The sequence below is a fragment of the Hevea brasiliensis genome, chromosome 5 (genome assembly GCF_030052815.1).
Source record: "Hevea brasiliensis isolate MT/VB/25A 57/8 chromosome 5, ASM3005281v1, whole genome shotgun sequence".
NCBI lineage: Eukaryota > Viridiplantae > Streptophyta > Magnoliopsida > Malpighiales > Euphorbiaceae > Hevea > Hevea brasiliensis.
This window is the reverse complement of record NC_079497.1, coordinates 17,558,075-17,702,253: the sequence shown is the minus strand read 5'-3', so window position 1 is coordinate 17,702,253 and position 144,179 is coordinate 17,558,075. Positions and strand designations below refer to the sequence as shown.

General features: G+C 34.0%; 5 protein-coding genes across 6 annotated transcripts in view; 3 read left to right on the top strand and 2 right to left on the bottom strand.

The window, feature by feature from the left end:
- Positions 1–2,050, top strand: part of LOC110637586 (uncharacterized) — a 3,382-nt gene extending 1,332 nt beyond the window's left edge. Inside the window, exons 3-4 of the mRNA XM_058147692.1 lie at positions 1–1,059; positions 1,198–2,050. The exon at positions 1–1,059 is cut by the window's left edge and continues 583 nt beyond it. Coding sequence (XP_058003675.1) covers positions 1–1,059; positions 1,198–1,853 — 1,715 coding nt within the window. The 3' untranslated portion in view covers positions 1,854–2,050. The remainder of the gene's footprint in view (positions 1,060–1,197) is intronic.
- Positions 2,051–15,728: 13,678 nt separating this feature from the next.
- On the top strand, positions 15,729–16,479 carry LOC110658834 (metallothionein-like protein type 2). Its single transcript, XM_021816591.2, has 2 exons — positions 15,729–15,890; positions 15,983–16,479. Exons 1-2 carry the CDS (start codon positions 15,826–15,828, stop codon positions 16,155–16,157), a joined length of 240 nt encoding a protein of 79 aa, XP_021672283.1. The 5' UTR covers positions 15,729–15,825; the 3' UTR covers positions 16,158–16,479.
- A 36,652-nt stretch (positions 16,480–53,131) lies between these two features.
- Positions 53,132–56,984, bottom strand: LOC110670050 (kinesin-like protein KIN-10B). 2 transcript variants are annotated; one of them, XM_021831982.2, is made up of 13 exons: positions 56,608–56,984; positions 56,352–56,520; positions 55,694–56,120; positions 55,417–55,622; positions 55,028–55,317; positions 54,890–54,953; positions 54,475–54,562; positions 54,061–54,344; positions 53,937–53,983; positions 53,833–53,854; positions 53,679–53,741; positions 53,557–53,595; positions 53,132–53,471 (listed from the first exon to the last, which is right to left on the bottom strand). In XM_021831982.2, the coding sequence occupies exons 1-13, from the start codon at positions 56,841–56,843 to the stop codon at positions 53,379–53,381; spliced, it is 2,028 nt and encodes a 675-aa protein (XP_021687674.2). In that variant the 5' UTR covers positions 56,844–56,984; the 3' UTR covers positions 53,132–53,378. The 2 variants fall into 2 exon arrangements, with proteins under 2 accessions (XP_021687674.2, XP_021687675.2); XM_021831983.2 differs by having other exon boundaries at positions 55,727–56,120.
- A 4,580-nt stretch (positions 56,985–61,564) lies between these two features.
- Positions 61,565–68,288, top strand: LOC110670052 (transcription factor MYB3R-3). The gene is made up of 9 exons (XM_021831986.2): positions 61,565–61,776; positions 62,194–62,360; positions 62,562–62,613; positions 63,340–63,397; positions 64,065–64,159; positions 64,292–64,395; positions 64,743–64,871; positions 65,606–66,705; positions 67,743–68,288. Exons 2-8 carry the CDS (start codon positions 62,215–62,217, stop codon positions 66,693–66,695), a joined length of 1,674 nt encoding a protein of 557 aa, XP_021687678.2. The 5' UTR covers positions 61,565–61,776; positions 62,194–62,214; the 3' UTR covers positions 66,696–66,705; positions 67,743–68,288.
- A 4,588-nt stretch (positions 68,289–72,876) lies between these two features.
- Positions 72,877–116,633, bottom strand: LOC110670051 (E3 ubiquitin-protein ligase PRT6). The gene is made up of 19 exons (XM_021831984.2): positions 116,261–116,633; positions 114,835–115,941; positions 102,877–104,090; positions 102,580–102,720; positions 101,441–101,684; positions 100,629–101,351; positions 100,015–100,206; positions 99,206–99,894; positions 95,459–95,510; positions 94,726–95,356; positions 93,796–94,004; positions 93,186–93,712; positions 92,985–93,089; positions 91,324–91,390; positions 91,133–91,210; positions 80,247–80,315; positions 79,820–79,914; positions 79,611–79,725; positions 72,877–73,328 (listed from the first exon to the last, which is right to left on the bottom strand). The coding sequence occupies exons 1-17, from the start codon at positions 116,327–116,329 to the stop codon at positions 79,840–79,842; spliced, it is 6,192 nt and encodes a 2,063-aa protein (XP_021687676.2). The 5' UTR covers positions 116,330–116,633; the 3' UTR covers positions 72,877–73,328; positions 79,611–79,725; positions 79,820–79,839.
- Positions 116,634–144,179: the final 27,546 nt, after the last annotated feature.

The window sequence follows — 144,179 nt, the reverse complement described above, 5'->3', positions numbered from 1 at the left end:
CTCTCTCATTCTCTTCACCTGGCAATATAAGAGATTCTGGATCAAGAAAAATCAAGCAAAAGCAAGGTGGTGTTAAATCTGATGCAGAAAAGCCCAGTACAAAAGAATATTTCCGCTCACATTCGATGCCATCAATAGCTGCTGAATACAGGATGGATGGAATTCAAAAACTAAACCTAGCAATGGCAGAAACTGCTGATCCTTCTTCATGCTCAGTCCATCGTAGGAAGAATAAGAGTTTCAGGGATATTAAACATAAGATAAAACATGCTATTAAACATAGCAAAAATGAGAAGCAACGGATCACAATGGATGCAGTCCTTCACAAGATTCCTCATGGTCATGGGTTCCCAAATAAGGATTTGAAAAGCCACACGATGAGCAGAGATGGTAAAGAAAGTCACATAAGTAGTAATGAGAGTGAGCATTCTCTTCCTTGCTCTAGCAAAAGTGAATTGCGTCGCTTCCGTAGAACAGCATCTCTTAATGAATCAATAGACAAATATTGTCAGTTGTATGAGTCTACTAATTTGAACAGAGAACCAAAACAGCTTAGTTCCGATACATCAAAATCAAGAACCATAGATGCTAGTTCGCCTCAAACTAATGCTCCAAAGTCCATGAGAAGAATGTCTTCCTCCCCTAACCTCAAATCTTATTTCTGTTATAGTGAGGATTCTTCTCAACCCGTTTCATCAAGTCAGATTAAGAATGCTGTGGATGAAAGTACGAGAACAAAGGATGATTTTAGTGAACAATTCGATGCAGAAAGTCGAGTGGAAAGTAATATTCAACAGACTATGGACAGTGAAACAAATTCAATTAATGGAGATCAGTTAGGGAAGACAACAGTGTCTGATATCGGCCCTGAAGCAGAGTTGGGTCTGGTTGGTGATGATTTGGGCAACTTGTTGACAATGGAAGATGCATCTGAGGAGGAGGATATGGAAACCCAAAGTAAATCTTCTATTGAACTGGCAGAAGCCAATAGTGTCCATGTGCCTGATTCCAAATGTGAAGAGGAAACAACGATTCCTGCAAGCTTTCCCATTTCAGAAGGTATTCTTTTTGCCAACTGTTAAATTCATACATGGAAATGGTTAATGTATTGATTTCTAACCAAAAGTTTCTTAGTGACAAACTCTTGCGTTTCTCATTGAAATGGATGGTTCATATATATGCAATATGTTGAAGCAGATCTAGAAGTGATGACAAGCCCTCCCCTTCCCAGCATAATTGATTCTTTGGAGGACCAGCTAGTAGAAACAATTAGCAAGGATACACCAACAACAGAAAAAATTGATATTCTAAGCAAGCATCTCACAATTCTTGTGGGTGCTAAAGAGAAGGCTGAATTTGATTATGTGAGAGACATACTTGAAATATCAGGTTTCAGCGGGACTGAGTTGCTTGGAACATGGCATTCAAATAACCAACCAATGGATCCTTGTCTATTTGAGGAAATGGAAGAAGATTGTATGGTCCTTGATCCTGAGTGTCCAGGAAATGTTGAAGGTTACCGTTGTGATCACCTGCTCTTATTTGATCTAATCAATGAGGTATTAATGGAGATTTATGCAAAATCATACACCTATTATCCAAGGCCTTTGTCTGCGCTTTCCCACATCCGTCCAATGCCTGTAGGGCAGCACGTTCTTGAAGAGGTGTGGGCTAATATAAGCTGGTATTTGAGCTCAATTCCAGAGGCTGACCAATTATTGGATCATATTGTGAGTGGAGATTTAGCAAAGAGTGATGGGTGGATGAACCTGCAATTTGACAGTGAATGCGCGGGGCTTGAGGTGGAGGACTTGATTTTTGATGATCTTCTAGAGGAAATTATTTTCACTTGAGTTTCTTGGATGAATTCTTTATGAGATTCTCTCCAAAGTATCTTAATCGTCTAGTTTACACAAACAATTTTGTTTTTCTTGATTAAATATGTAATTAATGTTAGATATGTAGAAGAGAAAACTCTTGGTTGTATACATGTATTTATACATGCTATACACAGTTAGAAATAAAAAAAGTATAAATCATTTTTTATTGTTAATAACTTAATGTAATATATTAAGAGTAGGTATAAACTCACTTTAGACCATCATTGATCTAAGATATAAATATATAGATTTCATTTATTTTATATGTGAATCCCATCATACATATTATATTTTAATTAAATTTAAGTAAAAAATTTCTAAAACTAATAGAGAAATCAGAAGCTCTACCCTATTGATTTCTATAGAGGTATATACAAAATTTACTACTCAATTTCTACTCAGGAGCTTTCTTTCTGGCATTATGATGCTAACATTTCTAGATGCACTAGGTTGTAACTGCTCATACTATGAATCTATAAACATGGAGCCAAAGGACAAAGGGTAATGAAATTTGAGGAGTGCTTTTTCTCTAGGGGTAAGCCGTTTCTACTGGGAATTTTCTCCCTTTCTCTTGGTAACGGCTGACAAGTGATTAACGATATTTTGAAATTCAGATTGTTATTGCCAGTTTCCTTGTTTCTTAACTCTTCCTTAACTCCTTTAGTGTTCTGTCCATTCTCATCCAAACCTTCCTTGTCATAGCTTTTTCTATTCATACTTTTGTCCAGTCTTGAGTACTACCCGCTTCTTACCCATATAGTCCAATTTTTCAACCACCACATTAACTCATCCTTTAGCCATTATATCTAATCTTGAAGAAATGGTATCTCAACGTCTTGATAAGACTCAGAATCTTAAATGTAGGGAACCTATCCTCTAGCTATCTAATACTAACATGGCAACCCAATTGCAGAAACGATTTTTAGTGGGCAAGGATATCTCCAGTAACTCTTGCAGTGCCAATAACCTCAAAGCAGGTCTCCTAAAATCTTGGCAACTCAGCAAAGAATTTCAAATAACCACTGGGAAAGTCAATACCTTTCTTTCCTTTGCACTCGTTCAGGATGTTCAATACGTGTTAGGAAATCCTCCCTAGACAATGCAAAACAAGCACTTGTGCATTCAAGAATGGCCTTCGTGTCACACCTTACCCCTCCGTAAGGCATAGCATGCTCCCGTAGAATACTTAATGAACTACCGAACTTCACCTACCGATAACTCATTAAGTACCCTACAAGGGATTTTAAAACAATTTTCTTACATTTTGGAAGTGGTGAGCATTTTGGTAAGAATTAAAAACCATTTATTCAAAGTTTAAATACTAGTAAAAATTTTTGTCCATTCAAATTTTGTCGCAAATTTTATAAAAATTTTGACAGAGTTCCCTCTGTATTTTGAGAAACCAGTTCTTCAAATACCTGTAAAAAGCACTTCCAAAACTATTTTACAACTCCCAACCTCCAATAATTCACAATTCAACTCAAGTCAATCCATTTCAAAACAGTTTCACAATCCAAGTCAAATTTGTCAACTCAGTATGTTCAATAATTCCATTCACAAAACATAAGGCAGAAAATCCATATGTACAAATATCAAATTTACAGAAGAAAATCTAAAATAATATTATTATAGTTTATTTACAACTGCTCAATTTATATTGATACTTATGACATTACAGTATTTACATCAAAATAACCATAAGGGTATAAAACAATACCCGTACAAAAAGGGGATCAAAAAGATCTTGTCAATCCCGCAGCTCACTCTGCTGCTTTCTCCTTGCTTTTATCTGCGACAGTAAATTAAACTATCGCTGAGTATAAACATACTCAGTGGTGCACAATAAAGATTTAAAATGCGATACATAAATCATTTATTGATGAAACATAATTTGAATACTTCACAATCACATTTCGCAAATATCAAAGCTCATAACAACTCATTTTGTCAAATAATATATTAAACAACAGTTTAGTCAAACAATTGCATAAACACAGTGTTGCCAAAGTCGTACACAACTTAAGCCATGACACAAAATTTCCGATCAATGCCGTGTTGTACACCACGACAAAGCAATCTCAACCCCATTAATCGAAACCAATGAGGGAGGTGGCTAGCTAGCTAATGAGTACTCATCCGATCTACAACCTCAATCGCAAGCCGGAGAGGGAGGAAAATAAACGATCTCAACCCCATAAATGGAGGAGGAATAATAAGTAATCACATGCTAAGTGTGAATCAAAAATTCGTTTCAAACATTTCATTCAAATATTGCATACAAAAATCAAATCCATTTCCAAAGTTACAATTTGATCACAAGGTGGCAACACAAAAGTTCATAAATTCATAATGCGTAATAAATCAAATTTTCAAGGATAAAATGCTTAAATAGGGTTTATTGTGCACAAACCTCAAGCGAGTCGTCCCTTAGCCTCGACTCGTTTCCTCGGGTTCCTTCCCGATATTCTTTTCAACTGAAACACAAAATTTTACAATGTTTCAGTATTAGAACTTAACATAAATCCCAAAATAAATTTTAACTTCCCATTTACCTATTTCTAACGTGTTAAATTCGACGTTCTCGAAATTTTGTGTTTCGGGTTACTATTCACTGCACTATTTAAGTCAAATAATTGACTTTCTAAGGATTAATAGGTATGGGAACTCCAACTTCACCCACATACCACATTTTGTTCATTAAACTTGTTGGTTTTGGTCACTTTTTCAAAGCATAGGTCATTTTGGCAAAATTGCCAATTTTCGGTTTTGTGCTCCGAAGTTGCACTATTCCATTGGTCGATCTACTGTTGGAATTTGACAAAACTTCCTTCATAGAAAATGTTCCTTATTGTCTTAAGTGTATTCTCATTTTTGAATCACCTCAATCGTTTGTAGCTCAAGTTATGGCCAAAATAAATTTACTGTTCACGTGTACTGTTAATACTGAGATTTTGGTGCTGGCAGATTTTTGGTCCAACTTTGGTTAATAATTTGATCAAGTTAAGTTCATAATTTGGTCTCACTTTCTTCATATGAAATGTTGTACTATGTCTTAGGTTTCCATCGGTTCAAGAATTGCCTAAATCCGAGTTTTCTAGAGAGAGTTATAACCATCCAAACATTGTTGCTCAATGAAAAATCTGCAGAATCTCAGTACAGTAAATTTAACTTTGCTCAATGATTTGAATGAGTTAATGGCCTAATTTGGGTTGGTGTTCTTCATGAAAGTTTTAGGTCTATATCATATCTAATTGCTGGTAAAATTTCAGGTCAATTTGACCTACCTAGCTCGAGTTATGACCAAATGAACAGTTACTGTTCATTTGGTCAGTTTGGTGCAGGGCAGCCTGCTATCAATTCACTTTGGTCAATTGTTTCACCAAGTTTTGGTCAGTTTTTGGTCATGGTTCCTTAATGAAAATTGTGCTCTTTTATGTCTATTTTCATCTCCAACTGGTGGCATATCAATTGGACTTGTAAAATTTGAGTTTTGGTCCTTCAAAGTGGGTTTGGTCACGCTGCCAGCAGCATGACCATTGACCTACGAATTTAGCTAAATTTTCCACCATTCCCATACAATTTATTTGGTCCTAATTGATCATTATTTCATTTCACAATAGGTCAAATATGCCATTTATGCATTTTCCAATTTTTGGTTCATAAACCCTTGCATTGAAACCCTAAACTCACTAACTCTTGCATTTAACCATAACTAGTGCACTTAACCTTAACCATTCAACTAATCAAAGCTTTTAAACTCCTTCTAATGCATCAATTTCATGTAATTCATACTCCTATCAAGCTGCCCAAATTTCAGTTTGGTCCCTCTCCCATATTTGTTTCATTTAAATCAAGTTCTAAGCTCACTTAATTACCTAAACATGCATTTAAATGGAAAAATAAAGAGTTTGATATGCTAACCTCACTTAAAGCTTCAAAACCCTAACCTTTGCTCTTCTTTCTTCTTGAAATCTCCTTCTTAAGTAGTAATAACAAGCTTTAAAGAAGTCCTTATGAGAGTTATTATGGTTGGGTAAGGAAAATTTGAGCTTAATGTAAGCTTAAAGAGAAAGCTTCCATGGGGGATTTAAGGAAACAAGTGGGTGGCAAAGAGAGAGGGGAAGAAGAAGAAAATCCTAAATTTTTTTCTTTGTTTTTCCTTTACACGTTTTTGCTTTAGAAGACCATAAATATCAAATTTAATAAATATTTAACAAATTTGTTTATGACATCATTAGTGATGTCATCAACTTTGACTTTTCCAACCTCTTTCCTTTTCCTTTTTTTTTCTATTTATTTTTCTATTAGTTCTTTAATTCTATTGTCGATTCCGAAATTTTCTTTTCTCTGATTTTATTTGACAGTTATGTCAGGAGTCAGCTCTCGGGGTCAATTAACCAAATTGCCCCTCACCGGTTCATCCCGGTTTGCAAATAATCCCATATTTCTTCCGACTCCCTGACCTAATTATTTGACTGGCTTAACAGTTCTTTTTCGTGATTTTCTCTTTTCCACTGTGTTCATAAGGGTCCTAAGGACTGCAGCGTCACTTTTTACGGTTCGAAATTTGAGTTTAAAACGACTTCGCAGTCATTCCCGAGGAGGTCACTCATCGCTGTGACTCTCGGCTCGTTAAACCTCTTATGTTCTGTTTTTCTTATTTATAGTCAAATAATTAAACATTACTAATTATTTGTGTTTATGGCTTCTCAAGTTGTCTTAAGTGTGGCCCTAATCCCATTAATTGTCCGGACCGACACCGGTCACCGGAATAGTAAAATATACTAGGCTATACAATTGGGGTGTTACACTTCGGATCTACATTTCAACAAGATTCTTTTCACCCATCCACACTTTTGGATCCAAATCCATGACCTTTCCCCAAAACAAATCAAAGCTCAGTTTTGGGATGTTTGGAGGTTTTCAATGCAAGAAACAGATAGGGGATACACACTGAGTGCATCTCCAATATGAAAATTACATATTTTATGTTACAAGTGTGAACTAATGGGCCATATCAGTCGCAATTACAGCATGAAGGAAGTACCAAGTTCAACTAAAGACGAAAGAAACTCAATGTCAAAATTTGACCCTTAGCTCAAGGCCTCACCTATCCAAAACCTCCAAACCAGTAATATTGAGATCCCCTAGCAACCTTCACCACTAAACCAAAACACAAGAAACAACTTACCTCTAATAGCTTTGCTCTAGGCTTCCACTTAAATCCCAAATGTATTTTTTATCAACAAAAAAACTTCAAACAATCCACCACTAACAAACCCAACCACCAAAAAACAAGTCTTTGATCCCAAAAAATTGCACCTTACCCTTCTTAACATTTCAGAACCACCGCATCTCTCCTCGGAGAAGAGAATTTCTTCTTTTGGAAAATTAGCGATGGGCCGAAATACCAATAATGAACAACCAACCATGCAAGGTGATACCTTGAGCCTAGTGCCAAAATTTCAAGGTCAGATGCTAGCTATGCTCTTTCCTTCATATCAAATGGCTCCACTTTTTAAGAATTATCTTATCACCATTGGTGTATTACCTGAAGAGTTTTTTAATAAATATCCTTGTTTAATGCAATATATTCAAACAAGAGCTTTTAATGCTCTGAAAGAGATCTCCTTACATCTATTTGCCTTGAACATAAAAGAAGATGACTTTCCTAAATATCCATCATTCTCTACTAAAGAACCGACCCTACCAAACACACCCTTTTCCACCTTTCCAATGGGCCCATCTCCTTTTAAGCCCATAAACTCAGACCACTTAGGAATAGAAAAAAACCAAAATCTTTTACTCTCCAACCCAACACTAAATGGGCCAAAAGAAAATTCAACCATACCAAAAAATGTAAACTTCTCATTATACCACCTACAGAGCGGGGCCTTGAAGAGTTTTACCCATCCCTTTGAAAGCTTATATCATTATCATTACCACCTCCTACACCAAATAACCATTCTCCCAAATCTACCTTACATCCAGTGCTTGGGTGTTATTGGATACACCTAACGAGAGGCCAAATACTCTCTTCACCCACTATTTTTTCTGGAAGAGTAAGCGAAACAAGTTGAAAGGGACAAGAGAGTATAAGGTAAAAGACTAAGAGAAAATGACTTAGACTTTCCAGTCATTAAGAAGTACTGTCCAGTGGGTGCACAATCTAAATTGGTAGAGGAAGCCAGCCATAAATAGCCCCAGGGTGATCAAGGAAGCTCTTGGTATGGAATTATTAGGGTGTAGGGAACCCCCTGACATTCCATAATCTCAAAGAGCTATGCCATGCTCATTCCCCAGACATAATCTTCTTAATGGAGACTAAAAATAATCAGCGAGCAGTAGAAAAAAGATTAAATCAATGTGGTTTCTCTTATTCTTTTACTGTAAGGCCTCAAGGACTAATGGGTGGATTATGTTTAGGGTGCAAGAATGAGGAGGATGTGATAGTGGTTTATTGTGAAGATTTTTTTTTCATGTTTAATGCTCTGATGTGGTAAATAGTAAAATTTGGGATATTATTTTTCTTCATTTAAGCAGTGATGATGGAATTTAGTTAAATCAGTTTGCCCACCTATAGAATTTTAAAAACTACTTGAGGGATAACTAACTCTTAATTGGTGATTTTAATTGCTTTTTGTACCCAAATGAAAAGTAAGGGAGAGAATAAATTTTGGCCAAAGATTCGTGCAATTTGGAGCTTTGTATATGTCATGGGGTTGCTAGACTTAGGCTTCCAAGAGCCGTAGATTACTTGGAATAATCAAAGGGATGGTGCCCATAATATCAAGGAATGACTTGATCAATGTCTTGTTAGTCCTTCATGGTTGCTTTTGCAAACCCCACAGCTTCAGCTCTTCATTTTCAAGACATTGGTTTTAAACATAGGTCATTGTTGCTTGATATAAAAATTCAAGTATTAAGGCAAAAAGAAGATTTTATTTTAACTCCAGGTGGATAGCTAACAGAGAAGTTAGTGATATTATCATGCCTTCATGGCAAAAGGAAGTGCGGGGTTCTTTAATGGCAATAATGTTTTTCAAAATTAGAAATTATAGATCGGACCTAGTGGAATGGAACAGAAACAACAATTTTAATTCTTAGACTAATATTATCAATCTCTAAAGGCAATTGAAGGAAGTAAAAAAAAGATAAGAATAATTGGGAGGCAACAGAAATTAGAAGAATTGAAAGGGAGCTTAATCGAGAGTTAAAGAACGAAGAGGTTTGCTGGGCTCAAAAAGCTAGACAATTATGGATGCATATGGGAAATCGAAACACCAATTTTTTTCCATGCCAAAGTGGTCCAACGAAGGAGGAGAAATTACTAGCTGGATTAAAAGATGATCAAGGGTGTTGGTGACATGGCTTGACAAGCATTCAGAATATTACAATGCAATACTTTGAAAATATTTATAAATCCAACAATCCTGTCAATTTTCATGTATTGACTGCAGGTTTGGAGACTAAAGTTACCAATGAAATGAATGGCTAACTCCTTCCCCCTATTACTGAGGAGGAGATTAGACGTGTAGCCTTCGCTATAAATCCAAGGAAAACTCCTGGAGAGGATGGCCTAACAACTATATTCTTTCAACAATAATGGGGGATTATAGAAGATGATGTGTGTGCCACCATTCAAAGTTTTTTCAATGGAGAAAGGTTGCTTAGAAATTTTAACCATACCATCATCACTCTCATACCAAAATTAAAGCAGGTAGAAACAATGAAGGATTTGAGGCCTATTGGTTTATGCACTATTTTAATAAGATTATCTCTAAAGTGCTAACCTATAGACTGCAGAATATTATGCCCTTTCTTATAAGTGATGAGTAGAGTGCCTTACAAATGGCAGATTGATATCAGACATCATCCTTATCAGCCATTGCATAATCTAAAAATGAGATGAGAGGGCAAAAACTTTGGGATGGCAATCAAACTCGACATTAGTAAGGCCTATAAGTGCGTTGAATGGACCTTTCTCTAACATATATTGTAGTGTATGGGGTTTGATCATCGATGGATAGATTGGATTATGGAATGCATCAGTACAATCTTATACTCTCTATAGGTTAATGATCATAAAGTGGGCCATGTTAAGCCCATGTGGGGTTTGCGACAAGGAGACCATTATCTCCCTACCTCTTCCTGCTTTGTGTGAAAGGCCTTTCTCACTGTATCAAGACATTACCTTTGTAGGGTCTATCTATTTCCAAAAAGGGCCCAACAATCTTCTGCCTACTTTTTGCTGATGATCCTATCCTCTTCTCTAAAGCTACATCAAGGGAGGCAAAGGAAATCCGTAAGGTGGTTCAATTGTATTCTGAAGTTAGCAGGCAAGCCATCAACCTAGCTAAATCAGCTCTAGTGTTCAGCCCAAATACACCCTTTGATATTAGAATAAGCATTTCGAGAATATGGCCAACAACATCAATGGGCAAGATAAATTTTTGGGCCTTCCTACAGCCATTCCTAGATCTAAGGTGCAAACTTTTGCTCAAATCAAAGATAGAATCAGGTATAAGTTAGCCAGTTGTGAAGAACAAATACTCTCTCAAGGAGGGAAAGAAGTTCTTATGAAAGCAGTAACTTAAGGTATACTTGTTTTTGTAATGAACTGTTTTAAATTGTCGGTCCAGCTATGTAATGAAATCAACAGCCTTGTTTTCAATTTTTGGTGGGGTCAGAAGAAGAAGGAGAAAAAGATGCACTAGATTTCTTAGAACAATATGTGTGAAGCCAAATCTCAAGGGGGTATGGGGTTTAGGGATTTGGAGTCTTTTAATAGATCTCTTTTAGCCAAACAAGGATGGAGAATTTTAACTAACCCCAACTCACTCTTGACTAGAGTCTTAAAAGGGAAATATTTCCCCTATACATCATTTATGCAGGCTACGGCAGAAATAATTCATCGTGGGGATGGCAGAGCATCATGTGGAGAAGAGATATCCTTGAGCAACGGACTAGGTGGCAAATGCACAATGGAGATTATATCCTTTACAAAGTGGATAAGTAGATCCCTCTCTCTTTCCCTCATTATCCAAGGGTGAAAGAGAATGCAAATCCAGCTATTATCTGGGCCTTACAGTTTCTGAATCAAACTTCTCACATTTGGGATATCCGAGTTTTGCATGACACTTTCGAAGATGAGGAAGTGCATAATATCTGAGCCATTTCAATAGACCTTTTTAGTAGAGATGACAAGTAGGTTTGGCATTACACCACCCATGGGGAGTACACAGTCAAATGTGGGTATAGAGTTGCTCGAGTTCTATCTGTTGTAGCTAGGAGAAGGTACAAAGCAGGACTGGGCCATACTAGCCAACTGAATATAGAGATCTTTTGGAAGAATTTTTGGAAAATCAAATTGTCCAGTAAATTATCTATTTTTATGTGGAAGCTAATCAAGAAGAGGCTTCCTTGCAATGAGATTTTGAAGACCCACTTGAAAGGTTTTGCTGAGGACTGTCCTTATTATGGAGAAAAGGAAACAATCAAGCACATGTTTCTAGTTGCCCTTGTATAGCAAAAATCTAGATTTGCGATCCACTATGATCCATAGTACAACTATGCAAGATTGCTGGACGGAAAATATTAATCATTTGAAAATACAAGAGGAGGACTTTATGGCACAATTTGTATTTCTTCTTTGGTAGGTGTGGAAAAGTAGAAATACTTTGATATTTCAAAAATAGAGTGTCCCTATAGTCAAGGTTATTACAGAGGCACTCACTCATTACCAAGATTTTTCAGTTGGCACAGGATTATGATTCCACCACTAATCATACAGCTAACCAGCCTCTTCAAACATGGTCTCCACCTCACCCACAAGTCATCAAAATTAATTTTGAGGCAGCTATTAGTAAACAAAAAAAAAAAAAAAAGTGGGCACAGTTACAACTTTGGCTAGAGATCATGCAATGAAATATTTGGGTTGGTCTTGCACTAGGATTAAAGGTATTTCAGAACCTTTGATTCTAAAAAGTCTAGCTTGTCAAGTAAGACTTTAGCTTGCTAAAACTAAAGGGTTCAAGCATAATATTGTGGAAGAAGACTCTCAGCAGGTTATCCAGGGACTCATGGGCAATTTCTCAGCTGTGAATATAAATGGCATTCTGTAGGATATCAAGACACTTGCTTTCGATTTGAATTCTTGTTTTTTTTCAGCATGCTAGTCGTGGTTGTAATGAGGCGGCTCATACGTTAGCTGCCAAAGCAAACTTTGATGAGTCCTTTTATTTCGACCCAACATACCAGGTGCTCTTTGTTTGTAATGCTCCACCCTCTTAGAGGTTCCATCAATGAAAATCCTTCTTCGATAATAAAAAATAAAAAAAATAAAAAAAAAAAAAGAAAGAGGGGAAGGGGGCACTAAGGGTGAAATCCCTTTTTTCATAAAGAAATCATTCAAATATGGAAAAAATCAATTAAGCTCCTATACTTTCAGTAAATGGCCAAATAAATACAAAATCATATTTTAAACTAAATAAGTTCATGTACTTTTTAATTAAGGTCAAATAAGTCCACACCCTATCCCTGAGTATTATGTGCGTGTGTTCTAACTTAAGACAACAAAAAAATAAGTCCATATCTAATAAAATATTATTTTTTTAAATAATAAAATATTAAAAATAATAATTTTAATATTAAACAATTTTTTTTCACATTTTTTCAATTTCTTTTTCTAAAAATATATTTTAATTAAAACTAATAAATAATTTTTATTATTTAAAATTAAGAAAAATAATATTTTATTGTTAAAAATAATATTTATTAAATATGAACTCATTTAGCCTTATCTTTAATAAATAGAGGGTTTATTTAATTTTATATTTATTTAACCTTTCACTGAAAATGTAAAGATCTATTTAGACTTTTTGCCATTCTTTGTCGCTAGTATCCATTTTCATGGCTGAAAGGACCTAAAAATGGGACCAAGGCCCACTGGATGTGTCTCAGCAAAACCCAAAGATGATCTTACAAGGATCCACGATTATTAGCGGGAAAAAAGTTACCCCGGGTAGCTCCGTTGGTGCAGCGTAACGCTTTTAATGTTAGTATCATTTAAAATTTTTCCCTTTCGCTCTTTAAAACTCTTTGATGGAGTGCCCGGTGGGTCACACGGCTTTAGTCTCACTACCGCGTCCAAGACCCTGTATTCTTTTGATGAGGCATCAAGGCAACGTATTCGACGTGCAGAAAGCTACACAGCCAAGTTGATTAGGATCCAGAGCCTTATATATATATAAAAGAAATCGTTGATTGTTTTTGAATATAGATATATTTTTTATCTTATAATAATAAAATATATTTCTTACTGCAAAAAAAATTTTTAATTTTTTTAAGAATTTTTTATGAGTTATGCATGAAATTATGTCAAGTGACAATTTATTTAATTTCATTATTTTTTTTTATTAATTAATTATTTAAATGCTTTAAATTTAATAATTAGTTTTTAATACTTTAATAAATAGTCATTAGTAGTAAGTAAATTATAATATATTAACATAATGATTATATCATATTTAAATATGTAACACTTAAAATTTTTACAATTAATTTTAAAAATGAAAATAATAAAATAATAAAATTTATTAATTGATAGTATCTTATTTAAAATAATAAAATGAAAACATATTTTTTATTTATTTTGATTTTTATTTATATATTTTTTATAATTATTTGAAATATTAATGTAAATTTATGTTAATAATTATTAAAAAAAATTAATAAATTGATGTGCAAAACACATTTGCGCATTTAGCTAGTTTTAACGTATAACATACCAATGCGATCAATTCTTTTTATCTTAATGGTTTGATTTATCTTAATTATTTAAAAAGTTGCATTTTAAATTATTTTTAATTAAAAATTAAATTTTATTTTATAAAAAAATCAATAATATACAGTATTATATAAATATGTGCGTATTGTGAGACTAAATGACTTTATAAAATTAATCCATCTAACTTAATCAAGGTAATAAGAGAGACGTGGCAAAAATATTTACAAAATTAAGGTACCTATGTGTTTAATAAAATGACACATGACATATAATTAAAAAATATTAATCAATTTCTTTTAAATTTTAAAAATAAGTGGTATATATATATTTTTAAAAAATATACAGTTAATTTTTAAAAATATATAAAAAATATATAAATATAATCAATAATATTATTTTGAAAGATAACAAAGGATTTTTTTAAACATCCCACATTTCCATTTCTAAAATATACTTTGACAATAAATAATATAAAATAAAAGTAAGTACGTCATGAATTCACAAATAAATTCCTTTTCTTTTGTAAATTACAAAAGGATCACAAGACTGTTTCTAAAAATATAATCAAATCAATAATATTAATTATATATTAAGTTTTGAAATAAATTTGGTGTTTGATTTTAACCTTACTTTGTATATTTTAAAGAAAATTAACTAATTTTTTACATTTATAAACAAAATTTAAATCTATTTCAAAAGCCTAATAGTAATTTATTTATATTCGATACATACTTTAATGCCATCAAATTTAAAAATATAAATTTATTTATTTATAATTTACATTTCTCAATTATTTTTAATCCATTTCGAACATTTATGATTATTTAAAAAATATATACATATATATAAAATGTTTTATTAAATAATATTATAAAAATTTTAATAATGAAAAATATATCCGCAGCATGGTGCGGCCATTATAATTTGCTTGTAACAAACTAAAATTGCATAGTCCTGTTTCCTCCAGTGTTCAAACGTCCATTCAAGCTATAGGTAAATTATAGCCAACCAATTAATTTATAGTTTCATTAATAAAAAAATATTTTATTTAAATCTTTTTAAATATAAATTAATAAAAATTATTAAATTATACTTCTTATGATATTTATATTAGCCACGTGCAAGGTGATGGCAATTACCTAATTTTGTGTAATTTATTTTTTTATTTATTTTAAAATAAAAAGAAATGGAAATTACATTTAAATTTGAGTTTGCCCTAATAAAACTAGTGGAGATAGCATACCCTACTTAAAGTTTAGGATCATTTAAAATTGATGTCATAATTATGATCATTTTTATTTGATGCTTATTTATTATTTTTATAAAGTTTTTATTTTATTAAAACTTTTTATATTAGTACGTTTTAATATCTTTTAAGATAGTGAAAATAAATACATAATCATATAATCAAATTAATTTTAACTATAATGAGCCAAAAGCCAAAATGTATTTCTAAATACAAATTAAGAATCTATTCTACAGTATGAACTCTTAATAATTATTAATTACTCTAATGATTATCAGCTGATTATTATTTATTAACTATTAATAATGAGTTATTTGTTTAAATAATAATTTAAAATTAAAATGTTTGATAAAATAATTATTATATTATTTATTAAATATAAAAATAATAACATTATATTTTATAATTTTTAAATAATAATATAAATATTATATCAATAAATAATATAAATAAAAAAAAAACAGTGTTTAAGCCTTAATCAAAATATTAAAGGTAAGCACATAAATAATTAATAAATGAAAATTAAAAACATATCTTAATTAAGGATTAAATAATTTACAGTTGAGATTATGGGTCCACATGATCAATCACAACCGTCCAATTTAACTTTCCATTTAAAAAAAATAGAAAATCCAACGGTGGAATTCACTGGGTCAACTTAGCGTCTAGAAAGTAATAGAATTGCCCAGTGATTAAGCGTGGGGTAGGCTGCAGCTGAAAAACGAAACCGATAAATACGTGGCGGAAAATGGGTATAGGTTTTTACACCGTGAGATACGCAACGATGTGCATAACGCAATAGTGACAAGTGGATGGTCCATGTCCCCCACTCTGTCATCAATTGCCTATAAAGAAGCAAGTGATGCGTTGCTCTGGCAAAATTGATCAATCTTAATCATCACTCGGTGAAAATGTCTTGCTGCGGAGGAAATTGTGGCTGTGGCGCCGGATGCAAGTGTGGCAGTGACTGCGGAGGGTAAGATCAGATCTAGACGTTTTCTTTATCAATTTCATTCAATTGAATGGTTAACTTTTGTGTTAATTTGGTTTTGATTTGATTTATGCTAGTTGCAAGATGTATCCTGACATGAGCTTCTCTGAGAAAACCACCACGGAGACGATGGTTCTCGGTGTGGCACCGGAGAAGGCACACTTCGAGGGAGCTGAGATGAGCATCGGAGCTGAGAATGGAGGCTGCAAGTGTGGTGACAACTGTACTTGCGACCCTTGCACTTGTAAATGATGAGATCAGAGGAAGATCTGACCTCGTTATAAAAAGAAAATCAGACATATAAAGAAATAATGGATCGAGTCTAGCGGTAGCTAAGTTGTGCGTCTGTTCGTGTCTCTGTCTGTGTTTTTAAGCTTCAATAAAGTAGCCATTGAACAAGTTTATGCAGATCTTGTATTAGGATTTTGCAGAAACTGTATATGGCTACTTCTTGGTTGAGTTTATATGTATATAAGGTATGCATGCATGTTGATTTACAAGCATGAATGTATATGAGGAGTAAGCTTTTGATATGGCTTAATGGAAAACTTCCTTGAAATTTTAGCTCGTTAAATTTGATTGATTTCATAGATGATATGATTGGCGATGGAAATGTTTTGGTTTGCTTGTTATTGGACGGATGAGAAATAGTGATAAGGATGAAGACGAGAGTTGGGTTGATATTTACTGCTGGTGCATTCATTATGAATGACAAAATGAGCCGTTTCGCTTATGCTAACATTAGATGTTTGGAACTAATAAATTGAATTGAAAATATATAAATTCATTTCAATCTTATATTTGGATAGCTAATGAATACTCACTTATGAGATAATACTTTTTTAAAATATGAAATTTAATAATATATCTAAAAATTTAATTATTAAGTTATGTTTTAGAAAATATTTATCTAAAAAAAAGAAAGAAGAGAATATTTCGAAAGAAATATATTTATTCAAAAAATAGGAAAATGGAGAAGGAGAAATATTTAAGAAAAATGTATTTAAAGCAAAAAAAATTAAAAAAAGAAAAAAGAGTGTCAGGTGGAGGGGAGAGAGAGAGAGAGAGAGAGAGAGAGAGAGAGATAAGGGAAGAACAGGGTCATAGAATAATAATGAGGGAAGAAGCACCGACGAAGTTAGGGGGCTTAAAAAACTTTAAATATATATATAAAAACAATTGTTGGCTCTGTCATTGAAGGTAAGGTTGTTGGACTAAGGGATGCGCAAGGATAAGCATTAAGCAATCTAGTGACATGTGTGTATGGTGGATGTCCACCACTCTCTCCTCGACCATCTAAACTAGGAGTTGCGCTTGTGTAGTTGTTTCAATAATAACAATTGGAAAATCAATTTCCATCGAAACTGTCTTGCTATGGAGGACATTTATGATTTATGGCTATGATTGCAGGTGCGACAATAGCCGCAAAGGATAAGATCTAAAAAATTTTTAATATTTTATGTTCTCAGAAAAAAGAAATTTGATTTAATTAAAATGATTAATTTTGTATTAATTTAGTTCGATTTGATTTTTGACAGCTGCAATATGTAAACTGACGTAAGCATTTATGAGAAAAGCACGATGGAAACATTGGTTTCCGGTGTGACGCCAGAGAATGCACGCTTCGAGAGAGCAGTGATAAGCTGAGAATAGGGCTTGCAAGTGCAGTAAAATCTACACCTACAATCCTCTCAATTGTAATCGAGGAGATTAGAGGAACGTCTGCCCCACTTCTAGAAAGAAAAGCAGACATATAAGGAAATAAAAGAGTCTAATAGCAAAATTATGCGTCCGTTTGTCTGTCTTTCTAGTTTTAATAAAGTAGTCATGGCTAAAGTTTTTGGAAATCATGCTACCATGTATTAGGATTTTGCAAAAGCTATATGTATAGGAGATGCACATGCATGTGTTTTTTCATGCATGAACGTCAGTATGTAGCTATGCATGCATATGAGAAGTAAGCTTTTGATATGGCTTAATGAAAAACTCCCTTACTAGAAATTTTGGCTTGTGAAATTGATTGATTTCGTATAAGACACAACAATATGATAAATATATGGAAACATTTTGATTTACTTGTAGTTAAGGCATATTAGAAATTGTGATAACAACAAGAGTTGGGTGCTTAAAAAAAAAAAAAAAAAAAAAAAGAAGACAGGAGTTAAGTTGATGGTTGGTAAGAGAATGAAATGAAAAGGAAAGTGGTCCACATATTTACTATTGATGCATCCATTGTGCATGACAAAATGAGTCATTTCACAACTACCAACATAGCAAATTTCAAACAAATGAATTGAATTTTTTTTCTCTATCGAAAGATATAGATAAATATCATTGAAAGGCTTTAAAAAATAGAGATATAGTGCTTGATATATGTCCTATGGCCTTAGCTATATACAAGAAACTATATCCAAAAAATAGAAAACCCAAGCAAGTACAATAATCCCCAAGCCTAAGCCCAAGTCTTTTAGACCTAGGGCAGTACAGGAACAAGTCAAGAGCTTGTAGTAGAGGATTCGACAACACCCGATTTTGTGTTGTTGTTCTTGGGATCGTTCGGCTGCTGAGATTCTTCTAATCAAGGAGCAGTTGAACTCCACTGAGGCTAAGGCGAGACCTATCTTTCCCACTCATAGTTAGTGAGAAACAATAAATACTATTAGCCAATTAATAAATGACACGTGTAAGTGCATAAAGCACTTGTACTTAGGCCCTTATGAGATCAGGGTATATGGTAACACAAGCGTATATGGTTAGGAAAGGGGTCCGAGGGTCCCTATGAACCATTAGCTAATACATCAAGGTATAAACGAGCACTCGAGCGTGTGATACGAGTACCCCTTGAGTAAGAAGATGGAATGTAGTCGGCCCAAGAGCAAGGGTGTAAAAGTATTCGGACCTTTGCTAGAAAGAGGGGTGAAGAGCCTGAATACCTTATACATCGAGTATGTCAAAGTCAAAGAGTCACGAAAGTGATCGGATTATGTATAGGACTAACCTCTTGCTATAATCATGTTGTGCCAACGCATTTAGTTACCAAAATCATAAAAACTGATACCAACTTAAAACTACAATAGACAATTAGAATGGGACCCAACTCTTAATCCATTGGCCTTCCGACCATTTAGAAATAAAACATCTGTGTTAATGAGTCATTGGATGCATATACCGTATGCAAATAGGTCAAATAGGAGACATGCAAAGCTGACTTACTAACTGATCATCATTGGTCTAGCACACCAAAATTGTCAAAACAATAGGGACCTTGATTTGAACAAAAAAGAATAAATATCCTTGAGTGAGACAGCCCATTTGCAGAAACTTTACATATGTCCACTAGCATTGGTTCCCTAACTCTATAAATAAGGGCCACCCTCCAATGAGAAAGGGGAGAACATGTATTAGGTTTCAAAGAAACACCTTCATAACCTAGATTCCCAAAGACGGAAATCCTTAATCCTCCTCATTATTCCAACCCTTGAAAACATAATCTCATCCCCAAGCCTACTGATCCGTTAGTTATCAAATTGGCACCGTCTATGGGAACGAAGCAAGATTTACCAAAGTTTCTAAAAACAAAATCCTAACCATTACTTACCCTGTCACACCTTATCCCTCTGTAAGGCATAACATGATCCCGTAGAATACCTAATGAATTACCGAACTTCTCCTACCGGTAACTCATTAAGTATCCTACAAGGGATTTTAAAACAATTTTCTTACTTTAAACAAGTGGTGGGCATTTACAAATAAGTATTTAAAACATTTAGTTAAAATTAAAACTAGTTAATATTGTTGGTCCATTTTATTTTTCCACAAATTTTATAAAAATTTTGACAGAATTCCCTCTGTATTTTGAGAAAACAGTTCTTCAAATACCTGTAAAAAGCACTTCTAAAAATTTTTCTCAACAACTGCTTCAATTTCATACTCAATCTCAATCAATTTCTCAACACATTTATCAACTTTCAAATTTCAAATCCACCATCCAATGATCATCAAAATACTAGCAATCCATTTCATTCAAATTAAATAAAATAGTTCCATTCATATTTCATTCGAGACAAAACAATTTATATACATTCTTATAAATTTATATCAAAAGAAATACAAACTAAACTTTATTATAAACTTCATACAAATTTTTGTACGAGCTGCTCAAGACCCATTTACATGTCCATACATTTATATGCAATACATATATCAAAAGAAATATTTATAATTAGGGTATAAATTATACCCGATGACTTTAAGCTGATAGCTCCTCACATCTCAGCAGCTCAGTCTACTGCTCCTCTAGTCTCTGTATCTGCGATAGCAATAGAAGCTATCGCTGAGTACTAAGACTCAGTGGTGCACAACATACTAAAATAATCTTTATGCAGAACTTAAATCACATTTATTCAAAAATTTGACTGAACATGAGAATTAAACACAAAACATGGGTTATGAGATTTTAATGCAAACCAAGTTTGTTTCGAAGTATCAAAATACATTTCATAAAACCCACAGTTAGATCATGCCATTCGAAAAAAATAGAATCTCAATAGCCAGAGGCTAAAGAGAAATCACATCACAAGGCTAGCTAGCTCAAATATATGGATATCCATTCACATCCTCTTCTATTGGCACACCTCAACACTTCTCCAGAGAAGGAATCAAAATTCGAAACTAATTACCCCCACTAGTCATGCTAGTGAGGTGTTCAACTATATGGTCATGACACTATGGTTTCAAAATTTATCTTAACAATTTGCTAAACACTATCATTTCAATATACATAACAACTTTTAACAATTTAAATCAAAATATTATAAGAATGCCAAAATCCAATATTTCACATTATTCATAACATTATGCAAAAGATAATCATAAAAAGTATACGTTGTGCACAAACCTCAAACGAGTCGCCTGTTGGCCTTGACTCGACTCCTCGGGTTCTGTCCCGGTATTCTTTTACACTGAAACACACAATTTCACAGTGTTTCAGTACCATAACTTAGCATAAATCCAATAATAAATTTAACTTCACTTTTATCTAGCTCTAACGTGCTAAATTCGATGTTCTTGAAATTTTGTGTTTCGGGTTACTATTCACTACACTATTCAAGTCAAATTATTGACTTTCTAAGGCTTAATAGGTATGGGAATTCCAACTTTACCCACATACCATATTTTGCTCACCAAACTTGTTGGTTTTGGTCATTTACTCAAAACTTAGGTCTTTTAGGTAAAATTGCCAAATTTTCAGTTTTGGTATCCCTAATTGTACTGTTTCATTGGTTAGTTTACTGTTGGAATTTGGCAAAACTTTCTTCATAGAAAATGTTTTCTATTGTCTTAAGTTTATTCTCCTTTTTGAATCACCCTAATTGGAGTTTTGTAGCTCAAGTTATAAACAAATTATGTTTACTGTTCAAGCTGCAGAATTTTATTCTGGCAAATTATTAATTCTAACTTCGTTCAGCAATTTGATCAAGTTAGGTCCATAATTTGGTCTAACTTTCTTCATATAAAATTTTCTACTATGCCTTAGGTTTCCATCGGTTCAGGAATCACCAAAATCGGAGTTTTCTAGAGAGAGTTATAGCCATTGAAACTTTACTGCTCAAATGGCAAATCTGCAGTCTGCAGATTCAGTAACCCAACTTGGCTCAGTAATTTGATTGGGTTAATGGCATAATTTGGGTTGGTGTTCTTCATGAAAGTTTTAGATCTATATCTCATCTAACCACTGGTAAAAGTTCAGGTCATTTTGACCTGCCTAGCTCGATTTATGATCAAATAAATAAACACTGTTTATTTGGTTAGGTTGTGCAGGGCAGCCTGCGATTTCTCAACTTCGGTCACTTTGTTCACTAGGTTTTAGTCACTTTTTGGGCAGGCTTCCTAAATGAAAATTGTGTCATTTAGTGCCTATTTTCATCCCCAATTGGTCCGATATCCATTGGACTTGTAAAATTTCATTTTTGGTCCCTCAAAGAAAATTTTGGTCATGCTGCCAGCACATGACCTTATGCAATCCGAATTGGCTTTTAATTCCAACACTTCTAACACACCTCATTTGGTCACAAATGACCATTTTTCACTTCACATTAGGTCAAAGACACCATTTACAAGTTTTTCACATTTTTGGTCTCTAAACCCTAATGTCCAAACCCTAATTCACTAACCTCATGTACTTACTTGATTTCATGCCTCTAACCATAGTCATTCAACTGACTAAGGTTTATATACCCAATTAAATCCATCAAACCATGCAAATATACTCCCATATACATGCTGGCTGAAAATCATTCATGGTCCCTCAATAAATTTTTATTTCATTTTAAGCATTTTTCTAAGTTAACTAAGTTATAAACACAAGTAATAAACTCATTTGCAACTTAAATCACTAACCTTTGTGTAGCAACTTCTAACTCCCCTTTTCTCCAATTTTCTTTCTTCTTTTCTTCTTTCTTTGATGACCAATCTTCTTCTCAAGTTGCCTAGACAAGCTTTAACTATGATGGCTTACTTTTCTATGGTGAAATCTTATAATATGCAAGCTCAAAATTGAGCTTTAATGGAGGTTTTGGTGTGGGAGAGGGAGAGCGATGTTTTTGAAGAAGACTTTTGTGTTTTATTTTTTTTTTCTTTTCTTTCTTTATGTCTTTTGTCTTATGGAAGACCTAAAAATCCATTTAATCAAATTATTAATTATGGGATTTATGGCATCATGCATGATGTCATTTCCCTACACCTTTTTCATTTTATCTTCTTTTTTTTTTTCTATTAGTTCTTTAATTTAATTCTCGATTACGAATTTTTTTTCTCCGATTTTATTTGACAATTAGGTCAGGAGTCAGCTTTCGGGGTGTAACACCCTCCCGGTAGCAATTCCGTACATTCTACTGTTCCGGTGACCGGTATTGGTCCGGACAGCTAGAACGTCCGGAAAAATATTTAAACTAAAGTGAGGAACCATAATTAACTCAAATATTAATAAGAAAAATTTAGTAAAAATTTTAGAAATAAAATACAACCAAGTTAAACGAGTATGTTGCCTAGCGAGGGTAACCTGAGGGAAGTTGCGGTTCTCGCAACTAGGAGCCCTAGACCCGGGGGAAAAATCATAAAATAATTTTTGAGACTCCAAAGAAAGTTCATTGAGGTCCCTATGGCATTAGAATGCCAAGAAAATACCTAGAAAAAATTTTCAATCGGTACAGACAATTTTGACCCGTTAAGCCAAACAGAGGGCATTTTTGTCATTTCGCCTTCAGAGGTGATTTTTGGCCTAAATGTCAATTAAAATAAGAGAGATTAAGACACATAAAATAAATTTAAAATCATGAAAATTGTAATGGAAAATGGAAAAAGAAAAGAAGAGAAAAAGGAAAAATAAAATAGGATTAATGACATCACTCATGATGTCATTAAAAATTTTATTAATTAAACTTAAATTTCCATTAGATAAATGAGTAGAATGGGACAAATTTGACTAAAATTCAGTTTCATCTTCTTCCTATTTCTCTTCCTTTTTGCCGTCCACCATTGCTCCCTTCTTCCACCATTTTTATCAAGCTTTGAACTTGATTTTCTCTTCATCCACTCACTAAAACCCATAAGTCCCTTCATCAAAAATTAATCCCACACCTAGACAAAGCAATTGGCAGCCAAGAAGAAGAAAGAAAGTGAAGTTTGGGGCTTGGAAAAATCTGCTTACAAGAGGTTAGTGCATTATATACCTAAAACTCTTTAATTTCATGATTAGGGACTTGAACTTAGTAAGAATTGTAATTTAAATGAGCAAAAACTCATGTGTATGTGTACATGAATTTCGGCTGCCCTAGTGAAGGAATAGGAATGAGTGTTTTTGATGAGCTTGAAGTGAACTAGAAATCATGTTTGAAGTTTATAAACATAAGAATAATGAATTAGTAGCTAACTAAGGTAAATTGTATAAATCATGAATTTGAATTAGGGTTTTGGGAGCAAAATGTGAACTTGGCTTATGAAATTGTTAAAGAACATCCTAATGGTCAATTAGTGACCATTTGAGAAAATTTGACCATAATTTGAACAGAAATATAGCATGGCAAGTGAATGAGTATGCTGCATTGTGAGTGCAGTAGGGTGACTGAAATTTCAGTCCACTTGGACTGCCATATCTTTGGCTGTGTTGATCCAATTGGTGTTTGGCCAATTGGACATGAAACTAGGCTTATAATGGCACATTTTTTCTGAAGAAACCATGCCCAAAAGACCAAAGCAAGAGGACCAAAAGTTGGCCCCAATCCGGATTCCCTGCAACAGCACCTGCAGAAATGACCAAATGAACAGTAACTGTTCATTTGGCCATAACTCACTGTCGATATGGTCAATTGACCTGAAGTTTTTACAGAAAAAATTTAAGACATAGACAAACAACTTTCATGAAGAAACATACCCCAAATTATGACCAGAACCTCACCCAAATGGCAGTCACAACACTGCTCATGTTATCAGAGATTTGGTAATTTCTGCAGAATGGAAATCCGGCCAGCTGTGGTTTTTGGACCATATCTGGAGCTTCAAAACTCCAAATGGAGTGATTCAAAAAAGGAAATTCAACTAGACAAAATAAGGAACAACTTTCATGTTTGCCATTTCTTCAAATTCCCACTGAAACAGTGTCCAATGGAACAGTAAATTTGAGTTCCAAAAACTGAAAATTCTGCTTCCCTTGGTTTAAACTTTGAAATGGTATAAATGCTTAATGCCAACAAGTTTTGAATGCCAAATGTGGTATGTTGGGAGTGCCAAAGTCAATGTACATATTTTCTATCTAAAAGTCAACATTTTTGTTGACTAATGAGGTGAATAGTGACACCAAAACTTGAAATTCACAAATTGAAGAATTTAAAAGTTTCAAATGCCCTAGTATACCTAACAAGATTGGTTTAGATAGTTTGGCATGCCAATAGGGTTCAGTTAGCAGTATTGCACATGGCAATATGCCATTCTGTGATTTTATGGCTTTTAGCCATTCTGACCTTGTATTGAGATTTGGCCTTGTGCCTGATGTATTTACAGCTTGTTAGCTGTTCTGTTGCACACCGGGAGATGCATATGTGACCGATGGTGTGACGGCCCGAGGTACTTGATACCTAGTGCCAGTTTACCCGTTTATCCAGTCCAGTCATCTAGTGTAGGTTACTTGGGCAATCAAATGAATGAAAGTGGACGAAGTTAATGACATACAAATTCAAAACAAATTAAACATATACATTCACTACATATTTATTTTCTTGCTATTTCTTTTATTTTATTATTGCACCACTAAGCATTATTGCTTAGCGCGTTGCTTTTGCCACGCGTAGGTTCTGGAGATACAGATCGTGAGCCCAATAGACCGCAGACTGGGTGAGTTCATCCTGCAGCTCTGCACAGTGTCCGTGTCACCTCACTACCTGCAGTGCATTGGTAGGGCACTAGGTGTCATTTTGTCATTTTGTAACTAAATTTTTATTTTATCATATGTATTTGGATTTATGTAATGTATTTTGAGGTTCATGTAAATAATAAAGATTTATGGTTATGTATGGAAGTAATTTGAGTATTTAATTGTTGTTTATATATGAGAACCCTGAGAAATGATGATTGAGAACTGAAACTGAAAAAAATGTTGAGATTTTGATATTGAGACTCTGTTGATGAATTGAAGTTGGGATTGTTTGGAAATTATTTGGAAGTGTTTTAAACAGGTTCCGAAGAACTGTTTTCTCCATTTTTAGCCGGTACTCCGCCGGATTTTCTTTAAAGTTTTCGGAACCTCAAATAAATAATACTTTTGATAAATGGCTAAAATAAATGATATTTCATAAATTATATTCACAAGCATGATATAAATTAATTAAGGTATATTAGAGTGTGCCGGTACACCGTGTGGCATTACTTACTCGGGTATACTGTACACGGGTAAGGGGTGTCACACGGGGTCAATTGACCAAATTGCCCCTCGCCGGTTCTTCCCGGTTTGCAATTAATTCCATATTTCTTCCGACTCTCTGACCTAATTATTTGACTGGCTTAACAGTTCTTTTTTGTGATTTTCTCTTTTCCATTGTGTTCATAAGGGTCCTAAGGACTGCAGCGTCACTTTTTACAGTTCGAAATTTGAGTTTAAAATGGCTTCGTAGTCGTTCCCGAGAAGGTCACCCATCGCTGTGACTCTCGGCTCATTTAATTTCTTCTGTTCTATTTTTCTTATTTATACTCAAATAATTGAACATTACTAATTATTTGTGTTTATGGCTTCTCTAGTTGTCTTAAGTGTGGTTCTAATCTCCTTAATTTTCCAGACTAAGTCCGGTCACCGGAACAATGAAATATACCAGGCTATGCATACGGGGGTGTTACATACCCGTTGAGATCCAAATGGCTGACTAGGAACCTTTTCTAAACCAAATGACAGTAGAGCAAAGTGTTAATCCAATAGATCCTCCTCCCTCAACCCAATGCCTATCTACTATCCCAGGCTTTTGGGCCTCCTTATTTGGTACTTCCTCTGTCAATAATGTAAATACGACATCTACCTCTAATCCCATGCTCCCCACTCCAACTAATAATGATCTTCAAATAATGTCTTTCCAGATATCTCAAATGAATGTCTGGCTAAATCAGATAATGCAACAACGAGGGTTAATCCCTCCTTATGTATCGATATCTGACATAGAAGCACCACCTAAAGAAGCTGACTACGTTAAAGCATTACCCTAATAAGACAAGCATAGAAAACAAATAGGAGAAAGTGAAGAGCCACTCGTGAGAATAAGGAGCCAAACTATCCTGAATAAAATAATTCAAGATGAAAGCTTGAAGTAGACGCTACTTCTTCAACGAATCCCACTTAGCTCATAAAAGACACCCGCAGCATGAGAGAAGAAGAAGAAGCATCGATAGTCTCTCACAGTCTTCATAGGAAATAAGTCTTGCTAAAAGAGCAGGAATAATCAAAAGGGATATAGTTAGAGAAAGCAACATTGATGAAAAGCTACATAAGCTACTTAAGCAAGTACGAGTAGAATTCAAAACCAAAATGGAGCTGGACAATATGCACCTGAAAATCGTATCTCCTTTTTCCGCCAAGATTTAGCAAGAAGTTATCCCGAAGAAATTCATTATGCCCACCATGACTCCCTATGATGGCAAGGGAAATCCAAGGGATCATGTCATTAACTATAAGACCTTCATGGAGTTGCAGACTCATTTAAACATGTTGTTATGTTAAGTATTTCCAACCACCTTGACGGGAGCAGCTTAGACCTGGTTCCATAACCTTGAACAAAGAATAATTAAATATTTTCTTGATTTAGCTAATGCTTTCATGGGCAAGTTCATAGCCAGTGTAACAACTTTGTGCAGGACCAGCTACCTGGAGACTATCAAGCAAAGAAGGGATGAGATATTAAGGGAGTATGTAGCCCAATTCAATTCCGAGGCCTTGTAAACACCCGACCTTAATGAGTCCAGAGCGGTAGAAGCCATGCAAAAGGAACTACTTCATCAGAATTCATTGGGAGCTTAAGTAAGAAGGCCCTAGCAACCTTGGCAGAGTTAATGCAAAGAGCTAAGAAATACATTCGCCAAGATGATGCTCTAGCTACTAGCAGATTTACAAAAGAAGATTGAGAAAAGCATTATAGGGAACACAAAAAGAGCTCGGACGATGCTCACTCCCACAGGAAGCCTGATAGAAGCAGAGAAGCATTAAAGCGCCATCAAGAGTGCAAGGACCAGGGTAGGAGAGATGGGTTCCCACAACCAACCAAGGTGACCCCTCTAAATGCAACAAGGGCTGAAGTACTAATAGTTGTGTTGTGCAAGATTAAGAGTTCGCGAAGTGGCATAGAGAAATGAAATCAAAGCGTCAAGACCAAGATCAAACCAAGTACTGTCTCTTCCATAGGTCCAATGGGCATGACACTAATGATTTCCACTAATTGATCTGGGAAATAGAATGATTGATCAAGAAAGGGAGCTTAAAAAGACTTATAAGAAAAGAAGAGGCCCCATCAAAAAGAGAAAAGAAAGGGAAAAGAGAAGCTTAGCCCATGCCAGTGAATGACGAGTCCAGTGGAACTATCCACATGATATTGTTGGAGAACTGTTGACCTGTGAGAAAAGAGGATAGAAGAGGAAGACTCAAAAGGAAGAGCTTGAAGTGATACAAGTCAAACAAGAACCAAAGGCAGTAGTGACTTTTTCTGTTGAAGATGATTGAGGAATAGAAACATTGCATAAGGACACCTTGGTCATTGATGCCATAATTCATAACTTCAAAGTACAAAAGGTGTTGATTGACAATGATAGCAAAGTTAATATTTTTCCATACCAAGTCTTCCAGCTGATGAACATCAAGGATGAGCACCTAACTCGTAGCCAAGCTCCTATTAAAGGAATAGGAGGAGGTCCTATTGCTGTAGAAGGAAAAGTTCAGCTACCTTTAACCCTAGGGTAGGCTCCCCTTGCTTGTACTCAATATGCAATGTTCATAGTTGTGACACCCCTTACCCGTCTACAGTGTAGCCGAATAAGATATGCCACACAGTGTACCGGAATACTATATTTTATTTTAATTATTTTTATCCTTAATTTATTTCTCTATGGTGATGAAATGCAATTTGTAAAATTTGACTCATTTAAGTATTTATTTAAATTATAAATTCATTTGAGGTTCCAAAAATTTTATAGAAAATCCGGCAAAATATCGGCTAAAAATGGAGAAAATAGTTCTTCGGAACCTATGAAAAACACTTCTAATACATTTTCAATCATTCTCAACTCCATTATATCAACATAATCTCAATATTTCTCAACCATTTCTCAAAAATTCTTCTATTTGTCATTCATTCATTTCACATGATAATCATGTACAAATCATAAATAAATACTCAATTTTCATTTATAAACACAAATTACAAATATTTGCATTAATACCAAAATATATTACATGAGTTTCAACTATACATGAGCAAATAAAAGTTTAATTACAAAATACAAACAGTACAAAATACCAAAATGGGACCTAGTGTCCTACCAATGCACTGAAGCCTGTAAAATGACACAGACACTATGTAGATATGTATACAAGTCTCACCCAGTTTGTGGTCTGCTGGGCTCTCTACCCAAATCTTCAGTACCTACGCGTTGCAAAAGCGACGCACTAAGCATAAAGCTTAGTGGTGCTAAGAATACAAGAAAATATAATATGCTAATAAAAGTAAAAATTTTCTAGTTATTGTGCTTATAAGAAATAAATAATTACTAATTATTTAGTCAAAGTCTAATTACATCTTATGATATTAACTTTTTTTTACATTTTATTAATCGTTTTCTTGATGATTTTGAGCCTCTTTTTATTGTAATCATTCTTGTTCTTTATCTTGATATTTAATCTCTTTACTTACTTTAATAATCAATTCAATTACATTTACACTTTTCCATGCCCAAGTAACCTATACAAATTGACCGGACTGGATAAACGGGTAAACTAGCACTGGGTGCCAGGTACCTTGGGCCGTCATACCATCGGTCACAATGTGTCTCCCATTGTGCAGACAGAATGGCTAATAAGCCATAAAAGCAGTAAGGCATAAAACCAAGTATAATATCATAATCAGTATAGCCATAGGCTATCATATCACAGAATGACATGAAGCCATACGCAGTATTGCTATCAGAACCCTATTGGCATGCCAACCTATCCAAACCAGTCACATTAGGCTTACTAGGGCAATTACACTTTTTAATTATGTAATTTTTTGAAATTGAAATTTTATGGCTGCTATTCATTTCATTAGTTAATTAAAATGTTGACTTTTTCATAGACAATAGGTATATTGGTTCTAATATCACCAACATACCACATTTTTCATTCTAAAATTGTTGGCATTGGTTGCCAATTTCATTTCAAAGCTTAGAGTTGGTTATTTAAAATTTTCAGATTTCAAGTACTTGTTTTACTGTTCCATTGGTTAATTGTACAGTAGGAATTTGACAATATTGTCTTTATGAAAGTTGTTCCTTTATGTATGTTCTTTAATTCCCTTTTTGAATCACTCCATTTGGAGTTTTCTAGTTCAAGATATGCTACTTTGAGCAAGGCTGGCCAGATTGCTATCTACCCAAAAATTCTGGGCAGAATACCATTCTACTAGATTTGGTAGTTCAACTTTGGCCAATAATTTCATTTGGTTAAGTTCAGAATTAGAGTTTGTGTTCAACATAAAAGTTGTTCTAAATTGTCTAAGCTTTTCATTGGCATAAATTTCAGGTCAATTGGACCTTTCTACACTGAGTTATGACTAAATGAATGAATACTGTTCATTTGGTCATTTTGCCCTGGCAGAATGTGTGTTACCCGGATTTGGTTAATTTTTAGGGCATCCTAAGTTTGGTTTCTGGACAAGGTTCCTTCATCAAAGTTGTGTCATTATGTGTCTAATTTTATGTCCAATAAGCCTTGCACCAATTGAACATATACAACCCAAGTTATAGCTGCCCAAACATGCTGGACTCACATCCAGACCTGCAGGACACATTGGGCAGCATTCCTAACCTCCATTCCCTAGGCACCATTCACTCAATTTCTTACTCAAACATGACCAAATGGTCACTAATTGACTATTACAACTTCTTTTCATCAATACATATACAAAATCTCAAATTTATACCCAAACCCTAACTCTACCATTTCAATTCATGCATTAACTTACATTTCATTATCCTAATCATGAAATTAGTGTTAAGGGCAACTATGAAGCCATTTTTAATTCAAAGGAATTCATCAAACCCTAACCCATATATGGCTGCTGAAATCATGGGATATATATATATATATATATATATATATATATATATATATACACACACATAATTTTCATTTCTTTTCTTACTAATTCAACTTAAATCATGTTCTTAAACAAGAAATTAAAAAGAAAGGTGAAATATTAGGCACTAACCTCTTTTGGGAGCTAACTTTAGCTCATAAATCTCCTTAATTTCTTCTTCTAATTGCTGCCTAGAGATAGTTTAAGGTGTGAGGAGGAGTGTTTATGAAGAAAGCTTATGATTTTACGGTGATTTTTCAAGCAATTTCTAGTGAGAAGTTTGGAATAACAATGGTGAAAGAAGAGAAAGTGGGAATCGGCTGGTTGAAGAAAGAAGATGAAACTGATTTGTTTTTCTTTAATTTCTGCCCATTTACTCATTTTAAGTGGTTTATGGACATGTGTCATAATGTGATTGGGTGGGAGTCTTTAGTGACATAAGCATGAGGTCAAAATTGCCATTCTAATTCATTTTCTTTTCTTTTCTTTTCTATTTAATTTCAATTTAATTTTTAGCAATATTTATTCATATTTTAAATCATAATAATTATTTACTTAACTGGACAAGTCAGCAAAAAATTATCTCTAAAGACGAAATGACCAAAATGCCCTCTGTTTGGCTTATTGAGCCAAAATCGTCTGTACCGATTGAAAAATTTTTCTAAACATTTTCTTGGCATTCTAATGCCATAGAAACCTCAATGACTCTTCTGTGGAGTCCCAAAAATTATTTTATGAATTTTCTCCTGAGTTTAGGGCTCTTAACTGCGAAGACCACAGCTTCTCACTAGGTTACCCATCGCTAGGGCACCAGCTCATTTAACTTGGTTGTATTTTATTTCCAAATTTTTTTTCTAAATTTTGCTTATTAATATTTGAGTTAATTATGGCTCCTCACTTTAGTCTAAATATTTTTCCAGACGTTCTAGCTGTCCGGACCGACATCGATCACCTGAATAGTAGAATGTACGGAATTGCTATAGTGAGGGTATTACAATAGTAGTCAAAGTGCCTATGTCATATAATGCGATCCTTGGATGACCGGTATTGTATGACTTTAAAATCACCACCAGCATCGATTATCTTATGATGAAATATCCAACAGAGCAGGGAATAGCTATAGTAAGAGGAAGACAAAAGGAAGCTCAGGCAGTTTACTTGGCCACAATAGATGTTAAGAAGGAGGAGGATGTTAAAGCAGAAGTATTGGAAGTGCGAGACAAAGGAAAAGAACACATAACTGAACCAATATAGCCACTAGAAACCTTTATGTTACATGAAGAAAACACTAATCCTGAGAACGTGTTTTACCTCAACGCCAACTTGTCTAAAGAAGAAAAGGATGTGGTCAAAAGCTTGATTTGAAACAACGCCGATGAATTTGCATGGAAGCCTTCAGATATGCCTAGGATAGATCCAAGAGTCATGAGTCACAAGCTCAATGTTGATCTAAAAATTAAGCCAGTAAAGCAAAAGTAGAGGGTGTTCGGATCGAAAAAACAAGACACCATGTACTCAGAAGTAGAAAAACTGGTAAAAGTGGGATTTATCAGAGAGATCATATATCAAGAATGGTTGGCTAACCCTATATTGGCGAAAAAGGCCAATGGAAAATATCGCATGTGCATTGATTTCATAGATTTGAATAAAGCTTGTCCTAAGGACAACTACCCTCTCCCAAATATTAAAAAACTCATGGATGCCATGGCTGGCATTGAGTATTTGTCCTCTCTTGATGTTATGCTAGGGTATCACCAAATCCTGATGGATAAAGATGATGAGGAAAAAAACATCATTCATAATGGAGGAAGGAACTTATTGCTATAAAGCTATGCCTTTTGGGCTAAAAAGCGCTGGAGCAACATATCAATAAATGATGAATAAAATCTTTAAGAATTTGATTGGAAGAAATGTCTAAGTATATGTAGATGACATGATCATAAAAGCAAATCGTTCAAAGCACATTTGGCCAACTTAATCGAATTCTTCTCAGTATTACAAAAGTACCAAATTGTAATGACCCAAACTAGGGGCCATTACCTGTGCTAGGGATTAGGTCAGCTTAAGGCTGTTGGAACCCATAGCAAGCCTAAAACCTGAGAAACATTCATACATTCCTGCATCTCACCATTTAAACATACTTCAAACCATTACACCTTCGTCTTTTTATCCATACATTAACATCCATAACATAATAATGGTTCATAATTTGAACCTTAACATATATAAGATCCAAAGTGTAATAGTTCAAATATGCATACCCTCAAAAGGGTTAACATAGCACATACATCATCATACTTAAAAATATTACATATTTCCAATTTTCTTTTAATCACTAGCACAGTACTATCCATTCATAAATTACATGTCTGTCTACCCATACATCATATATAAAGGAAGGGCTAAGGCTACCCCTGATGCTCTCTCTTCAAAGAACTCTTCTAGTTCTGCAACCCTGCATCTGGGGGTTAAGGGAAGGGGTTAAGCATACATAAGCTTAGTGAGTGTACTAAACATTATTAAATTATGTCATTCAATTCATACATGTGCATTACATCATTCATTTGGTTTTTTCATAGCACAAACATTTCACATAGGATGAACTTGTCACCAGTAACTCTCCAAACTTTACTTTAAATCATGACTTGTGTCATGCACCTCAAGACAACTTATAGATCTCCCCTAATAGGGCAACTTAAAGATCTCTCCATGGAATTTACATTATAGATCCATATCATACGTAACATTACATCATCATAAACATGGGGGAAATCAGTGGATCATCCAATATCCATCAATGTACCAATAGTAAATTATGCAATTATGCAATATCTTCATGTTCTAGATGCATACATCCTACATAAATATGACACGATGCATGAGAATGATCATTAATTACCTATAAATAATTTTCATTTTATTAAGGTTATAGTTACTCAACTTTGGTAGCTTATCAACCACCTTACTTGAATGAGCTATCCTTGCAGTCTTACTCTTCCGAGTCCTTCAAGCCAGATCCTATAAAATCGGGCCCTACAATGCTATACAATGTTCTAAAACCCTATACATATTATAAACATCTTATTCTAGGCCCTTAGGAACCATGAAACTATGTTTTGGAACCTTAGAAAAGAAGGGAGAAAAAGTTAAGCAGAACCCACTTTGGCTACTAAAGTCCTGAACTTTGGCTACCAAAGTCTTAAACTTCGGACAACACTTTTGTCTAGTGCTAACTTTGGTTGCTGAAGTCCTAGACCTCGTCTACTGAACCTAGAAATTTTTTAGATTTTCCGAGAAAATGGAAGCTTTAGCTATCGAACCTTTGGCTTTTGACAGCCGAACCTAGGAATTTCCTGAATTTCCAAGTTAAAAATCAGCAGATTCCTTCTCCCATCAACACCCAAACTCATTTCAAAGTTCCAAAACACAATCTCATCACACATACACATCTTTAAGGTCTAAAACAATTTGAAAATATGCTTAATACCCACATACATTAATGAAAAACTCAAATACTAGGCTTCTCCCAAACCCAACTTGGCATATACATGGATTTCTTTAAATCCATTAAGGGAAACTAGCAATTTAAGGCCCATAACACTTAAACATAACTATTCTAATAATAAAACATACAATTTCAACATAAAATCACAAAACCCTAACCTAACATACATAAACTTCCCAAAACTCAATTGAAAAAAAAATAACTTTTCATGAAATTGAAGTTGTAGAAATCTAATCCCTCATCAACTTTCTTAGATCTACCCATTAGATTAAAAAGAAAAGAAAGTTACCTCTTTTCTTGGAGCTTGGAGGTGAGAGAACTATAACTTTAAAGCTTGAATATACTCTTCCACATTTCTAAATGAAAGAATCCACTTTTAGATCTTCAAAAACTCGAGGAAATCTCTTCAAAGAGCTTCTTGCATGCCTCAAAGTTGAGAGAGAGAGGAAAAAAAGAAAACCCTAAGTGTATTTGGTAGCAGAATAAGATTTGGCCCTTTTTTTTACCCTTTCTATCAAGGGACTTTTGGCTGTTAAAAGTTCAACTTTCGACTACCAGAGTTTATTCTATCCAAAAGAGCTTTTGGGCGGAAAAAAAGGGCTTCAGTTATCGAAAATCCATACTTCAACTGTCAAAACTCCTTCTGCAAAAAGCACTTACTTAAAAACCTTTTAGAAATAAAACCTTTAGAATGTTTTTCTTTCTTAAATACATTTTGAACACATCACACATATATAAACATACTTTCACATCTTACCATCACTCCCTTGTCAGTGAAATTTTACTTTTTATCAGAATATTCCATCAATGACAGATATTCTGACATTGAAAAATAGCGGGTATTACTAAAATGAAGCTTAATCTGAGCAAGTGTGCATCCTTCATAAGAGAAAGGAAGTTTGTGGGATACAATTGAGCAGTCAGGAATAGAACCCAACCCTGAGAAAGTTCGAGCCATCTTGGATATGGTCCCGCCTACCTGCATTCGTGATGTTCAGAAATTAATAGGCAAAGTGGTAGCCTTTAATAGATTCTTATCTCGATCAACATAAAGATGTCTCCCATTTTTTTGAAAACTTTGAAAAGTACCAAATTTTGAATGGTCAGAAGAATGTCAAGAGGCTTTTCGGTAGCTCAAAGAATACCTCAACTCACCATAGATCCTTAGCCGATCTATTCTAGAAGAAACAGTATACATTTACCTTGTAGCATTTGACCAAGCTATTAGTGCTGTCCTAGTTTGAGAAGAGGACAACATTCGGAGACCAATATTTTATGTTAGCAAGGGCCAAATTACAATATCTCATTATAAAAAAGCTAACCTTTGCTCTCCTACTGGCAGCTAGGAAGTTCAAAATCTATTTGGAAGCTCACAAAGGGATAGTCATCACGAATCAACCACTGAAGCAGGTTTTGCATCGGCCAGAAACCTCTGGAAGAATGCTGGTTTGGTCTATAGAAATCGAATAGTACTGTCTCCAATATCGGCCATGAACTACCGTCAAAGCACAACATTAGCCGATTTCTTGGCTAAATGTACATTCAGTAACACCCAACCTAGTCTAGAGGCAAATGTGAAGCAAGCCTTGCCGAATAATGAGAGCATCAATTTTAGTGGAAATTCCATATCGATGGAGCCTCAGGACCTAAAAGAGGTGGAGCCAGAGTGGTCCTCTGAGGGCCAGGAGACTTGTTGGTTGAGTATGCAATCCAATTTGCTTTTCCAGTCTCAAACAATATGGTAGAGTATGAAGCTCTAATCAATATGTTAAGCTTAGTATTGGAAATGGGGGTCACTGATTTATTGGCACATAGTGACTCCCAACTGATTGTAAATTAAGTAAACGGAGCATCCAATAATGAGTAAATATCTGGCAAGAGTTAACTCATGCTTGGCAAAATATTAAGAAAAGAAAATTCCCCCCCCCCCCCACCCAAATAAAACAAATATATCGATAGGAGAATTTCGAGACTGGCCTATTGAGCAAACTAGCTGAAGGACAGCTGAAGTTATACCTTCAAAAGGTTTTAATCGAGGTTATCAAATAACATAACTTTGAAGAACTAGTTCTCGTGATGCAGCTCAGAGAAGAATCGAGCTGGATGGATATATTAATCATATACCTTGACAAGGAAGAACTCCCTGAAGAAAATAATATGGCCAAAAGAATTGTCATGAAAGCTGCCAATTACCAGTACAAGGAAGGGGTCCTTTATACGAGAAGAAAAACCACCTTGTGGTCAAGATGTGTGGATCAAAATGAGGCAGCCTATATCATCAAAGACATCCATCAAGGCATGTGAAGAACACATAAAGGGGCAGCCACCCTTGTCAACAAGATTACTCGACAAGGATATTTTTTGCTAACTACAAAGGAAGATGTACAAGACTTTATCAATAGATGCGATGCGTGTCAAAGGTTTGGCTGGGGAATTAATGGTCCCACAGTTAAGCAAACTATAATCTCGAGCCCTTGGCCTTTCTCGCAATGGGGCATTGATATATTAGGACATTTCCTAAAAACCATAGTTCAAAGGAAATTTGTCGTGGTCACTGTTGAATACTTTTCTAAGTGGCCAAAAGCTCTCGCGTTACCTACAATCTTGGCTCGAAAGATGATTAATTTCGTATGGGGAAATATAATAACCCGCTTTGGGATTCCCAAGACTTTCATATCTGATAATGGCAAATAGTTTGATTGTGGAGAATTCCAAGAGTTCCTCTTAGGATCAGGGATCAGACACCACTTTTCATCAGTAGCTCATCCACAGACTAACGGACAGACAGAAGTCACCAATCGAGCCATTTTAGATAGGCTAAGGAAGAGGCTGAATGGTGCAAAATAGATATGGGCTGATGAGCTCCCAAGCATTTTGTGGGCTTACCAAACCACCCCTAGGTCATCCATAGGAGAAACCCCCTTCTCCCTAGCATATGGAACAGAAGTAGTAGTCCCAATCGAACTCAAGATACCTACACATTAGGTTCAGTATTGTGAAGACCAAGCTAATGAGGAAAAATTAAGGCAGAACCTAGATTTGCTAGAAGAACTTCGAGATTAGGCAACTATTAAAATAGCAACATATCAGTAAAGAGCCGCACTATAATACTTGCCATTTTTTTGATGTTGGAATATTTGTCTTTGATAGAATATTTTGGTAAAAAGTAAAACTTCATTGATAAAGGAGTGGCAATAAAATGTGAAGGTATGTTCTTGTATGTGGGTTTGAAATATTCAAAATAGCTTTAAAAATGAAAAATATTTTAAACGTTTTATATTTTAAAAGTTTCAAGTAAATGTTTCTGGCAGAAGGAGTTTCGACAGCCGAAGTATAGACTTTTGGCAGTCGAAGCCTCTTTTCCTGCTCAAAAGCTCTTTTAGATAAAATAAACTCTAATAGCCAAAAGTCCCTTGATAAAGAGGGTATAAAAAGGGTCCAAAGCTTATTTTGCTGCCAAAAACACTTAGGGTTTTCTTCTTTTCTCTCTCTCTCAACTTTGGCACATACAAAGAGCTCTTTGGAGAGATTTCTTTTAGTTTTTCAAGATCTAGAGGAGGATTCTTCCGTTTAGAATTGTGGAAGTGTAGATTTAAGCTTTGAAGTGTTGGTTCTCTCACCTCCAAACTCTAAGAAAAGAGGTAATTTTCCTTTCTTCTTAATCTAATAAGTAAATCTAAGAAAGTTGATGAGAGATGAGGTTTCTATAACTTTAATCTTATGAAAAGTTATTTTTCAATTGAGTTTGGGAAGTTTATGTATGCTAGGTTAGGGTTTTGTGATTTTATGTTTGCCTGTTTTAGGGTTAGAATATTTATGTTTAAGTGTTATGGACCTTAAATGGTTAGTTTCCATGATGGATTTGAAGAAATCCATATATATGCTATGTTGGGTTTAGGGAAAACTTAGAATTTGAGTTTTTTTCATTAATGTATATGGGTTTAAAGTATGTTTTCAAGTTATTTTAGGCCCTAAGAATGTGTATATATGATGGGATTGTGTTTTGAAATTTTGAAATGAGTTTTAAGGTCTTTGGGAAAAGGGATCTGTAGGTTTTCGACTTAGGAGTTCTACAAATTTTCAAGTTCGAAAGCCAAAGCATGTAGTTTCTCAGAAAATCTAAAAAATTTCTAGGTTCGATAGCCAAAGTCCAAAACTTCAGCAACCGAAGTTAGCACTAGACAAAAGTGTTATCCGAAGCCTAAGACTTCGATAGCTGAAGTTCATGACTTTGGCAACTAAAATGGGTTATGCTTGACTTTTTCTCCCTTCTTTTCCAAGGTTCTAAAATACGGTTTCATAGTTCCTAAGAGCCTAGAATAAGATGTTTATGATATGTATAGGGTTTTAAAACATTGTATAGCATTGTAGGGCCCAATTTTATAGGATTAGGCTTAAGGGACTCAGAAGGTTAAGAATCCGAGGATAACTACTGTTCGAGTAAGGTGGTTGATAGGCTTCAAGAGGTGAGTAACTCTAACCTTAATAAAAATGGAAACTATTTATAGGCAGTTAATGATCATCCTCATGCATCATGTCATATTTATTTAGGATGTATACATCTAGAATACGAAGATATTGCATAATTACATAATTTGTTGTTGGTGTATTGATGGATGTTGGATGACCTACTGACTCCTCCTATGTTTATGACTATGTAACGTTATATATGTTATGGATCTATAAGTAAATCCCATGGGGAGATCTTTAAGTTACCCTTTAAGGGAGATCTATAAGTTGCCTTAGGGTACATGGCACAGGTCATGTCTTAAAGGAAAGTTTGGGGAGTTACTGGTGACAAGTCCATCTTACGTGAAATGTTTGTGATATGAAAATGCATTGCATATGTGTAAACGAATGATATAATTAATGTTGGTTAGTTTACTTACTGAGTTTGTGTAAGATTACCCCATTCCCCTAACCCCTAGATGTAGGGTTGTAGGACTAAAAGAGTTATTGGAAGAGAGAACATTAGGGGTAGCTTTAGCCCTTCCCTTTATGTATGATGTATGGGTAGATGGATATGTAATTTATGAATGTTTAGTACTATATTGGTAATTAAAGAAAAATTAGAGTTATGTAATATTTTTAAGTATGTTTATGTATTTGTTATGTTAACCCTTATGGGAATATGAATGTTGAACCATTTTTATGTTAAGAATGTTTATGTATGGATGAAAAGACTAAGGTGTGCTGGTTTAAAGTATACTCAGTTGGCGAGATATAGAAATGTATGTATGTTCCATAGGTTTTAAGCTTGCTATGGGTTTCAACAGCCTTAGGCTGACCCAATCCCTCACACCAATAATGGTCCCTAGTTTGAGTCAGTACACGCACGCTACCATAGTAACAAAGATCAAGAACGAACCCTTTGAAAGGGAGACTTAGTATTAAGATGGCTTAAAGCAATAAGAAAATGAGAGGGGAAGGGTAAGTTAGCCCCCAAGTGGGATGGTTCCTTCAGGATCACAAAAACATTATGGCCAAGAGTGTATCACCTAGAAGAATTGAACATGCAACTGTTAGAACATGTATGGAACATCCAGCATTTGAAAAATCAATGAAGACCATATTCACTGGAACACACAAAGTTCATGAAAGAGAATAGCCTTTCAAGGCATCCTGATGGGGGACCACCCCCTAAACCTCTTAACGCACCTTGATGGGGGACCACCCCCCCTGAGCCTCTTAAGGCACCTTGATAAGGACCCATAACTCCCCCCCACCCCCCTTCCTCTTTAGTCACTAATGGCAACCTGATAAAGAAACCTCCCCCTCAAACTTCTTATGATGTTTTAACAAGAATCATTTACGTACAAACTATAGCAAGAATCACTGTAGGTCCCCTAAGACACCTAAGTAGGAAAGGACACATAGTTAATCCTACAGCAAGAGGCAAACAAAAGGAAAATAAATATGAGGACACTGGCCATACAATAATTCAAAACTCGAGATGGCCCTTAAGGTCTCATGGTTTTGAATAATCTCTTAGGACTTAACACTTTTTACGATTCCCTAACACCTAAGGCCTCTTCAAACCTCCCCACGATCTAAGGCCTCTTTAAAGCCCCTTGGGACTCGAAACCTATTTAGGTCTCTTAGGTCTCCAGGCCTCAAACTACCTTTATGACCTAAGTTCTTTACTCACCCTTTTAGCCTTAAAGCCTATTCAAACTCCTCAGGTCTCAAGGCCCCGATCACTCAAGCTTGGTAGCCTCCCCTAAACATTTCACAAATCAAAAACTCTAGTCGGCGTTCATCCAAAATAGATAACGAAGACACAAAGCAGGGGTGAAACTCCACACATTTCAAATTTTTGGCTCTTCTAACCTAAGGCTTTAAACATTTTAGTTATGAACCCTAAAAATTTGTCTTTTAGGAAGATCAACAGCAAAAGTATGATGCCCAATTAAATTAGTGAAACTCATATAAATACTACTAATTATCAAAGATTACAAAGATAAACACCAAAATTCTTATTAACTGACTTTTTATAATTCCATTTAAATAGATACAAAAGGTAAGAACTGATAAGCAAAAGGAAATACATTGATTGAATTTAAGAATACAAATGCTCCTTGAATTTATCAATGAATAACCTAGTACTAGGTAAGTTACTTCAATTGCATTTCCTCAATAGCAAAATCTATTAGGCTTATTTTGGTAGAGGCACCACATGCATTAGGCAGGTCCTTATAAGGAGTGTTGAGTGTTTGGTCTAAGGGCAAACCACTGGCTTGGTCCAACTTGACAATAGGGGCAATTTGAACCCCTTTCACTACTAAAGTATCACCTAAAGGAAATCTCCCCACACATGGATCCTCTGGCCCTCTCACTTTGGGAATAGGATTATCTTATTCATCAAACTCTATGAGATCCCCGTCAAAGTTCCACTCCATTTCTTGCAACACAGATAAGGGCTGCTCTAAGTGATCTAGGTTCACCTTCATACCCAAGTTGAAAGTGTGCGTCGTCTTCCAACTCATTTCAAAGTGTGTGTCGTCTTCTAGCTCATTTCCCCTTTCACACGAAAACTATACTTAGAAGATGCTAGAAATCATAGACAGCTCTCTCTGCCATCTTCTGTACCAAGGCCTCTGCCTCTAAAGTATGCTATAATAGTAGAGCTTTTTTAGTGTTCAGCCTCTGACATTCTTGATGAGATTTCTCCAAAAGAGCTTGGAAATTTTGATGGCTCTTGTTAAGTACACATCATGTTCTTTGCACTTCCTCATCCATCCACACTTGCTTGCTCATCATGTCCCCACTCAGTTTCTAATTCCACAATCCTCTTTTGATGCCTTTCAACCATCTCTATCAATGCTTTGATTTGTGATTGAACTCGTCTGCTCGATGCATTGCCTTAACAGTCATCCTTTTTGCCTCAATAAGGGCTAGCAGGTATCTCTTTCTTACTCACTACCCTTACCAGATCCCCATCCGTGCTATGGACCTCCTAGACAACCTTGTCCTGGGCCTTATCATAGTTAACAATGCCTAAACACAAGTCAAAATTAGAGCTTAAAAGAGAGAGAGAGAGAGAGAGAGAGAGAGAGAGAGAGAGAGAGAAGAGAAGAAGAAACAAAGAAGAAGAGGGAGCACAAAAGCATCACAAGAACTCAAGATATGTGATGTTAATGCCTACCCATAATAGCATTCTTTGGGCAGAAGTGTAAAAAGTTTTAGGGGCCTCTCCTCCAAGGCAACCCATCTATTTGGAGTAGTTAACAAACTCCAAAATTGTCGCTTTCACCCCCCAATCAATAATATCGATCTTGTTTTCGAAAACTTCCTTAATCAGAGTGTCCAATATAGTAGGGGGGCACATGATATTAGGATCTAAGGCACCTTCCATTAACCCCTCTTCAACCATTATTTGCTTTGAGCTGGAGACCATCAGCCCAATTTCTTCTATGGTCCTTGTCCTTTTTAACGACGGACCTGATTCAACACTTATTGGGGACAACTAACCCCTTTAATTGATATTCCCCTCAACAGCTTCCTCCAACGTAAGTGTTTCAGGCACTCCTATCATGAGCTCAGGTAGTGGTGGCTCCACAGCAATAATACCTTCAAATGGTAGCTCAGGAGTGTTGGTAGCAACCTTTGTCTTTGGAGTTACAATAGCGTCAAGATCCTCCTCACCTAGGATAAGCTGGGCTACTTTCTTCAACTGTTATGCCCTATCTACGATAACAGATGATGACACTGTAACACCCCTATTTGCATAGCCTGGTATATTTTACTATTCCGGTGACCGGTGTCAGTCCAGACAATTAAGGGGATTAGAACCACACTTAAGATAACTAGATAAGCCATAAACATAAATAATTAGTAATTGTTAATTGGTTAAGTATAAATAAGAAAAACAGAACATAAGAAGTTAAATGAGCCGAGAGTCACAGCGATGGGTGACCTTCTCGGGAAGGACTGCGAAGTCGATTTAAACTCAAATTTCGAACCGCAAAATGTGACGCTGCGGTCCTTAGGACTATTGCGAACATAGTGGAAAAGAGAAAATCATGAAAAAGAATTGTTAAGTCAGTAAAATAATTAGGTCAAGAAGCCAGAAGAAATATTGAATTATTTGCAAATCGGGTTAAATCGGCGAGGGGCAATTTGGTCAATTGACCCCGAGAGCTGACTCCTGACCTAACTGTCAAATAAAATCAAAGAAAAAAAAATTTCAGAATCGGAAATTAAATTAAAGAACTAATGGAAAAATAAATAGAAAAATAAAAGGAAAATGAAAAATGTGAAAAGAGATGACATCATGCATGACATTATGCATGATGCCATAAATATTATAATTAAAAATTAAATTTATGGTAATTTGTGGTCTTCCATAAGACTAAAAACATAAAAGAAAAGTAAAAAAAAAAAGAGAAGACTTATCTTCTTCATTGCCGTCTCATACCTCTCTCCCCCTCACCCTCACTTTCCTCCATTAAAGCTCATTTTGAGCTTGAAGAACTACTTGATCTAGCCATAAATCTTATAGTTCCCTTAATTAAACTTGGTCTTTTAGTCTTGAAAAGAAGCTTGAGCAAGAAAGAAAGAAGAAAAGAAGAAGGGAATTGAAGTTTTGGAAATCCAAAGTAAGGTTAGTGAGCAAACTTAACACTTTTAGTTTGATTCTTGCATTTTTAACTTATTGAACTTGGAAATAAACTTTAAATGAAATGAGAACAAGTGTTGAGGGACCAAATGAAAATTTGTCCAGCTAGGGTTTGTGATGATAATAGATGAATTTGATTGAATAAATAGTGTAGGTAAGTTTGAATGAGTTAAGGAAGCATGTGTATATGTGTTTAACTAATTAAATGAAACAAATAGATGAATTAGGGTTTGACACCTAGGGTTTGGAAGACAAAAATGTGAGAATGTGTTAAATGGTGTGTTGGACTTGGTTTGAGGTGAGAAATTGTCATTTGTGACCAATTGGAGTATATTAGAAGTGTTGGAACCAAATGCAAATTCGAATTGCTTAGGGTCATGCTGCAGGCAGCAGGACCAAGGTCCCTTTTAGGGACCAAAACTGAAAATTTACAAGTCCAATTGGTGTGAGGCCAATTGGGAATGAAAATAGACACAAAATGAAACATTTTTCATTCAGGAATCATGCCCAAAAAGTGACCAAAACCTAATGAACAAATTGACCAAATCCGGACTTAGGTAATTTGACCTATACAAAAATGACTAAATGAACAGTGTTTGTTCATTTAGCCATAACTTGGGCTAGGCAGATCTAAATAACCTAAAATTTTACCAGTAGAAAGCTGAGATATAGACCTAAAACTTTTATAAAGAACACAAACCCAAATTATGCCCTTAACCAAGTCATTTGGCCACCCAAAGTTGGTGACCAAAAACTACCAGAACCAGAATTTGCCCAAAAAATCTGAGTAAGTCCAATCCGGCAACTATGATTCAAATGGCTATAACTTGAGCTACAAAACTCCAATTGGAGTGATTCAAAAAGGAGAATAAATTTAAGACAATAAGGAACAATTTCTATGAAGAAAACTTAGCCAAATTCTAACAGCAAAATGACCAATGGAATAGTGCAACATAAGACATCAAAACTGAAAATTTGCAATTTTGCCTAAAAGACCTAAGTTTTGAAAAAACAACCAAAACCAACAAAATTGGTGACCAAAATGTGGTATGTGGGTGAAGTTGGAGTTTCCATACCTATTAAGCCTTAGAAAGTCAATAAATTGACTTGAATAGTACTATGAATAGTAACCTTAACATAAAATTGTAAGAATGTAAGTTTAAACATATTGGAATTAGTTATTGGAATTGTTATAAAGTAAAGATACTGAGACACTATAAATTTTGTGTTTCAGCTGAAAAAGACCTGAAAGGTCTGAGAGATCGAGTCAAGGCCTCAAGGCGACTCACGTTAGGTTTGTGCACAATAAACCCTATTTAAGCATTTTATCATTGAAAAATTGATTAAGTACGCATTATGAGTTTAAGAACTTTTGTGTTGCCACTTTGTGATGAAATTGTAATTTTGGAAATTGATTTGATTTTTGTATGCAATATTTGAATAAAATATTTGAAATGGATTTCTGATTCACACTTAGCATGACAGGGTCTTATTATTCCTCCTCCATTTATGGGGTTGAGATCGATTATTTTCCTCCCTCTCTGGTTTACCAGTTGAGGTTGTAGATCGGATAAGTACTCATTAGCTAGCTAGCCACATCTCTCATTAATTTTGATTAGTGGGGTTGTAGATTGCTTTGTCGTGGTGTACAACACGGCATTAATCGAAAATTTTGTGTCATGGCTTAAGTTGTGTATGAATTGGCAAGACCGTATTTATTAAATTATTTGACCAAAATTGTGCTATAAAGAGTTTTAATCAATTGTGAAATGTGATTATGAAATATTCAAATTGTGAATTTATCAAGAAATGTTTTATGTACTGCATTTCAATTTTTATTGTGCACCACTGAGTATTTTTATACTTAGCAATAGCTTATTTTGCTGTCATAGATAAGAGCAAGGAAAAAGCAGCAGAGTGAGCTGCTGCATTGGCAAGAACTTCTTTGATCACTTTTGTACGGTATTTATTTATAATAAATTGTATGTTTTAGTTCATTGATGTAAATTTTATAATGTTTTATGTATCAATATAAAGTTGAGCAGTTGTATAATAAATTATAATAATATTATTTTTGTATTTTATATCTGTAAATTAAACTTACATATGATGAAATATTTTGAGATGACAAACTTGGATTAAATTGTGGAATTATTTTGAAGTGGTTTGATTTGAGAATTTTGAGTTGATTTAGGTTGGGAGTTGTAGAAAAATTTATTGGAAGTGTTTTTCTCAGGTATTTGAAGAACTGTTTTCTCAAAATATAAACGGCACTCTGTCGAAATTTTTATAAAATTTACGGAAAAATAAAATGGACAAAAGTTTTAACTAGTTTTGAAACTTTGAATAAATGATTTTAATTCCTACCCAAATGCTCACCACTTCCAAAAAGTAAGAAAATAGTTTTAAAATCTCTTGTAGGATACTTAATGAGTTATCGGTAGGTGGAGTTCGGTAGTTTATTAGGTATTTTACGGGATCATGTCATGCCTTACAGAGGGGTAAGGTGTGATAGACACTTTTGAGGGCTTCTGTTTAAATACTTCCCCATTATTCCCTTTTGATGGAACATGATGCCTAAGAGTAAGTTCTCAACTCGTAAGACCACAGTACCACACGTTCTTGCACACACTAGGATTTTACAGAAGGAGAAGGAATAAGAAAGAGTTAGAACGACAAAGTTAATCAGGTTTATATACACTTAAACCACACATCGATTCATTATTGACATCTGTACCTAATTAAGACATTCACCACACCACATTAACCATATACTCAAGAAATGGGTAGAGTAATATGGTGGAAATTTTAAAAGACGCCTGAAAATTCACATAGTGGTAGCTCATTACCACCCCAAGTTATAGCCATAAATAACTTTAACCTAGGGTAAGGGGCATCTCCTCTGAAATACTAATTAACCCTCATCATTCATGTAAGTAGTCGTACGGTAAAAGGGATCATGCAATGATTGTAAGGGGTCGTGCAATGAAGTAAATAAGAATAAAATGTTGCGAGCAGTGGCATGGTAAAATGGTCAGAAGGCCTTCCCCAAAATAGTTATATACTGAAGATATTCATCCTGCGAATAGCCATATGGTTAAATGGTCAAAGGGAAGCTCCCTAAAGTAATCATACAACCTCATGGACAATTATTCTCCTCAATTAAGCAACAAACAATATAGAGTAAAATGAAAATAAGTATGTTAATAAAGCAAAGAAAACAAAGGATAGAAATAGAGACATTTAACCTAATATACAGAAATGTTGCATGACAAACAAATAATATATACAATTTCCTAAAAGATCAAAATAGGGCTAAAGAAACTGGGAGCCAAAGAGCACAATTAAGGAGCATCAGTTGGAGGTCAAGCAGCATTATCCTTTCAGAGGGGAAGGTCGTCCTCACCATAAACAATCTCCTTGTTGTCCAAGTCCTCTTCATAAACTCTAAGCTCAGACAAGGGAGATATTCAATTACTGGCGAGATACGAGAAGCCCTACATTGAATCCGCAAGCACCAAACCAAATTGCCTTTGAATGAAGAATTGCCTTAAATTCTTTAGAATTAGAAAAATCTGACAATATCTACTTTGCCTATGATAATTCATCTTGTAGCTACTAGACACAAGCATTCAAGTCTTCTTGGCAATGCACTAGCTCCTCCTTTTTTTTGTGCAAATCTATGTTGAGTTCCTTGAAGGCTGTGTCCCATTGAACAACCATCCTCTCAGCCTATAACTGATACTCCTCTATCTCCTTCTATTTTTGCTCATACTCCAATTTCAGGGTATCAAGGTCTCTTTGCAATTATATATTTTGAGATCCCAAAAGAATGTTTTGAGACTCTAGTGCTTTATTTTGAGTATCCAGGTTTCTTAGCCTCTTAAAATCGGCAGTGAATTTCTGGTACATCTTGTCCCAAAGCTTATCTCTTGCTTCCTTACAGGCCCAAGCAATACCTATGCCATGGTTGAGAGCGAACTCCTCGGTATAATGTTCTATTCCTAGAATCCCTGTGAGAGCCTACAAACTGAGGATAAGAAATTAGAACTCACAGCAATAAGAATAGGATGTGGCCCATAAGTAAATACACCAAAAATAGAAATAACATTACCTGTAAAAGTTGCTTTTTTAATCGACGAACAACGAAGGAGGTAGAACAGACGAGAGACCCTAAGCAAATGTTGTAAACTTTAAAACGTTGCACATTAAGGACATAAATTTATGGTCTTTCAGATAACTATATTTACCAAAAACTTAGTTCATTATGAATTCAGCCACCAAAGAAGTAGGGGCATCAGTAACAAAGGTCGAGTGCCTACACGTTAGAACCCTTCAACCCAACCTTTTTGGTTGGTAGATGTTTGGAGGCAAGAGCCTAAAAGGCTCTTATTATGGACTTGTTAAGAATGATTCTGAGACAAAAGAACTCAAATATGAACCTTGTCCTTATCCGCATCAAATTGGGACCTCTTCCTTTTGAGTTGGGCTGCCCCCAATCCCTCTGAGGCTCCTTCCAATATTACCATAGGCTTCTGCATGGACAGCTCAGAGTGGGCCCGATTGCCTGCACAGAGGATAATTTCGCAACACCTGTCATCTCACCTTCACACCCCCTTTTGTCAAAGTCCTCTTCTTTTGAGATGGATTGTCAAGAGCAGTCATGGGAGCTGGTAAAGGAACCATGATAGGGGAAGGATAGCCAAGGGCCTGGAAGAACTGGAAGCTACAAATTGAGGACTACCCAGAGGCATCACTAAGAGCAGAGGGCTTTCTGAGATTTTAATTACATCCAATACTATTTGGGTAACCGCTCACCCTTCGGTCAGAGATTTCAAGATAAAAGGCCTCTGTTCATTATTAAGTACAAAGTACTTAGCGTAGCTAGCCCACCTCATGTCATTAGCAACTGAAGCGAGGCCAGAAAAAAACTATAAACAAACAAAATAAGAGAAGTGAAAAGGAGGAAAGACCAATAGACAAGATAAGCACTGAGATCACTTTCAGGTCATTTTGACATCAGTACCCGTGGCAATCACTTGCATTTATTCACATTATGAGACTGTATCGAGGTTAAGCACAGGAAAAATAGTTCTTCTAGGGGGGTAAGGAGAGGCATATCATTCATATCGAATGAGATCTCCAACCACTCCAGCTTGAAGCCCTAGCTTGTTCACCTGGGTCTCTCTTTGAATTCAACGACCATAAATTGCTTGTTCTAGCCATGTATCAAGTTGACATAGCTAGTGAACAAAAACATGCCTTGGCAGCTGTAGAATCCGTAAAACCCATTGGCTTAGCTCATGGCCCAAAAAAAGGTATGAAAGAGAGAAACCATGGGGCAAAAACCCCATAAATTACAAACATTCTCAAAACAACTTAAGAATTGCATCGAGTTAGGGACTAGCATCCTGGGAAAGAAACCAAAGTAGTTGAAGACGTCAGAGAAGAATTCTATTGAAGGAGCGATAGGCCTAACTCTAGCTGTTTCATGAAAACAACCAATGATCCAGCAGTCAATTGAGTGTCCCTCAAGGTCTGGGAATCTATGAACAAGGCGATCCTTTCATTCTCCAAAGGTGCCCATATGCGATATAACTCATGCTCGACCATGAGCCACCTATCAACTCCTCTGGAGTCATTTGGTTCTCAGAGGGCCTACCGTATTCTAGATTGGGAAGCATGAAGCAGGCCATGTTAATGATTATGGGAGTAAGAACTCTAGATTAAAAAAAAAAAAAAAAAAAAAACTTAGAACAATTTCAGATGATCGCTTGGAGGAAATGTGATAGATGCACAACTTAGGTAACCAAAGCCACTAATGACAGCCTTCTAGATAAATCATTAATGGAGTGGGGAATTTAAATTTAAACTCACTCAATTATGCCTGACAAATGAAGCGGCAGACACTTAGCTATAATAAGTATTTTATTACCCCAAGATAATGGTTATAAATAACCATCATTCAGTGCAAGGGGCATCTGATAAACAATAAATATGATTAGCCAATGAATAAATGACATGTGTAAATGCATGAAGCACTCGTACCTATGCCCTTATGAGATCAGGGTATATGGTGACACACACATATACGATAGGAAAGGAGTCAAAAGGTCCCTAGGAAGCATTAGCTAATACATCAAGGTATAAATGAGCACCGAGCATATGATATGAGTAACCCTCGAGTAAGAAGATGGAATGTAGTTGGCCCGAGAGCAAGGGTGCAAAAGTACTCGGACCTTTGCTAGAAAGGGGGGCGAAGAGCCTAAATACCTTATCCACCGAGTATGTCAAAGTCAAGAGTTACGAAAGCGGTTAAATTATGTATAAGATTGACCTCTCACTATGATCATTTCGTGTTAACACACTTAGTTACCAAAATCACAAAAGCCGATACCAACTTAAAAATACAACGGACAATCAGAATGGGACCGGACTCTTAACTCGCTGGCCTTCCAACTGTTTAAAAATAAAACATCTGTATTAATGAGTCATCGAATGCATACACCGCATGCAAATAGGTTGGATATTTGACATACCAAGTTGACTTACTAACTGATCATCATTAGCCTAGTGCACCAGAATTGTCAGAACAACAGGGACTTTGATTTGACCAAAAAATAACAAATATCCTTGAGTGAGACAACCCACTTGCGAAGACTTTAAACATGTCCAACTAGCATTGGTTCCCTAGCTTTATAAATAAGGGCCACCCTCCAACAAGGATGGGGGGAGCATGTATTAGGTTTCAAAGAAACACCTTAATAACTTCGATTCCCAAAAATGGAAATCCTTAAATCCTTCTCATTATTCCAACCCTTGAGCACATAACCTCATCGTTGAGCCAACTAATTCATTTTTTATCAATTAGGAATCCATTAAAATTCTCTGTAAACTAATAAAAACCATGGGAACCAAGACATCAATCCAAATTCGTCTGGCAGCTCTTAGAGGGAGAGAAACTAGAGGAGGAGGCAAAGCCCACTGCCTTCTCAATCTCTTATAGCCAGAGGGCGGTGGTGCTCATTCATCAAGATATTTAAACCTTTAGGATACTCCTACTCCCTTAGCATAAACAAAATCTTTTTTTGCCAAATCACTGAGGAGCATTGCAAGACATTTTAAACATTGAGTTTTTTACATCAACACCATAATGCAAAAGGGAGAAGAAGAATCTTCACCAGGGGGCCAGATTGAAGAGCTAGCACCACGAGAGACTAAAGATCAGCCATAAACTTCTGAAGGAAATGTCCTAAGCACCAACATAACCCCAGCTTTGAGACAGTTTCACCGAGCAGCTTAAAACAGCAAATGAAAGTCAAGGCCATGGACACTGAACAAACAGTGGATAAGGGTAGAGTTTTGGCTAATCTCACTCTCCTATAGCCTTTAAGGGACTAAAAGCCACTAACAGCGCCTTTAACATCCCCAAGGTTGCCCTCTTCCACAAAATCAACACCAACACAACATAAAAACCCTTAATTGTAGGCCAAAAGACCTCAACCAAGAAGCTCAACCTGCAAACCAATAAAACTCAAGAAGAAGCTATACACAACCCACCCAAAGGTGGGAGAGGGAGTTCAGGCAGAGAGGGAGGGAAAGCCACCCTTGCCCAGATGGAGTAGGGGCGACTGCTAAATGGCAAGGATGTTGAAGTTGTTATTCTCAACATTTTTGAGCATGGGCTTACTTTGTGTGGGTTAGCTCTACACTTTTTTGCACCTTTCAACATAAATTCAATTAACTCACATAACCAAATTAATCATGAATTTTATTTATAAATTAATCCTTAATTTTATTTTTTTTAAATGATTAATTTTAATTTTACTTAAATTATCTATCTATCAATAACGTATAAAAAAAAAACAAAGATCCCAACTTATAAACAAACTAAAATATCTTTACAGTATTATACTATTAATTTATAATAGCTATTAATCAACATAAATAAAATATTAAAAACTAAAATCCTAATGAAATTGTGTTTTAATTATATTAAGATATTTTATAAGTATTATAATTTTCTTGTCAATTAGATATTGTACACCTACAATAATACATTTATAAATTTATATTATTTATAAAATATATTAATTAATATAGATTTAATTATTGAAAAATAGAATTCTAATGGAATTGTAAAAAAAAATATCGTAGTAGTATTTTTTTTCACGACTTTTATTCTTTTGTAATTTTGTTTTCCTAATATTCCTCTAAACTATATAATAGTCCAATTTCTACGCTTAAATCAAAATTAACTTTACTAAAATATTTTTTCTTAAAAAAATTATTAAAATATTTAATATATAAAAGAATTACAAATTTTAAATTTTATTTTATAGAATGCATAAAATTTTTTAAAATATATTATATTATTATTTTAATAATTTTAGTTTTTTTTTTTAATTTTTATTCTTTTTAACATTAAAGGTAGAGATGTGCATGATTTTTGTTATTTTAAATTGAATTGAAAAACATAATCAATAAGAATTGAATTTTGAAAAAATAAATATCATAAGAATTGAAATGCACGGAACTAAATTTATTTTTATATATATACTTTATGATTTTTTAATTAATAACTAAATTTGAAATCATGTTGTATCGAATCATGCGAAATTATATTAAATAAAAAAATAAAAAATGAAATGAACTTCATAAATGCTTTTTTATATATTTTTAGATATATTATACAATCTTAATATAACTATATATACATATAAAATAATAATTTCATATAATTTAATATTATATTTATTTATTTATTTTGGTGCACGCGCAGTGCACAATGCTTTGAAAGCTAGTTAATATTAATAACTAGTATTTTTTTTTTTTTTTCGGTGGACAACAGGTATAATTTATTTAATAATTTAGAAATAAAATATTGATGCAAAATTTTAAAATTATTTTAATTAAAAATAAAAATAACTTTATATATATATATATATATATTAGGCTATAATTGATAAAGTTAAAAGAATAGGATAAGATTGATAAAGTTAAAAAAATAATTACGGGCTCATCGTATATCAAAAACTTATGATATCAACCTTATAATATATATAACCTTATATTATGAGCTCATCAGGTTTAATTTGGTCATGTGAGTGAATTGAATTTATGTTGAAAGGTAAAAAGAAAATTGTAGAGCGAGCCCATGCTCAAGAATGCCGAGAATAACAATGTTGGCATTGTGTGCATTGAAAAATAATTTTTTTTATTTTTTAATATTTAATATATTTTAAAAAAGAAATTAATAAAAAATATTTTCTTAATTAAGAAAAAAATTAAATTAATTTTAGGAAAAATAACTTCTCCTTTTGAAATAGAAAAATTATTTTTTAAATTTTGATAAATATATTAAAATATTAAAACACTTGTGTATTTTATGCATATTATTAATTTAATATTATAATTAAATAGCATAAAAAATTTTCTTAGAAAATATTTTCTATATATAAATTATTTTTCATGAAACACATTGAATCTAAAATTATTTATTTATTCATCATATTTTCAATTTTTTTTTAAAGGTATGGAAAAAAATTTTATTTCCTTTACCCAAACATCACATTTTATCTTCCTTCAATCCAAACAAGACGGAGGAAAATAATAAAGAGATTTTTTTTTTCATTATTTTTCCTTTTCATTTTCTTTTCTCACCCTTATATTGTTCCCAAACATAGTATTAAAAATTTCCCCAATAGGTTATTTGGTTTGACTGCAATTACTTGATTTAAGAGACAAGTGGCAACGAGAATCACAGTTATGCTACTTAAGTTATGGTACATAACTAGTTTTAAGAGTATAATACATGTGAAATCCCAGTTCACATAAAACTAATATCACGCAGGACACGGTGAAAGGGACATATATTAAAACAGCTAAGGACATGTATTACAATAGCTAAGGACATCGATTACCAATGATGCAAGCATGATTGATACTGCAACCAAATTTGATCAGGAGTCAATGGATGAAGTATCCATGGACAGTTATTCAACTTGTAAAGTCTCTGACCAACTGGGTGCGGGCACTCCATGTCTATCGAATATCCCTCTTGCAGCTCTGCTGAACATGTTGTGAACCTATGTTTTTCATATGTTTTTGCACTAGATTAGTTCAATATTCAACTTTAGATCTTGGACTTGATTAAATCATGTTCATCTTTACCTGCTTGGATGAAAGGCCTAGCTTCTCTAAATCACTCAGCTGCAACAGGGCCCAAAGCTCTTTCAATGTTACTTGTAAATAAGAACTTGAAGAAAAGTGACGGCGTTATGAATCCTACTCACCGTTTTTAAGGGGCTTGTTTCTCTGAGATCAACTATATACTCAGCCATTTTCAATCCAATCCCCTGTATTTAGAAACAAGACGATAAATAAAAGTGAGAGTAACACAACACTTATATATGAGCCCAAAGATAAATATTCCATTTTCATGTATACCTTGATTTCCAGTAGTTCCTCTCTGCAGAAGCCAATTAACAATTTTAGTTTCTATACAAAGGATGCAATACAAAAATTTAAAGACAACTTTGGACGTAAAATACCTGCTCGCTGTATTCAGGAACTCAATGTACTCTTGTATAAGAGAGCTCTGCACAACAAAGTTTTGGAAATTACAAGCAAAATTTAAGAGCTTTGCATATTAAGTAGTTGGATCATCTTACATACCTTCAAAGTAGCACTCATTGCACTAAATTTGTCTAGTGGGGTGCCTCCTGTTGTGAACTTGTCATTTGCTCGGGTCACAGTATATGGTGTCATTGGAGTCGTCGGCTCAAAGAAAACGGGGCACTTTGGCCCTGCAGATGCTACTTCTTCATGGGGAAATGGTTTTATATTTGAGTTGATAGGGGAGAGAACTTTCCTCAAAGGACTTCCCAAAGCATTTTTATTCTCGCTAATTGGTGATGCTTCTATTGTGTTGTTTGAGTCTATGACATTCTTTTCCTCAACTGCACAATTTTAACAGTTTATGAGACTCCAAATAAATTGACAAAATGAAACCAGAATTGATTCTATTTGATTTGATTGGCTAGTTGTACGAAACAAGAAATCACTGAGTTCTAGCAAGTGGCTGTATACCTGGATTTTGTGTAGTGGGTTCCAAAACAGTTTCAGCAGAATCAGCACAGATCTCTTCTCTATTGTCCTCAGCAACAAACTGCAGACTCTGCAAATAGAACTTTAAATTTGTTAATTTGATAGATTAAAATCTCATGAACTCTGTTACCTTATTGCTTCTGTTGAATGAAAAGAATAAGTACGAATTCAGCAGAGGAGGCAAGGCTATTGAATTCTCCGTCAAAAATAATCCTCCTAAATTAGTGGACAATAATCCTTTAACAATATAAATAATTTTTAAACTTTTTTTCCAGAATTCTTACTAGTAGACTCTACCTAGCATTCTAGTTCCAGACAATAGTAGTTCTGTGGTAATCAGCATAGCAAGACAGTAGTGCTGCCAAAGGTATAGTGGCTAAAAAGACATGCTCATTACCTCCAACAAAGAATCATTCAATCCTTCAGTATTGAACAAATTTCTGAAGGGTACGGCCTTTGTCCTGCAAAAGTACGACGCATATTAGCTATAGAAATAAAATTATCATCCTGTACTTTCAGGAGTGATAATCTCTACCTCTCTTTAGCATTAGATGGGCCCCTGTTGCTATTGACCTTTGCTTTCACAGTGGATTGGTAAGTAGGTTGCTTGATAGAACTCACAGGAAATGGAGAAGCACAAGCTCCATTTCTTTGAGCGCTCTTTGTCTTGCCTTTTGATTCAAGCCAAGCTCGCAGTTTTGCCTCCATGTCAACTTTAATCTTGGGAGTCTCTAGTTTTTTAGCTGAAGAAACAGTATTAAAGATGTGGCGTGACCTAGCAGCCAAGCTGACAGTATGAACAGATTCTTGATACTCTCCTGGATTCTACCATTTGAAAAAAAAAAAAAAAAAGAATTAAATTTCAGATCCATCTAGAAATGTTAAGATTGATCACACTACTACTTGGTGATCCTTAGCCCTTACCAAACAAGCAACCATCATAGCACGACTGGTGCCTCCAAGAGAGTCCTGCAATATACGAGTCAATTTGGTTTCTCGATATGGTACTCGGGGTTTGCTGTTGTTTAGCGCATGAATCACATTCGACAATGCAAATAAGGATTGGTTAATTTTGGCACTCTCTTGCAGGCGTATCCCTTCATTACAGGTCCTTCTGTTATCTTCATTACCTGATTAAATTACAAATACAAATAAGAAATTGAAAACTAGTTATTAACACAACTAATGCATATGAACCTACCCATTGTCAATTTGAGGTAGGTGAAGAAATGACCTGCTAAGTCTATGAGATTAAGCTTCCCAGTAATAACAGGCCCAGAACCACCACTGCAAGGAGTGGTGACACCTATCACAAGCACCCCATGGCTTCTACTTGAAACATCATTGAGACCTGTATGTGCAATCTTCCTTCTCTGAGCTCCACGAGACAAAACCTCTTGAAATTCGGCCATTGAATTGACTGGGACTCGAGATAATCCCTTAAGGTGAGTTTGCCCATCTTTATCATCTAGAATTGCAATTTCTTTTGCTTTGAGTTCTAAAAGATCATAACATCTATCCATATACACTTCATAATATGAAAGCTCTGCTGTACTCGCTGTACACTGGCAAATGGACAGAATTTTGGACATGGCCAGTGCCATTAGCCCTGGCAATTGATCAGTACCCTGCAACATCAACCACATCCCCTAGCAGCATTAGATTTACTTCTTTTAATTGCAAAAATCACATGGGTCTAAAATTCATTTCACTTTGCAAGTGAATTCTAAAAATTGCCAACAGATCCTAAATATAACATTAATTTAAAATTTTTCTAGAAACTGGAATGTTAACTAATTACAATCAGCAATGACAGCGCTCAAGGATTACAAAATTGATCCTCTTTTCTTCCATTGTACCTGCATAGTGTAGGTCTTTCCGCTGCCAGTAGCTCCATAGGCAAACACCGTAGCATTATAGCCCTGGAATATCCCTGGAATTAAAGGGTTCACTTCTCTCTCAAAAATTCGGCTCACACTATTATCCTCTTGGCCAAAGAAGGAATCCAACTGATAGAACTCGTTTCGGCTACAACAAATAACAAGAATGAAGATCAAAACCAAAACCCACTAGTTATTTGGCACCCAAAAGAAAGAAACGTCGAGAACTACGCACCTGGAGTCAGGATCTTTAAGACGAACAGTCACTTCCTCTCTTGGATCACAATCTCGACCAACAACAGAAATACAGGAGCTTGGATTGCCATTTTTTGCTGCAATTTCGTGAGGGAGAAAGGGGCGTACCCTTACGATCACTCTTACCTTAGAGATGAAATTGCCATCCATGGGTTTATCGAGAGTGCAAGTTTTGTGAGATCTTGGTGTGTTCAGGGAACCGCTTTGGATTTCCATTGAAATACAAGCTTTCAATTGAGAGATTTGCAGAGAAACTTAGAAGAAAAGTGAAAAGGAGAAATCGAAGGCTGTTTGGGATCAAGAATCAAGATTAGACACAGACCAAAGTTGAAACGCAAATGACCGTTGGGGGAGAGTGGGGTTCTGGTTTTAAACGTAAACCGGCCACGTAGATTGCCTTATTTGGGCTTCAATTTGAATTCCGCTGCACACAGGGCCCAGTATGGGTATATTTTAACCTCGGTTCGTTGAAGAGGACGAAATTTCTGTGAAAAATTTAATGCTTGGGCTATTTAAAAAATTAATTAATGAAAATATATTATTAATGTGAGATAAAATATTTTAAAAATAATTTTCTCAGTATTTGAGCGTATACATTATATATATTTTTTTTTTTACTAGGGATATGTAACAGCTGATCAAATTAAGTTTGCATTGAACCAAAATCATAGGCAGACAGAAAAATCAAACATTTTTGTCATTTTATAATTTTATTCTCAGTTTCAACTTTAGTTTTGGAATGATGATTTTTTTTATCATGGATGCAATTATACCTCAAATTTAAAATTAAATTTTCAATTAAACATAAAAGTTATATGGTTGTAGTAAATTACATTATAGTTAAATGTTTTAAGTTTGAATAACAAATTCAAACCTTTAAGAAATATAGTAAAACTCAAAATTGATTCAAAGAAATTTAAATTTTTTCAGCTAAACTTATAATTATGGTAACTAAATATTGTGAATTTTAAATTTTATTACCTAAATCTATAGAAATCTATCTATATACATTTTAAATGGGTTAATTTTATTCTTTTAATTGATGTTATTATAATTTTAAAACTAACAATCATCTTAATTATCAAAGTACAAAATTTTTTTAACTCTCAAGAGGTTAGATAGGATGGTAAAAGTCCATTTTCCCTTAACCAGTGGTCTCGGATTCGAACCCTAAATATTGAGCACCTTTAAAAATTTGAGAGGGAGCGCTTTGCCCCTTTTGTGGACCTACCCGGCGTAAATCCGGATTAGTCGGGCCAATTAATTTTAGATATCAAATGGTTTCTATTAAAAAAAAAAGTACAAAATTTTTTAAGCATTTGATTACCATAATCATAAATTTAATGAACTAAATTTAAATTTTCCTAAATCGATTTTAGCCTTTGACTGTAATTACACCAAATCTCAAAGGTTGGGATTAATTTTATTTAAAATTGAAAGATTTGGCTATAATTACAAATTATTACATTTAGTCTTTTCCATCCAATTGTAATCTTATTTTAAATTTTGGGTATAATTGCGTTAGGATATCAAAACTAAAATTGAGACCAAGGCATCTAGTTACCCTAAATTTAAAAATTTATATGCAATTGGTTCATAAAAATAAAAATAATTTTTTAAAATTAAAAAAAAATAAAATATATATTTATAAATATTTTATGTATAATATTTCAAAGATTTAATTATTAAGGATATGTTTCTATGCTTACACTATATTTTGAGAGATTTTAGGAAGGGAAGGAAAATGAAAGAAGGAAAATATTTTATTTTTCATTCTTTACTTTTCCTTCTTGTACTTGGATGAGTAGAAAATAAATAAGAAAAAAATAAAAATTGACACTAAATTTTTTTTTTAATTTCTTATTTTTTCTTTAATTTAGAGAAAAAATAATTAGAAGAAAAAAAAAAAAACTTATTTTCTTTTCCTCATTTATTTTCTTTCTTTTATTTAAACATAGAAAATATATTTTTAAAGTTATTTTTTCTTATTTATTTTTCTTTCTCCCTTTTTCACATATCAAAACATAGTGATTTTTAGAAAATAAAATTAGAAAAAAAATAATGAAATTATAAAAAAAATCCCTATAAAAAATTATTATCTTCCTTATAAATAAAAACAACGTTGAATTACGAACTTTTAATTATAAAAGAAAATAAAATAAAAAATCTCCACCCTTTAATAAAAATCTTAAATAACAGGATTATTGAATATATTTTTCTCTTCAACAAGTGAGGAGATTTCAATAAATAAATAAATAAATAAATATATATATATATATATATATATATTAAAATTAAGGCTTTAAAATTAATTTATAAAAATATGTTACCTACTAAACTATTAAAGCTACTTAAAAATTTGACAGGTAGCACAACATCTTATTATTTTTATTTTTGTATTTTTTTATATAAAAAATTAATTCATTATATTAAATATCAATTTTTTTAATTTCAATTATCAAACTCTTATTTCATAAAAAAAATTAAATTTTTTTACAATATTTTTTAAAATTTTTGAAATTCTTAAGTTTATAATTTCAAGTATTAAAAAATTTATTATTACTTAAAATAAAATTATAATTAATTAAAAATTTTATCATTAATATAATTTTATAATTATTATATCAATATTAAAGGGAAAACTTCACAATTAATTTATAAGGGTATACCACCTAAGTTGCTAAAACTGCCTAAAAATCATCATATAGTACAGTCTCTTTATTATTTTACTTTTATATTTTTTATATATAAAATTAATTTATTATATTAAACATCAATTTTTTAGATTTTTCAAATTTCAACAATCAAAATCTTATCTCATAAAAAAAATCTAAATTTCCTTTTTACAACATCTTTTAAATAGTTGAAATTCTTAAATTTATAATTTCAAATATTAAAAAAAATTATCATTTAAAATAAAATTATAATTAATTAAAAATTTTATTATTAACATAATTTTATAATATTAATTATAAAATATAAAATAAAAACATATTATTCAATATTATTAAAATAAAATAATATACACGGCAAAACGACTAGTTATTGATTTAAGAAAGTGCGAGCGATGCATGTTCAGAGGATGACTAACATTATTGATAGAGAGATAATGAAAAGGAGACATTATACGTAAGGAGTAATTAATAATTGATGAAAAATTCAACAGAAATTCATTAGTTTATAAGCACATGCCAATTACATAATAATTTTAAATTATATTTTATATTTTCTTTTTTAATATATTACTTTAAAATTTTTACTAATGAATTATAAATTTTTGTAAAGGATAATATTTATTTTATATTAATCAATTATTTATATAAATATATTCTAATATAATCAATGACATATTGAATTTTTACCTTATATGTTCATGATGAATGTTTATTTTTGATATAATTGGTTTTGATATAATATTATTTATTAATCAATGGATGTTTAATTTAAAATTCATACTATTTTTTTTTTATAAAATCTATACCGTTTAAATTAAATATATTTTTTAAGTAAACAAATTAATTATAGTTGAATTTAATACTTTATAGAAATAAAATAATTTATTTTCTTAAAAATAATGTAAAATTTATTAATTTTCATTATAGGGTAGGAAGTATTTAAAAATACAAAAATAGAAGTTCATAATCAATCCAATAGATCATATTAAAATATAGGACAACTTGCATTTAATCTATTGGGATAGAGTGAAATTTATATGTTAGTCTTTTTTTTTTTTTTTTAAGTAATGATTTGGTTCTTAGTCTTTTATTTATTTTTAAGTAATGATTTAGTTTTTAAATTTAAATTTTGCTAACAAATTAATTCAAATAGTCAAAATTGATCATTTATTATTTTTTAATTTAAAATAATTTAATCCTTATAATTTTATTGTATTAATAAAATAATCTAAATATCTAAATTTCATATTTAAGAAATTATTAATTTTATATTTAAATAATTATATACTTTATAAAATTTTAACTATTTTTAATATTTATAATTATTTAAATATAAAATAGTAAGAAGTAGTTTATAACAAACAATATGTTTTGCTAAATTATTTTATTTTTTATATTATGGGTTATAATTTTTTTAAAAAATTATTTTATTTGTAATAATATTTTTTAATAATTATTATAAAATTATTTTAACATGACTTAAAAGAAAATTATATAAAAATGTTTATTTTTATAGGATATATCTTGACAATTTATAATTTATTTGTAATTTATAAATATTCTCAAAAATTACATTTGAAATTAAATTTCTATTTAAATTAATTATTTGAAAAAAAAAATATTATTTATTTAATATTTATAAAATATATAATTTTTAAAATAAAATAATTAATTAGTCAAATATAAAATTTAGACATGGAAATTATTTTGTTAATAAAATAAAATTTAAGGGATTAATTTATTTTAAATTAAAAAGCATTTAATTGTGAAAACTAATTAATTAACAAAATTTAAATTTAAGGATCAAATAATTTTTTTTAAGGGTCAAATTGTTACTTAAAAATAAATCGAGAATTGATTTGTGAGATATACAATATTTAGGGACTTAGTCGTAATTTACATTAAAACAATTAGATCCGCTCCCAACCCAAACATTTTATGCCCTAAATCAGGTAACACGTATCTTTCCTCCAACGCCACCTTAATCTTCGATCTTTTATTTCTTAATCCAACGGACTACAAACACCCGCTTCGTCCACTCAACGGCAAACTAGTTCGGCATTTAACACATTGAGTTTTTTCTGAAGTTTTGTGTGCCGTTTGAGGTTCAAACTTTGGTCCCTAACATTAACTGGTAACGTTAATCGCCGTTAGGTGGCAGGGGTTTTACAACCTCACAAAAGCCCGAGAGTTCCCATAACGGCCTTTAACGGAGACGGTCGGTGCTAATATATTCGTTACATATAAATCTACTGTCTTCTCTATATTATATTCTCTCTCTGTTTCAACGGGCGAGGATTTTTCGAAACAAAAGCACTTTTGGTTTTTGTGTTTTGGCAAAGAGAGACGTTTCCTTTTCTTCTCCCTTTGCCTCAAAAGGATCAGTTTCTTCTGTTTCTCTCTTTGTCTCTCTCTCTCTCTCTCTCTCTCTCTCGATGAGCTTTGCTTCGATTCCCGCCACTTCTCAATCAGCGGTCAGCTTCTTTCCACTTTCGCCCAATCATTAGTTTTGTTCTTGAGCTTGCTTTCATTTGAATATTTTTTTTTGTGTTTTTACTGTCTTTGATCTTATAATCCGTATTTGCTTGAGCCTTAAGTAGCCCTGATTTGGAACAATATTTGGGTTTTCTTGATAAAAACCCTAGAATTGGATCCGATTTTCTCTTTTTCTTTGTTTTTTTTTTATCTAATTACTGATTTTTAAGATCTGGGTTCTCTTTTTATCTGTATTTGGTGGAGTGGGATTGACTTTATTGGTCCAGAGTTGGGCTTTTTAGGGTTTTTTTTTTGTGGGTTAGCATCACTGCTGGCTCAAGGGTTTATGGTTTTAATTGTTTTTGTTTTATTTGTATGATTAACTAGTATTTATATGTTCGGAACTCGTGTTTTAGAAATGTTAATAGAATAAAGAAATGGGTGAGGTGAAGATAGAGGAGTGCTGCCTTGAAAATAAGCAATTAACGGCGGCTTCAAGCTCGTCTATATCTGAAGGCAGTGGCAGTGCTATTCTCAAGTCTCCCGGAGTATCCAGTCCAGCAACAGCTTCGCCAACTCATAGGTTACTTTCCATTAACTCCCTCTTACCTTTTTCTGGCAAGCTGTGATTAATGAATCTTTTATGCCTACTTGCTCTCATTTAGTAATTTTTTTATGAACTTGGAATTGGATTTGTATGCTTAAGTTTGCATTGTCTGTATATGCATTGCATAAGACTTGTAAACAATTTTTCTAATGATGAATTTATAATTTGGGTTTGCAGGAGAACCACTGGGCCAATAAGGCGAGCAAAAGGTGGCTGGACTCCAGAGGAGGTGTGTGGGTTTCTTGGACTTATTATAACTTGCATAGTTATAGGATAGATAGAAGGTTTGGTTATATGTGTTCCTGTTTGGTTATTGTTTCTTTGTGGTTCATCTTGTCCAAGTTGGCTGTTGTTTCTAATATGGACTAGCTTTGATATACTTTTTTAAATCATTATCGTATTGCTTAATTAGTTGGGGTCAGATATATGAATCGTTTTCCTATATCCTAGCTTGATTTAGAGCTTTTTTTTTTTTTTAAATGTCTAGGATTACTCAAACTTTTTTAATCATTTCCCCCCTTACCATCCTAGGTCTATCCCTTGCTCCTTTTTTTTTTTTCCCTACAATTTCAATGTGCTCAACATTTTTTTTTTGTGTCAGTGACTCGGTGCATTTGTTGATCTGATATTACTTGTTTCAAAACCATCCCAATCTCATTTCCCTCAACTTTTCCTAAGTGGGTGCCACTTCTATCATAAATCTGTTCATTGCTTATCCGAAATCCTTGCCTTTCCACATATGCATCTTAGCATATTTGTTTAAGTATTTACTGTCCCTGAAATTAAAAATGGAGGAGTATTATTACATTTGGATCAACAATTGGTTCAAATCAACTATGCTTTTTCATATATATGCTTCTAAGATCTCTTCACTTACTCAAATGCTATGCATCAGCTACTTCTAGATGATTTTTCTCAAATATTTGTTTCTAACAACTGCTTTAAAACTTTACAGGATGAAACGTTAAGAAATGCTGTTGCTGCTTTTAAGGGGAAAAGTTGGAAGAAAATAGGTTGGATGCATTTCTTGGAATGCATATCACTACTGATTTTTGTTGGGTGTTTAATACTGCTTTAGAGTGATATAAGCCCATTTGGGCAAGTTGTTTTCTTCAGTTGGCTGGATTATGAAATGTGGAGATTAAAATATATATATATATATATATATATATATATATATATATATATTAAAGTAAATCTAATGAAATCAAGAAATTTGCTATGGTTTCCTGGATCACAAAATTATTTATGCTCAGGATATGTTTACCTCCATCTAATATTTTTTTCCACATTAGGGAGACACAACACAACATGCACAAGGTGTTTGTGGAGGTGATTTTGATTTTCTCCTCCTAATTTAATATGGATAAAGTGTACTGCCTTGTGCAGCTACAACTATTACAATTAGTGATGTTGACGAGTGCAGCTGAATTGGTGGAACATTCTGTGAATACATACTTCAGGAACAACTTTGTTCTGAAGAATAATGCTATGATCAACATTATATGACCCATTTAGAGTCTAATGATTGAGTTATCATTAGTGTTGCCAAATAAAAGATTTTGTAGCATAACGACTGGATGGCTGGCATTAATTTTGGAAATTTTGTATTATCTGTAAGTATTTTCCTTTGGAATTCCAGATTCATTTAAATTTAAGTTCTAATTTGTATACATGCAGCTGAGTTTTTTCCTGATAGATCAGAAGTGCAATGTCTACATAGATGGCAGAAGGTTCTTAATCCTGATCTTGTTAAAGGACCTTGGACTCAAGAGGTTAGCATGTCACTTAAATTCTACGACCCAATCTCTTCTTGAATTTTGTAATTTAAGCACGGATGATTCTTTTCTTCTTTCAGACTATAATTCATGAAGTGAGCGCTTTTTTTTTGCCTTTTTATTATGTAGGAGGATGATAAAATAACTGTACTGGTAGCAAAATATGGACCCACAAAGTGGTCTGTCATAGCCAAGTCTTTACCTGGTCGCATAGGGAAACAATGCCGGGAAAGGTAACTTTTAAAAATGAAGTTGAATCTAGTTTGATTTTATTTAACAATGCTGACTATCATGTTTGCCATTTAGCACTGCCCTTTGTCCCCCTTCTTTAGTGAAGTATGATAGTAGTAAGATAGTATGATACAAGAAATCTTGAAATTATGTAGCTGACCTTATATTCTTATGCATCATTTCTAGCATGTTGTGGTTATTTTGCTAGCACAATTATCAAATCATCACTGGTATATTTCCGTACTAAAAATTATTGAAGAGTATATAGGCATTTTTTATTTTCACATGCAGGGAAAATATTAGTGATTGATTTATATAGCTGTGAAGGCATTGTGTAAAATAATTGTAGGTGGCACAATCATTTGAATCCTGATATAAAGAAGGATGCTTGGACATTAGAGGAGGAGTTGGAACTCATGAATGCCCATCGGAAACATGGGAACAAATGGGCTGAAATAGCAAAGGTTTTACCGGGAAGGTATTCATCCTTGCCTAATTTGTAAAAAGTGTGTGGGGAATTAAATTACTATATTGAATTTATATACAAGGCTTTATCTGGAACTGTAGTTGGTAAATTCAAGAAATTCTGATGTTAAAAAACTTGGCATTCAGATTCTTTTTAGTTGGCGGAAGTCCACAATTTTGTTTTATTTTATGTAATAGTATGGTTATCAAAAGAAAATTGGATTTTTATAAAAACAAATGGTAAACTTTTTGGGTCTCACTTGCAAGTTATGCTTTTTAGCATATGGGTGCATGCTTGAGATGCTGAAGTGTAAAATTCTAATTTCTACTGTTATGAATGAGGAATATTTTTCATATCATGCATGTGTGCCATTTTTTTTTATTTTTTTATTTTATCCAAATTAAAGAATATTTCTTATTCATTTAATTTAATTTTGTATTGATGGACTCTGAAATCTGAATGGGATTGAAATCTTTTCATTATGATATCAAAGGTGAATTGTGGTTGTAGTAGTTCATCATTCGGGATAGGTCGGTCAGGCTAGCAATGGCAAAGATAACTGTTCATTTGAACTTAATAGTGATCCTTGCTTAATCTACTATATTTCTGGTCTATCAAGAGTTCTAAGACCTATTAAACATATTGAAGTTATGTTACTTGCCTTGAAATCACATTTTTGCTTCCACGTATAGCAGTTGCATTTTATTTCAAAAATCTTGAATTTGACTTGAATTATGTTTACACAGGACTGATAACTCTATAAAGAATCACTGGAATAGTTCCTTGAAGAAAAAATTAGATTTCTATCTGGCTACAGGGAAACTTCCTCCAGTTGTAAAGAATGATATTGTTTTTTCTTCGCGGAAACATCCTTCAGTTGCAAAGAATAGTATTCAAGATGGAAGTAAAGATACGAATAAACCTGCTGTCACCAAGACAAGTAAAGAATCAGATTCAACTGCTCGAACTTCATCAGGAACTACTGATGCATGTAAGCTAGAAGAAGATGGTAAGGATCAATTAGAGTCTGTAGCTCTGGTGCGAGATATGGCAGCTTCATCAAGTGTTTTTCCAAATGAGTCTGCTGATTCTGTAGGTGTAGAATGTAAAGCGCATTCATTTGTTGCAGATCTTAGTTGCTGTGATTCAGAGTCACTACGAAAATGTGAGAATTACAGAATCAACTATGAAATTAGTGAAGAAAAAGTTTTTGGGTCTCAATTGCAGTTTGAAACATCTACTTATGGTCCTTTGTATTATGAACCACCACTGTTAGAAACTTGTACTCCAATAGATTTGAATCCTTTAGTTATGCGTCAAGTGCAGCATGAGTACAGTTCTAGCCCAATTTCTTCCCCCATTAGTTTCTTCACTCCACCTTGTGTGAAGAGTAGTCATTTAAGTGCCCAAAGCCCTGAATCTATATTGAGAACTGCTGCAAAAAGCTACCCCAACACTCCATCCATATTTCGAAAGCGAAAAACTGGAAGTCAAGTGCACCTGCTTCCTGCTAAAGTTGGGAAAGTAGGTCAAGAATGTGTTGAAGATAGGCTGCAGAGAAGAACTGAGAATACGTCTGAAAAGGCTGGGTCTCAAGATAAAAATTTGTTTGACAGTCCTCATCCAGATAATAGCACGTCCTTGCCTAATGGTAAAGCTTTTAATGCATCTCCTCCATACAGGTTGAAATCCAAACGAACTGCTGTTTTCAAGTCTGTAGAGAGGCAACTTGAGTTCACTTTGGACAAGGAGAGATGTGACAGCACTAAATCTGTGAATGGAAGTGCGCTTGTTTCTGAAGGTTGTCCTCATGCAACAAAGATGGGAGTGACCTAGAGCATATCATGTAAGTCACAATTCTGCTAGCTGTCAAGTTCTATTGTTCTTAATATTTGTTTCAAACTACTACTACTAGATTTTTTTTTTTTTTTTATCTAAGTACTTTAATGCCTATAAGGGTGGATCTAAGTTAGTTTGAGTGGGGCAAGTGCACTCACTGGAGTCATGATATGGACACTGAGTTCTTCGGTTCAAAATTATGAACAAATTGAACAAGCCTGTGGCAGACATGGACATGCAAGTGACACCTATTCCTAAGTCCAAGCAGCATGGTAGACATTATACATGTGCACCTTGCTTGTAAAGGCTTACGGTACCATTGAATAATGCATGTAGTTGATGATTTATATTTTTTGAAACTTTTTGACAGTAGATATTATTGTTACTCCAGTAGTTTTCAGAAATTTGGTTTGCTTCCTGACATTTATTCATCATTCTTCTATCTCAATAAATTTATCATGAGGTTTTAGGCCTAATAAAAAAAAAGTAGCTTGTACTTTGGGCTGTTTTACAATTGTGACCTTTGTTTTTTAATTTACCATTTGGGGTCGTGTACTTCATATACTTCATATACTTGTAAGTGCAAAATGATGGCCTGTAACAAAAAAGTAATACTGAAAGTGTGAACTTCATAAAATCACAATGAGTTTCTGAAATTGCTTCTTCCCTCCATCCCACCAAATATAAATTCGATATACATACAATATGCATTTCAATATATTAAAATATATATTCATTACATTTGTTTTGATGCAACTTCTGTATATGTTAAAGGAATGATCTGTAACAAGTGGTGAAGATGATCAATTATAGGCATTTTCATCCTTAATTCCTTCCAGTATCATGAGCTAACTCTAATTGTAGAATTTTTGGCTAAAGTATGTGTGGTGCAAAAGTATATTCTTTTGGGAAGTCGCTAAGAAAATAACATATTCTTTCCTTGACATGTTATCTTCACACATATATTTATGTTGTTTGTTTCTTGTTGAGTTAATATGACTTGGTAAACAAATTTTCTAATGCCTTAGGTTAATTGATTTGCAGGTTGCAAAATGGGCATATTCTCAAAGACTGGCTGACAGTTTCCTACTGGTAACTGGATTTCCATTATCATATGAAGCTGTTTGAACAATGACAAGTTTCGTGTGTTCTATCAATGAACGTCTGCAATTCCAGTCTAGTCAATCGTCTTGCAGATACCTTGTTTTCATGTATATGGAGACATTTTCTTCCATTATACCATCAGTGAGCAAAAGCCGTTGGCGTGACATGTAGAATAAGAGATGATAAGTTCCAAATACATGGGGGTAAATAATCAAGTGTAACATCTTTGTACAGACGCCCCCCTTTAAGAGAAGAAATGATACCTGAGAAAATTTCAAATCATAAGCGCAACAATAATCCTGTAAAGTTAGTGTTTTTTTTCTTTTCCTGTTAGGTATAGCAGCTTAACTGTTGCCAATCGGTGCTCATTATTCTCCCATAGCAGACCTGCTGGGAAAATGCTTATGGAGACCGAGTGACGAAAGTTTTGAGCTTCTGCACCATTGGAATTTAAGGTTGATGATGAAATCAAGTCACTTTTGTTAATTTTGACCTTTGATTACTTGTTGCAGTGTGCTACTGGTATAGGTTTCCTTAATCAAGTTACTAGAAGCCTGTGGTTTGTTGCTGGAAGAAGCAGAAGGCATGAATGATAAATTTTGTTTACAATTTGCCATCTGAAATCATGAGGAGTTTCCTTAGGATTTTAATTCCAGACAGTTTGTGACAGACATGAGGATCTGTAAATATTAAAAATATTTATTTTTTAAAATTTAATTAATAATAAAAAATATTTTTATTTATATTTTATTGATTAAACACGTTATTGAGGATTTAATCCAAAATTGTTTAGAATGGAGAAACAAAATTGATATAGTCGATTCTAAATTTTTGAGATAAAAGTTTAGTTAAATTGAGTTGAGTTTTATATTTTATTGATTGGATAAAAAATCATAAAAAATTTATATTATATTTTTTTGACATTTTAATATTAGATAATTAGACTAATCACTTCCTAGACTCCTGCAATAGCTTGAAAATCACGGGAGTTAGATAGCGAGATGTAAGACCCGAGTCAAATGGTAAACTTACGGCCCCTAAGCTCAAACCTGAAATTTTTCTCAAGTTCTTCTCATCATTAATCACTAGGTCAATGAATCATCAATTAGTATTGTATAATTATATACTATAAATGTTTTAATATTATTAAAGAAATTTACAAAAAAAAAAATAAAAAAACATAATGTAATTTCACATTTTTATTCATGACATTTTGATATAATGTGATTATCTCAATAATTAGGTGATAATTGAAAAAATTAAAAAGAAAAAGAAGTTTCAAAATCATTTTAGAGTTAAAGCTTAATTATTGTATGTACTTATTAGGAAAGTTTAATTTAGTTATTTTTTAATTTTTTATTTAATTTAGTTCAAAAATTTTAATTTAAACTCAATTTAGCATAAAAATAAAGAAATTGAGCTTCTTGATTTTTAGGTTTAAATCAAGAAATTTAATCCTAAAATCAAGAAATTAAATTTTTTTTTTAAACTAAATTGAGTTTAAATTAAAATTTATAGACTAAATTAAATAAAAAAAATTAAAAATAAATTATATTAAACTTTCTCGATAAATACAAAACTTAAATTAAACATTTTACCAATATCCTCGGCTATTAACAAACGTGATAGCCGTTGTAACTTTATTCAACTTTCTAATTTGCTTTATTTCTTTTTTTTTTTCTTCTTCTTTTTATTATTTACATTTTTATTTTGAAAACCTTATTTTTTATAAAATAAATGTTTTTTTTACTGTTTGAAAATTAGTAAATTTTTATATTTTCTAGATGGTGATTATTGGATTTTTTTTTTTATCTCATCCAAATGTGATAAATTTAAATAACTATATATATGTTTGGAATAGATATTAATTTATAATTAATTACTTATTTTGAATATAGATTTAATATAGTATTTATTGATTTATTCAATGTCAAATATAAGAATCAAATTGACCTTATATCAAAATAAATAGTAATGTTAAATTATTAATTTGTAAAGCCTAATAATAATAATAATAATAATAATAATAATAATAATAATAATAATAATATACTCTCATACATATTCATTTTGGAGGTTTATCTCCTCTCCATTTAGGGTGGAGTTTGTTTTTTTGGATCTATGAGTAGAGTATCGAATTTGTTTACAGAGGTTAATTTTCTTCTATTGAAGTCTGATAGTGCGATCTGTTTAAATGAAATTTGTGATTTTTGTCCTTCATATTCATTCATATGCATGCAGTCAGTCCCTCAATTTTCAGACCAGGAACAAAAAATCCAAAGAGTTATTCAGCTACTTGAAGATCTACTTGTTTGCTTGGTTCATATTCTAATTGTATTGGATAAATTTTCATGTAAAATGAGTGAATTCTATTGTGTTGTGATAGTTTTCAGGAGGGTAAGGGCTGATTTGATTTTGGTTCCAAACCAGCCAAATCATTTTTCTAAAAAAGTTATAATTAAAAAAGTTCTTGTAATTGTAAATGAAAATTTTGGAAAAATAAAAAAAAATTAATTAAGCTTGATTTTAATTATTCATAATTAAGATTCTTACATATTAAAAGAATCAAATTACTTGTTAAAATAACCTCCAACTTATCTTAATCGATATTTGTAATACTCATTTTATATTTTGTATAAATATTTAGATTAGTAAAAAAAAAAGAAAAAGAATTTTGATTGTAAAAAAATAAAATTGAATGAAATATAATATGAAAATGATAACTATTGAGCTATTTATAGATTATATATGTAACACCCTAATTTTTTTTAAATACTTATTTCATGTGTAAATATTAATATTTTATTTTATTAAAATATTAAAAATTTATTTAAAATTTTTTGAATAGAAATCGGATTTAATTTTCAAAGTCAATAAACTTTGTTAATTTTTAAAAATTAATTTAAAAATCACATAATAAAATTAAAAATATATTTGGACTCTAAAATTTTTTTTGAGTTTTTTAAAACTTTTTTTCAGAATTTTTGGACCTCATTTTTGGTCTCAGGGTAGAGTAAAAATTTAATTTTGAGTATTCTGAATCAAACCAACCAAATCAAACCTAATCTAATCGGATCGATCAAATCGAACCGATCCATTTTCTTCTTTTTCTCCCTCTCCCTTCTCTTCCCCGATGCCACGGCCTGATTTGGTTAAGTGGTTAAAGGCAGTGGAATCAGAAAATTGACTTAATGGATCAAAAAATTTTGTTCTGCTCAATTCAAATGAAAACATATTATAGAAATTATCTAACAAGGAAAAATAATAATGCATACCAATAAGAATAGAGTAAGAATTAAGGTAATTTTATAAAACAATAAATTCTCTCTATAATTTTATATATTTACAATTGTTTTTTGATGAATTTTCATTTTCTAATAGTGTTGCATCATTGCTTCATTATCAATGCTGCCATAGACATTTTTTTTTATGTAATTAAAAAATTATTAAATAATTAATCCTCCATTCAATTTAACAGTTCAGTCTACAAAAATTTTAATTGTGAACAATGCTCTTTTAACAATTGCAGTTACAATAATTTTAAAGCTTCTTTGAATATAATATTTAAAAGATTTTTATTTTTTTTATCAATTTAAAATTTCACATAAATATGTGAAAAAAAAATTATCTTTTTTTTATGGTATTTCAATTTCTATATAATTATTTTTTAAAAAAACATTGAATGAATTATTATTTTTTATTATTAATTTTTTAGTGGCTCATTAATTAGTAATTTTGGATAAAATTCTCCTAATATATTTTTGAAAATTTTCACAACTCCGATTTCTTGCAAGCAAATCCATTCCTAGTTAAAGGCATATTACTCATTTTATTGGATGTGAATTCCCACTCTCAATCCCTGGCAACACTTTAACAAAAATTTTAAATGTTTTCAATAATAGAGTTAAATAAGTGCAAAATTAAATTATGCGCTTTTTAATCAATGCTAAATTTATACCTAATAAAATAATATTTTTTATAATAAAATATTATTTGTTTCTTAATTTTACATATTAAAAATTATTTATTAGTTTTAATTAAAGTAAAATTCAAAAAAGGAAATTACAAAACAGCGAAGAAAAAATTGTTTAATATTAAAATTATTAATATTTTATTATTTAAAATCAGAAAATAATTTTATTGTTAAAAAATAATATTTATTAGGTATAAATTCATTTGCTTTAATGAAAAAGTGTAAAAACTTATTTGCCGAAAACATAATTTTAAATTTATTAAATACCCTTAAAGTATGAGAATTTATTTTACTTAATTTTTTTAATAAAAATTTAAAACCTGCTACAATAAGTTAAATGATAAAAGAACTTTTTATATTACTAAATTAAAATTAAATAATTTTATCGAAATAAATGAAAAAAAAAATAACGAACGAAAAAATCATTTTACATTTATCAAGTAAATTACTTTTTTAGTTTTTTTTACCATTTCTTTTGCAAGAAATTTTTTTAATATAAACCTAAGATCATAAAATCATGAGCAGTCCACATTAAATATTTCTAACATATACAATTTAACGTTAAAATTCTACATTAAACATAAAACATATACATGTTCTCCGATTATTCTTTTCTTATTTTATTATATTACGTTTATATATAAATTTACACAATCACAGTTCCTAATAATTTTCCCAAGTGACTTTATATAATAAGCTTTAAAATTATAAAAATGTTAAAACAAATAATAAGAATAAAATTTAAATATACAATATCTTATGTGATTAATGAAATTTTATTTTTCAAAAATAATATCATTACTAATACTATTAAATACAAAGGTTTTCACCTTTTAATCAGAAAATTTTTTAAGAATAACAATTTTTTTTAAATTAAGTCTTTTTCTTTTCACCAATATACCTAATACTGTGTGTATAAAGTATGTGTTATTATTGATTCCACTAAAAATCAAAGTGCGTCAATTTTTTAAAAATTATAATCTCATTAATAAAAAAAAATAAATTTATTGATAAATTTTAATTTTCACATTTTTGTTATAAAAATAAAATACGTGCAAAAAAATCAGTTCTCTAAAATCCTACATTTGACAAAAACAAAAATATAGTGAATTATTAATTTCTAGGTGGAAATCAATTCAAATTTGGAACAGCATTATCATTTAAAAAAAAAAAAAAAACTGCTAGAAAAACAAAGTTGAGCTATATACAACATTTACAAAATGCATAGGAAATTGTCATCTACCAGTTCCTTCATGGGGCAGCTGAAAATCCCACCCCCAGAAGGATCACAACAAAAACAAAATCAAGGAAAGACAGAAAAGAGCATTAGGGAAAATGGGGGCTTTTTACTTGATTTAGAAGCCGTACAGTTCAAATTTGCAGGTCACCATATGCAGATGTGAGACGGATGAAGGATATCGCTTATCTACTGAACATGATTGCTGATTGCAAATGGGGACATTCCACTGCAATAAGAACTGTACAACCACGGAACACCAACAGAACCATGATACCTAGCCTTTCCAACTCATGGAGAAAAGAATCCGAAATACCTGCAAAAATTCCATCATGTTTTGCATAAGGCTCAGGCTATTCTGCAATACACGCAAGTAGAAATTTACTTTTTCTTTCAGGTTTAAAATAAAATTAAAAATAAAAAAACAGAGCAGATAAAATCTCCAACCACAACTAGTCCTATTTTTCCACATGCATTCATAGATAACAGCCAGAAATATGTGAGATGGGTATCTATCCATAAAAAAGACCAGAGCTTCAAAATCCCAATTCTATACTGTGATTTAGCAATAACACTACAACCAGGATCTCTGACCTGTAGAATTGAACTAAAATAAGGAATTACAAGTGCAAAGAAAACATGAATACCCTTTTACTACCCCAACCAAATGCAGGGAGGTTAAATACATCTAGTTCAAGTAGTTAAACTCAACTCAATTCAACTAAGCCTTTATCCCAAAAATTTGGGGTAGGCTATATGAATTCGCTTTCTCCACTCTGAATGATTTTAGGTTAAATCCTCAGAAATGTGTAATGCTTCTAGGTCATGTTGTACTACTCTCCTCCAAGTCAATTTAGGTCTTCCCCTTTTTTTCTTTCTATCCTCTAACCTAATGTGCTCTACTTGTCTAACTGAAGCCTCCGTATGTCTACGCTTCACATGACCAAACCACCTCAATCTCCCTTCTCTCAACTTATCTTCAATTGGCACCACTCCTACTTTTTCTCTAATACTCTCATTACGGACTTTATCTAGTCTAGTATGGCCACTCATCCACCTTAACATTCTCATCTCTGCAACTCTTATCTTAGATGCATACGACTCTTTCAGTGCCCAACACTCACTACCATATAACATAGTTGATCTTATGACTGTACGGTAAAATTTTCCTTTCAATTTATTGGGAATCTTACGATCACATAAAACTCCTGTGGCACATTTCCACTTCAACCATCCGGCTTTAATCCTATGACTAACATCCTCTTCACATCCCCCATCTACTTTGCGACTCTCTTTTTATATAGTATGTATTTGCTAGTATTAGGTCGTATACCATAGCAAAATCCAGGATACTTTTTCCCTCCTCATTTCGACTGACAAAATCAAAACCTCCATGAACATTCTCATAACCTTGTCTATCACTTCCTACATGTCCATTCAAATCTCCACCAATGAAAACATTCTCTTCACTCGGTATGCTTTGCATTAAATCATCCATATCTCCCCAAAACCTTTGTTTACTCTTACTGTCTAGTCCTATTTGTGGGACATAAGCACTAACTATATTTATTGTTTCTCCTTCTAGTACTAACTTTACTAGTATAATTCTATCTCCTACTCATTTCACAGCTATTACTGTGTCTTTCAATGTCCTGTCTATGATTATGCCCACTCCGTTCTTGTTTCTCTCCTTTCCGGTAAATCACAGTTTGTACCCTGAATTAGGGCTTACTTTTCTCTCCTACCCATTTAGTCTCCTGAGTGCAAGCAATATTCACCCTTCTCCTTTCCAAGGTATCCACAAGCTCCATTAATTTTCCTGTAAGTGATCCAACATTCCAAGTACCAACCCTGATCCTCCTCCTATCCTGCTCATTCCTAATTGGTCTCCTTCTATGATATCTTCTATTGTTTTCTATATCTATCTTGTGTTTTGTTCCACTATTTATTCTACTATCTGTCCTAGGGACTAACTTCTTTACCCAAGGACTAACTTCTTTACCCACATCCGTCCATGATGTGGGAACCCTTGCTCACTTAACACCACACCCGGGCGCCGGCATGGCATGGCATGGCGCGTCGCTTTCGGTGAACGCCCTACACCCTTGCATATTTCTCACTACACCGGGACTCCGATGTAGCGCGTCGTTAGTAGAGGACGCCCCAACGTTTATATCATTTGAATCCATATCATAGGGTGTGACGAAATTTTTACGCTGGTTGTCACCTATCGCAACTCTCCTCCTTTATCCAGGCTTAGTACCGGCTAAGCGCAAACTACTTAGGCGGAGTTCTAGTTCAAGTAGTTAAAAAAAAAAAAAAATCATAATGTGATTTTGGATTTGTTTATTAAATAAAAAATTATAAAATGTCAACATGACATTAAATTCAAATGCCTCATCATTAAAAATCCCCATTTTATCCAAACAAAGCCCAAGAGGATTCACTTGACTTGTCCAGACCAAAGTTTAGGGGAACCAAAATTAGGAGGGAATACCAGAGCTATTGCATAGTAGAAATATGATGTAGTCAAGGAAGATTCAATTTATGAATTATGTTGATTTAATTTTATATTGTAAAATTAAAAATTTTAGGCTTCTACTAATTAGGAAGTTTATATTATTTAGGAAGTTATGTTGGTTTTGAATTCCTCATTAGTATTTGCTTAACATTTTCTTGTTTGGATTCCAAATCCTAGTACTAGTAGGATTATAAATACTCTATAAATACCAATCTTCTAGGTATTTTAGGGAAATCTTTTCTACGATCGACAATTGATTTGAGAATTAATAAAATTTAAAATTTGTTTCATCTGACAATTTATTTCTCTTGAGAATTTGTTTCAATTCCCTTCTGTTCTATTGGTTCTACATCAATTTGGTATCAAAACAAGTTGATCTGTTGCCTGCAAAAGCCAGAGAACTTGATTTGAGTCTTTGGCTCCTTTGAAAAAGCTTCCCCTTTCCCTTAGCCAACTAACTCTTCCTGCAACTACGAGCCCTAGCCTGCTAAGTTATTTCTTGTGACACACAGCATTACTAGCCTGCTGAGAATTAACCCTCACCCATCTTTAAACCACAACTCTTCTCTCATCAAACCACTGCACCACCACCAACCATTAACAGGCGACACTCAGGCAGGTCCAAAGCAAATTCGGCTGCCAAACACTGCCCAGAAGCTGATTTCCAATTGGATCAGATTTCAACTCGAATCATAACCCAAACCCAATATAATCCAACGTTTGAAGGTCGCCGTGACTCACTGTCTGCCACTGACGCTGTTCTCACTGTCGATGCCCCAACACCTTAAACAAGCTGGGTCAGGATTCGACACGCACAGAACTGCAGCCAATTCACACTGCCAGTGTGCAACTTCCCACACCTAATTTGCCTCACTACGTCAACACTACATTACTTGACAAGTCAGTGCCATTTCATTTGACACTTGCCACGTCAATATCCAGCAGCATCATCTCACTGCCACTCTCACATCAACAATTATTTTGCAAAACCCTTCACCACTAATTTCGACACAGTGGTTCCGATTTTGACATCCGTTTTGGGTAAAAATGACTATTTAAGGCTGTTAAGATATTTAAGTTGTGTTTAGTATGATTTTATGTGGACTACGAGTCAAAGACTCAAGATGAAATCGATGAATACATATTATAAATATTGAGATATCAAACAAAATTTACAAGTTAGCGAGAGAAAACTTAAAAAATGGAAGGAGGAATACGTGTTTCAACTTTTAACTAAAAGCTGAGTTCGACACTATATCAAGAGCTCTTGACAATATAAAAGCAAGGCAAAAAGTTGAAGATGAAGAACAAGAAGAGCAACTTGGAGATGAGCAAGAAAAATTGCTAGAATTGAACCAAGAAAAACTGCTGCCGCTGGAGGACAAAAGAACGCATGCCGCGGGCGTGTGTTTGGGAGCTGGTGCACGCCCAGGGCGTGTACTACACTGTACTAAATTGCTGACCCTGCTGGAACATGCCAAAATGCCCCGCATTAATAAGTTCCCAGAGATGTGGAGGAAAGCATAAAGTTTTTTGTTTCTATCTTATTGCTACCATCTAAAAAGATAAGGCTGTGTGTTCTCCAAATCCAATTCCTGATTCTTCAACATTAAAAAACTTAAGATCGAGTTTTCTCCAACCAAGGAGATGATGAATTCAAGAAAGATTCAATTTAAGAATTATGTTGATTTAATTTTTCACTATAAAATTAGGAATTTTATATTTCTATTAATTATGAAGTTTATATTAATTAGGATTTTATTATAATTATTTAGTGTTAAGAATTTAAGAACTAGAAGAATAAGAAAGAAAGGAAGGAAGGGAGGGAAGAGAACCACAAAAGACTACATCTTTATTATCTTTTCTTCTATCTTTGATAAAATAGAAGATCACATATTCATATACAACTCAAATCCCCAAACGTTTATGCTCTATAATTATGCTCTATTAATTAGGAATACAAATCTCTACCTACTTAGGAATATAAATCCTACATTAAATAGGAATTTATAAAATATATCGACTTTCTATAATAATATAAATACTACACCGAATAGGAATATATAAAATCCATATTGACTTTCCATAACACTCCCCCTTGAGTTGAAACATAGAATCTCACCAATTCCAACATTCCCCCTTGAAGAGATTCTTATTGAAGCCAATAACTCCCTCACAGCAGCTCACAAATAGCACAAACACAAGAAATCACCAAATGGAACCAAATTAGAAATACCTACATAAAGGCCTCAACACATAAAGCAACTCAATGGGTTGCACTTCCTCTCTAAAGTCGAGTCCTGTGAGTGGACACCAACACAACAAACTCACAAGGTTGCATTTCTCTCTCCTAAGGCAATGCCGGCATGGAAAAAGATAAAACAATGGGTGAATCTTTATCCAACAGCTCACAAGGCTGTGATACAGTGGTTATCCAAACCCAAACACCCACAAAATAATACCACATAGAAGGTCAGAACACCAGCAAGCTTACAAAAAAAACCACCCAACCTAGAATACAGTATTGAACAGCAAAACACCCAAAGGGTCACACCCAAAACAAAGCACTACACTAAAAGTCAGAATACCCAAAGGGTTACCAGGCCCAAAAACAAGTCACCAAAGGTCTTGTTGCTAACAGGGATGGACTCCTCTCAAGACAACATCGAAGAAGTCAGAGTTGGAAAAATTGAAGCATGCTCCCTCACACGCCAAGCTAAAAACAAAGAACTGTGAATAGTGTTGATGAACAATGCTCATGAATAGTACCGAAGCCTTAATGAATCAAGGGCTCTTATGCCATGTTAAGAATTTAAGAATTAGAAGAATAAGAAAGAAAGATTTAAAAAAAAAAAAAGAGAGAGAGAGGGAAGAAAACCACAAAAGATTACATATTTATTATCTTTTCTTCCATCTTTGATAAAATAGAAGATCACATATTTATATACAACTCAAATCCCTAAATATTTATGCTCTGCTAATTAGGAATACAAATCTCCACCTATTTAGGACTATAAATCCTACACTAAATAGGAATATATAAAATCCAAATTGACTTTCCTTACTCTCCCCCTTAAGTTGGATCATGTAATCTCATCAATTCCAACATTTAGGAAATAGTATTTTATTTTATTTAGAAAGTTAAGTTGGTTTAAGATTTCTAATTAGTATTTGCTTAGTATTTTCTGATTTGGGACTCCAAATCCTAGTACTACTAGGATTACATGTGCTTTATAAAAAATAATAAAAAAAAAAATTCTTCTAGGTATTTTAGGGAGACCTTTTCTATGATTAATAAAATTGACTCTCTGTTTCTATTGAGAATTTTCTTCTCTTCCCCTTTTGTTCTATTGGTTCCACATTACATATGGGAACTACCCTTCACAGACCCCCACCCCTCCCTTTACCACTGAGGTACAACATTAGAGATAAAGCAGAAAAAGAGTACTTGAATACCTTCTAGTTGTAGGAACAAAAAGATTGCAAAATAATTTGCAACACATGCTTTCAAGGAAATAAAATTATAAAAAAAAAATCTTGCAGCATTTTTTCCTGTCCAAAAATGGAAGTAAACTAGTCTTGTTTCTTTTTAATATGCAGCCTAACTTTCTAATGGCATGAGGACTCCATCAACACTACTCTAATTTTCTTTCTAACATAAGTGGAAAAACATCTGGGAATACATGTACTCTAATTTACTTGGGCAGAAGTTCCATTAACACTCTCCTTTAGCTTATTTAACACTCTCCTTTAGCTTATCACTTTGCCAAGCCATACTACAAAAAGGGATTCTTTCGCTAACATAAAGACTAGTTAAGGATTATTAAACTTAACATCGTTTGTCAATCTAATAATTTTTTATCACTCTGTCAAATAAATCCTCAATGTGTTCGAAAATAATAGTTCAGAGGCTTAGTTAAAAAGATAATTCATGGAGAGCTTAATAGCAAAAACGTAAAAATCAAAAATGAGTTTTTCCCTAATAAAAAAAGATAGAGAGAGAACAACACCACACCAAAAGAAAGAAAGAAAGAAAGAAAAACAGTAGAATTGAACTGAATTAACTTCTCATCCAACCTTAACAAACAACTCCTCAGTCCATGATTGTCAACTCATTCAGCTCAATCATAAGCATGGCCAATTTTGCACGTGCAGAAGATTTTTCGATACAGATCTGAGGAAAAATTCTCCACTGCAATGGACATCCAAATAAAATACTCAGCATCATAATAAAATTAACTAAGCATCATATAAGCAAAGATGAAAAACAAAGCTGGCATAACCACCTTGAAGAACGTCTCCCAAACTAGACCGGGAAGATAGATCCAATGGTAGTTTGTCCGAGGACTTTAGAACTTTGATCAAGGCCGTGAGAAGCAACCTGACAAGCACAATTACTATATCAATCAAATACAAACAACAATAGCTAAGCCCAAATCTCAAACTAGTTGGGATCAGCTATATATATGGATTTTTTTTCGCTATTCAGCTTTGTTAAATCAATCAAATACAAAGAGAACAAATAAAAATAAGACATACTTAACCACACATGTAATGCAAGTAATTACCCAATCAGCCATAATAACATCTCATTTAAATTTTTCTTTTTTGGGTAGTCCAGTAGCTCACTAGAGATGAAAACTATGGGCATGGTGACACAAGAATTTTAAACTACTCTTTTTTTGGGTTAAAGATGCAAAACCATTTACTCACCATGTATGTTAGAGTAGCATAACGCTCCTCATTCAGGTACAGTGGCTTTCCTCTATGCATTTCAATATCCTGCAAGAAATAGTATATCATGTATCATGCTTTAAAGTAGCAAATAAGCCTAGAAATAAACAAAATTACAATCCCTAAAGCCAAAATTAAAAAAAGAAAAAGAAAAACCCAGTACATATACCAGAAGAAGTGCTGCTCACCATGGGTGCAGTATGGACTATAAATATTAAAAAATGGCAAGGAGCCTTTGAAGAACCATGCTTACAAAAACAAGATGGTTGAATTAAAAAAAAAAAAAAAAAAAAAAAAAAAAAAAAAAAAATAAAAAGTGACATTCAAGAGCAACCTTCATAAGGATGGAAAATTGTTGAAATTTAGATGGATAGAAAAGATAGGAGAAAAGAACCAGAGAAGGATTTACATAGATCAGCTACGGAGACCTACACCCATTGGCAAAAACCTCAAAGAGTTACGTTTCATTCACTAGTGTTGTGTGTTTTACATAATCCGTAAAACTCCATACTTATAATGGAAGATACATGACATCTATAGAATGCCATCAATCATAAGCCAGTCCTAAGATTTTGTTAATCAATCTCATGATTTTCTTATAATCATGATATTTTTCAATTAGACATACCCTACGCGTTAAGAAAAAATTTCATCAATTCCAATACTCCCCCACAATGAGATTTTTGCTAAAGGCATGAATTCATCATCAAGCTCTGGTGTTTTTTTTTTTTTAATATATCATCTCTTTCCTTTTTTTTTAATTGTTTCTTTTTTTTTTTTTTTTAATTTGTCTCCCTCTCTCTCTCGTTTTTGGTTTTGTTTCTTTTCTTAAGAAACAAAGGAGAAAATTTGAAGAAATAAAGTAGGGACTTCAATGCCTTGGCTTTGAGGAAGAAAAACAAAGTAGGGACTTCAACCCTTGATTCTAATGAAGGAAAAGAACAAAGTAGGGACCTCAACCCTTGGCTCTAATGAAGGAGAAGAAGAGCAGGGACTTCAGTCCAGGCTTTGATATCATGTTGAAATTTAGAATAATAGAAAATACAAAAGAAAAGAACAAGACAAGGATCTACGTAGTTCGGCTATGGAGAGCCTACGTCCACGGACACAAAACCTCTAAGAGTTACATTTCTTTCACTTGTGTAATGTGCTCTACAAACTAAATAGAATTCCATATTTATAATGGAAGATACACGATATATATGGAATGCTATCAATCATAAATCACTCCTAAGATTTTATTAATCAATCTCATGATTTTCAACTCTATCTAGGATTTATTTATGTTTCGCTATTCAAATAGGATTAGTTTATTCCCATTTTATCTACATTTTCTAAAGTACTTTGGTTTATTTTAACTTCCTATTTAGTAGAGAACTTTTCTTATTGGTTTAGGAGTTTTAGAGCTCTAAATAACCCAAATATTTATGCATTTCAATTAGTTTTTTATCAGTAAAATACCAGCAAAGTGTCACAGAAAACCTTAGATTAGAGTTTCTGTTCTAGAGAAAGAATAGGAGATGAGAAAATAGAGGACTAGAGATGAGAAAATTAGAGAGAATAATGATAGAATAGAAGAATAGTATTCTGTTTTGATCAAAAACTGTCTCTCTACACATCAATACTTCTATTTATAGAGTAGTATTCAGCTAACAACTATTGTTGACTATTCATAACTGTTTTTGTTATTCCCCTCCACTCTCTGCTATCTATAACAGACTCTGTAACAAACTTCTCACTACTAACTGTCTTTCCCTCTACTTTCCTTCTTAGGCTCAGCTATCTTATTCTTTCCTTTTCTTCTCCTGTATGTGACACAAAGATTTTACCCTCAAATTCTCTCTCATATGCACAGTCTTTAAATAACGGCCGTTACATTACTTAATTTTTCTATTATTGTTATGGAATGTCAATCACTATATTATTTCTCTATATTCTGTATTCTGTATTCCTATTTAGGATTTTTAATTTAAGATTTCTTCCTAATTAGTAGAACACAATTATAGGAATCAATTGTATATATACATACCCATGTACAGATTAATTGAAATTAAAGAGAATCATCTCTTTCTACATGGTATCAGACCAGGTCATTTATCTAGGGTGACTATTTGTTCTCACCACCCAGCTCAGGAGAGACCTTGGCCCCCGACCAGCCGTTTCGACTCCGATCAACATCGCCGGCGTCGCCTCAACCCCCTCATTCCACCACTGTGTGTTGTTGCCTGATCCAGTACACCATTAAAGGACTTCTGAGGTTTGACTCTCAGATCCTATTTCGGTATTTGCTTGATTTGTGATTTTGGGTTATTTTGCTGCTGTAAGCACTTTGGATTAGCGTTTCGGTTAGTTTTCTTTGTCTCAACAAATGACAGACAATAAGAATGTTATTTATGATGTGATTTCGGTGATGACTAAGATCACGGAACACAAACTTAATGGTTCAAATTACGTGGAGTGGAGTAAGACTGTTAGGGTCTATTTGCGTAGCATTGATAAAGATGATCACTTTACTAAAGATCCACCTACGGATGATAAACGACAAACTTGGCTAAGGGAGGATGCTCGATTGTTTTTGCAGCTTCGGAACTCGATTCATAGTGAGGTAATTAGTTTCATTAATCACTGTGAATTTGTTAAGGAATTGATGGATTACTTAGATTTTCTATAGTCTGGTAAAGGAATATCTCCCGTATTTATGATGTTTGTAAGGCATTCTACCGTGCTGAGAAAGAGGACAAGTCTCTCACGGCTTATTTTATGGATTTTAAACGGGTATATGAGGAACTTAATGTATTGTTGCCTTTTAATTCTAAATGTGAAAGTTCAGCAGGCCCAACGGAAGCAACTGGCTGTTATGAGTTTTTTTGCAGGCCTTCCTTCACAGTATGAGACTGCTAAATCTCATATTCTCTCCAGTTCTAAGATATCCTCTTTGCATGAAACGTTCACACGGGTTCTTCGTACAAAGAGTACCCAATCTTCACAGCCTGCCAGTAGTGCTCTTATTAGCCGTAATCCAAATGAACAATAGGGTAATAGAAGAGGAAGTAGAGGAGGAATTACAGGCAACAGAAGTCATCAGCGTAATGGAGAGGCTAGTTCTAATCAGGACTCAAGAGGAGTTTTCCTCTGAGAAAACTATTTTGGTATCTGTAGAGGATTTTACACAGTTTTCCCAGTATCAGGCATCTCTAAAGCCTACTAGTTCCCCTGTCACTGCAATCGCTGAGTCAGGTAAATCCACTACATGCCTTGTGTCTTCCTCATCCAAATGGCTTATTGATTCTGGTGCGACAAATTACATGACAAGTAATTCTAGTCTTCTATCTGCTTTTCAGTCTAATCTCACTTCCTCTACTGTTACTTTAGCTGATGGTTTTACTTCTTGTGTCATGGGTTCTGGAACTGCGAACCCGACTTCGTCAATTTCTTTATCATCTTTTTTGTGTCTATCAAAATTCTCTTTTAATCTACTTTCTGTTAGTAAACTTACTCGTACCTTAAATTGTTCTGTTTCATTTTTTCCTGACAAGTGTTTATTTCAGGATCTTAGGACGAAGCAGATTATTGGTAGAGGACGTGAGTCAGGCGGTCTCTACATTCTGGAAAATCATGTACCGCGGTCGCTTGTTTGCTCCAGTACCTTAAAACCTCTTGAAGCTCATTGTAGATTGGGCCATCCTTCTTTATCTACCATGAGAAAGCTGTGTCCTCAGTTTCAGTCTTTATCAGTACTAGAATGTGAGTCGTGTCAGTTTGCAAAACATCATCGTTTGCCTTCTGTGTCTAGAATCAATAAACGGGCTTCATCCCCTTTTGAGTTAGTTCATTCTGATATTTGGGGTCCTCGTTCTGTTACTTCTAAAACTGGATTTTGTTATTTTGTTACTTTTGTTGATGATTACTCTCGTGTTACCAAGTTATATTTAATAAAGAATCGTTCTGAGTTGTTTTCTATCTTTTGTGCTTTTTGTAATAAAATCAAAACTCAATTTAATATTTTTGTGCGTATATTAAGAAGTGACAATGCCAAAGAATACTTTGCAGCACAATTTCAGTCTTATATGACACAAAATGGCATTCTTCATCAGTCTTCCTGTGTGGATACCCCATCCCAAAATGGGGAGGCCGAAAGAAAAAATCGGCATCTTCTTGAGGTAACTCGTGCTCTTCTTTTTCAGATGAAAGTTCCTAAACACTTTTGGGCGGATGCAGTTTCTACGGCATATTTTTTTATCAATCATATGCCGTCTTCTGTCCTTAATAGGGATATTCCTTATACTGCTTTGTTTCCTACAAAATCTTTGTTCCCCGTTAAACCCCGTATTTTTTATTGTCCCTGTTTTGTGCGTGATGTTCGTCCACAGGTTACTAAATTGGATTCAAAGTCTCTCAAATGTGTCTTCCTTGAGTACTCCCGACTGCAAAAAGGGTACCGTTTTTTCTCTCCTACTCTTAATCATTATCTTGTTTCTTCAGATGTCACATTTTTTGAGTCCACTCCATTTTTTCCTCAATCATTTGTGCATTAGAGTCAAGGGGAGGAGGATGATCTCTTAATATATACTGTCCAACCAATGTCTAGTCCTCTCCCACAGCCTGTTTCTTCTGTCTCTAGACCTACTCGACCTCCCGTTGTACATGTTTATTCCAGGAGATTAGAGATTCCTGACTCAGATCCTCCACCAGCTACTTCGTTGGGAGATCATGTACCTCATACTAATCATGATTCTGATCTACACTTACCCATTGCTCTTCGTAAAGGTAAACGTTCATGTACTTACCCTATTTCTTCTTTTATTTCTTATAATCAATTGTCTTATTATTCTCGGTGTTTTGTTACTTCTTTAGACTCTGTTCCTATTCCTAATACTGTTGGTGAGGCACTATCTCATCCTGGCTGGTGTGCTGCTATGAAAGAGGAAATGGAGGCTTTAGATGCTAATGATAAATGGGAACTGTTGACTTTGCCCACTGGTAAGAAAGCTATTGGTTGCAAATGGGTATTTACAGTAAATGTAAATCCTGATGGTTCTATGGCTAGGTTAAAAGCACGCCTTGTAGCAAAAGTACATGCTCAGACATATGGGATTGATTACTCTGACACTTTTTCTCCTGTATCTAAACTTACTTCTGTTCACTTGTTTATCTCTTTAGCAGCTGCATATGATTGGCCTCTGCACCAATTGGATATCAAGAATACTTTCCTTCATGGTGATCTTCAGGAGGAGGTGTATATGGAGCAACCACTTGGGTTTGTTGCTCAGGGGGAGTTGGGTAAAGTTTGTAGGCTCTGGAAGTCTCCTTACGACTTAAAACAAAGTCCTAGGGCCTGGTTTGGGAGATTCAGTGAAGCAGTACAGGAATTTTGTATACAAAAGAGTAAGTGTGATCACTCAGTATTTTATAGGTAATTTAAGGCTAGTCTAATTCTTCTGGTAGTCTATGTGGATGACATTGTCATCACTGGGAGTGACTCTGCAGGTATTTCATCTCTTAAAACCTTCCTCCAAACCCAATTTCGCACCAAATACTTGGGATTGTTAAAGTATTTCTTGGGTATTGAAGTTATGAGAAGTAAGAAGGGTATTTTCTTGTCTCAAAGAAAATATGTCCTCGATTTATTGACAGAGACAGGAAAACTAAGTGATAAGCCTTGTAGTACACCAATGACTCTAAATTTACAACTGTTAGCAGGGGATAGTGAGTTATTTGAAGATCCAGAGAGATACAGGAGATTGGTAGAAAAATTGAACTACCTTACAGTCACTCATCCTGACATTGCTTATGCCATTAGTGTGGTAAGTCAGTTTATAAGACCCCAATTGTTGCTCATTGGGAAGCCTTGGGACAAATCTTGTGTTATCTAAAGGGCGCTCCAAAAAAAGGTTTGTTATATGGTAATCATGGGCATTTGAATGTTGAATGTTTTTCAGATGCCAACTGGGCTGGATCTAAGGTTGACAGTAGGTCAACTACTGGATATTGCGTTTTTGTTGGAGGAAATTTGGTGTCTTGGAGAAGCAAGAAGCAGAGTGTAGTTTCTCGATCTAGTGCTGAATCCAAATACAGAGCCATGGCACAATCAGTATGTGAGGTAATGTGGATACTTCAATTACTAGATGAGACAGGTTTTAAGACCTCCCTGCCTACGAAATTGTGGTGTGATAATCAAGCTGCTCTCCATATTGCTTCTAATCCGATGTTTCATGAGCGGACCAAACATATTGAGATTGATTGTCACTTTGTTCGCGAAAAGATTCAACAACAGATCATCTCAACAGGACACATCAAAACTGCAGAGCAGTTAGGAGATATTTTCACAAAAGCTCTGAATGGAGCTAGGATTAACTACATTTGTAACAAGTTGGGCTCCAACTTGAGGGGGAGTGTTATGGAAAGTCAATCACTATATTATTTCTCTGTATATTCTGTATTCTTATTTAGGATTTCTTATTTAGGATTTCTTCCTAACTAGTAGAACACAATTATAGGAATCAATTGTATATATATACCCATGTACAGATTAACTAAAATTAAGGAGAATCATCTCTTTCTACAATTATAAATAGAGATATCTTTCTTTGTATCATTTCCAAAAAAAGTTGACAAACTAGGAAAATACGTAAAAGATATTATTTCTTTTTCATCACTCCAACATGTATAAAAACAATATTGCGACATTTCTTTTCTTACAACATTCTCAAACTAATCATTTTTTATATATCAAAATGGATGATTCCGCAAGAATCAATTGTTAGTCAGATTCTTTGATAGAAAAAAATCACAAAAAGTGATACGTTGCTGCCATTTTGAAATAATTAAAGACATAACCGTCGTTATTTTTATGGGTCTTTCAAGGGACTGCTACCCTTTACCTTGTTATTTAAAAGCAGATGTTGATTTGCATTGGTAATAGCCATTACCACTGGTATATAATGGTAACAACCATTATTTATTGTTAGGTAACGGTAACGGTAACGGCTATTGCCTCAATAATTCAGTTGACAAAAAACATATACATGCAGTGTTTTCTTAAGTTTTTTTCATTTTCTGTGTGTTCCAGGCTTCCAACTACTATTTCTATCACATTTTCTCTCAAAATTTTACCTAAACTTCCCTTTCTTTCTACAATCTCTCCCTTGTTCTTTTTTAAGGTAAGATCATCAAATATTTCTATTCTCTACAATTATTACTTGCAAAAGGTGATTCTTATTATTATTATTATTATTATTATTATTATTATTATTATTATTATTATTATTATTATTATTATTATTATTATTTTGCATATTTATTGAAGAAAATTTTATTTGATATTAGGTTTATTATTAAATTTATAGTATGAAGCATTGGTTTGTCTAATCTATAGGTTTATGCATTTTTTTCTAAATTGAATTATTTTTCAAAATTAAATTACTAAAATACATTATTAATAACATCTAATTTGATTTATTTATATTTATTATATAGTTGTACATTTTAGTTTTACTTGTATCTACCAATAACTACTCATGTTATGAATTTTGCAAATTTCAAAAACAAATTTGTGCAGCGCCAAGCCGTTGCAGTTACAATTATGTTATAGCCGTTATAGGCATTTTTCCGTTACCCTTGATCATGACCGCGTATGCTCATGTGTGAGTTTCTCAATAGCTAGCTTCATCAATTAGCTAAATATAAGTGTTGAAGGACATGTATGAATGGGATGAGATACTAAAGGCAGGAAATTACTAGCATTTGGAAGACAAAGGGTTTTAAAACTATGCTCGTGTGAGTGTGAGTTTCTCAATAGCTAGCTGCATCAATTAGTTAACTGTAAGTGTTGAAGGATATGTATGAATGGGATGAGATACTGAAGGGAGGAAATTACTAGCGTTTGGAAGACAAAGGGTGATATCAGATATGTAAACCTCTTTGTCATAGTTGAATTACACACAACTTTATTTTTTCACTCTTTAAGTCATGAATGAGTAGACAAAACACATCCAAGAGGATAGATTTTGGTGTATAACATTTGTAGATAATTTAAATAGATGACACCCAGCATGGCACTAAAAAAAGTTGGAGCTATTGATTGAGAAGCACCGAGTCTCTAATAGTTTCCAACTTAAGTAGAAACAAAACAACACATTCATTGTTACTTTGGTAATGATATGGGAAGTAGTTGAAGTGGGATTAGACTAGATGGCGTGAATGTCCAACAAAGAACACAACTCAAATATTTAGGCTCTATAACTCAAAGGTATGGAGAGGTGAGAAGAACATCATCCATAGGATTAATTCAAAACAAGTGGTGGACAAATGTTACATGAATTTTATGTGATCTCAAAATACCAATCAAATTGAAAGAGATGTTTCAAAGGACCACATTTCAGCCAACTATTATGCATTGGTGATGGAAAGTGTTGGGCAGTAAAGAAACATGATTACAAGAACCAACCCTTCCATGGAATGTTCAAGTGGCAGCCAAATAGATTCCCTCACCTTGTAATACAGCTTTTGAAACACACAATCCCATGGTATCAAACCATCATATTTCGCCATAATGTAGCTACCACATTCAGTAAAAAGTGATTTATTATAGTGGAGTGGTCTTAATTTACAAATTAAAGAAGAGAGACAATACTAAGAAATATAGTGAAAAGTTTAGGAATGAAATTTACCCATGTATTTGATAGTTTCCGCCCACAAAATGGAGTTACCAATATCTTGGCTCATAGTTACCCAATTTGCTCATCCCCCCCAGCACCGTGATCTGGGAGATGTGCGTCCCAAAACGTGGTACGCTAGAGTTCTGAAACGCTTCAATATGTGACGTGGTTCATTGAAATAAGGGTTCCTGTTCTTGATTTCAATTTAATTTTGGAGGTGTGTTTCCAACTTAACAGAAGAAAATAACAAGGAGAATAAGAAAGAAAATTTAAGGAAAAACATAGTAGAAACAATGCCTAGAAGGAAAAGAAGTTGTTTCCAAGGGAATCGGTTAAACAACACCGAAAAGGAAAAGAATAAAGAATAAGGAAAACAAAGGAGAAACAATGCCCACAAAGAGAAGAAGAAAGAATAACGAGAAGAAAAAAAAATTACATATAAAAAGAGGAAGAAGAGGCGCACCAAAGGAGAAGGAAGAAGCAACACAGGTTACTAGGGATGGGACTCTCTAATTTATCTTTTAATCGTTACATGGGATTACGTGTCTTTAGAGAGTAAATATAATTAAAGGAAGTAAATATAATTATTGTTAGGTATTTTTGAGAGGGTAAATATAATTAGGGAGAAGTAAAGAACAATTATGGGATTAATACATTCTAATTTAGTAAAATTTTATTAAATTTAATTTTCAATTCTTAATTTACCAAAAGAAACTATCCTTTTTTTTAAATCTTATGGTGTATAAGATTATAAAATGACTCGATTAAGGGGGTGTTTGGTTTACCTGTTGGGTGCAGCTGATAGCTGATAGACACCCAAACAGGTGAACTATAGTGTTTGGCAAGCTCAAAAAAATAGAGCTGATAGCTGATGGGCAACTGATATGATACCCATCAGCTGCAGTTTGTATCAGCTCTATTTTTAGAGCTGTTTCTCATCAGCTGATAGCTGATTTGGTTTTATTTTTTATTTTGACTATATTATCCTTTTTTATTTAACTAGAAAATTAATATTATTAATATTTTTATTTTTTCATTTTAAATTTTAACATTTTAATTAACTAATTTTAATTTTGATAAAATATTTTTTTATTAATAACATAAAATATAAAATATTTATTTATATCTAAAAACTTAAAATTAATTATAAATTTTTCTATTAACAATAATAATTATTTTATTATTTTATTTATATTTTTAAAATTATTTAATTATCTTAAAAAATAATTATTTTCTTATTTCAATAATAAAATAAATGATATAATATAAAAGATTAATAATTATATATTTATTTAAATAATATAATATATTAATTTAATAATTATATATTTAATATAATGTAATAAATTTATAATTTTATATTTATTTAAATAATAAAATAAATTATATGATATATACCCTTATTAGTCATTTCACATATCAACAGCAACAGCTAAATATAATTTTACCAAACACTTAACATAAAACAGCTATCATCAGCTATCAGTTATCAGCTATCAGCTAACAGTAACAGCTATCAGCCAACAGCTATCAGTTGTATTCAACAGTTAAACCAAACAGGCCCTAAGTATAATTCACATACTGCAATCCAAATTGCCATTCCAATTAAGCCTACCCCTTCATACCCTAGATCCAGCCAAGTGGCGTACCACATCCCTATGCCTATACCACATACCAAGGGGTACAACATTCTAGGTAACTATATCTTGCCTTTATAGCCTCTAGAACCACTTGGCAATATCATTCCACCAACCAGATTTTGAATTCAGTACAAATAGAAAGTATAATACAAGGGAAAAAGCAGGGAAATACATTGACAAAATCAATACCAAAGATGAGTGAGACATTTCATATTCCACATGGATGCACCGTATAAATGAAACAAGATCTAAATTCAAAAAAGATACTAAGGCAGGTATCACCGGTGCACATTGGACTAATACAGTTTCTCCACACACACACACACTCCCCCAAAGAAAGAAAGAAAGAAAAAGAAAAAATAGAGAATATCAACAACATTCTCAAAATCCAAAAGGACATTACAAGAGTTCCAATAATTCAAAAACAGTAAGTATATGTTCATGTTTCTTTAGTCTTTACACATACACAATAGCATTTCCACATTCTCAATTCTCAAAGGCCCTCCACATTAGCACAGAAGACTCCATCATTATTACACTTTTAGCAAAGTAGAAAGAATCAACATACCTCTTCACCATATGCATCCAAGTATGGAGATGGCCAGGGAGCCTGACGTGCACATCTTTGTAGCAGAATAGTAGTTCTCTATAATGAGAAAAACTATAATTAATCACCACTTTGAATAGCAATGAGCACAAAAAATAAACAAATTCACCAAATACACAAGTGAATAGAGATTGCCAAATTTGGAGCCATACCTTGATCAACAAAAATACCCCTATCCCAGAACCACAGGCCATTGCATGAGGTTGGCATCCACTTTCCCTTTGACAAGAAGCAAAAGAATTATTGTCAAATAAGAAGAAATCACTTGTCGTCCTTAAAATACAGGGCATCCAAAACACCTATATGTCCATGTTTGTTTTAGATATCTAAATATTTCTTTTGCATGCCAGAGCTCAGATTTTCTGTAAGAGTTCTACTTTAGATATTTTTTATAATTACGAGCACCTAAATTTGAAGCATGTCAGCTAATTCGATTTGGTAAAAAAGTTTGATTCATATTCCAAACCAATGAAATTAGCCATCATGCATGAGTTAATGGCATATATCATCAATAATGAAATTCTAGTTAATATATACATTGAACAATGAAATTGAAAAATAAGTGTTTTGAACTGATCAAAATTTTTTGATGTGATGAAGTTTGGATCAGGAAATTTTGTAGTTAGGTCTTTTGTTTCCACTATAAAGGAAGATGACAGATTGATGAAGCATATTCAAGCTAATGAAGAAGGATCATAGACTACCCTAAGAAAGTAAGTAAAGAAATATGCATTCCTCTATGTTGATCTTTCCCTTAATGAAGGTATAAAAGAACATGGTACTGATGTTACTTCAATTCTTTTCTCTAGCTGTTAGGCCATCTAAAGAACTAATGCAGTGTGAGAAGAGTTGCAAACACAAATGCCTTCGAGACCTGAATTGACATGTGACCCTCCCTAGAGCCCACAAGCATGGGATACTTCCGTGCACTGGATCACCATTTTCTTATATATATATATATATATATATATATATATATATATTTTTTTTTTTTTTTTTTTTTGGGAGGGGAAATAGGTTAGATCTACATTTCTATTTACTCTCACTCTCTCAATACAATCACGGACATATATACACACATACTTCTCAATACAAATGTCCAGCTCTAACTGTTTTTGTATTTTCCTTCCTTTTTCTCTTTTCTATGTTCAACTAAGTCTCTTTCAGGATCGATTACGATACAATTCTCTCTCTCTTGGGTATGCATCTACTGACCTAACCGACAATTTCTTTTAATGGAAATATAACAGCAAAGAGTGTTGAGAGCAAATTTGTCTTTTAAAAACTGTAGTATAATTGTATGGAAAGGATTTATTTAAACAAAAAGAAATAAAAAACGAAATAAAAATACCCATAAAGCTAATAACGAAGTGAGAACCAACCAAAAACACATACAGTAGAATTTTGTAACATTTATATATTAATAATTTCCTTCATTTACCTTATTTGTTCTTGGTTATTTCTATTTCACTTCTCAAATCATTTCACCATTATGTTTGATTCAATGAATTTTGTCCACTTAATAGTTTAATTGCTTTGATATATAATTTATTCAAAACTATCTATAGTTTTAACTCTTACTTAAATTTAATTCAATGATATCAATCCAATATTACCTAAATCAATAAGCAAAGTTGCTGCAACAAACCCAATATATACTAACATGAGCACATTGCAAATGTCCAATAAATTCTCTCATTAAAATTTAAAGAGAGAGAGAGAGAGAGAGAAGAAAAACAGCTCAACATAAATCAAATATCCACACGAAAAATGGAGCAAGTCTTAGTAACAATGAGATAAGTAAGATGAGAACCTGCAGCAAGGTTTCCACCTCGGGGAGCATAATCTACCACATAAAAGGCATAGAGCAGGCTCATCAATAACATTCTTGCAGTCAGCACAACGTTGTTTTATATACCTGAATGAAGCGCACATATCACTTGAATCAGCTACTGTTTCTATGAAGCAAAAGGGCCTCCCTTATATGCCGCAGAGAGTAATAATTATTACAAACCTCTCAACTAGATCTTGGTATACATGAGGGAGCTGCATCAATTTGAATGGAACTGCAGGTGTGGAATGCAAAACGGATTGAAAACCATAGACTTCGTATTCCTTGTGGAAGTGATGTAACCATTTCATAACTAAAGATCGTACTCCTTGATCCTTGAGAACAACATCCAGTGGTGGAATCTTGAACATCTTTTCTAGCTTCTGAACTTCACTGAGCTCAACTATATCATTATCCATGTAGTCCATCGAGTCATCATCAATGGCAGGTAGCACATGATCCCTATTACAGAATGGTTCTGAGAAAGAAGTGCTTAACAATTTCCAAAGCAATGCACACCTCCTCAAGTAAGGGAAGCTCAATTTACGAATTACATCAATGGTATTACAATAAGAATCAATATAGTTTGAAACAAAATGCTGCTGGATCCATCCAGATTCTTCTATAACTTTGGAAATGTCAGTAATTAGGGAATCATGAAAAGTTGATTCCTTTGTATACTGTTGCTGCCCACAAGTAGTAAGTATAGCCTACATTCCAATGAATGTGAATTGAAAAATTAGTTTGTAATGGAATGTCAAATTACTAACACATAAAAGTGCAGATATCATACCTGAGCTATAAGCACTATATAGAAGATATGCACAAGTGATAACAAAGATTCCTCGCATGATAAAAATGGGTGCGGAAGACAAAAAAGAACCCACATGAATGATGAAAAAGCATCATGAGCGAGGATGGGATCAGAGGCTCGCTTCCAAAATTGCATGTCAGGATAAGGTACTTCCTTCACAACATGTTTCAAAATGGACGACATATCACCTGTGCAACAAACAAAAAATAAGAAATAAATTTGTATTTCAAAATTTTAAGAACTGGCCTAGTGGTCTCATAAATCCTTCACTTTGCATGTTTTTTCAATTATATCCTATTTGGTTCACAAGTTTAAATTTGCTTAAATCATGTGCCTCTGCTGATGTGGAATTCTAGATCTATGGAAGAGAATACTGAGTTGGATTGTGTGGACACCATATGAGCCCAATAGGGCACAAAACATCCCTAATTTTCCCTTAATAGTGATAAGTGCAAAACAGAACCACTGATAGCCTCCAACTTCACCATTATCAAAACCTGGAAAAACATACCCTAGATCTTTTTCTATGATTGAGCATTGAGGAACCTATTTAAAACATATGGTTTGGCAACCAACAAAAGACAGATGCTTGATAAGGAGAAAATATTGAATGATACCACTTTGATTAAAGGGGGAAAAAAAAGGTTTTTCCCCTTAAATGCAAAATGCGAAACCACAAGGTATTTTTTTGAAGTTTACCCTAAAAATTATATGTTTCGTCATTCTAAAGAAACCTTTGAGGATACTCTTTCTAAAATGGTTCTGCAGATACATGATTCCAAAATAGAAGGTCAATCTGGAAACTACGTACAAAATAATATCCTCAATATAAGAACAAGAAAAGCTCTCAAGAAGCTTTCAGCATCAATCATATATTTAACCTGTAAAATCCATGAGGTAACAACTCACCTCCACATCCATAAGCACTACTGGCATGGTCCATTGAAACTCCAGAACAAATGGACTCCCCAAAGAGCTGAATACCCATAAACCTTTGAAGCACATGAAGAGAATTCTTACTTCTCAAACTGTGCACAATCTTTAACAACAATGATAGTATAAATCCACTAGAAGATTCAAGTTCCTTATACAAGCCATTAAGACCATAAATGGGAGTCAAGTGAGTCCTGCCACAACGCGCAGCAATCTCCAGAGATTTAAGGGAATATTTAAGTGTATCCCACATAATCATGCAATGGTTTGCCCTCGTGGAACTTGACAAATTACTCGGAAAGTACATCTTAAAGAGAACACGAGAGATTGAATCAAGATTTTGCTTCATTCTTTCATTTCTTTGCAGAGGAAAAATCTTCAAAATATCTCCCTTTTCAACCATGTTTGCAGCAGATCGCAAGAGAGACAAAGCTTGTTGCAGCCAAAGCAAATTACTTTCCTCAATTGATATGACTAAACGTCCTACAGCATTTGTTGAACTAACAGTTGATATCATAGGCTCCATCCAAACCCTCTGGAAATCCCCAGATGACGAAGGCAAGACAGAATTGGCCAGTCGACGACACACAGGGCAAAGAAATTCACCCTGGAAAAAAGAAAATAAGTCAGGTCCACTTAAGTTTTCTTTCAGTGGAAAAAATACCTTATCAACAATGCCAAACCTTCAAAAGAAATGGCGAAGAAGTACCTGATCTGGGTCAACAATATGCCCTCCTTCGAAAACAATTCTTCTTACATATCTGCATAAACAATAAAAGAACATTATCTTAAACTTCTGATATAAAGAAGTACGCACACCTCTAATAGATTTATAGACCTCGTATTATTGAGAATTTGCTAAAAATGGAGAACTCAGAGGCCAAAAAACCATCCAGATAACAAATTGAGAATCTAAGACATTCTCTAGACACTTGTAAATGACACAGAGGGGATTCAAGATCTCCCACACCTTGCCAAAGATCAAGATGATTAAAAAAAAAAGGGGGGAATAAATTACATTTACAATACCTGAACTTAAGGCACATACCATAGAAGTACCTCAACTTTAATTTGTAACAAAAAAGTACCCCAACTTCAATTGAAGTAACATGAAAGTACTTATGACCTCTTATAGCCGGTTCTCAAGTTAAACTCTTCACTCTTATTCTTCTTTTGGCTTCCACAAGTTTTAGTCCAAGATCGATGAGGACAAATGCAAACAGACATGCAGCATATTCTTTAAGCTTGAAGATAACCCATTTTCCTGCCCGACTAAGCTCACCTCGATCACTTGGTGCAGCAAAAGATGGCAGTGGCTTTGGATTTTATTTCCATGTATCAGGTGATGTTTGTTTTTGAAAGATGAGTTTTGATGAGAAAATTGGTTTTGATAAGGAAGCCATGATCCAAAAGTAGAGAATTTTTCTTAGAAAATTTGAGAGAAGTGACGTTTATCATGATTTTTCATGTGATTTAATTTTAATTTTTTGAATTGATGCCAAATCTTTTTTTTTTTTACTTCTACACATTTTGACAACCAAATGCCACGTAAGCACTTAGCCTGGGAACCAGCAATTAGAAGTTATAGGTACTTTCATGTTACTTCAATTAAAGTTGTGGTACTTTTCTGTTACAAATTAAAGTTGAAATACTTTTATATTACATAACTTAAGTTCAGGTATAATGGGTTTAATTTAAACTTAATATGTTTACCATAAATGTTCTTAAACCTTACTAGAGGGATGCTAGGATGCTTCTTCGGACATTACAGTTTAAGAGTCCTTTAGAGGTTTTGCAAGGTAAAAATTCATATACCATTCTTCCAAAGGTATTTGGCTATGTTTGCTTTGCTCATAAGCTTAATAGTGGGAAATTAGAACCCCTAGCTCTGAAATGTGTTTTTGTTGATTATTCTAGTACTCAGAAATGATATAGGTGTTATCATCCTCCTTCACGAAAATATTTTGTGAGTATGGACGTTACCTTCAGGGAATCTGAATCTTATTTCCATCCACCTCTTCAGGGGAAGTACAGGAAGGAAGAGGTGTATTTTCCTTCATCCTCATCCTCTCCGAACCTTCAATTTCAGGGGTAAAATATGGGTTTAGAGCCTATAACTAACAATGATACCCAGGGAGAGTCACCTAAATCTCAAGAAAGACTGAAAAGGCAAGATTTGAGAACATATACTCGGCGAAACAAGACAGATATAGCCGTCGAGCAGGAGACTGCTGATCAACCGGAATCCCTGGATTCAATTCCTGGACATCTTCAGGTATGTGGTAAGTTTCCTTTGGCTCCTGATGAGTCTAATTTTGATTCTCAGCCTATTCTTCCTTCTTCTGATAATGATCTTGATATTCCTATTGCTCTCCGGAACGGTGTTAGGACCTGTACTAAACATCCCATTTCTAATTTCATCTCTTCTGATTCTGTGTCTCCATCCTACAGAGCCTTTCTACTGTTTGTTTCCTCTGTCTCTATCCCACAGGATTAGAAGAAAGCTTGCCTCGATCCAAAATGGAGGGCAGCTATGATAGAGGAGATGAAAGCTTTGGCAAAGAATAAGACATGGGAACTGGTTACTTTCCCACTAGAAAAGAAGCCAGTTGAATGCAAGTGGATGTTTACTGTGAAGCATATAACAGATGGTTCAATTGAGAGGTATAAGGCCAGACTTATAGCAAAAGACTTCACACAAACATACGGAGTAGATTACCAAGAGACCTTTGCTCCTGTTGCTAAAATGAATACCATCAGAATTCTGTTGTCATGTGCAGCGAATCTTGAGTGGGACTTACAGCAGTTTGATGTTAAAAATGCCTTTCTACATGATAACTTAGAAGAAGAAGTGTATATGCAAATTCCTCCAAAGTTTGAGAATGAGAAGACCAGAGGAAAGTTTGCAAATTGAAAAAGGCTTTGTATGGTCTAAAACAGTCACCTAGAGTATGGTTTAATAGGTTCAGTAAAGTAATAATCTCCTTTGGATACTGCCAAAGCAATGCTGATCATACCTTGTTTATGAGGCATCGTAGAGGCAAAATCACACTACTTATTATCTATGTGGATGATATTGTGGCAAACTGGTAACCGGTGACGATAAGAAAGAAATGGCTCTTTTAAGGGAGCGCCTAGCACAGGAGTTTGAAATCAAAGATTTGGGAAGGCTCTAGTACTTTCTTGGAATAGATGTTGCCAGATCAGATAAGAGAATCTTTATTTCTTAAAGAAAGTATATCTTGGATCTATTGGAAGAAACAGGAATGTTGGGCTGTAAACTAACAGAGTCTCCTATTGAGGCCAATCATAAATTGCAAGCTGGAGTTGCAAAATCAGTGAATTTAGGGAGATATCAGAGGTTGGTTGACAGACTAATTTATTTTTCGTACACTAGACCGGACATATGCAGTTGGTCTAGTGAGTCACTATATGCATGATCCTCATGAATTTCATTTGGAGGTTGTTTTCCGCATCTTGCGATACCTAAAATCTACACCTAAGAAAGGATTTCTTTTCGCAAATCATGATCACCTTCAGATTAAAGCCTTTACAGATGCAGATTGGGCTGGGTCTCTTGATGATATGAGCTCGACATCAGGATACTGTACTTTTATTGGTTGTAATCTAGTCATTTGGAGAAGTAAGAAACAAAATGTGACAGCTAGATCTAGTGCAGAAGCCGAATTCAGGGCAATAGCTCAAGGTATCTGTGAGTTATTGTGGTTACGGAAGTTGATGAAAGAATTAAAATTGTTTGAAGCTAATGATTTGTTTTTGTTTTGTAATAACAAAGCCACAATCAGTATAGTTCATAATCCAGCTCAACATGATTGGATCAAGCATATAGAGATTGACAGACACTTCATAAAAGAAAAAATTGTGGATGGTTCCTTAAGTGTCTCTTACGTAGGTTCGAAAGATCAATTAGCTGATGTGTTCACTAAGGGATTAAATTGTAAGGTGTTTCATATACTAATTTGCAAGTTGGGCATGTGCAACATACATGAACAAACTTGAGGGGGAGTGTTAGAATCCCTTAATTAGTGCATTAGCTGTAAATTAGAATGTAAATTAGTAATATTAGGGATATTTGTATTTATTAGCTTTTATTTTCTTTCCTATTAAGGCTCTAGCCTTTGTGTATAAATTTGAATCATTTTAATACATTGAAATACATTAAGAAATTCTTCAATTCTCTCTAATCTCAACAAAGAGAAATTCTTAAACTGCTGATTATTTTATTATATTTCTCAGTATGACAATATCTAATAAATGAGTATATTTATTTTGACCCCAATTGAGTATTGGTTTTATCCTGATTAAACCTTTTGACCCTCGACCTTATGCCTTATATGGTTCAATGATTAAGCCAGCTTTCAATATATTGAGTAAAACTAATAAGCAATTAACATCTGATGGTTAAGCTCTAGGTTTTCTTAGCAATGGCACTTACCTTTCCTTCAATGACGATAAGTATCGGTCAAGGCAGCCCTGATGCACAGCATGTCCACAGGAAGACAAGTAAACACCATCACAATCAGCTGGGCCAAATCCATCACATGCAGAAACCTGCGAAGTAGAATCCATCCTTCCAATGTCATCAAGAGTATTGTCAGAAGATGAAGGGTGCTCTGTCCTCTCCCCTGAACAGGCAGCTATGTATTTTCCAAGCAATACAGAATCAGTACCGCTGCTGCTTTTTAGGCCACCTTCATCTGCTGAAAATTCAACATTCTCGACTCCAGAACTGGAAAGTAGAATAGTATCATTCATCTCTTTTCGAATGGATATGTACATATCTTTTTCTAATATCTCTATGGCATGTGCAGTTCTATCGTTCTCAGTTTTCAAAGAACTGGGCGCATGAGAATTCCTCAATGATGGAAACTGAGCTTTGACAAATTCTAGAAAATTACTTATTTCCCCAGGTTGAGCATAATCAGCAAACTCATTAACTGCATTTTGAACCAACCATGCTAATTGATTAGATGATGAAACCACTCCTGTACCACTTGAAGAAGAGTTTGTTCCAGCTTGATCAGCCACTTTCTTTGCATTTAGAATGACTTGTTCCTTGTCAGACCAGTGAACTTGATCCCAGCAAGTAGGGCCTCTGTCAATTAAGCTTAAAAGCTTTGATTTCTTGATCCAAAAACAAGCACGAAAAATCAGTTTTGAATATATGTTGCAAGTGAACAACATGCAAATTTCAACACTAGAGTCAATGACTCAGAATGGCACATACAGAAAAGACTTGCTTACCTGAAGAAGAATCAAGAAGGACATAGGATTTTTGGAATTAGGATCATGGCAAAGGGAACAAACATCTTGTGCAGACTCCTCTAAACCTTGTTCTTTATCCTTGTTGCTTTCATCTAATCCTGATTTTGAATCATCGTCAACAGTGTTGTTAATGCTCGACAAAAACTTGGACTGCTCAGCTTTCATTTTTGCCTGCACAAGAAACCCAGTAAGCTCAATGAATTAGATGTTAAAGATTATGTTCAACTTGGTCAAATATTTGTCTTCAAGCTTACTAAAAATACAGCCCAGCTAGGGTTCAGCATAGGTTTGGGTAATTGGGTGAGATTCAGGTAAATGGACAACTTTCCCACCTAAGAACTCCGAAATATCCACATAAACCCCCAAAAAAAAATGAAGAAAAAAGAAAGAAAAAGATTGTGTAGTAGCCTTCCTATGCTAGAGCGCAAACTTTTCATTTTTTTCACACAACAACAACCCTATGCTAATGCCAACAACAACAACAACCCTATGCTAATGCTAGAGAGCAAACTTTTCATTTTTTTCACGCAAGATGAGGATAATAATATAACTTCAGAAAGAAGTTAGACAGAAAATGCACAATAACATCTCACCAATATAGCAGCCTGTCTCTCTCGGGCTTTGGCCTTGCGCTTCTCACTATCAGAAGCTGATCCAACAGGATGCACATTACTACTAGGAAGTAATTGTGATAAATGCATGACCACTTCAGGTGCTAGTTGCTGCAGTTTAGACATACATCCTGAATCCACCTCTGCAAACTTCTTCAATAAGTTTTCAATCAAAGAAGAAACATTACGACTGTCTGCCTCCGAAAAGTTGTCTACATTCTCTCTCTTGTGCATCCTCATCAATAAGACAAGAAGTGACAGCAAGCTCTGCTCACCAGCACCATAATTTAATCCCTCGTGAATTTCTTCACAAGCAAAAGCAAGCATGGGAATGGAACATTCATTGGAAAATGAAATGTCCCTAGGTTCTCTCTGCTGCAAACAAATGTCTAATCCCAATGACAGCATGTGCAATGCCATTATAAGAACATCATTAGGTGCACGTGGTTCAGTCAATTTATCAGAGAAAACAGTATAAAATAAAACAGCACGGATGATTTTTAGGACCACTTTACAAGTGGCTATTCTAGCTACACCCTTGAGAGGAGAATGAATCCTTGTCCACCTAGGCAGCTGAGTGGTCAATGCTGAGACACTACAATAGCGCATGTATCTTTCTTCCGCAACTTGCAAATCCCTTGAGTTCCACCGTGGATGGTACAGATCCAGCTCTTTCCAATATGTCCAGCGTAAAGAATACATCCCCTAAGGTGCAGACAAATACAAGAACAACTGACTCACAGAAATATCAACTCATAAACCCCAAGAAAAATATTCTAGGTCACAAAACAAACCTGATTGAAGCTGGATGGATTAGAATATACAGCAACTAAGTCCAAAATTTCCTGAAGTTGCTCATACTTTGAAAGATCACGAGGCAAAGATTTCACCAATTGACTATGAGTAGCATCTCCAATGGCTAACCGATGAACCAACTCTCTTTTCAAATTTTCAGCAGGAGTTAGCCCCGAAAACCGCCTTTCTTGGACAATTTGTATGATAAGAATGAGCATTTCCTGCACCAGAACTGGTTCATACCTGAAGAGACAGTTGTCCAAGCCATAACTTCAATATTATATAATTCAGAGATATCAAATCAAATTCAATATGCTCACAATAACACATGGTAACATAAAAGCCAATATCTATTAAATAAAATGAAACGAGCAAAAAAGCAATAACTTCTCAATTGGGAAAAACAAAGAAAAACCAAAGGATATTATTACACACACACACACACACATTTCACGTTAGTGTCAATTGTAGCCAAATTTAGAAAAGCATGCAACAGAACAGAAATTCCAAACTAAGTGGCATATGTTGTACTCATAAAAAAAGTTATATATGCTTTTCATTTTAGGGAGGGGGGAGGGCTAGAAAGAGAAAACAGTGAAATTATCTATATTTTTAAAATATGACAATTAGTAGTCTTTTTCAATGACATTTTGACTATCCCTTAACAGATGATACCATGAAAATTTTTGTTAATAAAATATGTTATATTAGCAATTTGATAGTTTTAGCATATGCCCTTCCAAGTTTGGCTACAAGCAATGCCAATGTTAAAGACTGAATATATAATAATAAAGCTAAAAGGATTGGCTATAATTCAAGAAGTTCTATCATGCTAAAGACAGCAAAAAAATGTAATAAATGGACCAATAGTAGTATTTAACAAATATCAAGGACCCAAGAAGTCTGAATGCTAAACATTTCAAATTTAAGGATCATAATAAGAAATGTCATCTTTTTAAAGAATGTAATCACACCCCCTTGCCCCTTCAAGCTGGACTGTCAAAAACTTAGAAACACACAATGCATTATGAAACCTATGAACATGAATCTCATGTCCGCACAAAGGAACAAAATCAAGAACACAACACATCTGAACACCACATGATATCAGATTAAAGTTAGGAGCAAACAGATATACTCAGTGGATCTCTCAGTGGTCAAAGAACAGTAATCTGTTAGCCCAAAGCATTCTACAATTCTATTGACATAAAGATCAGCAGGAGCCAATGCAGCACAGCACTGCAGAAGAAAAAGATCAAGTTCTAAGCCTTGCTCAGACCTGCAAAAGGCAAAACCACCAGAAATACTTTAGACACTATTGTTTTCAACTCTAACCCTTAACACAACCAGGAAGCACAATGACAAATAAAAATTTTGTAAGCTAATCAAGAAAATTTTTACTAAAATACAAGAATCAAATGAAGCATAAACCTACCACCGAACTGAACGGTACCACTCAGAAGACAAAATAGCAGCATCACCATTCCTCCTCCACATTCCAGCATGAACCTGGGCACAAAACACCCTATTGCGCAAAGGATGCTCCATGACAAATGCAGAAAACCCACAAGGGTGACAGCCACTAAGGACACGTCCAAAGATATCATCATCATACATTGAAGATGATGTCAAAATACTTGCACTAGATGCACTGACCACCTCAGATTCACCACAACACCACCTTAAAGCCTTTTGTAAAAGCAAGGAAAGCAATCGATGCAAGGGAATGTGAACAGATACATCCTGTGAACTAACATCATATATTATATTTGGCCAATCAGATGAACTCAAAAAATGCAAGGCATCTAATTCTGTGGAAGTGTCTGCTTCCATCAAACTCTCATCAAAACCGGCAGTATCACTGTCACCAGAAGCCACTGTTTTGCAGTCCTGCCCTATACTTTTAGTATTCTCTGTCTCCATATTCATGCAGAAACCAATATTAGCCGGTGGAAAATACTGCCTATTATGATCTTCATTTGAACTGGTAAACCCACCAAAAATATATTTACCCTTGCTAATCTTAGATAAAGTTTTCTTCAAAGCTAAGAAGTTGCTACTGGAAGTGCTGCTAGTATTTGAAGATGATATTGACCCATATGTATGATTAGCTCCTAACCAATTGTCAATGGTCCTCAAGCAATCATATATTAACCATGTTACCGATGAAGGAATTAAAGAACGAGAAAAGGAATCTGATTTAACTTCAATGACCTGCATTGCAGAAACAACTGAAGTATTCCTCCCTGAAGCACCACACACTGAGCTTTCCTGAGACAAGCGTCCTACTTTTGCAAGTCTCATGCTATCTTCCTCATCCATGTCTTGTTTACTTGTGTCAAAAAAAATGTCATTCGTCTCTTCATTCCTAGAAAATGCTCCATCCACCAAAAGAGAGTGAATATTGGCAATAGAATGGTCTAACACAAAAAGCAAATTTATATTATCGTTTTCCTCCTCCGGGGGTTGGCCATTTTCTCTCTTTAGTGGACTCATTCCTTGCAAAAAAGACAAAAGTCTCATCCAAGTTCTCAAGATATCCCGCTGGTCATTGGTCACAAATTTGGGCACAATACCATGGCTCATCACAAATCGAATATCTTCAACCACACGAATAGTGATCTCGTACAAAGACCCCCACTTGGTAACCTGCAAGATATAGTAATCAGCAAACTTTGCCATGTGATAGAGCAAGCTAAAACTATGGCTACAAAAGGCATTGACAGGAAAATAAAATAAAATAAAAAAGGGCAATTGGACAAAAAACACTAAACGTTTTCATCAATTTTATCCTAATGTTTCAATTTTGGTTTTAGTATCCTAATGTTTGACATTGAGTGCAATTGTATCCAATTTCTAAAATCAAATTTGCAATTAGACATAAAAGCCAAATGTTTGCAGTAATTTACAATTATAATCAAACTTTTCAATTTTGGATAAAATTAATTTCAACCTTTGAGATTTGGTACAATTATAGCCAAAACCTAAAATTGATTTGGAGAAATATAATTTTGTCCACCAAACTTATAATTATGGTAACCAAATGCCCTAAACTTACAATTATGGTATCCAAACGCCCTAAAAAGATTTTGTACTTTAGTAATTAAGCTTAATGATTATTTTAAAAATTACGACCACATCAATCAAAAGAATAAAATCAACTCATTTAAGACATATATAGATGGATTTCTATGGATTTGGATAATAAAATTTAAAGTTTAGGGGCATTTGGTTACCATAATTGTAAGTTTAGTATACAAAATTTAAATTTCTCTAAATCAATTTTGGCCTTTGGCTATAATTCTCAAAAGTTTGGATTTATGATCTAAAATTGGAACTTTTGGATATAATTGCAAATTACCTCAAATGTTTGGCATTTATGTTCAATTGCTAATTTGATTTTAGAAATTGGATATAATTGTACCCAATGTCAAACGAACATTAGGATATTACAAACTGATGAAAAGGTTTAGTGTTTTTTGTCCAATTGGCCAATAGAAAATTGAAACAGAAACTTGATAAACCATCAGCTCCTTACTTTAAAAGGATAACTACACAAGAAGGAGAACTAGAGTTAAGACTTCGAATTAAACATGATTACAAAGAGAAAAGAAGAAAATTTTCCTTTTTTTTTTCCTTTTGGGAAACTATGAACAGTAATCTAGGTTTTGTAGCAGCAGCAATAGGAAGGACAAGAGAGCAGGCACCATGCCAGATTTAACAATTAATTAAGAATCTCAAACTACAAAAATTCCAAACCAATACTAAATAGGTTAGGAAACAAACAAATTTTTAAATGTTCCTAACAATACTAATGATCACCTAGGTTCTGTAGCAGCAGCAACAGGAAGGACAAGAAGAGAGTAGGCACCATGCCAGATTTAACAATTAATTAAGAACCTCAAACTACAAAAATTCTAAACCAATACTAAATAGGTTAGGAAACAAACAACTTTTTAAATGCTCCTAACAATACTAATGATGCAGTATTGAAACAAGACTCAACTTAGGAATTGTGTTCATTACAGAATTAGGAAGTTAAAATTTCTATTGTTTAGGAATTCTATTATTATTGAGGAATATATATGAAGTTTGTAGAAAGAGATGATTCTCATTGATTTCAATTAATCTGTACATGGGTATTTATATACAATTGATTCCTATAATTGTGTTATACTAATTAGGAAGAAATCCTAAATAAGAAATCCTAAATAGGAATACAGAATACAGAATATACACAGAAATAATATAATGATTGACTTTCCATAACACTCCCCCTCAAGTTGGAGCATAGATGTTAATCATGCCCAACTTGTTACAAATGTAGTCAATCCTAGCTCCATTCAGAGCTTTTGTGAAAATATCTCCTAATCGCTCTCCGGTTTGATATGTCCTGTTGAGATGATCTGTTGTTGAATCTTTTCACGAACAAAGTGACAATCAATCTCAATATGTTTGGTCCGCTCATGAAATACCGGATTAGAAGCAATATGGAGAGCAGCTTGATTATCACACCACAATTTCGCAGGCAGGGGGATCTTAAAACCTGTCTCATCTAGTAATTGAAATATCCACATTACCTCACATACTGATTGTGCCATGGCTCTGTATTCGGATTCAGCACTAGATCGAGAAACTACACTATGCTTCTTGCTTTTCCAAGACACCAAATTTCCTCCAACAAAAACGCAATATCCAGTAGTTGACCTCCTATTAACCTTAGATCCAGCCCAGTCAGCATCTGAAAAACATTCAACATTCAAATGCCCATGATTACCATATAACAAACCTCTTCCTGGAGCTCCCTTCAGATAGCACAAGATTTGTCCCAAGGCTTCCCAATGAGCAACAGTTGGGGAAGACATAAACTGACTTACCACACTAACGGCATAAGCAATGTCAGGACGAGTGACAGTAAGGTAGTTCAATTTTCCTACCAATCTCCTGTATCTCTCTGGATCTTCAAACAACTCACTATCCCCTGCTAACAGTTGTAAATTTGGAGTCATTGGTGCACTACAAGGCTTAGCACCTAATTTTCCTGTCTCTGTCAATAGATCGAGGACATATTTTCTTTGAGACAAGAAAATACCCTTCTTACTTCTCATAGCTTCAATACCCAAAAAATACTTTAATAATCCCAAGTCTTTGGTCTGAAACTGGGTTTGGAGGAAGGTTTTAAGAGATGAAATACCTGCAGAGTCACTCCCAGTGATGATAATGTCATCCACATAGACTACCAGGAGAATTAGACCAGCCTCAGATTGCTTATAAAATACTGAATGATCACACTTACTCTTTTGCATACCAAATTCCTGTACTGCTTCACTGAATCTCCCAAACCAGGCCCTAAGACTTTGTTTCAAGCCATAAAGAGACTTCCGAAGTCTACAAACTTTACCCAACTCCCCCTGAGCAACAAACCCAGGTGGTTGCTCCATATACACCTCCTCCTGAAGATCACCATGAAGGAAAGCATTCTTGATATCCAATTGGTACAGGGGCCAATCATATGTAGCTGCTAAAGAGATAAACAAGCGAATGTATAAGTTTAGCTACAGGAGAAAAAGTGTCGAGTAATCAACCCCATATGTCTGAGCTTATCCTTTTGCTTCAAGGGGTGCTTTTATCCTAGCCACAGAACCATCAGATTTACTCATCAGAATACCCATTTGCAACCAATAGCTTTCTTACCGGTGGGCAAAGGTATGATTCCCATGTACCATTAGCATCTAAAGCCATCATTTCCTCTTTCATAGCAAAGACACCACCAGGATGAGACAAAGGCCTCACCAATGATTAGGCATAGGAACAGAGTCTAAAGACGTAAAATAACACCGAGAACAAGATGACAATTGATTATAAGAAACAAAAGAAGAGATAGGGTAAGTCCATGATCGTTTACCTTTACGAAGAGCAATGGGTAATTCTAGATCGTAATCATGTTCAAGATGAGGTGTGACCTCCCAACGAAGTAGCCGTGGAGGATCCGAGTCGGTAATCTCCAATCTCTGGAATAAACATGAACAACGGAGGCCGAGTAGGTCTAGAGACGTAAGAAACAGCCGTGAGAGAGGACTAGACATTGGTTGGATAGTATATATTAAGATATCATCCTCCTCCTTGACTCTCATACACGGATGATTGAGAAAAAATGGAGTGGACTCAAAAATGTGACATCTGGTAAACAAGATAACGATTAAGAGTAGGAGAGAAACAATGGTACCCTTTTTGGATCCGGAGTACCCAAGAAAGACACATTTGAGAGACTTTGGATCCAATTTAGTAACTCATGACGAACATCACGCATACAAAACAAGTACAACCAAAAATACGGGTTCAACAGAAACAAAAATTTTGTAGGGAACAAAGTAGTATAAGGAATATCCCCATTAAGGATGTAAGACGGCATACGATTGATCAAAAACATGCCGTAGAAAGCGCATCCGCCAAAAGTGTTTAGGAACTTTCATATGAAAAAGAAGAGCACGAGTTACCTCAAGAAGATGTCAATTTTTTCTTTCGGCCACGCCATTTTGGGATGGGGTATCAACACAGGAAGACTGATGAAGAATGTCATTTTGTGTCATATAAGACTGAAATTGTGCTGAAAAATATTCTTTAGCATTGTCACTTCTTAATATACGCACAGAAATATTAAATTGAGTTTTGATTTCATTACAAAAGGCACAAAAGATAGAAAACAACTCAGAACGATTCTTCATTAAATATAACCAGGTAACACGAGAGTAATCATCAACAAAAGTAACAAAATAACGAAATCCGCTTTTAGAAGTATGAACAAGGACCCCAAACATCAGAATGAACTAACTCAAAAGGGGATGAAGCCCGTTTATTAACTCTAGACACAGAAGGCAAACGATGATGTTTTGCAAACTGACACGACTCACATTCTAGTACTGATAAAGACTGAAACTGAGGACACAACTTCTTCATGGTAGACAAAGAAGGATGACCCAATCTACAATGAGCTTCAAGAGGTGTTACGGTACTGGAGCAAACAAGCGACCGCGGTACATGATTTTCCAGAATATAGAGACCACCTGACTCACGTCCTCTACCAATAATCTGCTTCGTCGTAAGATCCTGAAACAAACACTGATCAGGAAAAAATGAAATAGAACAATTTAAGGTACGAGTAAGTTTACTAACAGAAAGTAGATTAAAAGAGAAATTTGGTAGACACAAAACAGATGACAAAGAAATTGACGAAGTCGGATTCGCAGTTCCAGAACCCATGACACAAGAAGTAGAACCATCAGCTAAAGTAACAGTAGAGGAAGTGGGATTAGACTGAAAAGCAGATAGAAGACTAGAATTACCTGTCATGTGATCTGTTGCACCAGAATCAATAACCCATTTGGATGAGGAAGACACAAGGCATGTAGTGGATTTACCTGACTCAGCGATCGCAGTGATAGGGGAACTGGTAGGCTTTAGAGATGCACGACATGGGAAAAGCGTGCAAAATCCTCTGCAGATACCAAGCAGCTTTTCTCGAGGAAGATATCAGTAGAATCCTCACGCCATATTTGCCATCCGTGATCGCTGATTTTTCTCTGAAGTTGCGGACAATTATATTTTGTATGGCTGTGCTCATGACAATAATAACAAATGACTCCTCTTGAGTCCCGATTAGAACTAGCCTCTCCATTACGCTGATTACTTCATTGCTGTAATTCCTCCTCTACTTCCTCTTCTATTACCACGTTGTCCATTTGGATTACGGCTAATAAGAGCACTACCGGCAGTCGTGAAGATTGGGTACTCTGCACGAAGGACCCGTGTGAATGTTTCATGCAAAGAGGAAATCTCGTAATCGGAAAGAATCGAGATTTAGCGATCTCATATTCGAAGGAAGGCACGCAAGAAAACTCATAGACTAGTTGCTCCGTTGGGCTCTTGAACTTTCACATCGTAACTAAAAGGCAACAATACATTAAGTTCCTCATATACCCGCTTAAAATCCATAAAATAAGCCGTGAGAGACTTATTCTCTTTCTCAAAGACGGTATAATGCCTTACAAACATCATAAATACGTGAGATATTCACTTTACCATAATACATAAAATCTAATTAATCCATCAATTCCTTAACAAATTCACAGTGATTAATTAAACTAATTACCTCACTGTGAATCGAGTTTCGAAGCTGCAAAAACAACCGAGCATCCTCCCTTAGCCAAGTTTGTTGTGTATCATCAGTAGGTGGATCTTTAGTAAGGTGATCATCCTTATCAATGCTACGCAAATAGACCCTAATGATCTTACTCCACCTGTAATTCGAACCATTAAGTTTGTGTTCCGTGATCTTAGTCATCATCGAATCACATCGAAATAACATTCTTATTGTCTGCCATTTGTTGAGACAAAGAAAACTAACCGAAACGCTAATCCAAAGTGCTGACAGCAACAAAATAATCCAAAATCACAAATCAAGCAAATACCGAAATAGGATCTGAGAGCCAAACCTCAGAAGTCCTTTAATGGTGTACTGGATCAGGCAACAGCACACAGTGGTGGAATGAGGGGATTGAGGCGACGTTGGCAATGTTGATCGGAGTCGAAACGCTTGGCCGGTGCCAAGGTCTCTCCCGAAATGGGGTGGTGAGAACAAATAGTCACCCTAGATAACTGTGCTCGATACCATGTAGAAAGAGATGATTCTCATTGATTTCAATTAATCTGTACATGGGTATTTATATACAATTGATTCCTATAATTGTGTTATACTAATTAGGAAGAAATCCTAAATAAGAAATCCTAAATAGGAATACAGAATACAGAATATACACAGAAATAATATAATGATTGACTTTCCATAACAAAGTTCTACTAGGTTTAGTATTTTATTATTTAGGAATTTTGTGTTGATATAGAATTCGTAATTAGTATTTGAATAGGGTTTTCTTGTTTAATGATTTCCTAACTCTAATGTGATTAGGGTTACAAAACTCTATAAACAGGCCGAGGACATCTACAAATTTAGTAGATTTTGCATGACAATTTATATTGCTTTGAGCTAATAAATTAAGAATGTGGTTCTCTCAAAATTGAGACCCTAATCCCCAAAGCCCCATTGGTTCTACATCAATTTGGCATCAAAGCCCTAGAGATCCCAACCTTGTTTTGCCTTCGAAATTTGCTTACTGTTTGAAAAAAAAAAAATCCTCGCAATCTGTTTCTCTCTCTATGGCACGAAATGGTGCCAAACATTGTCTTTTCCCTAACCAACCATCACAGGTCACCAAACAACTACAAATCCACTGCCAAAAGACTGCTCAGACCGAGGCAATTCCAGCGCAGCAAGTCTGATCACTGGATGTAGCCCAAAACGAAGATCATTTCAGGTAAGATCCTAACCCAAATCACGACCCAATTGAAACTTAACAATTTTCAGCTACTAAGCCTCTCGCACCCCTCTATGTCCCCTTGCGACCACATTCCCATTGTCAGACTTCCTTCCCACATCCTTAGATAACCTGACACTCATCTTCCAAATCTGCAACTAAGCTCACACCAACAACTGTGAGCATGAAGCACAAGATCCCATGCTTGTCCTTGCCACATCAGTCAGCCATGTCATAGCTCAACACCACATCACTGACACACCAGCACTACATCAGCATCCAATCTGCCACATAAACAAAATTTTGACAAGACCCCTCCTTGCTAATTTCAACGTGTTGATTCTAGCTTTGATGCCCATGTTGAGCAAAAATTACTATTAAACTGTTTAAATGGTTCAAATTGTGTTTTTAGTGAGACTTCATGTTGTTGACTAACATTGAAAGACTGCAAGATTAAGTAGTTGATGAATAGGCACTATAAGTTTATATATGGGTGAATTTTGCCAATAGTCCCTCAAATTAAGTGATTGTATCAGTGCCGTCCATAAACTTCACTTCGTATCATAAAAATCCTTGTGACCTACTATCATCCGTTTGTAAGTTAACTTACAGCTAAATTTCACTCATTCTCCCTTAACTTAGATAAATGTATCACAGTTGTCCTTCAACTTCAATTCGCATCACAAAAATTCTCAAACTTTAATTCAATACATTTTTTTCCTTAAAAATTTTATAAAAATATTCATCATAAATCATTAATTATGATTATACAAAATTTTCTTTCAAATTTTTATAGACATTCTAAACAACTAAGCAAAAAATGAGAATTATATTTTGAATTCTCCCATTTTTAGAGAGAATCAAAGATGAAGTGAAAGGCAGAAGGGGGGTCTTCTTTATATTTTATATAAGAGCAATATCTAACAAAGTATAGACAGAATAAAAAGAAGGAAGGAGGGGTGGTTGTAGAGACTTAATAGAAGCTGTTCTAATAAGTGGCGTTGACTGCGTTGTATTAATAAAGTAAAGAAATCCCTAGAGTGAACTAGGGGTGGTTACGGTTCCTGAACCAAACCGTCATGGGACGGTTTGAAAGACGATTCCTGAACCGCCGGTTCCGGTTCGACCCCGATTTAAAACGGTTTAAAAGACGGTTCAAAAAATGACAGTTCAAGACGGTTTGAAGGACGGTTTAGAAGCGGTTTAAGAGCGACTTAAAGGAAAAAATTAAAGGAAAATTTTATTGATTTATAATTTAAGTTATATTTGTAAAAAATATTTTAATTTTTCTTAGAAATCTTTTAATCAAAATAAAATAAGAATAAAAAGAATAAAATTAACTTATTTTTAAGAAAAATTTAATAATTAAGCAAAGATTTGAACTTATTAAAAACTATAGATAAAATTAATTTTAAAAAAAATTAAAAAACGGTGCATGAACTTAATTTTGCCTATGTATCCCTTTAGGATTTAGAGGAATCAAAATTTTCAATTATAAGTTGAGAGAATGGAGATTGAGGTGGTTTTGTCATGTGAAGCGTAGACATATGAAAGCTCCAGTTAGACAAATAGAGCACATTGGGTCAGAAAATAGAAAGAAAAGAATAGGTAGACATAAACTGACTTGAAGGAGAATAGTACAACATGACCTAAAAATATTACACATTTCCGAGGATTTAAACCAAAATCGTTTAGAGTGGAGAAAGAGAATCTATATAGCCAACCCCGATAAATTTTTGGGATAAAAACTTAGTTGAATTGAGTTGAGTTGAGTATTACTTGCCCTTTTTTAAAAAATTATATGATAATTGATAATTAAAAAAATATAAAAGAAAAAAAAAATCAAAATAGAGGGTATTAAAAATTTTATTGAATATATAAAATAATAACAGAGTAATTGATATAGCATTAAAAATTTTAGTGAGCATATAAAATAATAAAGTAGGAGAATTATGAAAGTACTGAGAATTAAAAGGAGTGTAGAAAATAATTATTTAGAAAATTTGAGAGAAATTGAAAGAGTATTGAGAATTAAAGAGAGTGTAGAGAATTAATATGTATATATATATATATATATATATGAATTAGGAGTGGAGTGAGGTATTTATTGAATTTTTTTGTATTTAAATTGCTAGTTTGGTCCCGTTTAGAACCGCCGGTTCAATCCGGTTCAGAACCGCCGGTTCACGGTTTCTAAAAAATATGAACCTGAACCAAATCGTAGAAGGACGGTTTCGGTCCGGTTTGAAACCGGTTCCGGTTTTGACCGGTTTCGTTCCGGTTTTGACCAAACCGGTTCCGGTTTGATTCCGGTTCGAAACCGAACCGTGGCCACCCCTAGAGTGAACCCATAGCGAGTGGGCCAATAATCTTCTCCATCAGGGTGGCTACAGTAAGACAGAGTAGTAAAGCTGTGTTCTAAATGAAAATAATTAGTTTAAATTTTTGTTTATTTTTGACTTATTTAAAATAAAATTATGCTTTTAGAAATAGTCTAATATTTTTATAAATATTAACTAATTATTACAAAATATGTAGTTATTATTATTTTCTCAAAGAAAAATTAATAATATTATTTTTACTTGTATTACTTTTTAATTCACTTTTAGGTTAATATCTAAGGATTCAAATTTAATTTATCTTAACTCCTTTAATTTTATTTAAAGGCGAGAAAAAAAAATTGATAGGTTGATGTGAGAAAAATTAATAATATATATTATTTTACTTTATTTTAATGGTATTCAAACTCTAATTATGGATCTTTTCATTTTTTCATATAGGTTGAAGAATATGAAGATTAGGATAGCTTGCAGCCCCCTAGATGGTATCCCTATAAAAATATGGAGGTGCATTGAGGAGGTTGGAGTGGCTTGGCTAACCAAGCTATTCAATGGCATACTACAATCGAAAAAGATGGCAAATGCATGGAGGAATAGCTCTTTGGTTTCTATCTTTAAGAATAAAAGAGATATCCAAAGTTGTACAAACTACTGTAGTATTAAACTAAAGAATCATACGATTAAGCTATGGAAAAGAGTGATTAAGCGTAGACTCAAGGACACTACTAAGGAATCAGAGAACCAGTTTGGCTTGATGCCTGGTAGATCAACAACAAAGCCTATCTTTTTAATAAGATTGATAGAAATATACAAGGAGAGTAAAAAGGATCTCCCCATATTATCCACTGACCTAGAAAAAGCATACGATAGATTACCGAAAAAAGTTCTTTGGTGATGCTAAAGAATAAAGGAGTAAATCTCAAGTATATAAATGTTTTTAAGGACATGTATGAGGGGTGATCATGAGTGTAAGGATAGTGGGAGGGACACAGACGAGTTTCACATCACAATGGATTTATGGTAGGTTTTATGGATGAGCTGGCTAGTCATTTTTAAGATGATGTCCCATGGTGCATATTATTTGCAAATAATATTGTTTTAGTAGATGAAACTAGTAAAACAGTTAATCAAAAGTAGGAGCTATGGAGAAAGACTATTGAGAACAAAGGATTCAAGCTAATAAAATCAAGAACGAACATATGCAATGTGAGTTTAGCTGCTATAAAAGGAAGGAAGATGAAGATCGTTTGGATGGAGTTTTTGTACCTACATGCGATCAATTCAAGTATTTTCTATTCTATCAACACAAAAGAATGGAACTTTAAATGAGGATGTAACCCATAGGATCAATACAGGATGAATGAAATGGAAAAGTGCAACCGGGGAATTATTCGACTATAAGATCTTTAACATAGTGAAAGGTAAGTTCTATAGGATTGTGGTCAGACCAACTCTATTATATGAGAGTAAATGTTGGGCATCTAAAGTATAACATTCCCACAATACAATTATGGCATCTAAATTTGACACATTTTAGTTGAAAGAACTTCAAAACAACTAAACAATAGTTTCAAACTGGTTTTTGAAAACAAAGCCTAAAAGGGTTTTTTTCCAAAAGGCAAGTTTGAACCTCAATCCCAAACAAGCTCTTAAGCACATATAAACAAGTATCAGAGGACTAACCTGTAAACGACCATCTTCTCCTGCACATTGAGTGAATATATCTCCTAAGCATCTCAAAAGCATGGTAAGTAGGTTCATCTCCTTCACAAGTCGTGGGGTTAGAGTGGGAACCGTAAAGATCTGCACAGAGAATGTAGATAGCAAAGGATACTTCTTGAGAGTATCATCAGTGCCTTCTTTTATGACTTCACGTACAACTAATGGGTAGTATCTTAAATATGCTTTACCAAACTCATACTTGAAGATCGGTTCTCCCAGTAACTTCAGAAGCAGCTCATGAAGTTTCTTTGCAACACCTTCACTCAAGAAAGTCTCTGACCTCACCAAAATCTCCAATAAACCAACCAATGCGATCACGCTCCTAGAAATAAAACTAAGCAAACTCTCACTGTGCTTGCAAAACTCAAGCAACATCTCAACCACCACATATGTTAGCTCATTTGCAACCTTCTTGGGCACAAGAATATGGTCACTTGTTCCAGGATTTTCCTGGCAGATGGTTTCAGCAGACACAAGCTTATTTTTCCAACAAACCAATAAAGCATCAAGCACAGGCCCCACAGAGTTTGCAAACTCCTCTGGAAGAGGTTGTATCTGTTCAGCACCTTTGTGTTTTGAGCAGAAGCCCTCCCGTTTCCATGCTGTCACATCCCCACAATCACAACATCCTCCACCCGTGTAAATAATAGAATAATCATGGTCCTTGTGGTTTCCATTCTGAAAACAGGGAACGCAAATGGCACATGTTGGGTCATGTTCACATGTTCGACACCGATATGCTATATCATTATTTCCCCAAACAGCCCCACACACACCACGGCCAGTACTCATTTCGGAAAGGTTTTTCAGAGCAATGGCTGGTTCACACATAAACATCAACCACTGTAACCAGCCCATGCATTCCCTGAAATGTTGTTTCATTGTTGGGTTCAGCATCCTTTTAGTTCCTGCCTTAGTTTCATGGAGAACATCTGCCACATCCACATCAGGAGGTAAAATAACAGACACCAAGTCAGGTATCCAGGTTCGCTTATCCCTGACAAAATCAACTACACCAGAATACCGCCTTTGAAGGAACTCCTCAGGAACTCCAAGTTGAGCAAGCCTCTGTCATAAAATTGAAAGTAAAATAACTAAAATAAATAAATGTGAATATACAGTCCATTGCAACTGTCATTCAGAAGCACAACTAAATCACAACAAAACGAAAAAAATTAAAATAAATTACGAACTTGTTTCACAAATATCAAAACTCAGAACAAGTAAATTTCTTTACCAATCAAAGACAATGAAAAACAAAAAGTAAAATAATTGGAGAAATCAACTAATTCAACACCGGAAAAACTGAAAACAGGAGAAACAAGATAATTACAAAAATCATGAAAGAAAAAACAATAAAATGTAATTAGAGAGGCCAAAATCGCACCCGAAGGACTCGATCACTGTGCTTGACAAGGTTAGTTTCAGCAGGTGAATCGACATCCATGTTGTCCATGCCAAGACGGCAAAAACTCAACACCCAATCTGAACAACAGAAACGCAAAAAACACCGAAATCTCCCCAGGATTGCAAGCCCTAAATGATTGTAGCTAGGGATTTTGATTGTTTTTCAAGTTAATTTTATCTGGCAGCATTACCTAAAATTAAGAACTCCACCGCCTCATGTCTCTGTTTCTTTTAAACTCAGTATGCGTTTTCAGAGTCTACCAGACGGTTCACCTATTTTCTGGAAGAAGCAGTGTGGATAAAGCAAGTAATTGCGTCTAGAGAGTTCTTTTTTGGGCATCAGCTGTATTGCTGTTCTGTATGGTGCCATTTGGTTTCCATTTTATTTTTAAAATAAATTACTGTTTTAGTCCCTGATTTATATCATAATTAATAATTTTATCCTTATATTTTTTAAAGTCAATAATTTGATTCCTTCAAAATGAAGGTCCTTCAATCAATAAGTGCCATCAATTAAAAATGAAATGAGCCTATTTCCCTTCTTTCCCTCTCACCTTCCTCTCTTAAGGTTTTATTTGGATGGGGTAAAAGGAAATTTATTAAAATAAGATAAAGTAAAATAAAAGAAAATATGATATGATAACGTAAAATAATAGTTTTATTTATATTTGAGAGGAAGGCAATGTAAATAAAGGTTTTATAATCTTGTTTTATTTGGTTGGATAGTATTGAAAGATAAGGTTAATATATAAAAAATTATAAAACTATATTTTTTATGAAACTTATTATTTTATAATAAGAAATGATATTTTAGAGATTTTTTAAAATTGATATGGTTAATATAAGAAATCAAAAAATAAAAATTTTTTCAACCCTCCCCAACCCACCAAATTGGTTGATTAGAAATTGAAAGGTTTTGGAAGGTTTTCAACCTTTAAATAACCCCCTAAAACCCTCACTATCCCTCAACCTTCCATCCCAAACAAGTGAAAATTTTCTTAAAATCATCCCTTACTTTCCATCACCATAATAACCCCTCAATCCAAACAAAGGGTAAACCCACTGCATAGTATTTTCTACTAGCTAAAATACAGATCTTCTCAATCTCTCCCTCGTGCCGCACTAATCACTTGTCCTCTTTTCCCTCTTCCTTACCTTCAAACAGAACCACTCTATTGAAGACTCTTACCCACACTAGCACAGCTCCACTCCCATTGGACAAATACCAACTCATCTCCACACAGGTCACCATTTCAAAGCTTCAGTTGACAGCTATGGACTTGCCTTCGAAACTCCATCTCACGCCCGTCTGCTCTAATTTTCCCTCTTACTCTCACTTTCTACACCTGCTCAGCGCCATCATAGATCCATATCCTTCTTTTCAGCATCACAGCCCATCACTTTCTACCTGTCTGCTTTGATTTTCTTTATGGTATTCTCATTTGGCTTTCTTTTGTATTCTAGTTGGGCAATCCTCACGAGTCACATTCTCATATCTTTGATGAGTTTTCTGGTGGGTATTGTGAGCCTAGCGTTTTGTCTATGTGTTGTGGAATAAATTTTGACAACTGTCCCTGAACTTATGTAGTTGTAACATTACCATCGCTCAACTTAAAAATATAACATAAAACTCCATCAACTTTCAAAATTTACACAGTAAAATCCCTCTAACTTTCAATTACCAGTTTTTCAGTTAGACGCTGACCTAAACTGTTTCAGCACAGAGCTTAGTCAATATTTCTCTTTTCTCTCTCAATCCAAGTGTAAATTGAATCATTTTTCTTTCTATAGACAGAATAATTTTTCATGTGTAAAGAAAATAATTTTACACTTTGCATAAGAGAGGAAAGAGAAATGTTGACTAAGTATCATGCATGAGCTATTCATATCAGTTTCTAACTGAAAAATCAGTAATTAAAAGTCAAAGAGATTTTACTGTGCAAAATTTGAAAGTTTAGGGAGTTTTATGTTACATTTTAAAGTTAAAAAAATATAGTGTTACAACTATATGAGTTTAGGGATAGTTGTTAAAATTTATCCGTGTGTTGTGGGTTAAGTGGGTCGAAGATTGTGGCTTTAAATGTAGTAACCTGAAAATTAAAAAAATAATAAATAATTTGTAAATTTGACTATTTTAATATTATTTTTTAATAAATATATTTTATCGGATCATTTTTGTAACACCCCTAATTTTTAAATTTATTATTTTTGGGTAAATATTGATATTTTATTTTATTTGAATTTTACGAAATTATTTGAAATTTTTCGGATTTTAGAAATCGGGTTCGATTTTCCGAAAATAAAAACTTTGATGATTTTTAAAATTAATTTAAAGACCACGTGGTAAAACTAAAAATATATTTGGAGTCTAGGAATTTTTCTGAGTTTTCTAGAATTTTTTTTGGAATTTTTGGACTTCGTTTTCAGTCCCAAGCAGAGTAAAAATTTAAAATTTTATATCTTGAATCGGACCGACCGAATCGAACCGGACCGGATCAGATCGGTCGAATCGGACCGGCTTCTTCTTCCTTTTTCTTTCTCCCCGGACGCGTCCTGACCCCTCCTTCTCTCTCTCCCTTTTTCTCTCTCCTCCCCTCGCTGGCCAGCTGCCACCCAGCCCTCCCCACCTTCCCTGCGCACCACCCCAGCCTCCCCTCATCGCTGGCCACCGCCTAGAACATCGCGAAGCCGCGCGCCTCTTCGTCTTCCTGGTCAAAATTCGGCCAATCCGGTCATCGATTGGGTCGGATCTTGTGTCAAACAACATCTACACCTTGAGAGCTTTCCATAGACACCAAGAACACCAAAATCCATCGAGCGGTTTGTCCAATTTTTGTCTGGGAAGTTTTAGCCCATTTTGATTTTTGGGCTAGATTTCTCGCAAACCGTGAACCCCACGAGAAAACCGAGAGTATCAGAGCGCTCCACTCGTTGAGAGCTTCGCGGCAATATAAATTTCAAAATTTTTCGATACCGTTTTCCAGTGGATCCCACGAAACTTCGTAGTATTTTTTCGAGCATTAAATGAGTTTAGAAAATTTCGTAAAATTTATGTACTAACCCCTGTGTTGTGGGCTTCGTGTAGGTATCTTCAATTCGTGAAAATTCGACAGTTGTCCGGGTCTGTGAATTTCCAGTCAGACAGACCAACTACCGAAAAGGTCTCCAAATTTGATGGAGATTTTGGCTACCCCATCATTGTCAGATGTCTCGAGCGCGTCTCCAGAGTCAGAATCGGCATAGGTAAACCCGAACTTTACTTTTTCGTAAATTTCTAGTGCTTAAATGAGATTAAAAATTCATAAAATATTCGTGGTGGCTCAGAAAATTATGATTCTTTTTGCATTAGCCTAGTAATATTGCTAAGGACCGCGGGGTTAATTTTTAGAATTTTTAGAGTTTATTTGGGTAGTTTTTGCAAAAAGGATCAATTATAAAGACTAAACTGTAATTTTATATGTTGTGATTGATGACAGTTTGGATGGGCCCAGGAGGGGCTGTGTGATATGATTGAGTTGTGGGTGTATAGTTGGTAGATATAGAAGTATGTTTTAAACCCATTTGCAGGTTGAGTAGGTCCTAGGTATAAGGGAGACTCTGCCGGATTTTCGGTATGACTTAGGACGTATTTGGTCTTTTCTTGATTTGTATTGAGTAAATTGTACTAAACAATTATAATAAAATTGTTAGGTGAGCCGGGACAGCCTTCTTCCTCCACCCAGCCGCTACAGTGACTGCTGTCAAGTCTGTGAGTAAAATATTAATTTTAAGTATAATTTCGATATTATTATACGTTCAAACATGCCCATGCATCACTTATATGCATATATCTATATAGTTAAACTCTAGCCACATTTTATGTTGAATTCACAACTGTTAAAGTGCCATGGATGTTGTTGTGGTAATTTGGAGCAGTGTGTGTGAGTTGGCGTGCGTGTGGTGTGGTATTGGCTATGGACAGGACGAGTAGACACGGCTTGAGATCTTTGCTGGGACCCAGTCCTTCGGGGTAGACATGGCTTGAGTTCTTCGCTGGGACCCCGATTTGGTTTATTAAGCGAAAGTCCGGCTTGAGTTCTTCGCTGGCACAGGTTGGATTTAAGAGAGCTGCATAGGGGATCAACTCCCATATATTTATGATTTGACATTACTGGGTGTGTGAGTGCTCCAAATTACCTTTTTGCTGTTATGATGTGAAAATATTGCTGATGTTGCATTTCACTCTATAAGGTGCATTAGCTTTAGATAGTTATAGAGATTATGGTTAAAATTGATATTTTACTCTCTGAGTCGAACGCTCACTCCTGTTCAATATTTTTCCAGGCCACAGGAGGATATTTTTTTAGGTTAACCTGCTTTTCTCCCTCGCATGTCGTTTATTAATGTTTATATAATTTTGTTAACTTCTAGAATTTCTGATTTGACATTACTGGGTGCATGTGAAAATATTTATGATTTGACATTACTGGGATCAACTCCCATATATTTATGATTTGACATTACTGGGTGTGTGAGTGCTCCAAATTACCTTTTTGCTGTTATGATGTGAAAATATTACTGATGTTGCATTTCACTCTACAAGGTGCATTAGCTTTAGATAGTTATAGAGATTATGGTTAAAATTAATATTTTACTCTCTGAGTCGAACGCTCACTCCTGTTCAATATTTTTTCAGGCCACAGGAGGATTTTTTTGAGGTTAACCTGCTTTCCTCCCTCGTAGGTCGTTTATTAATGTTTGTATAATTCTGTTAACTTCTAGAATTTCTGCATGTGTCAGAAATATTCATTTGATTTGGGTTATAATATAAATTACCATGTTAGACCTGTAAACTTATTATTATATGTATGTTTGATGTACTAGATGAGGGAGCTGAGCTCCCATTTAATTTTTATGACATTTGAGTATGTGGAGGGTGAGCTGAGCTCCCCAATTGATTATATATTGTATTTACAAGTCGGGTGAGTCAAAAACTCCCCATTGAAAGGTCCACTTTATAGCCAGACTCTGTCCGGTTGAATTCTTGAAATTGGGCCCAAATGGGCCTTAGAGTTGGGTTAAGGAATAGTTAGGCTTACTACGGGCCTCGGGGGCTTTAGGTTGGCCCAGGTCATAGTGCCGGTCTGGCCCATAGGTTGGGTCGTGACAATTTTAAAGTTTAAATTACTTTTAGAATGGTCCTTTGGGATCCCACATCGATTGTGGATAGAGTGTGTAGATGGTTTATATAGGTTAACATGTCTTGATTAAAATTGCCATGGTTTTACAAAGGAGTGTGTCATATCCCTGAATCATCTAGATGCGTGTGTACATCTTTGAAAAAAAAAAGTAAAGTACTCAAGGGGGTGAGCCGGTGTGTGCGTGGGTTACCCCCCATACATGAGTCGCGTACACATGGTCCCTCACGTGGAGTGCTGATCCTTCGAGATCCCATATCGGTTATGAATAGTGTGTGTAGGTGGTTTATATGGGTTAGCATGCCTTGTGTCCTTTGGGATAGCATGTGTAGATATGTTCTATCTCTGAATCACCTAGGTGCATGTGTACATTTTTTAGGAAAAAAAATTACTTTTAGAACCTTAAAAAAAAAATTTTCTCAATTATGAAATTCTATACCTTTATATTTTAAATATTTTAAAATTAATGTTATTTTATTATTTAAAAATATAACATTTTAAATTTATTCTTATCATATAAGCTCAACATGGTTATATTACTATGCTTTTATTACTATGGTTTTATATATACTGTAATTTTTATCGATATTAATTTAAAAGATTAATTATATTCTTAATATAATAATATAAGTTTATTTTAATGTGTAGTAACATTTAAAGTATTATATAAAGTATATTGAAGAATATTATTTAAAGTAAGTTATTATTTAAATTATGTATAATTTTTTTTATTATTATTAACATTTTATTAACTTAATATTATTGTAACACCCTCATTTTAGTTAGTCCATGCATTCGACTGTTCTGATGATTAATGTCGGTCTAGATAGTCAAAATATCTTAAACTATATGTAAATTAGAGTGAGGAGTCATAAATAATTCAAATAAGTGTAAGAAAAATTTAGGAAAAATTTTAGAAATAAAATACAATAAAGTTAAATGAGCCGATGCTCCGGTGATGGGTGACCTAAGGGGAAGTTGCGGTGAAGACAGCTAATAACCATAAATCCAAGGGAACCCTATAAATAATTTTTGGGATGCCAGAGAAGAGTTACAGTGCCCTAAGTAGTATTAGAATGTCAAGAAAATGTTAGGAGAATTTTTAAGATAGGTACAGACAGTTTTAGCTCCTTAAGCCAAACAGAGGGCATTTTGATCATTTCGCCTTAAGAGATAATTTCTGACCAACTTGTCCAATTAAGTAAATAAATTATATGACATAAAATATGAATAAACAATGCTAAAAATTTAATTAAAAATAAGTAGAAAAGAAAAAAAAAGAAAATGAATTAAAATGGGAATTATGACATAATATGATGTCATTAAAAACTTTCCACTCAATCACAACTTGACAAACTAATTAAAAGGGATAAAAACTAAATAAAAAGAGACAAAATGAAAAAGAAAAATCTACACTCTGATCTTCAACCAGCCGGCCAACATAGGAAGAGAGAGAGGAGAGAGAAAACTCCATTGATGCTTGTTTACAAGCTTGAGTTCACCCACCAAACCACCTCAAAACCCTAGCTTCCCTTCACAAAAATTTATCCTCACACTTAGAGCAAGACTTGGACAGCAAAAAGAAAGAGAGAAAGTGGAGTTGGCAAGCTTGAGAATTTCTTCAATGGAGGTTAGTGCATATTAACCTTCAAATCTTGTTTATTTCTTGGAATTTAGCTTAAATATGAGTAAATAATTTAGAAATTAGAAGAAATCATGTATAAAAGTGAGAAGTAAAGTTCGGGCAGCAATCATAAGAGGAGGAAGTGATGGGTTTTGTTGAATTAAAACTTGAATACAAGCTTAGATAAGGGTATATGTGCGATTGATAACCTTTGTTGGTGTGAAATTGCATGGAAGTTGATTATGGAAGTTAGGGTTTGGAGCAAACTTAGGATTTTGCTCATGTGTTGGTGAATGGAAGTCCTAATGGTCAATTAGTGACCATTTGGCTATATTTGATGAGGAATTGAAGTGATTTATGCCAATGGAATTGAGGTTAGGTATGCTGCCTTAGGTGACTTGCAGAGCTAGATGTGAGTCCAGCAGATTTAGGCAGCTAAAACTTGAGTGGTGTAGATTCAATTAGTGTAAAGCCAATTAGACATGAAACTAGACACATAATGGCATAATTTTAATGAAGAAACTTTGCCTAGAAAATAAACTTAGAATACCTTAAAAATTGATCAAATCCGGGTAACCAACCTGTTGGTCCTAACAATTGATTAAATAAATAGTGTTTGTTCAAATGGTCATAACTCAGTGTAGAAAGGTCCAATTGACCTGAAATTTATATTAATGGAAAGCTTAGACAATTTAGAACAACTTTTATGTGGAACACAAACTCAAATTCTGGACTTAACCTAATGGAATTGTCTACCAAAGTCAAAACACCAAATCTGGCAGAACCAATTCTGCCCAGAATTCTAAGTACAAGTCAATCCGGCCAGTTATGGTAAAATGACCATAACTTGAGCTACAAAATTCCAAATAGAGTGATTCAAAAAGGGAACTAAAGAAGACACATAAAGGAACAACTTTCATGAAGAAAGTTTTATCAAATTGTTACTGTAGCCAGGTCTAATAGAACAGTGAATTTGGACCTCAAATTCTGAAAATTTGAAATAAAACCTAGGAGGCTAGAAATTGAGTTTGGCAAACAATGCCAACAAAAATAAAATGCAAAATGTGGTATTTTGGTAAACTTAGGCTTAACAAATCTATTATGAATTAAAAAGTCAACATTTGAAGGAAAATGGTTAAGTGAATAGTAACTACCAAAAATTTAAGTTACTAATGAGGTCAATGGTACCCCACCTAAAGGATTTAATGTATACCTAAATTATAAGAATATGTAGATGGGAATTGTATTCTCATCACAAATAGAACTTAGGAGACATTGTTAATATATTTTGAAATGTGGTTTGAAAATCAATATAAATGAAAATATTGAACCTAGGAACATATAAAGTGATGTAGTAAATTAGATAAGAAATTATAAGGGAAAAATAGATGATATAATTGATAAATTGTGAATTATATAAATAAAATTCATGAATATATGCATTAGATGAAAATGAGTCTAGATATTGTATTTTCACTAGGAAATAAAGTTTAGAATGTTACAACAAATATATATAATGGAATATATAATGAAATAATAGACCCATTAATTTTAAATGGTACATGAGAGAAAATAAGGAGAATGATAAATACCTAGTAAGTAAAGATATCTCTTGAATTACAAATGATAATTCATATAAATTTTGAAATGAATAAATGAATCACATAAATGTGTGAATATGACTTTAGTTCTCATTAGGAAAGAAAGGATGAATATTTTGAGTACAATGGTACATGAGAACAATTGTTGTAAATTGTGATCAAAATGAAGGATACAATGAATGCATAAATTATGTATAATTGTGATTCAGAAAATTTATGTTCCCACTGGGAACAAAATTAAGTGACATAAATTGTAATTAAAACTTATAACGAATTAATGATATACTAATACATATTAACACTTAATAATACTTATATGCCCATATATCGCTTAGACACGTGTGTCAGATTGGATAGATTGGCATGCTAATAAGGTATTGTTTTAGCAGTATTGTGTAAGGCTTTATGCCCACACTCATGACTTTTATGTCTGATTATATGTTATCATGGCTTTTAGCCACACTGATATGTTATCATGGCTTTTTAGCTATACTAACTCCATACGTGTTTGACGTTTCGCATTTCACGTCCCATGGTACGTTGGCCCGAGGCACTGCGGTGTCCAATGCCAACGACCCGTTATCCAGTTTAGTCAGCTGTCATAGGTTACTTGGGCAGTGAAATTTATTGCAATGAGTTAAGAATATTAGCAACTGAAAATATTAGCAATTAAATAAATGAGTAAGAATATTTAAAATAAATTAAATTAGTTATTTAGTAGAAAGAATTGAAATGAATTGGAACGATATTAAAATTTAATTATTATGAAATAATCTGCGATAACCTAGAAAGTATTGAATGAAATGATAAAAAGATTTGTAAAAGAGATATAAGTATATTACTACTCTGAATTTAGAAATAAATTACTTCTTAAGAGGAATAAATTAGAACGAAAGATAGTTGATACAAGAAGTATTATATTAAATTAGATTAAATTTCAGAATATCCAAAGTATAATCCATTTCTTTCTTTATTTGTATATTTTTTTTTTGTTATATTATTGCACCACTAAACAGCAATGCTTAGAGCGATAGATTTGTTTCCTCGCGCAGGTACTGAAGATAAAGTCCAATGGATATTGACTGGGATTTTTGGAGTCCGGATCTACAGAAGTATTTGAAGTATTCAAGGTTGTCACATCCTCAACAATGCATATACATAGGGCTCATATAGATTATATTATGTAATTTGTGAATTATAATTATTTATTACATTGTAATGAAACTTAAGAAATTGTATGTAATATGCACCTGATGTAAATTATGAATTTATGTAATTAGTTTGCAAATTATGTAAACTAATGAAATTGAGAATTTTGATATATGTAATAAGCATGAATGGATTTGTACAAATGAGTATGTAAATTGCAAGAATTGAATGTGAGATAAATATGATGAGTATGAATGATATTTTCATTGTAAAATATTATTGGAAATTTTAAGTAGGTGAATAGTAAAATATGCCAAATGGTAATAAAAATAGAGGAAATTCCGCTGGTTTCTCCTTAGAAAAAAGAAAAAAAAAATTGATATTAAAATATAACGAGAACAAATTAATAAAGGAATAAAGTAAGATAAGATAGGGTACTCCAGCACCGAGTGTGACATGTCTTGCTTGACTATACGGTAGACGGGTAAGGGGTGTCATAATTATTATGGAAATTTATGTCATGTAAATAATATTTTTATTTAAAGTGTTTTATTTATGATATTTATGAAATTAAAATTGATGACTTAGTTATTATTATTGTTATATTATGGTTTTAGTATTTTGCGTACATTAATATTTTGTGGTGAAAGTTAATTAAAGTACATTATTAAAAAAATAAAAATAAAATCTTGAAAACAATGTGTGTACAGTCCCACACCTGCCTCTCCCCTAAAATGTTGCGTTCCTTTGCCAAAGGCCCTTCCATGCTATTTGGCTAACTCTAATTACCTACCCATTATCCACAAAGACTCAAGGAGTTCCATCACCGCTAGCAACCATGAATGTCGTTCAAGAGTAACAATAGTGATAGTAAGCAAGACGGAGAGAGAAAGAACTATCATAACCCAACTCTATGGGCCAGACTGATATTAGGACTTAAATCAACATAAAATCCTTCGAAACACGTTATAAGCCTTACTGCTTCCAAACCCATAATCACATCAAATTCAAAGCCCAAAAAAATACAAAATAAAATAAAATAAAATATTATAAAGTTATTTGGGCCAACTCAACCCAATATCTATTTCAAATTCACAATTAGCGGAGTCTAGCTTAATCTTAATATCCAATATGCATAAACCACATAATACCATTAATTAATATAATATATTTATAAAATAATGTCACAGTAGAATTCTAAAAATAATTTAAATAAACTAATAAACAAATAAAAATTTTTAATTAACAATATTATACCATGCAGGAAAAATGTAAGTTAGACTTTGAAGAAAAATTACTCATCCTATAATCTGGAAAAAATTATTGAACAAAAGTGAGCACTCGACCGAATGAGTTTAGATATTAATTATAAATGCAATTTCTACAACTATTCAAAACTAATGCAACTCTACCATGAAATTTACATCTAACGCATACAACAAACAATTCACTCAATACTTGCACGAGAAGATAATTTAGAGTTACTTACGCATTAAGTATATTACATCAATGTATAAATATGGGAACTGATCTCTTATATAGCTCTCTTAATCCAAAATTTGCCAGTGAACTCAACTTAAGCCGAACTTTTGCTTAAATCCAAGTATGAGGGCTAGCGAAATTAACTCAAAGACGTCTCTCACCTTGACTTTTCATATTCATAAGGACCAGGTTCCAGCGACACTAGCTCAAGCCGTAACTACCCGTCCAATCCATATCTATCGCATACCATATATAACACACACACATAGAGCTCCAAATTATTCTTAGGGTGGCAAACACAAGTAATTATCAACAAATAAATATGCAACAATAAAAATATTCCTAATTTATTTAACTAAGTATGTAATTATATTTATAAAAATGCATAAGCATGCCAAAACTATAAATAATATTGAAATTACAAAAATAACTACTATCCAACTCACAAATTGGTCTATCCGATTGCAGTTGATCTAGCTGGAGAGTAGAAAGGCTAGCTGACACCGATCACCTGTACAGGCACACTGATATCTATCAATTTACTGACAGAATTAACTAATTAATTTGATTAAAGAAGCAAGAATAATTCGTAAGGTCTTGCCAAAATTTCAATAGATTTTTCCCCATAATTGGACCTAATCTCCTTATAAAAAATGCAACAACAGCAACATACAGGGTCTCAAGCCCACAACAATAACTATAATACCATCCGGGGCCTACAAGAAACTTAATCTAAGTTCAATCATCCAAATTCTAGCTTAGATTCTTAACTACTCTATAGTCCAAAATAATTATTTCCAACACTTCAAAAATATAAAAATATTCTTGAAGGTCCTTTACATCATCCTTATACTAATTAAACTCATTTCACTTAATTTTACTAAGCCAATCATATTTTACGGATTTACTTATAGCTTAATCAAGGCAAAAATTACACAATTTGTGTAATGTCTCGAGAATTTCGAGCCCTGAATAGTACTATTTTCGGTTTGTAAATATTATTATTCAAAGTCAGCTCGATGACTAAAAATGAGATGAAAATTAATTAACATAAGCAGAATAAAAATAAAAGTGACCATCGAGTTATGGACTTAATCGGTATTATTGAAAAAGATAGATTATAACCCTATGAAGAACATTTTGGTCAACTCACTTGAAGAGTTGACTTTTGATCGAAATGTTAATTAAATTTAGAGGGATTGATGTATTGGAATGTGAATTAATTAACCAAAAAGGAGTATAAAAATTTAATAGGGACATGGATGGAATTGTTGAATTTTAATGATTATAATTAGAATTATAATTATAATTACTTAGATATTTATGTAAATAAGAGAAAATTATTTAATTAAGGTTAAACACCTCATCATCCCATCATTATCTCATCTTCATCTTCATCTTCTTCTTCTTCCAACCCATTGCCATCCACTCTCTCTCTAAAACCTCCATTGAAGCTTCATCTTCCAAGCTTATAACCCCTAAATTCCTTCATAATTCTTTTAGAAAATCAAGGGAAAACCTTGTATTAAGCCTTGATTTGAAGAAAGCAAGCAAGGATTCTAGGACATTTGAAAGATTAGTGAAGGAGTATTGGCCAATTGAAGTAAGTTGTGATTTGAGCTTAGTTAGTTATGAATTTATGAAATTCAAGTTTGATTGTGGAAATTACTATGAAAATTGATTGAAATCATGGGTGCTGTTGAAAGAAGGAATTCGGTTTGGGAGACTAAGAAGGAGAGACAAGGGTTTTGATAAATTAAAGGTTGATTAAGAGCAAATGGGACTTATAATTAAGGTTAGTGCTAAAAAATTCCTTGAATTTTCAAAGTTGTTGTTAATCAAGTTAGGATTTTATACAATTAGAGTTTTTATTGTATGAAACCTATTTAATACTATTACGCTTGTATTATGATTACTTGATGTGTATTTATTGAGGAATATTAATGATATGATGAAGAAATTAAATGAATTGGTTTTGGTGCATTAAGTGTGAATCTAGACAATTTAAGTGTAGTGGGATTAAATACTCATAACTTGAGCTACATAATTCCAATTGATGTGAAACGAATGGAAAATTAAAGATAAGACAATACACTAAAACTTTCATGAAGATAAGTTGCTCAAATTCTATGTGTAAATACCTTGAAAAATTGCTAAAATTTGAGTCACAAAATCTAGAACCTAGGAGAAAGACACCCTAAGCAGTCTAGATTAAAGGAGTATAACTCACTCTAGGAAACTCTAAATGAGGTGGTTCTTAATTTTTTGAAAAGCTAAGACATAAAGAAACAACTTTCCTGAAGAACAAAATGACCAATTCTAATTGCTACTTGTTCAAATCTAGGCTCCAAAAACTGCTCAGATCTTGTCCTGTGATTAGTAAAGAATACATATGAACATATCCTATTTACTTGGACATAACTCATTTTATATAATTCCAAATGAGGTAAATTTTACCTTGTTGGAAAGCAATGACACAAAGGAACAATTTTTATGAAGAATCCTTAACCTGAAACTAACTAGAAGATACCTGAATTAGGGCTGGAATCCGGAAATGCAAATTTGGAATCCTGAAAAAAGATCAAATAAATAGTACACACTAAATTGAGCATAACTTACTCTACAAAACTCCAAATTGAGTAATTCTTAAATCTGTGTAATTCTGAGGTACAGGAGAACAATTCATATGAAGACTATGATATAAAATTATGACCGTAACCTATCCAAATTTGTTTGAAAATGTGAATCTAGAAATCTGTCTGGATTTTGGAAGTTACCTGAAAATTGGAAATTGGTCATCAGAACAATTTTGGCAAAATGACCATAACTCAAGCTACACAAATGCAAATTGAATGATTATAAAGCCAAAGTAAACATTAGACATAGATCTACAATTCTCATGAAGAAGATATGGCCTAATTCCTGCTGTACCTTGGTCAAATCTATTAATGAAATTGAGGTACCAAACCTGAAATTTATGAAATGTAAGCATAATTGTTTAAAATGCGGATTGTGATTAATGCCAATGGCATGTTAAGCATGAATGGCATATGAAATTGTGTTTGGAACTTATGTTCCCATGATGAATGAGATGATGACGGAATGATAAAAGAATGAAAATGAAATGATGAAATAATGAGAACATTGAATTGCTAATGATAATAAATTAGCCCGAGTATGCCTAGACAGTAGTGAATTGATTGGATAGATTGGCATACCAAGAAGGGACGAGATTAGCAGTATTGTTCATGGCTTCTATGTCCAGATACCATTGGCAGGCACCGAGTGTCCGATATAGTTATCCCTTATTCATGATTGCTTTGAATAATCATTGGCAGGCACTTAGTGTCCGATATGATTATTGTAAGACCCTCCCTGTAGCAACTCCGTACATTCTACTGTTCCGGCGACCAATGTCGGTCTGGACAGCTAGAACGTCCAGAAAAATATTTAAACTAAAGTCAGGAACCATAATTAATTCAAATATTAATAAGAAAAATTTAAGAAAAATTTTAGAAATAAAATACAACCAAGTCAAATGAGCCGGTGCCCAAGCATCGGGGTAACCAGAGGGAAGTTGCAGTTCTCGCAACGAGGAGCCCTAGACCCGGGTAAAAATTCATAAAATAATTTTTGGGACTCCAGAGAAGGGTCATTGAGGTTCCTATGGCATTAGAATGCCAAGAAAATACCTAGAAAAATTTTTCAATCGGTACAGACAATTTTGACCCGTTGAGCCAAACGGAGGGCATTTTGGTCATTTCGCCTTCAGAGGTGATTTTTGGCCGACTTGTCCAGTTGAGTAAATAATTAATATGACATAAAATATGAATAAACATTACTAAAAATTGAATTGAAATTAAGTAGAAAAGAAAAGAAAAGAAAAGAAAAATGAAAAAATGGGATTTTTGACATCACATGATGTCATTAAACTTTCTCTCCACCAATGACAATCAAGCAATTTCATTAAAAAGGGAAAATGAGGCAAAATTGAAACAAAAAAAATCTGTTCTTCTTCCTTCATCAAACGGCAGCCTCTCTCTCCCTCTCTCAACCTCCATTAAACCTCACTTCCCAAGCTTGATTCTTACTTTGTTTCACCACAAAACCCTAACCTCTCTTCATTAAAATTTTACCCCACACCTTAAACAACCTCTAGGCAGCCAAAAGAGGAAGAAAGAAAGGAGTTTAGGTGGCTGGAAATTCTGCCCCATTCAAGGTTAGTGCACATATGTATTTAAAACTCATTAATTCCATGTTAGAGATTTGTAATAGGTAAGGAATTGTGAAATAAATGAACCAAACTCATGTGTATGTCCACCATAGAATTCGGCAGCCCTAAGGAAGGAATGATTTTGATTGTTTTGATGGACTTAGAGTGGACTAGAAATGATGTTTAAGGTATGTATATGCATGGATAATGAACTAGTGTGCTAATTAAGGTGTATGGGTAAATTGAATTGGACATTAGGGTTTTGAGAAGTGAAAATTTGACTTGGCTTAGGAAATTGTTAGAGAACATTTTAATGGTCAATTAGTGACCATTTTAGGTAAGTTGACCATAAATTGGACTGAAAAATGGCATGGCAAAGTGGAATGGTAGGCTGCCCAATGAGTGCAGCAGGGTGACTGAAATTTCAGTCCATTTGGACTGCCATATCTTTGGCTGTGTTGGTCCAATTGGTGTTTGGCCAATTGGACATGAAACTAGGCTCATAATGGCACATTTTTACTGAAGAAACCATGCCCAAAAGACCAAAGCAAGAGGACCAAAAGTTGGCCCCAATCCGGATACCCTGCAACAGCACCTGCAGAATTGACCAAATGAACAGTAACTGTTCATTTGGCCATAACTCACTGTAGATATGGTCAATTGACCTGAAATTTTTACAGCAACAAGTTAAGACATAGAAAAACAACTTTCATGAAGAAACCTACCCCAAATTATGGCCAGAACCCATCCAAAAAAGTGATTCTAGTCACTGTTCATGTTACTGTAGATATGGTAATTTCTGCAGAATGGAAATCCGGCCAGCTGTGGTTTTTGGACCATATCTGGAGCTACAAAACTCCAAATGGAGTGATTCAAAAAAGGAAATTCAACTAGACAAAATAAGGAACAACTTTCATGTTTTCCATTTCTTCAAATTCCCACTGCAACAGTGTCCAATGGAACAGTGAAGTTGAGTTATAAAAACTGAAAATTCTGCCTCCCTTGGTTTAAACTTTGAAATAGTATAAATGCTTAATGCCAACAAGTTTTGAATGCCAAATGTGGTATATTGGGAGTGCCAAAGTCAATGTACATATTTTCTATCCAAAAGTCAACATTTTTGTTGATCAATGAGGTGAATAGTGACACCAAAAACTTGAAATTCACAAATTGAAGAATTTAAAAGTTTCAAATGCCCTAGTATACCTAACAAGATTGGTTTGGATAGTTTGGCATGCCAATAGGGTTCAGTTAGCAGTACTGCACATGGCAATATGCCATTCTGTGATTTTATGGCTTTTAGCCATTCTGACCTTGCATTGAGATTTGGCCTTGTGCCTGATGTATTTACAGCTTGTTAGTTGTTCTGTTGCACACCGGGAGATGCATATGTGACCGATGGTGTGACGGCCCGAGGTACTTGATACCCAGTGCCAGTTTACCCGTTTACCAGTCCAGTCATCTAGGGTAGGTTACTTGGGCAACCAAATGAATAAAAGTGGACAAAGTAAATGATATACAAATACCAAACAAATAAAACATATACATTCGTTACATATTTATTTCCTGTTATTTCTTTTATTTTATTATTACACCACTAAGCATTATTGCTTAGCGCGTTGCTTTTGCCACGCGTAGGTTCTGGAGATACAGATCGTAAGCCCAGTAGACCACAGACTGGGTGAGTCCATCCTGCAGTTCTGCACAGTGTCCGTGTCACCTCAACTTCTGCAGTGCATTGGTAGGACACTAGGTGTCATTTTGGCATTCTGTAATAAATTTTGATTTTCTCATATGTAATTAAACTTGTGTAATGTATTTTGAGGTTCATGTAAATAATGAAGATTTATGGTTATGTATAGAAGTAATTTGAGTATTTATTTGTTGTTTATACATATGAGTACCCTGAGAAATGATGATTGAGAACTGAAATTGAAATGTTGTTGAGTTCTTGATATTGAGACTTTGTTGATGAATTGAAGTTGGGATTGTTTGGAAAATTATTTGGAAGTGTTTTTAACAGGTTCCGAAGAACTGTTTTCTCCATTTTTAGCCGGTACTCCGCCGGATTTTCTTTAAAATTTTCGGAACCTTAAATGAATAATACTTTTGATAAATAGCTGAAAATAAATTATATTTCATAAATTATATTCAAAAGCATGAGAAAAATTAATTAAGGTATATTAGAGTGTGCTGGTACACCGTGTGGCATTACTTACTCGGGTATACTGTACACGGGTATGGGGTGTCACAATTATTTCCATGGCTTTTATGCCCAATTATATTGCATACCTGGTAGGCACCGATGTGTTCGACGGTATGATGGCCCTAGCCACCGAATGTCCAACGCTAGTAAGACCCGTGTATCCAGTCCAAACAGTCCTATTAAAGATTACTTTGAGCACCAAAATAAACTAAGAAATGGGAATATCGAAATAAAGAAAGGAAAAATCCTATGAAAATAAATAATTCCAAAGATTATAAAAATACAAAAATATGAGAAAATAAGAAAAATATATTGTGAAAGGTATCCAAAATCATTACATAGATAAACAAAAGAAATGACTGAAAAATTTTGATGTTATAAATTCTATATTCTTTTAAAATGATTATGAATATTTAAATGGGCATTTTTCCTTATTTCATACAAGCATGAAATTATTTTTGTTTATACATAGTATTTTTATTATGTTAGTACGCCACTAAGCAGAAATGCTTAGTGCGATAGTTTCTCCTCACGTAGGTCCAGGCGATAAGACCTAATAGATTTGGATAGGGATTTTGGACTGATTTGCAGTAGTGGTCATTGCCACCTATGCACACTATTCTGGTAGAGAACATTGGCCCACAGTAATGCATAACCATGTGTATTGTACTTAGATACAAAGTTTGTAATTACATTTTGAGATATATGATGAATGTGTACATTTTGTAAATGAATGTAATGAAGGAAAATTTAGGTATAGAAATGGATGTGATTAGAAAAGGAAATATGAATTGTGATGTTGAATTATTCTAAATTCGAGACTTTCCAATATAGATGATTTGAACAGGTCAATTCTCTAATAAGTAAAATGTTAAAAATATGGGAAAACTCTTGTAGTTTTTATTTAAAATTTCCTTGATTTAAATTATGATGAAATTAAATTGATATTCAATTGAATAAGATAAGATTAGGTACTTTGGTATATGATGTGGCATTCTTTTACTTAGCTACACTGTAGATTGGGTAAGGAGGTGGTATATTTAGTGGTATCAAAGCAAGGTTTAGGCATTCCTAGACCTAGATAGGTAGAAGGGCATAGAGTGCATGTCATGCATTGTATTCATTAAGAGTCGAGATGACATTAATGCATATCTGTTCTCCTGTCTATTATAGGTTAATATAGAGTCCAAACCCATCGAGCTTAAATTCCCTCAGTCAGTGGATGAAGAGGTAAAAAGCCATGCTCCTGCTAGTTCTAGTGGAGGCAGGAGAGAGGCAGCAGCAGGACGGGCTTAGCAGATCTTTCTCGAGTAGATGATTGAGATGCTTCGGTAGGTCACTAGAGCTATTTCAAGAACTCGATCCCTACACAAGTCCCACTTGAAGAAGTTAAGGAAGTATGGAGCCATTGACTTTAAAGGTAAGAAAGATGATGATCCAACTGCTGCCGAGCACTGGCTGAAAAGGATAGAGTGGGTTCTCTAGCAGTTACACTGTATTTCAGAGCAGAGTTTAGAGAATGCAGTCTCCCTTATTGAGGAAGATGCCTACTAGTGGTGGGATACAGTGTCCAGGATAGTACAACTCACAGCAATGATATGGGAGTACTTTTTGGCTGAGTTTAGGAAAAAGTATATCAGCCACATATATTTGGAGGCCAGGAGGTGGGAGTTCATTATTTTGAGACTGAGACAACTGACGGTATCAGAGTATGAGTGGGAGTTTATGCTGTTGAGCCATTATGCCCGTGAGGTTGTACCCACTGAGGCAAACAGATGCCATATATTTGAGGAGGGGGTGAATAATAATGTGAAGCTCTATATTACGACATTTTGAATTACAAATTTTTCTCAGATGGTGGAGGCAGCTCTGAATGTGGAGAGGGTCAGAAACAGTGAGTATAGCAGCAGAAACAGACAATATAAGAAAGGCCCTAGGCAGTCTAGCTCCTCAGCCACAGCTAGTAAGAAGCCCAGGGGACCCCAGAGCCAGAGCCAATCACAAAGGCCAAGATCACAAACTATACACAGGAGAGGCCAGTTAGCAGCATTAGTGGCTAGTTTTCCAGGAACAGTAGCTAAGGGAGTAGCCCCAGCTGCATATAGTCATTACGGCAAGAGACATAGAGGAGAGTGCTGGTACCTGACTGGGGGTTTTTTCAGATGTAGGGCCACAGACCATTTGCAGAGAGATTGTGTCACACCTTACCCCTCTGTAAGGTATAACATGATCCCGTAGAATACCTAATGAACTACCGAACTTCACATACCGATAACTCATTAAGTACCCTACAAGGGATTTTAAAACAATTTTCTTATTTTGACCAGTGTTGAGCATTTTCTAATAAGTACTTAAAACATTTAGTTAAATTAAATCTAGTTGGAAATTTTAGCCCTTTTTTTTTTTCGCAAATTTTATAAAATTTTGACAGAGTTCCCTCTGTATTTTGAGAAAACAGTTCTTCAAATACCTGTAAAAAGCACTTCTAAAATTTTTTCTCAACAACTGCTTCAATTTCATACTCAATCTCAATCAATTTCTCAAATTCACAAGTTCAATAATTCTCAAAATACTGTCAATCAATATCATTCATATTTCATTAGAAACAAAACAATTTAGATACATCATTACAAAATTTACATTAAGAGAATTTCAAACTACAATAAATATTACAACTTTATAAAAACTTTGTACAAGCTGCTCAAGACCGATTTTACATGTCCATACAATTATGTGCAATACATACATCAAAATGAGTATTTACAGTCAGGGTATAAATTATACCCGATAACTTCTAGCAGGTAGCTCCCCTGTCCTCAGCAGCTCAATCTGCTGTTCCTCTAGTCTCTATATCTGCGACAGCATAACAAGCTATCGCTGAGTGGTGAACTCATTGGTGCACAAACTAATAATTTAAAACTTAATAGAATTTATGCTTGACAATTCATAACAAATAGAATTTTAAAATTTCTAAATTCTTTAAAATCCATGACCTTCAGAAATCAACATTTTTATTCATGCAAATTATTCATTCGAATAACATTTTGATCAAATAGTAACTATTTATTTACATTTCTTTTAAATTCTGAGACAATGCAAAAATTTTTGAATCATTAACAAATTATTTATTTCAATCACAATTTATCAAATTATGCATAATTTAAAGGGCGTTGCCAACAATACACACAGTCGAACCCATGACCCAAAATTCAAATAGATGCCGTGTTGTACACCACGATATTTCACATACTCCCAATAACTGAGGCTAAAAGGGAGAAATAAAGACTAGCTAGTATATATGAGTACTCATTCACATCATTCCCCAACTGGCAAGCCAGAGAGGAAGAAACTCACCCCATCAAGTGGAGGAGTTATCTCACTAGACAAGCTAATGAGAATTCACAACATATTTTGTCATGTCAACTATGGTTTCAAATCATATTCAAAACAATTTCTATTTACAAAGTATTTACAAATCAACATATTTAATCATCATAAATTCATGCTCAAGGTTGGCAACACATCAAACTTAAAATTTACAATCCTCAAAACAATGCAATAAATCCTTAAATGTATAAGAAAATTTATATTCAAATTATACAATTTCATTCAATAAGTTAAAATCCTCAACACAACAAAATCATAAATCATACAATAAATTTATTTCAAATCAATTTGGAATTGAAAAGTAACAAAAGTGTTAGTTGTGCACAAACCTCAAACGAGTCGCCTGTTGGCCTTGACTCGACTCCTCGGGTTCTGTCCCAGTATTCTTTTCCACTGAAACACACAATTTCGCAGTATTTCAGTACCATAACTTAGCATAAATCCAATAATAAATTTAACTTCACTTTTACCTAGCTCTAACGTGCTAAATTCGATGTTCTTGAAATTTTGTGTTTCAGGTTACTATTCACTACACTATTCAAGTCAAATTGTTGACTTTTTAAGGTTTAATAGGTATGGGAACTCCAACTTCACCCACATACCATATTTTGGTCATTAACTTTATTGGTTTTGGTCATTTTCTCAAATCTTAGGTCTTTTAGGCAAAATTGACAATTTTCGGTTTTGGAGTCCGTCCTAAGTTGCACTGTTTCATTGGTCCTTTTACTGTTAGAATTTGGCAAACCTTCCTTCATAGAAAATGTTCCTTATTGTCTTAAGTGTATTCTCATTTTTGGATCACCCCAATTGAAGTTTTTTAGCTCAAGTTATGGCCAAAATACAGTTACTGTTCACGTGCACTGTTCATATTGCTATTTTGGTTCTGGCATATTTTTTATCTAACTTCGTTCAGTAATTTGATCAAGTTAAGTCCATAATTTGGTCTAATTTCCTTCATACGAAATGTTCTACTATGTCTTAGGTTTCCATCGGTTCAAGAATCGCCTAAATCGGAGTTTTCTAGAGAGAGTTATAGCCATTGGACCTTTACTGTTCAAATGGAAATCTGCAGTTTTACAGGTTCAGTAACTCAACTTTGCTCAATAATTTGATTAGGTTAATAGCATAATTTGGGTTGGTGTTCTTCATGAAAGTTTTAGATCTATATCTTATCTAATTACTGGTAAAATTTCAGGTCATTTTGACCTGCCTAGCTCGAGTTATGACTAAATGAACAGTTACTGTTCATTTGGTCGATTGTCTGATGTGCATCGCTCCTACTCAACTTTGGTCAATTTGTTCACTAGGTTTTGGTCAGTTTTTGGGCATGGTTCCTTAATGAAAATTGTGTCATTTTATGTCTATTTTCATCCCCAATTGGTGGTATATCAATTGGACTTGTAAAATTTCCGTTTTGGTCCTTCAAAGTTGGCTTGGTCATGCTGCCAGCAGCATGACCATTTATCCTACGAATTTGACTTCACTTCTAATAATTCAAACACAACTCATTTGGTCACAATTGACCATTTTTCACTTCACAATAGGTCAAACATGCCATTTACTCATTTCTTACATTTTTGGTTCACAAACCCTAAGTCCCAAAACCCTAACTTACTAAATTATTGTATTTAACTACATTTAATGGTTTTAATCCTAATCAATCAACTAAATAAAGCTTCTAAACTCATTTAACTCCATCAAACCATACAAAATCATACTCCCCTTCAACAGGCCGAAATTTAGTTTAGTCCTTCAACAATTGATTTCTCTTCATTTCCTTAGTTTCTAAGTTCATTTAAGTCACTAACATGCACTTAAAACAGAAAATTAAGAGTTAGAATACCAACCTTTGTGTAGCAATTTCTAACTCCCCTTTTCACCAATTTTCTTTCTTTTTCTTGCTCCTCTATACTCTTCAAGATGCAAGGATGAGGTTTAGTGGAGAATTTTAGGGGAACTTATGGTTAATTTAGGGTGTATAAAGCTTGAGCTAAGAGCTCTAATGGAGGTTTGAGAGTGAGCTTTGGGAGAGGGAAAGAGAGAGTCACGTTTTTTTTGATGAAAAAGATGACTTTTAATTATTTTTTTCCTTTTCTTTTATTTTATAAACTTGGCTTATGGAAGACCACAAAATGTAATTTAATAAATAATTTAATTAATTCTTTTATGACATCATGCATGAGGTCATGCATGATGTCATCACCCATTTACTTTTCTCATTTTTCTCTTCTTTTTTTTTTTCATATTTTTCTATTAGTTCTTCAATTTAATTCTCGATTCTGAAATTTTCTTTTTCCTGATTTTATTTGTGATTAGGTCAGAGTCACTCTGGGTCAATTGACCAAATTGCCCTCGCGAGTTCATCCCGTTTGCAAATAATCCAATATTTCTTCCGCTCGACCTAATTATTTGACTGGCTTAACAGCTTCTTTTCGTGATTTTCTTTTCCATTTGTGTTCATGAGGGTCCTAAGGACCGCGGTCACTTTTTACGGTTCAAATTTGAGTTTAAAATGATTTCGTGATGCTCGAGACGGTCACCCATCGTTGTGACTCTCGGCTCGTTTAACTTCTTATGTTCTGTTTTTCTTATTTATACTTAACTAATTGGCAATTACTATTTATTTGTGTTTATGGCTTATTTAGTTGTCTTAAGTATGGTTCTAATCCTCTTAATTGTCCGGACCGACACCGGTCACCGGAATAGTGAAATATACCAGGCTATGCAAATGGGGGTGTTACAGATTGCCCCCGAGGGAGTGCTCCTACTGCTCTAACACAGACTGAGAGATCTGCCCCTATAGCTTAAAGGAGTAGCATAATTGGTAGGATGGAGGCAATAGGTTCATAGAAAGCTGCTTCTGAGAAAGTAGCGAGACCAGAGGCTAAGGCACCGATGCATGCCTATGCTATGAGAGCTCGGGAGGAGCATGATGCGCCCGATGTGATCCGGGGTACTTTCTTTCTCTATGATATGCTTGCACATGTATTAGTAGACACAAACTCCACACATTTATATATTTATATTGCTTTGCCTGTGGAGAGAGGAGTTCAAATAGATGAGACTGAGCAGGATATTTTGGTCACTAACCCTTGGCCATAGTGTAGTGGTGAATAAGGTCTATAAGGGTGGGACATGAGTTCTTGGGCGACTTGATTGAGCTGCCATTCCATGAATTTGACATGATACTGGGGATGGATTGGTTATATCATCATCAGGTCATGGTAGATTGTCGGTTGAAGCAGATCAGCTTGAAAACTACCAGTAATGAAGAAGTGACAGTTGTGGGTGAAAGGACGGGCTACCTCTCCAATGTCATATTGGCCACGGTAGCTAGGAAACTGATAAGAAAGGGCTGTGAAGCATACCTAGCACATGTGGTTAATACCAGAAAAGCTGGTCTAGTCTCCAAGATATACCCACTGTATATAACTTTCTAGATGTGTTTCCAGAAGAATTGCCTGGTTTACCACTAGAAAGAGAAGTAGAGTTTGCAATTAAAGTGATGCCGGGTATAACACCGATATCGATTGCTCTTTATAGAATGGCACTAACGGAGTTAAAGAGGTTGAAAGTACAGTTGGAAGAACTATTAGATAAGGGGTTTATACGCCCTAGCGTATCGCCATGGGTAGCATCGATGTTATTTATAAAGAAGAAGGATGAGATTGTGCATAGACTGCCGGCAATTAAATAAAGAGATGGTAAAGAATAAGTATCATTTGCCCAGGATAGATGATTTGTTTGATCAGTTAAAGGGGGCAGGTATTTTCTCTAAGATTGATCTCAGATTGGGGTATCATCAGTTAAGGGTAAAGGAGGCGGATGTACCTAAGACTGCTTCTAGGACTCGGTATGGGCATTATGATTTTTTAGTGATGCCATTCAGGTTGACAAATACACCAGCGGCATCCATGGACCTTATGAACCATATTTTTCATCCTTATTTGGATCGGTTTATAGTGGTCTTTATTGATGATATACTAGTGTATTCCAAGGACCAGGATGAGCATGATAAATAGTTGAGGATTGTATTACAGACCTTGAGGGAGAAGAAGCTGTATGCTAAGTTATACAAGTGTGAATTCTAGTTGAATGAGATTTCTTTTCTTGGACACATAGTATCAGCTGATGGGATTAGAATGGATCCCAAGAAGATAGAAGCTATTGTGGAATGGAAGCCACCTAAGAATGCAACGAAAGTCAAAAGTTTCTTAGGATTGGTAGGCTACTATAGGAGATTTGTGAAAAGATTTTCTCTAATAGTAGCTCCATTGACTAAGCTACTACATAAGAATATGAAGTTTGACTAGAATGATAAGTGTCAAGCTAGTTTTGAGAAATTGAAGACTATGCTTACTGAGCGCTAGTGTTGACACAACCAATATCAGGGAGAGACTTTGTGGTCTATAGTGATGCTTCGCATAATGGGCTTGAGTGTGTTCTAATGCAAGAAGGAAAAGTGGTTGCTTATGCTTTTAGGTAGCTAAAACCACATGAAAAGAACTACCTTATCCACAATCTTGAATTGGCGGCAATTATATTTGCATTAAAGATATGGAGGCATTACTTATATGGTGAAAAGTGTTATGCCTACATGGATCACAAAAATATTAAATATTTACCAATCCAGAAGGAACTCAACCTGAGGTAGAGAAGATGGATTGAGTTCCTTAAGGATTATGATTGTATTATTAATTACCACCCTGGGAAGGCTAATGTGGCAATAGATGCTCTAAGTAGAAAGTCCATAGTAGCATTAAGATCTATGAATGCTCATTTGACGATAGCACGAGATGGAGCTATTATAGCTGAGTTGCAAGTGAAGCCTAGTTTACTACAGCAAGTGCAAGAGGCCTAGAAGCTAGATGAGAAGTTGATGACCATTGTGGGCTGAATCAAAGAGGGGAAGGAATATGGGTGTGAGATAAAGGAAGATGGATGCTTATACTACAAAGGAAGAATATGTGTGCCGAATGATGAAGAATTGAAGAAGAGCATTTTGAAAGAAGCACCCAATAGCTTTTATGCTATGGACCCTGGAAGTATGAAGATGTATCATGATTTGAAGTCTTATTATTGGTGGTCTAGTATGAAGAAGAACATTGTTGATTATGTGACTAAATGCCTAATATGACAGCAAGTTAAGGTAGAGCACCAAGTTCCATCAGGTTTGCTACAACCTATAGGTATACCTGAGTGGAAATGGGACTGTATCACGATGGATTTTATTATTAGTCTACCTCTCACACAGAAAAAGCATGATGCAATGTGGGTAAAAATAGATAGATTGACGAAGTCAGCTCATTTCCTACCAGTTAGAACTGACTATTCACTGGAGAAGTTAGCAGAATTGTATATAAGTAAGATAGTTCAGTTACATGAGGTACCAGCATTAATCATATCAGATTGAGATCTGAGGTTTACATCCAGGTTTTAGAAGAAGTTATAGGACGTCTTGGGTACACATTTGCATTATAGCACAACTTTTCATCCTTAGACAGATGGGCAGTCAGAAAAAGTAATCAAGATACTTGAAGATATGTTAAGAAGCTGTTTTATGAAAGTTGAAGAAAGTTAGGACAAGTATTTTCCATTAGCAGAGTTTGCATATAATAATAGTTACCACGAAAGTATAAAGATGGCTCCTTATGAAGTATTGTATGAGAGGAAGCGCAGGATACCCTTATGCTAGACATAATTGGGTGAAGATAAGATTATGAGGCCAGATTTGGTGAAACAGACTAAGGAGAAGGTAAAGGTGATCAGAGCTAGTTTGAAAGCTGCCTCAAATAAACAGAAGTCATATGCGGATTTAAAAAGAAAAGACATAGAATATGAAATTGGTGATAAAGTTTTTCTCAAGGTGTCGCCATAGAAAAAGGTGTTAAGATTTGGGAAGAAGGGTAAGTTAAGCCTGAGGTTTATCAGTCCATATGAAATAATTGAACGTGTGGGTCCGGTAGCCTACAAGCTATCTTTACCACTAGAATTGGATAAGATCCATAACGTCTTTCATGTTTCAATGCTAAGGAGGTATAGATCAGATCCTTCACATATCATATCAGTGGAGGTAATTGATGTGCAGCCAAATTTGACATATGAAGAGGAACTGGTAAAAATCTTAGCTCAAGAAATCAATGACTTGTGGAATAAGAAGATTTTATTTGTGAAGGTGCTCTGGAGACACCATAACACAGAGGAAGCCACTTTGGAGAGTGAGGAGACAATGAGGTAGTAGTACCCTAAGCTATTTACATCAGGCAAAATTTCTTTTTAGAGGGAAAGAGTTATAACGTCTCGAGAATTTCGAGCTCTGAATAGTACTATTTTCGGTCTGTAAATAGTATTATTCAAAGTCAGCTCGATGACTAAAAATGAGATAGAAATTAATTAAGATAAACAGAATAAAAACAAAAGTAACCATCGGGTTATGGACTTAATCGGTATTATTAAAAAAGATGAGCTATAACTCGATAAAGGGCATTTTAGTCAATTTACTTGAAGAGTTAACTTTTGATTGAAATGTCAATTAAATTTAGTGAGATTGATGTATTGGAATGGAAATTAATTAACCAAAAAGGAGTATAAAAATTTAATGGGGACATGGATGGAATTGTTGAATTTTAATAATTATAATTAGAATTATAATTACTTATATATTTATGTAAATAAGACAAAACTATTTAATTAAGGTTAAACGCCTCATCATCCCATCATTATCTCATCTTCATCTTCATCTTCTTATCCACTCTCTCTCTAAAACCTCTATTGAAGCTTCATCTTCTAACCTTATAACCCTTAAATTCCTCTATAATTCTTATAAAAAATCAAGGGAAAACTTTGTATTAAGCCTTGATTTAAAGAAAGCAAGCAAGGATTCTAGGAAATTTGGAAGATTAGTAAAGAAAGAGTATTGGCCAATTGAGGTAAGTTGTAATTTGAGCTTAGTTAGTTATGAATTTATGAAATTCAAGTTTGATTGTGGAAATTACTATAGAAATTGATTGAAATCATGGGTGCTATTGAAGGAAGGAATTTAGTTTGGGAGACTAAGAAG

Bases quoted from the DNA above. Each gene is read 5' to 3' on its own strand.
- LOC110658834 (XM_021816591.2), top strand. From the start codon at position 15,826: ATGTCTTGCTGCGGAGGAAATTGTGGCTGTGGCGCCGGATGCAAGTGT. The intron at 15,891-15,982 runs GTAAGATCAGAT...GATTTATGCTAG, and splicing joins TGTGGCAGTGACTGCGGAGG to TTGCAAGATGTATCCTGACA.
- LOC110670050 (XM_021831982.2), bottom strand. From the start codon at position 56,843: ATGGAAATCCAAAGCGGTTCCCTGAACACACCAAGATCTCACAAAACT. The intron at 53,984-54,060 runs GTATGTAAGATG...TTTGTTGTGCAG, and splicing joins CAATGAGTGCTACTTTGAAG to AGCTCTCTTATACAAGAGTA. The intron at 53,855-53,936 runs GTATTTTACGTC...TGGCTTCTGCAG, and splicing joins TTCCTGAATACAGCGAGCAG to AGAGGAACTACTGGAAATCA.
- LOC110670052 (XM_021831986.2), top strand. From the start codon at position 62,215: ATGGGTGAGGTGAAGATAGAGGAGTGCTGCCTTGAAAATAAGCAATTA. The intron at 62,614-63,339 runs GTGTGTGGGTTT...AAAACTTTACAG, and splicing joins GTGGCTGGACTCCAGAGGAG to GATGAAACGTTAAGAAATGC. The intron at 64,160-64,291 runs GTTAGCATGTCA...TTTATTATGTAG, and splicing joins AAGGACCTTGGACTCAAGAG to GAGGATGATAAAATAACTGT.
- LOC110670051 (XM_021831984.2), bottom strand. From the start codon at position 116,329: ATGGACAACATGGATGTCGATTCACCTGCTGAAACTAACCTTGTCAAG. The intron at 115,942-116,260 runs GTGCGATTTTGG...ATTTTATGACAG, and splicing joins ACAGTGATCGAGTCCTTCGG to AGGCTTGCTCAACTTGGAGT. The intron at 101,352-101,440 runs GTTTGTTTTGTG...TCTGCACCTTAG, and splicing joins ATCCATCCAGCTTCAATCAG to GGGATGTATTCTTTACGCTG.